Raw genomic sequence first — 141867 nt, forward strand, 5'->3', positions numbered from 1 at the left:
CCTTCATGAATGTCGCGCACAAATATATCTGACACCTGGGTTCAGATGTATTCTTCCATGCTTTTTGTTAAGTCATCTTTCTAATTTTTGTGCCAAATGGGCTGCCTAAATTGAATTGCATTTAAATGAGGTGTGTGTGCGATGGATCATCTGACTGCTGCTCTTTCCAAGTTTTGTGACAAATTGCTCTAATGCAAACACCTTGTCTCATACCTTGAACTTACTGCTGCAATTAAATTCTGATCCTTTAAGCCTTATCTGGAAATAAACAATAGCACTCGTGTGTTTGCCCAGAGAAGCAGAGAGGTGTGCATACAGCAGATGCTAACAGACCTCTATTAATTTATTTTGCAGGGGTCACAGGAACATTGAAGACATGAGCAATGACATTAGCGTGTCTGGGACCTTCGATGCAAGCTCTCCAGGAATTAGAGCAGACACCGTGATGCTTTCACTGCTGTGTCAGCTGAGGTATGTCACCACTAGAGTTTTTATTAGCTTAGTGTATAGGGAAGGACAACTAAATACAATGCAAATACAATGAGCCAAGGAAGGGTGCCGACCAGTCACTGAAATCCCTGTAAAACTTAGTTTTGTCTGAGTGATTAGCAAGACATAATGACTGACATTGCAATGAGTCTGCAGGGTGAATGGCTCGGCGATTAGTCGGTTCTCATTACTTCTTCCTCCAATTAACAGCAAGCAAATCGGAGTCAACAAGACCTCAGGAGAAACTGGACTTCACTAAAACGCTGCCAGATGTCAGCAGAAGCTCCAATCCCCCCCCCCCCCCCCCCCCCCCCGCCTTGACCTTTTGGTACTTTTAACACACATAATTAGCTGTTAACGCAATCATGTTTCTGTCACCCTAGCCCTTCGCCTGTGGTCTGCCAGTAACTGCAGTTAGCTTAGCCATGACGAAGGAGTCCGTGCCCAGCTCTGCCCTCATGTGCTCCTGCTCTTCATCTCATTTCCACGCTCGTCCCAGCCAAGCAGGAACCCAGCCCGAGATCCCTTTTGGTACAGCCTTATCCCTCCATTTGGTACAGCCTTATCCCTCCATTTGGATCTTCCTCGCTCCTCCTTGCTGTCTTTGCAGTGTCTGTTGTTCGTATGTTTTCCCTTGAACAGGTTATGGCATTAAGACTATGGACATCATGTACATATTATACATACGGCTTTCTTATACATTAGCTTTTATGGTCAGTGTATAGAAATGGAATATGAGTTAATTCTCCCCATACAATCCAAGAGAGTATTATGGAATATTTTTATCTATTCTTGGTGTCTTCAGGCTGTGGAAGAAGCTATCTTATTGCAGTGCCACTTTTTTCCTCTTTTTTTCAGTTCGCTTGCCTGCAACTTGTCAGAATTAATTAAATGCTATGATTGCTTTGGCCTCCATTCAGTGGGCATTTACCCAACTCGTAAATACAGGAGTAGCTCCCCTGAGCTCTGTTTCCATTCAGGTAGAGTTGCTAAGGTATGCCCAGCAATGCTCTGAGGAAAATGAGAAACCCATATGGGCATGTGTTTGGGAAGGTCCTAATTTGGCTGTTTTATAAAACCCAAATCATGTTGCTCAAATCAATTAGGTTTTGCCTATTAATATTAAAACCACTTGCATTTATCCCCAGGTATTTTTATAGTCCCCTTTACTCCCATTTTGCCATAGGCAATGCTGCTATCCAAAATAAATGAAGTGTGTGAAGACAGACAGTTAAAAGGCGTTGAGGAATGTAGCTGTTTCAGACCTCTCACCTCTCACTCTACTCTCACCTAATTTGTTAATGGGCCCATTTTTCCCTGTAGGACAATAATGCTTTTCTCTGTGACATTTTATAAGAGACCTACTCAAGCTCCTTTTGTCCCTTAGGGTAAAATCAGTTGAACTGGCTTCTTTTCTGGTGCCTTTCTGTTTTCCCTAGAGAATCTGGGTTGGTTCTGTCCTTTGTCCTCCAGGTTTTACAAACAGTATGATAAGAAACACTTAGACATCTTATGAATTTAGATACAACATGGGCAGATGGTAGGTTCACTAGGGAGAGGCCTGTCATGATCTAAAAAGGTTGCATGTATAGGCAAAGAGAAGCATATTTGTTCGTTTTAAGTATGAAGAGCTAAACCAGCAACTAGCAGAGAGATGTATCGTTTGCGACACCATGGGGAACTTTCTGGATCTCCGGGGACACTGGTCCTCCTTCTGCTGTTTGCAGAATGTCTCCCTGGACACAAAGATTTGCAAACATTTCCATACCTCCATCCACCCTTGGGATGCAGGTGTGTGTTACCACCAGTGGTAGCAAACTGGGGACCAGAGAACAAAGATCCCCCTGGCTTGACACTCATTACACCAGGCAGGCGGCTGCATCCCTTGTGTGGCTGCAGACAAAATACCTTAGTATTAAACTTACTCTGCAGTGGCATAAACAGCTGGGATGGTTCCTGGGCTCTTTAATTTACTCCGACAGGCTACGAGCGCCTTTACTGCACATTTCCTTAGAAGTTTGTCACAGCCTGACATACGCAGCTCCCATGATGCCTCACAGAGCTCAATCAATGTCCTTCCCTGGCTGCAAGAGGAAAAACATGCTGAGCCAGCCTTGCAGGCTGCTTCAGCAGTGGGATATCTTATCCTCCTACTGAAAGAGCCCTTGGAGCAGAAGGTCTGTCTGACTTTCCATTTCTTTCCACCGCCACCCCCCCATCCCTCACTGCATATTGTTTCTCTTTGCTGCAGGTCTGTGCCTAGAAGGGGCACTGTGTTGGTGTTGTAAACATTTTTTTTTGTAAGGGACAATATCTTTGTTCCATAGGTATTGATGAAGAAGAGTATTAACTTAAAACCTGCTATAGATGAAGGCAGAACAGCATAAATAACAACTTGGTAGTCTGAATGGTGAATAGGAGAAAGGATTTGAACTATTACTGTGATACCAAACGAGGAGTGTTTTATGGGAGACAAGGTATTTTCTGTGTCATTTCTTCATTTGCTTTGCTCAACAGTACCCATCCAATCTTAAAAAATCACCTTCTACTATGATGATAGCAAGAAAATGGAAGAATATTTGAAACTGACTTTGAAACAGTACTCAATGTGAATTCAAAGCCTGGTTATTATTGTGCAGCTAGGAAAGCTGCTTTTCTGTTCAGCTTTCCTGTGATCCCTTTAGCTTTATCTGATACTGAAGCCTTGAAATCTCTAGATTAGAAATTAAATTCCACCTCTGTGGCCCAGACCTAATGACCCACTGGAGTCACAGCAAATAACTTTACCATGAGTTCTTCCAGCTCAAACTTCTGCTTTTCAGTCAAAATGGTAGTCTTTTGGAAGAAACAATAATGAAAACCCTGTGATACAAGCACAAGCGTAATGAGTGGCTTGAAAATGAGCAGGGATTATTCAAACTGATGGCAGGCCCTGATTTTGCAGGGATTTAAGGGCTTGTTTTATTCTGCTTGCACGTGTTAGCACATAGAACAGTCAGAAGGGCTCTATCTTGGGCTGATGGGGTATTTAGGGTGGCCATGGCAAGGCAATGAGCTGAACAGTTAGGATGCCTGAGTGAGATGCTGCGCTTATGGTATCAGACAGCAATTGCTGCTGCTACATTGGGTATAAACTGCAGCGTTTTGGGAGAGGACATGTGCAGGGCTTGGGTGTCTGGTACAGGAACAGCAGCTTGCTGGGGGGAAAAAAAGGGGTTTCCCATTGGGATTTCCCATGGGATTTCCATTTTATTTTACATGTGTGAAAGCTTGAGAGCAGCTAGTCCCAGGCCTGTGGTGGGAGGTGAGGACTGAAGAACATGAAAGGAAACTGAGAGAAGTTGTGATTTAAGTCTGAACACTCTGAAAGTGTTGGGCGCTGACATGTCTGGGTGGTTTAATGGTGCTGCTCGAAAGTGGTCCTTTTTTGAATGTGACAGAATTGAACAGAACAGTTTTAAACCCTGTTTTGGGCTCTTCAGTGCTTTGTTATAATGGTAAAATCCAGAATTGGAAGGTGAAGGGAGTTTATAAATAGTTTTTCAGTGAGCACTCAGACAGCTTCTAGCAATTCCCTTTATTAGCTGGATTTTCAGCAGTACAAAATGTGACCATGATCATCCCAGCTTAATAAAAAATGTAGATACATTGTGATAGCATGTGGATTACGTGGAGACTTGTATCAGCCTGACGGATTTTCATACTGATCACACACAATGTCATGGTTTTGACCATTGTTTCTTATTACGAGCTTTTAGTCTTCTCACAAGAGTTTCCAGCATCATTTCTGCTGACAGATGCTGCTTAGGACAGATGTATTTTTATTCCCTTACAGTTGCCTTGGATCAAACACCTTTTTCCATGTAGCTCAAGTTCTGCAGTGGAGTACTCCTGGTTTACTACTCTGAGAAAACTGTAGTTATTTTTGTGACCTTCTTTAGAAGCAGTAGAAATCTTTTTTGGCACACGTGTGATCTAGTAATTTCCACTTCCTACCAGTTGTAGGAACTCATGCTTGTGAATAGCATAGAAAAATCATGCAAATAAAGGGAGACAGAGAAAATCCAGCATTTGGTCATACTTTTTTTCTTTTCTAGCTGGAACCAGTGAGGTGATGGAACTTGCAGGGTGTTTGTTTCTGGCAGAGAGGGGGATCTAATGTTTTTTATATAAAATATTAAATTGACAATAATCAGCTTCCATGGCTTACAGCTAAGCACATAGCTTGCCCTTCTCTCAGGCCTCCTCTGAATCCACAGATCTGAAGGCTTGTTTCCTTGTGATCTGAGAAAGCAAAATTCCTGACAAAACTAATGACTTGGGGCTCCTGCGGCATTATAAAACCTTTTCTTTTTCCTCATGAGTGGCTGCCTAATGTGAGTGGGATTTCAGTGATGGTTTGCATTATTTCCTCCCTGCAGTTGGGGATATTCAGCATCATTAGCCTGGCTGGCTGATCTGCACAGTGGTACCTCTCCAGTGAGTTTTTCTACGAGGTTTCTCAGTCCACATAATATAGTTTATTGCCTTACATATTGAGCAATGGTCATACAACTGGGGGTCCATGGCAGAGCCCCAGTCCCCAGCCGTGCGGCAGCAAATTTGTTCCCGCTCCTGGGAAGCAGTGATTTGGTTCTGATGCCAGCTGGAAAACTCTGCTGTGGACAAAAGCAAGTAAACATCAGCAAAATCTGTTGCTGCTGAACCCTGCCGTAGCCACTGCAGCTACCTAAATGATTAATACTACTCTGCTCTTGTGAGCCTCCACCTGCAGTACTGCATCCAGCTCTGGGACCCCCGACATAAGAAGGACATGGACCTGCTGGAGTGAGTCCAGAAGAAACCACTAAGATGCTCAGAGGGCTGGAGTACCTCTGCTATGCAGACAGGCTGAGAGAGCTGGGGTTGTTCAGCCTGGAGAAGAGAAGGGTCTGGGGAGACCATAGAGCAGCTCCAGTGCGTAAAGAGGCTGCAAGAAATCTGGAGAGGGGCTTTTGACAGAGGCCTGCAGGGATGGGACAAGGGGGAATGGCTTTAAACTGACAGAGGGGAGACTGAGATTAGATATGAGGAAGAAGTTCTTCCCTGTGAGGGTGCTGAGGCGCTGGCACAGGGTGCCCAGAGAAGCTGTGGCTGCCCCATCCCTGGCAGTGCTCGAGGCCAGGTTGGAGGGGGCTCGTAGCAACCTCCTGTAGTGGAAGGTGTCCCTACCTGTGGCAGGGGGGTTGGAACTGGGTGAGCTTTAAGGTCCCTTCCAGCCCAAACCACTTGATGATATGATTCTATGATTCTAAGCAAGATTTGGGCATCAATTTGCACCTTGCAAGCATAGGGTGCAGATGCTGCCTTTGCCTGACTCATGTGCTGCTCTCAGCAGCACTCCTGCAAGAGCGGAGTGACTGGCTGGGATATGCTGAGCCAGGGAAGCTCTGGGATGAAGCAGCAAAATGCTGCCTTCTCATTGAAGTTGCCACGTCCTGCACATCCCTGTGGCCATTGCTGCTGGCATGTACTTGCCTCTGGCCTGCTTTGCCTTGCATGCAAAGGCACAGCTTCTGCCAGCATGCACCTTGCCTTTGCTCTGCATAGTTTGGAAATGCTGGGGTAGCCTGCAGCTGAGTGACACGCATCGCTGGTGAAGATGGTAATGGTGAGCTCTTACTGCAGCTCAGTGCAAATCCTTCTTTGATACCAAATGCTGTGGAGCAGTTGATTTCTCAAGGGTGCTTTGGGACAAGCAAAAAAAGTTGTTTGCTGTGAGCAACAGGGCCTGGTAATTAAACCAAACTCTTCATTGCCAGAGGTATGAAGAAATGATGGGAGGGTGTGTGCAAAGCCTTGGGGGGATGGCAGCCTCTCCAGTTTGCTGGGATAACCCCCTTTTGCTGACTGTCTCCTGGCTGCAGAGTGGTGAGCCCCTGTGGATACCACAGCTGGGCTCAGGATGCTGGTCCTGACAAGCATCAGCACTGATGTGCAGCCACTGGTGGCTCAGCTCTCCTTATCACTGCTCCTGCTGCCAAAAAAAGGTGAATTTTCTTGTCCACAGGAGTTTGCTTTTTCCCATCAATGTTTGGAACTCCTGGAAGCTGCAGGTTAATGTCAGTCCCCCAGTGATGGAGCCAGATGTGTGGCCTTGGTGGCTGCTTCTGCTGTTTCATTATCCCCCAATAACTATATGACAAAGCATTAACTGTCATCCCCGTGGGTACCCACAGATGTGTGGTCAGCCACCGATCTCATGTGCAAGCTGTTGGTGATGTTTAAGGTGAAAGAAATTTGCCCTGTGAGCACTTTGGGAAGGATCCACGTCAGAGGAACTAAAAAAGGCAGAGGTGTAAGACGTCTGAGCTGAAACAATGCACTTAAGCTCCCCTGGACTACAGACTGGCACAGCCGTGATTGAATGAGCCCCTTCAGTACCTCGTGTGCTGTGAGCAGGGCTAAACCATGCTGGACATCCAGGCAGATTTAAGGCAATTAAGAGAAATGCAGGGGCACCCCCCTTGCTGGTCATGGGGAGGTGTCCTGCGGGAGGCCTTGGGGTGCACTGTGCCTGTCTGCCCCGGGCCCATGGGGTGCCTACGCTTGCCCACCCTCCAGAAAGGAGGTGGAGAGGGGTGCGGTAGGAGCCTATGTGCGCTGCGCGGGGGTCAGTAGGGAGAACGGGGCACCCAGGTGGGTGATGCCCTGCATGGATAGGGGACCCTGGGGCTGATTCCCCTGCTCGGGTGGATGTATCCACACGTGTAGGAAACCTGAGCGGGAGGGTCCCAGTGTGGGAGGCCCGGGTGGGTGATCCCTGCGGATCCTCGCATGGAGGAGGTCTGGGGGGTGGGATCGCCGCACGCGGAAGGCTCCGGGTGGATGTACCCGCACACGTGGGGATGGCGGCGGGGAGGCTCCCTGCGGAGGGGGAAATCCCCGTTTCCGGGGTACCCGTGCGGGGCACCCGGGCGCTCCCCGCAGCGGTGTGGGCTCTGGCGGGGGTGACTCCGCGCGTGGGACAGGCTGGGCTGGGGACCCGGCCGGGCGGGGCGGACGGGAGCGGCGGGGCCGTCGCCGCCGCGCCTTTAACAGGCGGGGGGGCCGGCAGACGCGGCGGACGTGCGGTGCCGCCTCCTCCCTCCCTCCTTCCCTTCCTGCCCGCCAGCGCCGCGCAAGCACCGGCTTGCCGCTGCTCCGTCGCCGCCGATCCGCTCTGCACGGCCCGGCCCAGCTCGGCCTGGCCCGCCGCGTCTCACGGTGAGTGCCGCCCGGGGAGCGCCCGGCCCGGCGGCGTGGAGGGCCGGCTTGGGCTTGGGGCCGGGGCCTGCCCGCGGCCTGCCCGGCGAGGGGCGGTGGGCCTAGGCCTCGGCGTGGCCGGGCCGCGGGGCGCGGCGCCGGCAGGTGGGCGGCGGGGCGGGCCCCGGGCTGCGGGTTCGGCCGGGCGGCCCCCGCCGCCCTCCCCGGGGGCGCTGAGGGCGGGGGTTTCGCCGGGGGCCCCGCTCGGGGGTGGGGGGGAGAAGCCGCTCCCACTCGCGGCCGTGGGGCTGCTGCTGCCGGGGGCCTCCCGCAGCCGCGCCTCTGGGGCAGTGCAGCCCCGCCGGGCGGGGGAGGTCGGTGCCGCCGGAGCACGTCCCCCGGGAGCCTTCCCGAGCCAAGGGAGCTGCTAAAATGGGGGAGAATGATGTATGGGTCGTAGGTGTGCGTGTGTACCCGCCCGCTGCCGGAGGGCGAATTGATCCCCAGAATGTGATGTATGTGAGTTCCCCCGGGGTTTCGGCCCCCGGGGTGAGGTTAGGCGTGAGCCGAATGCTGCAGCGCCCGGCTGGCCTCGCAAACTTCTGTGAAGCATTGCGCTTTGCCGGTTGGAACAGCCCGGCCCATTTTGTGTTCCTGTGGCAGTGCTAACCTCGCACGGGAAAGCCAGCTGCCTTTCCCCGTGTTCGCAGGTGATGTTTGTCAGGGGTATCTTAATTTAAAGCTGCCTCTGCCTTTCTGGTACAGCGCCGGTGCCGGGTGCACGCAGCGGCGTTAACCTCAGAGGTGGTGGTACCCTCCTGTCTCTTCTGTCTATTCGCAACTTACTGCTCCATTCCTGGAGGCCTCCCTCTGCCGTGCAGGTTATTAAGGGGGGAAGTGTGATGGTGGGGAAGACAGGACTGCAGAGCTATGTGTTTTGTACCCAGCTATTTTCAATTGATGAAGTATCTTAATTAAGTAGGTGGCTATTAAGAATAACGTAGCATAGTGTCTTTTCTGCATTAGGCAGTGCCAGATGCTGCTTTCCAGTGATGTGCGTGCACCTGTGTGCTTTAGGTTTGCCAGTTTATAGCCTGCCTTTTCCAGAGGCTCTGCTGTGTATTTTGAGGTCGCTGCTAGCAGAACTCAAAGATTATTTCTTGCTTTGTTGTAGTGAGCTAAGGAAGAGATGCTGAGCTGATACTCAGCTATAGTTCAAAAGAACAGAAAACTGTTTAAAAAGGGTTTTTTTTCCTTGTGTTTCCGTTGCTGCTTCTCTCCAACAATGCGCATGACGTTTAGTAGATGTAACTGGCAAATTCTGTTTAGCATCTCTTTCTGTATGACGAGGCAAAAATCCTCTCTGGAAAGTCTGAAGTAATTGCTGCAGAAGTTAAAAGTGAATTCAGTTCCCATGTTCCACTTTCTTTCAAATATTTTCGTTGCATGTTTTCTCAGTGAATCGCTAATGTCCTCCTCTTTGGTTTGGGCTGGAAGCGTTTCTCTGCCTTGTGGACCTCTTCCCTATAACCGCACTGTAATTTCTGTCCGCAAACAGGCTACGCAACTTGCTTTACCACATATTTTTTCTCTTGCCTCATATGCTGATGCTGCTTTCTGCATACTGTGATTAAAATAACTTTTGTGTGTAACTGCAGCAGGGAAAGGTTGGGGTTTGGCTAGAAACACTAATTCCCTGTTAGAGTTATTAACTTTTTTTGTTAATTGATTTATTCTTTTTCCCCTATCTAGTCACAAAAAGATGCTTTCTTCTCTCACAAGTAGCAGCAGTAGAATATGAAGAACACTATTAGCTTTTGATTCTTTACCCTCCACTGTCAGAAAACCCCCATTACAGATAACTAATCCTGCTAACTAGTTTGGTTTTGAGACCCCTTGAAGAAAAGGGAAAGACTTTTTCAAGCCTTTGTAAAACTGTGGTGTTATTTGATTAGCTATGTAGCAGCTTTTGTTTGCATCATCTGCTCTTGCTGGTGTTGCTTAAAAGTGTCTAATCATTGCTTGACTGTCAGTGGTGTAAGCCCAAGGTTAACAAGATGCCTCAGAAACTGGAATTCCCCATGAATTTTGAAGGTGATGCTTATAGATTAAATATGGCTTTGTCCGAGACCCTTGAGCATAAGGACATGGGGAGTGAGGACATGTGTTTTATTTTAAGCATCAAGCTTGGTTGCTCCTAATCCCTTCCCCTGCTGCTGCCAAGACACCCACCTCTTGCCATTGACTTTGTGAGAGCTTCAGCTCCCAAGTTTAGTTCCCTAATCATACCCCAGTTACGTGCCTGAGTAAATAGCATGAATATCCCCTGCCTCATCCTGGAGGGGTGGAGAAGAAAACAGAGTGGCAGGAGGAGGGTAATTCTTCATTCCTGCTATCCACTCTAAGAGCTGCAGCAGCAAGCGAGCTTGTAAGAACCGAAGAGTGGAAGAGAGCCCCTGATCAAGTTTAGTTTCCCTGTTTATAGCACCCATCTGTGCTGTTGATGCATTTTGTAACATAACTGCTTTTAAGGTGAAACTTGTCAGTTTATTCTTTGTCCCATCTCTGGAAGAGAGCTGTTGAGAGGTTTCTCTTGGTCTTGGAGCAATCACTAAATTTCCATCCTCGTGGTGTTTATGGCCTGTTTGTGTAATCTGGTTTTGTTCTGGCATTGCCATTTGGTTTAAAACATTGTTTTCCCTCCCTGATGTAATCAGAGCAGTCTGATCCCCTCTTGACCACTTGTTTTAGTAGGTTAAACAAGTCAAAGGTTTTTAAGTCTCTTCCTGTTGTTCTTTTACCTATATTTGCAGGATTTCCTTCTTAGTGAAAACCTTTTGCTTTTACCTGTCAAAACCTTTTTAATATACAGGTAATTTTATGCACCTGTGTTTAGCAGTTAAGCTTCCTGCTCTGTGTTGGCGAAGCAGCAGCATCGTATTATTTCTTAAAAAAGAGTAATTTTGAGGGGGGTCTGTTGCTGCACTGAGCTCCCAGACTTCTTTGACATTCCTTGGGTGGTTGTTTTAGGCTAATGAGATGGGGAGTTGCTGGGCTAAATCTTTCCCAGACAAATCACTGTGCATAAACTACAGAGATGATAGATTGGAGAATTACCAGCTCATGACTCTTAGGAATCTGTTTCTCTTTTCATCGTTATACAAGATGTCCAAGCAAATAAAACACACGATCCCTTTAAAAAAAGAAATATTTATTTATGGCTTTGGAAATGTAAAAGCTTCTTCCTGTTCGCATGCCTGCATGCTACAGCTGCTTGCAGGAGAGCGGGGACTTCTGAGCTCTGAAAACTTCCTATTTCTTGCCAGAGTGGAGCTTTTAAAGTAATTCTTTTACCGTGTGGACTTCTCCAGTCTGATTTCTGTGGTCTCTTGTTTGGGAGCACATCTGTGCTGCTGGTGTGGGCACTGCCTGAGAGACTTGGATTCCTGATTTTTATCCCCCTCCCCTCCCCTGCCCTGCACCCCGTGGTGCTTCGTGGTGTCTGTTATTTCCAATGAGTTTGGAGCGGGAGCAGCAGTGCTCATGTTGATAAGCACTGTATGTTGATTTTGACTCTCCTGCTTCTTAGATTGAAGAACTGCTCTTCAGCTGGCAGGGGGGAGAAGCAGAGTGAATCCAGGTGCTGCTCCAAGCAGGGAGGTGGTATGCAGGCATTGTAGTTCCTGTCATTCCTCTGGAAGGGTTTTTCTTCTCCTGATGTGAGAACTAAAGCAGCATCTGGGCCAGGTTCCCTGCATGTGAATTTATCCTCTTTTGGTTGCTTCCATGCTTGTGTGCAGGACTGCTGCAGTTTAATTAGATTATATTAGAATGAATAAGTGAATAAATGAGCTTATGGGGGCACTGTCAGGTCATCTCAGCCCCTAAATATAGGTCCTGGGCAGGGTGCAAGCTTGGTGCAGTGTCTATCCATACAGCAAAATTAAATGGAGATCTCCCGGGAATGCATAAGTTCTGCTCTCTTGTTGGCCTGGATACTCCAGTGTCTTGGTATGAGAAATGCCAAAATCCTCTCAAATACGAGCATTCTTCAGTTGAAGCTTGGTGGGGAAGAGGAAGTCGTAGATGTGGAAACTGTAATAATTTGAGGTGCTGAAGAATGCAAATCTCATGATCCTTTTTAATGCTTCCCATTTAACTAAAGGTGATTTTTCTTTTAAGTCTCTTATGTACTGTGGAAGACAGAAAAAGGAATGATTTATGTAGCGTGTATGTACATGAAACTCTCGAAGGCTTCTTCTCTGACTTTCTAACATGAAGTATATTGTCTCCTTGCAATGATATGATGGAAAGAAATAATTTAGGAGCTTCAGGCCTTGAATTTTGCTGTGCTATGTGTGTGGGATAGGAGGGAGAGGAGAAGGATGGCAACTTTAATGTTTGTGGGTTAATCAGAAGTAAAATAGTTACTTGTATGCTGCCCTTCTTGTTTCCTGCAGTGTTCTTTGGTTTTGTTAGTGCTTTGTGGCTACCCTGCTTATCAAAAATCACAGCTCTAAATTCCCTTTAATTTCGAAGAAGACTTATTTAGAAGAGTAGCATTTTTTCTTTTTCAAATGAAACCACATCTTTGCTTGTAGATCACTGAGGCTGCGTTATAACTCAGGGAAAGTGCTGTAAATTACTGATGTGGGCAAGCTAATCATTTTCTTGCACTAGTAATCCCTATTATAAATAGCCTTGTCCTCTGCTGTTAGTAACAGCTCCCTGCTGCTGTTTCTGTCAGGCGTGCAGGATTTTCAATGGTAGTAAAGTATGGAAAGAAGCGCTTCTTGCAGGTTTTTTGCTCTTCCTGTTGGACCCCTCCCTCCTGGCTGCTGCTGCTGCTGCCTGCACTGCACTGTCTGGTTCAGCTCGCAGCCAGGCAATCCTGCAAATCACTGCTCTGCTTGAGAACAGCCACTACATTGCTAACAGCTCCCCTGCTGCAGGAAACATCTTTAAGCCCTTTTATGCTGTAAAGTTGAGGAAATACAGCAAAACTCCCGATTTCCTTAAAATTGTAGTTGAATGACTAATTGAGCATAACGGAGGGCTTTTTCCGTCTCAGGTGTGCTGATGTCCAGCAAAGCACAAGTTGTTTTTTGGATGGTGCATATTATTTGAATATCTCACCTTCTCAGCCTGCCTATCTGGTGTCCAGCTTGTTGAGCATGTGTTGAATGACCCAGAGAAAATAAAGCTTGAGTTCAGAATTACATGGGTGTTGAAGGCTTTTAAAGCCTGGTATATTTATGCCTGTGATTCATGGCACTTCCAAAAACAATCCAGCTCCATCCTGTGGAGGGGAAGTACCTCAGTCCAGTGTTATTTCATTTAGCTGTGTCACCCGCCAGAGCAATATAAACTGAACCAGAGTTATTTTGGGCTACTTATTCCTTTGCTTCCAAATCCGACCCTGCAAGGCTTTCTTGTAGAAGAAATGCTGGCTTAATACTGCTTTGCACTTTCCCATATGGACTGAAAATGGCAAGCAGGGTATTTTATTTCAGGGATGTGACAAATTTTAGTACATCTCATTCCGGTCTGTGTAAAGGTGTCTTTTGTCTGCCTGCAACTGCACAGAAAGGAAGTTGTTGAGTCCAGGAGATAAAAGCACTGTCTTCTCCCCTGCGAGGGAGCAAGCTGCTTGCCCCTTGGCTCGGCAGTGCTCTGCTGCTGTCCTGCTTGTAGTAGGGTGGAGGAGAAAATGTTCCTGGGAAAATGTGAGTAGACTCGTAATCTATTTGCAAGTGCATAGCTGTCAAGGAAGATGATGACTAAGCTATTGCACAAGGTGCAGCTCTTCAGGGAACGCACCAGGATTGGACCGGATCGTGACTGACTGATAAGAGAGCCTATAGTATCAGTTAACTGGTAATTTTTTTTATTGCTGGCTTAATCTATGACTTTTATTTTTCCCCTCAGCCTATTTGCTGTGGGGCTTTAAGTTTAAAAGGCCATACTCTGTAATTACAAAGGAAGAAAGTCCAGTTTATTGGAGGAAGTGAAGGGTTCCTGAGCCTGTGGTTGAGAGTGCTAGTAACAGGCGTGTTTAAAGCCAGTAACTTGCATTTGGCTCACGTGGGCGTCTCTGCTGGGTACCTGCCCTGTGCTGCTGCCAGGCTCTCGCATGGTAACGTCTGTCTGCCCTTGTGTGGCAGGCAGGATGGAGGCACTTAGCTTCCATTTAACAGAAGGGAAAGCAGAAGCCAGGTGCCTGCAGTTGAAGATGCTGAGAGGTCACCAGCTGACCAGCTGCTAATGCTGTTCTGGCCAGGACCATGCTGCCTGGGCTTTGTGCTGGCAGTTAGCTGGTGGGTGAGTGGGGAAAAAGCTCTTCTATGGTAGCAGGGCTGCTTCCTGCATGTGTCTTCCTTTCAGGATCTCTGCTGCAGCAGGGGTGGGAGCCCAAGCCTGGTCCCAGAAGGCAGTATCCAGATGGGTTTGAAAGGCTTCTGTGATGATTACCACTGAGTTGTCCACCAAGTCATTGCTTATGTTACATGGGGTCATCCCAGCTTGGCTTTCATGTAGGCATTTCCTTTCCCTTAATGCTATGCTACGCATGGACCTAAAATGTGTGAAACCAACTGCAGCATCTCTTCTGCCCTTCCACATTTCAGCTCCAGCTGTACCTGAGAGCAGCACCATGGCTACAGCAGATCATACCCAGTTATCTTTCACAGGGCATTTTGCAATCCGGAAAGTGAACAGAGTGTATCAGTGCTGTGCCAGGAAGGGCCTTTTTCCCCTGGGATTAGGCAGGAACTCTTCTGCCTCCTTTAACTTGCTGTCTTCTGGGGACCCTTGGCACAACCTTCTCCAGGACCAGGCAGTGTCTTTGTGAGGTGTGGTACTGGGATGCTGGCAGAAGGTGGTGTCTGTGGGTGAATGCTGTATTGCATGGTACACCTACTGACCTTTGCTTGTGCAAATACCTGTTGCCAGCATGTGTGGCTTCAGCTGTGATGAACTGATAAAGAACTGCTGCTTTTTCTGTTTATGCTGCCTTGTCTTGTATTTATTACTGTAAATGGTGGAGGTGCCTCAAAGATTCACTTCTTCAAGTTCAAGCTCTGACCAATGTGGAGCTGTTTGCTTGAATGTTTGTTGAGAAGGTGCCCTTGCCAAGCCTGTCCTAGTGTGGACAATGAGGAGCATTGCCCAGAAGAGAGGCAGAGGTCTTCCAAAGCCTTGGGAACCACCAAGATGCAGGGAGGATTTATGGAGGTTGTTTTAGAATTTTACTGGGTTCCCTGGACTTTCTCATGGCAGCTCAGTGGGGGGGTACTGACAGTTCTCCCTTGTTACCTTCACCCCAGGTCACTTCCTATCTACAGCCTGTGCTGCGCTACTGTTGGGATTGGATTGTGTGCTAGATTTAGTAAACCTCTTTACAGCTTATGTGTACATATGTAAAAACAGTTGGGTTTTTTTAAAGTAGCTTTTAATGGGTTAGAGCCTAGTTCAACATGCACAACGAAGCTGGGCTTTTCTGCACACGTGGCAGTACACTTGGCCAGTTATGGGAGGGACAGGTATGTGTCTTCTACACCTTGGTATACTTCCACACGTGGATTTGGGGAGGTGCAGAGCACTGTGGGTGGGAGGGGAGGGTTCTGGAGGCTTAATTACAGCTTGCATAACCTGGTCTGCAGTCTGAGGCATGTGAAAAGTGCTAGTGAAGGGGTTAGGTTTCAGAAGTTTTAAAGGCTTGTGAAAATTCTTGGGCAGATATTTCCATTACAAGCCTGCCTTTTCAGTCTCCAGCCCTTGATCTCCCAGTTTGTACCTTTTTTCCATGCTGTTTGTGTGGGCAGAGGAAGAATTCTTTGGCTTCTGGTCCAGTGTATGTATTTCTAAGTACATTTCTTAATCCTCACTCCCCATTACAGGCTACTGGAGTGATAAAGTGTAACTGAAGTTGGAGGCTAGTAAGTTTAGATCTGTAAGTTTAGATGTGGTGAAGTGTTTGTTCAGTCCTTGAATGCCAAAGGAGGAGCAGAGTGTGGAGAGGAATGACCTCAATTACTTTGTGTTTCTGCTGCTGAGCAGTTTTAGGTCTTTTTAACAACCTGGCATGTTCGAGTTCAGATGAGTACTGTGCTCATCAGTAAAGCTGAGTGCACTGGGACATGTGTTCATGCATGTGTTATGAGACTGTTTTTGGGGAAGGGCTCTGGGTTGTTAGGTTATTGACTTAACTCAAAATTATGAAAACAGTGAAATGCATATTTGAAGTCCTTTTAGGAAGCTCTTACAAGTTTTGTTCTTATGGTCACAAGTAGAGGAAACCCATAGAGATGCACACATTGAGCACATCTTTCGGGGTTTTTTTGTGTGGTGTTGTCCAACTCCCAGCATTGTGCTGTATCTGGGGTTATTCATTGAGCTGGATTGTGGAACTAGGACAAGTATGGCTAAGGAGCATTGTGGGGTTTTCTGGGTGGCTGCTACTGCTCAGAGGAACATTAGCAAGCCTCAGCATCACTTATCTGGGGTCTCAAAAACCACGTGAGGAAGGTGGTAAAAGAACCATGGACGATGTGGTGAAGGAGTAATTCAGGTGTGTATAAGCAAGTCTGTGGAGGAGCTGAAGCCTTTTCCCTGATGTGGGAGGGGAGTTCAGCCTTCTACTCAGGGTGTTTTTAAGTGCTGCTGTGGAGGCTGCCAAAATACTGCACTGGTTCCTGAGTACCTGTGACCTTAAGCTGCTCGCCCAGATCCTAAAGGTGGATCTGAGATTCCATGCTGAGTTGGCACTGTGTATTGTTGTATGTGTTACATGTGTGGTCCTTCAGCAGACTGAAGCACAGAATGGTTAAAAAGGTGAAAAGAAACCTTATGGAGAGGAATGTGTAGTGCTACTGTTTAGGAGCACATCTCCTTGGTGTGGAAGTGGTGATATCTTGTGGAGCTATGGCCAGTGAGGTCCCTGTTGTAGCAAGAGGTTTAGTTAGATAATGAGGTGAGCTGTTAGTGCCATCCTTGGTAAGTGGGCTACATGCAGTGTCTCAAATGAGAGTGGAGAGGAACCTTAATGCTTCACCTATCTCAGTAGGGAAATACCATGGTTAAGCAGCAATTTCTTAAAGTTTATGCTGTGCTTTTAAATTGAGTTGGAAGTTCCAGCTCATAATGCAATTTATACTTCAGAATACACTGGGAAGGACAGCTTTACTATAGATCAGTCAAATTCACTCATGTCTGCTGTGGAAGTCTTGAGGATAGGAGTCTGTTTAGACTTCATCAGGTACAAGTTTGTGCTGGAGCAGAAAGTCAAAATACTTGTGTTGTAGGAAGCTTATCATTGGCAGAAGCTTCTGTGGTTCAAGTTCAGTCCTGAATGTACCTCTACATATTCCCTGTGTTTGAAGGTTTCATAAAAATGGCACGAACAACATTTTAATCTGGCAGGTGATTTTAAATTTAGTTCACAGTTGTAATAAAATCCAACCCTCTTTTGCAGTTGTCATTTCTAATGTGATAATGGATAAAAATGCATTGGTTGCTGCTAGCGAAAGAGTGAATGGTAGAAGCCTCTTGTATCAGTTAAACACGTTCCCTGGAGTCCTAGGGGTCTGGTTCATCTCTAACTGGCAAGAGTGGTGAGTAGGAGTCTGCTGCTGCTCTATTGCCAGGTGAAATAAAGCACAGCACCTGTGCTGTGTGCAGAGGCTGCAGATTCACCATTACAGCACTGAGCACCTTGTTGGATTGATGGTTGAGAGTTTTCTGACTTGCAGGCAAAATGCATTCATAGCCAGTTCCTACCCGGTTGCTTCTATGCCAGCATTGTCCCCTGGCTTGAACCCCACCCTGCAAGGTAAGAGCTGGAGGAAGCTGATCTGTGGGTATCGCCCCTCTTTGCTTGGGTGTAGTTCAGGTCAGCATAACTGTACCTGCTCAGAAGGAAGCAAGCATGGCAAGTAATGCTAGCTCAGGCCTGGCTCTTTGGGTTTTCTGATGGCTTTGTGTGTTTCTGAGCCACAGCTGTGTTTTACTGTATTAAAAGCAAAAATAGGCATGCTGATGCAGCGCTTGCCCAGCTGTGTAGGCTGAAGAGGAGGCATTTCCAGGCTGGGGAGGCTCATAGTACTCATGTTTCCCAAGTCCTAGTTTGGTAGTTGTGCTGCACATGCTGATGATAACTCTTATTTGTGATGCCTCTGTCAACTTATGTGAACTTTGCTTTCTGTACATTGAGTCTACATTCCTTCTATAGTCTAGCCTAAACTGAAGTGGCCCTTTTAAAATCTTGAGAACTAACTGCATACTCCTGCGTTTTAAACTCTTGGCATATTTGAAAATATATTACTACCCTGATCTTTGGTTCTTTAACTGATGCATACTCATTTCCACTTTTTTTCCTCCCACGGTACTGTATGTGGTGAGGAGAGAGAAAAAAATTGCCTGTTGATTTCATCTCCTTTTCTAGCTAAAGGTTTATCAAAATTTAGCCTGATAATGGGGCACAGCAGTCTTGTTTCAGATGCTGCTTTCTGATGCTTTCATTTAGCAAGGTCTGTGCCATATTTACAGTAATTTTGATGCAGCAATTGTGCTTTCTTCTCTTTAGAGAAAACTGAAATCACTCAACTACTTAGACATAATGTAATGCAGTAAATAGTATCTTGAACTTCAGGTAGTTAGAAGAAACCACATGAAAGCATCTAGATCTGATAGGATTCACAATCACTTAAGAGTTTTGATTGCCCTCTGTGAGTTAACAACTCTCCTTTAACTTGCAGCCTGCTTCCAAGGCAGGTCAATCTCATCTTCCTCTAAGAGTTCAAATAGATGAGAGCATCCATCTGCTGTTGGCTTCTCCTTTTGTCCACTGTGGTTTAACAATGGGATTGTTGAGTCACTGCGAGGTTAACGAAGCACTTTTTTGTCAGTGGTCCAGTCTCTTTGTATAGTTGTGTTTAACAGCACACTGAACAGAAATAATGGGAAAATCTTGTTGGTGGAATGACCAGGGTTGTCATTTTGCAATATCAGGGTAAAGACCTGCTTAAGCTTTGGGCTTCTAGCTGTGTGCTGGGTGGCTGCTTGAAAATTGCTCTGCAAGAACATTAAAGATTAGTTTCTCTATATCTTTTGCATTCAACAGTGTTGGAACTACAAGATCTGGATGATTATGGTTGGTTCAGCAGCAGCTTTCCGTATAGCATTTAAAATGATTTTGTTACAACAAGTCTTTTGGGGTTTGGCATTAGAAAAAGAGTGAATTGTAGCCCTTAATTATGAAATGTAGGAACAATTGCAGCCGGACAGACAGGCAGCAGTCCAACTTCTGTCTTACTGAGTGAGCAATGCTTTTGTGCTGTGCCATCCCACTGCACAAATGCCCATAGTGGGCACTTTCTAGGTTCATTGGGTTTGATCTCTCTTAGGAAGGGGTTTGAAAGCTCCAATTTTGGGATAATCGCAGTAGTCCTTCAGGCCTCTGCCCAGTTGGTCTGAGTGAACCTGTTACTGTGGCTGCCCCAAAGAGCTTCCAGTGGAGGCAGCTGGCAGCAAGAGTGTGGGATTAAAACTCGGCTATTATATCTAGTTTTACTGGGATCTCGGTGGCTTGGCTGTGTAGGTGCAGTGGCAAAGTAATTGCAAGGAAACACTTGAAGGTGTAGTGTTTTGCTGGCAGTGTGGCCCTTGTGTGTGTACAGGCAATGCAGAGCTTTGAGAAGCTTGGGAAGGTGTGGGAAGGGGTTGTGCTCTGTTGTATGTGGGTGAGCTGTGACTTGCAGGATGCCATGTGCCACAGGGAGAGGTTTCTTTTCCCCTGTCTCCTAGGAGCCTTCCAATATCCACAAGGGCCCTACAAGGATACTGGAGAGGGACTCATTGGGGACTGTAGCAACAGGACAAGGGGTGATGAGTTCAGACTGCAACAGGGGAAGTTCAGGTTACGTGTAAGGAAGAAGTTCTTTACTGTGAGGGTGGTGAAGCACTTCAATGGATTGCCCAGAGAACTGGTAAATGCTCCATCCCTGACAGTGTTCAAGGCTGGGCTGGACAGAGCCTTGAGCGATATGGTTTAGTGTGAGGTGTCCCTGCCCATGGCAGCGGGGTTGGAACTGGATGATCTTAAGGTCCTTTCCAACTCTTAATATCCTGTGATTCTGTCTTTTGCTTGACAGAGCTGGGTGGCAGTGGGACTTGTAGGAGTGCCGCCGGTGGGGCAGTGCGCTGAGAAGCTCTCACCTGGAGCACCTCTCCAGGCTGTTTCTCCCACAGTTGAAGTCAAAGTGCACCTGTTATCACAGAGGCATTGCCGTTTGCCCCAGCTGTGCCTCTGTTCTAGGTGTGTCATTAAGAAAGGCATTGTTAGCCGACTTGCGAACCACGCATGCAGTGGAAAATACAGAACTCCTGTCCTAGACACAGCTTCCCTCACTGCTTCCAGGAGCTGCTGAGCCTCCGTGGCAGCTGGTGTACACATGCCAGTACCTTCCCCTGTTGGGAATGTTAAAAATACCCGCTACAATTTTCCCTTTCCACATACCAAGGTATATTAATGTGCTGCTGCTTTGATTAGTCATTTCCTTTTCCTTTGTTCCTTTCGCAACAGGGTGAAGCACTGCGGGTGCGTACTTCAGTGAAATCTTGTATGGTTAAGGAGTCTGAAGCTAGATTCTCCTGGGTTAATACCTGTCTTTGGCAGAAGGATTCTGTTCTCATCTGTTAAAATGCACATTTAAAAATAAGTCTGGATAAAGTAACTTTTATGGTGTTCATACTAAGAATAACCAGATTTATTTTTGTAGGGAAAGAAATTGTAATGTGAAAGAGGCTAATACTCCTACTTCCAGAAATGTAGTATATTCTTGCAGGAACGCTTTGGTTGGTACACTGCTATAGGAAAATTTCCCAATGCTCTCGCTTATTTTGAGGTTTCTTATCTTCCTCCTGTGCCCTGAGCTCTGTGCACTCATACTCTTTCCTCCCTAAGTTCCTGCAAGACCGTGTTGACCATGGGTGGAAGCTTGCTGAATGCATCATGACACTGTTAGGCTGTACATGGCTGTACGTGGCTCAGTTGTAGCATAATTTTGTCAGTCTCTGCACTATCGTGGTATGTTACAAAGGTTAATAAATTCAGCTGTATGGACCTGCTTAAACATTGCTCTGAGTGACTTGTGAACCTTCCAAGGCTGGTTAGTTTTTGCTTCTCCATTGCTGCTGCTGTTTTGGCAGGACATTTGGAGAAAAGCTTTAGCACCAGGCATTGTGGAGACCTACAGAACAAGTGAGAGATTTAAAACTTGGTTGTGTGCCTAGAGAAATTCAAGTGAGTAGGCTAAAATGTCATCTGAACAATATTGTTACAGGCAAAGTTGAGTAGAAATTTGGAGAATTGAGCAATAAGGATGGACCTCTGTGTAGCTACTTGCAGAATTCAGAAATGTATCCCCTAAACAAGATGCCATCCTTGTTAGCAGTATGTTGTGGTTTTCCTGTTGTTCTGGTGCTGAGGACATCTACTTTGCCCTGGATTCAAAGCAAGGATAGCTTGTGCCTGCCTAGGGAGCTGAGGCCTGGGCAGCAGTGCAGCTTCTGCCAGGCTACCTGAGGAAAGGTGAATGATATTGGAGCTGTGTGAGTGAGGCTTGCAGGGAGGTAATTACCTGCATAGCCAGATAATACACTTGGGTCTTTTCCTTGACTGTTTGCCGTTCTTGTATATAAAAACCTGTGGGTTTTCTTTAATGAGCATTAGGCTCCCAGGACTGAGATGCCATTCATACTTTCACAGAAATCCGCTAAGGCAAAAATAAAAAAAGCAGGACCAGAGGCCTCTTCTCTTGCTTGTCTCATTTTACATACATATTAAAACATAAACAAGGATGCATAATATGGGAACATATATTTGATAGTTAAATTTGGTGTATGCACTGGGAAAGGGAAGCGGTTTCATTCTAGCTGCTTTTTCTTTGCAGATTGCTGTGGAAGTATGGAATCACAGAATGGAATCATAGAATAGTTAGGGTTGGAAAGGACCTCAAGATCATCTAGTTACAACCCCCCTGCCATGGGCAGGGACACCTCACACTAGACCATGTCACCCAAGGCTCTGTCCAACCTGGCCTTGACACCCCCAGGAATGGAGTATTCACAACTTCCCTGGGCAACCCATTCCAGTGCCTCACCACCTTTACAGTAAAGAGCTTCTTCCTTATATCCAATCTAAACTTCCCCTGTTTAAGTTTTAACCCATTACCCCTTGTCCTGTCACTACAGTCCCTAATGAAGAGTCCATCCCCAGCATCCCTGTAGCCCCCCTTCAGATACTGGAAGGCTGCTATGTGGTCTCCACGCAGCCTTCTCTTCTCCAGGCTGAAGAGCCCCAACTTTCTCAGCCTGTCTTCATACGGGAGGTGCTCCAGTCCCCTGATCATCCTCGTGGCCCTCCTCTGGACTTGTTCCAACAGTTCCATGTCCTTTTTATGTTGAGGACACCAGAACTGCACACAATACTCCAGGTGAGTATTGAGAGGAATTTGAGTACTGAGAAGCTACTGCTCATACCTGCTTTCCTCTCTCCTTCCATTTGCAGAGACTGAATTGGATTTAAAGAGATGAAAGGGCTGTAGAAGCCCCATATTTTTCAGGAGATGACCTTTAAATTTTTTTTCTTGGAATTCAGGGCTCTGCCTTGTTTGTGACCAGAGGGGAGTCACCTGTGTAATTGCTGTGTGTGCTGTAGAGCTTGTTTTAATCAAATGGAAGTAATAGAGCATGGCAGGGGTAGGTGCAGAAGTCTCAGAATAAATGCACTTATGCTTGTGCCACTAATTGCTGTGTCAGAAAAGAATTAAGCTGTGTTGAAGTAAGATAGCCTGATAGCTGAAACCCTTCACCTGGCCTTGTTTTGGCAGAGCCGGCTTTGGAAATAAGACTGCATGTGGTTGTGTCAGCAGATGGAGCAGGGAATAAGATGGGGAATGGGCAGCTTTTTGACCCCAGCTGAAGGATGGGCAAGCAGCTGTGCTGGTGTATGCAAAAGCCCTGTGCCGTAGGAAAAAGTGTGCCATGCTAGCTGTGAAAGAGCCATGGCAAAGTGGCCCTTGGTGTTAGAGCTACCATATAGTATTTGCCTCTGGCTGCAGGAGATGGTAGAGACTTTCTATGGATCAGAGGCAAAGATTATACTGTGAATATGTATTTGTACAGTAGACTACAGTGGATGTCAAAAGGCCTTTGTTGAGGTGCACAGTGGCTTTAAACTTGTCTAAATGGCTTTTGTGTGTGGTAAACCCAAGCTACTATAGACTGTCACATCAACTTGGCTTGTACAAACCTTTATTAACTTTCCAGACAGCTAATTGGCATAACAAACAGGCATGGCTTGATTCTTACCTCTCAATCTGATGCTGGGCACAAACAGATTTCAGGTGTAGTTGTGCATGGTTAATGCTTGTCTGGCTGACCTGAGAGTTGGGGCTTAAATCTGTACCTCGCTTCTGCTGCTGGATGGGTTCATGTTGCAGGAGACTCCTTGATGCTCAAAAACCACACAGTGTGGAACTGCTGCTCAGATTGGTATTCTGAACTCAGCTTTGGCCATTAATCTGCTAGCTTTGTCTCTTATTTTTAGTATGTAACCCTGCATTAATATGGCTATAGCAAACCCCCAGGTTCTAGCATTGCTTGCAAAGCTAGAACTAATGAGTTAATGTTGGGTTTATTGCAATGTGGTGTTCCTTGAGCAAACCTGCAAAAGCTGTGCATTGCAATGCAGCTGGGCAACCCTGGGGTGAGGAGTTGAAGGGTGGTTTTCTTAATCCAGTTAGGTTCAGACTATTAGAAATGTGAACTTAATTCTTTTCTAGAACATGACTAAAAGGTACAGCTGCCTGGCTGGGAGGGTTTGCTGGTTCTGTCTAGATGGCTGCTTTGGAGAAGAGAGATGTTACTGCCGCCTGGCTACAGAGGCAGTGATTCTCTGGGTGGCTGTACCCTCATCTTGCCTTGCCGTACTATTGATGGTTTGTGCTGGTGTTTTATGGATACTCATGCTGCCTTTTTTGCTGTTGAGCTATGCCTTCTGATGTAATGCACACCGTGAAAAGTTAACAGCCGGAAGATCCCCCGTTCCATCTATTAGGAGCTGCTGTGTTGAGTGACCTTGGCTGCTATTGCTGCCTTGCTGCCTTGCTGCCTGCTTGGGATGTGAGCAAAACTGCAAGCTGAGAAAATCAGTGTCTGTGTTCAACTTTTAGTTTAGATTTTTCTGCTTGTTAGTCTTTTATGAGAAAACGTAGTGAGCATTTTTCCCCTTGTATTTTGAGAAGCACCGTTTCCCAGTTCCCCACGCACAGAAGTGCATAGCCATTGAAAGGCAAACATCAGCTCTCTTTCTGAGAACAGAGAAAGGGGAAATGCTTGCCCAAAAGACCATGAGCTTGCTGTCTGGCTGTTTAAATACCTCTCAAATAGTTCATGGTGGTGTGGGCAGAGCATGTGTGTACAGAAGCATGTGAAGGAAGGAGCTGGGGAAGCCTCAGGGGTGCCCTGGAAATAGTGACAGGAAGGTACAGACTTGGTGAATAATGCTGAGAGCTGTCTTGGGCACAGTCCTCCTCCAGCCCTCTCCTGCTGAAAGAAGGAAGTCTTTGATCGTTGGCAGTCACTTTGGAGGAAGGTAGTGTAAAGATAATTTGTTATCTTCTGCCTTTGGAGAGCACAGATGTGTGTGTGTCTGTTAGAAACTTGTGATGAGGTGTTTTGGTTTTTGTTTTTTTTTTTTTTTTTAGGGAAAACTTACAGCTTGTGGAGGCTGATGGGGCCAAGGATGCTTTCCTCTGACACTGAGGCATTCCAAGTTATGTCCCAAATTACATCCCCTCACAGTTACTGCAAGAAACCAACTGCAAACAACCTTAAGAAGTTTAACGATGCCAAGTGCAAGGTCCTACAGCTGGGTCAGAGCAATCGCAGGCACAGCTACAGGTTGAGCAGAGAAGAAATTTAGAGCAGCCCTGCGGAGAAAGACTTGGGGGGTGCTGGTCAATGAGAAACTGAACATGAGCTGCCTTCAGTGTGCACTTGCAGCCCTGAAAGCCAACTGTATCCTGGGCCGCATGAAAAGGAGTGTGACCAGCAGGTCGAAGGAGGTGATTCTGCCTGTCTGCTCTTGTGAGACCTCACTTGTACTGTTGCATACAGTTCTGGTGTCCTCAACATAAAAAGGACATGGAACTGTTGGAACAAGTCCAGAGGAGGGCCACGAGGACGATCAGGGGACTGGAGCACCTCCCGTATGAAGACAGGCTGAGAAAGTTGGGGCTGTTCAGCCTGGAGAAGAGAAGGCTGCGTGGAGACCACATAGCAGCCTTCCAGTACCTGAAGGGGGGCTGTAGGGATGCTGGGGATGGACTCTTCATTAGGGACTGTAGTGACAGGACAAGGGGTAATGGGTTAAAACTTAAACAGGGGAAGTTTAGATTGGATATAAGGAAGAAGCTCTTCACTGTAAAGGTGGTGAGGCACTGGAATGGGTTGCCCAGGGAAGTTGTGAATACTCCATTCCTAGGGGTGTCAAGGCCAGGTTGGACAGAGCCTTGGGTGATGTGGTTTAGTGTGAGGTGTCCCTGCCCATGGCAGGGGGATTGGAACTAAATGTTCTTAAGGTCCTTTCCAACCCTACCTATTCTATGATTCTATGAAATGTTTTGGCTTCCCAGGACTTTTTAGTCCTGAACAATATAAGTTCATAGAATTCTTTAGGTCAGAAAGGACCTTTTTAGATTGAGTCCAACCATTAACCTAACATTGCCAAGTCCACCACTAAACCATGTCTATAAGTGCCACATCTTTTGAATACCTCCAGGGATGGTGACTCTACCACTTCCCTGGACCAACTTCCCTGTTCCAGTGCTTGACAACCCTTTCTGTGAAGACGTTTTTCGTTATATCCCAACCTAAACCTCCCCTGGTGCAACTTGAGGCCATTTCCTCTTGTCCTGTTGCTTCTTGCTTGGAAGGTGAGACTGACCCCCCACTCACTACAACCTCCTTTCAGGTAGCTGTAGAGAGTGATAAGGTCTTCCTGAGCCTCCTTTTCTCCAGACTAAACAACTAGTTCCCTCAGCTGCTCCTCATCTCACTTGTGCTCCAGAGCCTTCACCAGCTCTGCTGCCCTTCTTTAGACATGCTCCAGCACCTCAGTATCTTGTAGTGGGTGTCTCTGATGGAATACCCTGTTTGAGGTGCAGTCTCACCAGTGCAAAGTGCAGGGGATGATCACTGCGCTAGTCCTGGCCACATTCTTTCTGGTATCCGTGTCTTAGCACTCATGCTTTGGTGAACCATGTGGGTTGCTGGTGTGACGGCATCAGCGCAGTTTTGGGTAAACTGCTGAGCAGGAGTGCCAAGCATGGCTTTCCAGCCCATTCCTCACTCTGTGCCAGCAATGGGTGTGCATGCTTTTATCCCTGGATAAATGCGAGGTTGCTCATTCTACTTTCACTGATGCTAATTCCAGCTCTGGGCTTTATCCCGCAGCCCAGGTAGTTTCAGGGTGTCAGCTGCCATATGGTGCATCCCTGCCCTGCATTATCTTGTATGAACTTGCCTGGATGGCCAGGCTGCAGTGAAACCTGCGCGCTCCTGGCAAACCCTTGCTTGGAGGTACCCAGGTGCTCACTGCTTGGACAGGGCAAGGTTGTCTGCAGATAGTGGTGACAGTGTTGTGTAGCCATATTGTGCTCCCAGCTTGTTCTTGGTGCTGCTGCTGCTGCCTTTTGTCGGGGGTTGGTTAAAGGATGAATTAAAAAAGCCCTAAAAGTAAAAGCTTCTGTTGAAGCAAAGTTACTCTTTTTTTGGAGAATTTAATAAATAGTGTGTCTGTGTTAACTAACATGAAGCAATGGAGAGCTAATAGAGCACAACAGATGGTACAAACAGTGGCATGTTTGGAATGGAAAATATTTACCTTGAGGGCATTTGAAGCACTGAGATTGTGCTCTGCAAGTGGCTTAATTGTACAGTGTAATAAAGGGAAGAAGAGCGAGATTTATTGACAAGCTTTGTTCTTGTGGTGTTAGCAGTTTGTAGCAGGTGTCAAGCACTGTTGAGCTTCACTTGAACAGGTCTCCTTTCCAGAGAATAATACATGAATGGCTCAGTCTGTAGTTTCAAGTGTCTACAGTTTTCTTGTGTTGCTGCACAAATCATGCTGTCAGGGCAAATACTCAAATGAAATAAACTTGGAGCTTGAACTGCTGTATATTATGCTTCCCCCTCAGCCTTAGATTTGAAAGGATTTCTGTAAGCAGAGCATGGAAACATAGATATAAAGGTAGAGTTTAGAAATAATGCGAAGAAATAGTTTAAATTCTGCCACTGGGGTCAAAACTGGCAGTGCTGTTTAGACCTTGAGCGTTTCTTGATGGTGCATACCTAGAAGTGCATCACCTCCAAGCTGTGAGAAGACTGATTTTACTGGTGGCTGTGCCTTTTTCCTTACGTAAGTGGCAGATGAGTTTTATACGTAGTATCTTATTTTCCTGTCTTAAAAATGGTGTTCGTATGTAGTCAGCTCCTTGCTGGTGTTCTCCAGGCAGTGGGTTTTGGGGAATGGGTAACCCTTGCATGGCAAAGTTAAGGAGGATGTTGAGCCTTTGCAGAGGCTCCCTTGGTTCCCAGCATTGCTCACCTGCTGAAGGTAGTGAAGTGTTAACACAGGGCAAGCTTGATGGACTGAAATCCCTGCTTGCTCAGACAGCTCAGCTTTCACTCTTCGCCTCTTAATGTTACAGAAGCAGAAGCTCTGCTGTCTTTTGTGTCTCATCTTGGGGTGTGAAGAACACATCTTTTTATTTCCTCCTTTTTTTTCTCAGTGACGCATAGGGCTGCTCAAAAAAAAAAAAAAAACCAAACCCAAAACAGAGCCAGGCTAAGGTTTGAGTCTGGTTCTTTTCCTTATACTGTAGCAATGTAGCAATGATGTTAATTGACCTGTTAATTCTGGTAGCCTTCCTTCCCAGAGCTTGAGGCTGCAGTGCTTTGGTTAGTTAATACTCATGAGTAAAGAACAGAGGTGGTGGTTGCTCCCAGTGTATGGATGTGGAATAGACATAGAGTGGCTAAACATCTTGTTTAATTTTGTTCTACCTGTGGCAGATCTGGTTGTTGCGGGGCATTCTTTCCCAAAGAGCTCTGAGGGAAGATGGGCTTGGATTGAGGCTGTTTTCAAGAGGATCCTGATCCTCTTTGCTGCTGGCTGAGATGGAGCATGTTGCTAACTGTGTGCAGATTAAGGAATAAAAAAATAGTGCAATCTATTTGAAGAATTGGTTGAATACAGATACTCCTCTGCAGAGACTTCTTGCGGTGTTCATGCGGACTGCTGAATGTGAAGACCTTTAGTCTGCTTGCCAGCTTGAGAAAATCCCAGGGAAAGCACCACAATTAAAGGAGGCCGTTGTTTTAGCTAAATCATACGTGGTATCTCATAAACTGCTTAATATTAAAAACAAAAATCACCTTTGTACCTATATTCCCCTCCACTCTTAATTTTTTAAGAGGCACAAATCCCTGGCAATTATGTGCATCTTGGGACCCAAGCATGTATAGACGCTGTGCTTCTGATGTGCTGGGGCTAAGCTGTGAGTGACTCATTAGCCAGATGGAGCTGTAATTTATTTCTGTCTTCTCAAGTAAGCTAATCCTCTGGATGTAAACTGAATGGCTATCCTGTGAAATGTGGTATCTGCGCAGGATGAAACTTGAGATTTAAATACAGAAAGGAAAGAGTGTTGCAAAATCCATTGCAGTGTTAAACAGCAGAGGAAGTCAGGTGCAGGCGCTGATACTGCACAGGAGTTCAGAAATTATTATTTTCTATGGCATGCACCCTGTTTAAGGGAACAAAAGTGCAATTCTTTTGTTCAGCGAGGGATGGGAACAGTAACCGAGTCTGTGTAGACAGGGACAGATGCAGTTTGTTCCCCTTTTTCAGAATGACTAAAGGGATGTTGTGAGTTTTTGAGTTTACAAACAAGACTGGAGGGTGTCTGTAAGTGAGGAGCCTGGCACAGGTTCTGGGCAGCCGGGATGTAAGAAATGTGCCTGATAAATATCAGGTTAAATATCAAATACAGATAGATGAAAGGTGGGTGTTTAACCAAATACCTTGAAATTTAAGCATAGCCAAAGTGGCCATGCCTCTTGTCAGCAGCTGCAGGGGGGTGTGTATGTGCTATTTCTACTGGGTGTGCCTTGCCTGGGGATTGCAGCTTTGAGTGGGTAGAGAGCTGATGCAGCCGCCCTGGAAAGTTGTCCAAGGGAGGGCTGCGAGTGATAAAAGTCCCCTTGCAGCACTTCTAGCGGGGAGGAATAATACTTCTGTGAGGGTATTTCCTGTTTCCAGAGCTAACAGGAATGGGAGGTATGGTAAAACTAAGTCCTGAGAAGCAGTTAAGCTGGTGTATGAAGGTATATTAATGCAGTGTTCACCATTTACTTGTTTTATTGTTTTATTATTATTCGGTTTCTTCTTGCATGGCGTGGGATTTTTCCCCGCCATAGATTGCTTCTGTCTTTTGTCTAGATGGCTTGTCTGTGTAATAGGGAAGTATAAATGATGAAACTTCTAGTAATCATAGATTGAGGACAACTGGAAACTGTGTGAGCCACAAAGGAGTTTTGTGTGGCAAGAATGCTGCTTCATAAAGATGTCTTCACAAGGGATGGATGGTGGAGGATGTCATCTTGTCATTCTATGTACAAGCCAGCAGCTATGGTATCCTTCTAGAAGTGATTTTTCGATGTCCTTGCACCTGCTGGGCTGAGGAGGAAATTAGTGGGTTGCCAGGAGAGCTCTTGTTTGTTCTTTGTGCTAATCAATTTTAGTTAAATCCTGAGGCTTTTACTTGGTTTTATTTCATATTTTTTAACACTACTTCTGTGGTGGTGTGGTTTAAGCCCAGCTGGTAACTTGGAGCCATGCAGCCTCTTGTTCATCCTCCCACCCTGCAAAATCTGATGGCATCGGGCTCATTCAGGGTTGTCGTGCTGTAGGCTGGTCTTAAACCACAACACATGTGAAAGGCTGGATTTGTGTATGTGAAATGCCCTGTTGGACTTAGGAGATCGAATCTGCATGCATCTGACCACAATGTTTGGGATGGAAGTGTTCCTTTGGCTCATGGTGTGCTTTGCCCTGGTGAGGACAGGGCCAGTAATTGAGTCTGCGGAGCTTCTGAAACTCATCACTGCAGTGCTGTGCTTTGTATCTGGCATAGGGTGGAAATAGGAGAAGTGGAGGGAGGGGAGGGCTGGGCGGTGGACAGAGGCTTGGCAGAACTTGTGTTGCTCAGCCAGCTCTGAGATCAGACTTCATCTAGTCCAGTAAGTACTCCCTGCTCAGACTGGCTGTTGCAATTATGTATTGATGGATCCTCTTGAAGCTGCTGAAGCTTTTAAATCTGTCTAGCCTCTCTTGTCTTAAAGCAGCAGTAATTTTCTGCTTATCCTTAGTCCTGCCTTGATGACCATCCAGCCTCCTGACACTTGATGTCTCGAACCTTTACAAATGTGTTTTGCTGAGCATGTGATTTGACCTGAGCATCTGGTGTCAGGTGCTGGGAAACGTGTAGGGATGGATGGCTACAGGGTGTGATCATCCTGGCTTGGCTGAATGAATGTGTGGACAGCTGTGTGTTTGTGTACCAGCAAGGAAGAAGTGGGCTGTTCAGGGCTCTTTGTGGTTAGGTATTGTAATTGTTGCAGTAATGTATTGTAATGATCAACTTAATTACACTTGTGAAAAATCTGCTTAATTACATATTTACTTTGGGGATTTGCTTCTCCTGCAAGCAATCAATATTGACTTTGGCTGAGACAAATTTTCAAGATCTGCTTTCTTCAAGAGATGACTAATATTAGATCATTTAGTGCCGGAAGCTGGCTTTATCAAGTAGCTGTAACTAATAATTTTGAAAGCTCCAGCTTAGTTTTGAGCATCTGTGCTTTTTCTCCCCAGAAGACAAGCTTTTCCTCCCGTTCCTCTTAGCCTTTCTGAAACTTTGTGCTGGGTGTAATTCTAGACCCAAGCCTTTTCAGTGAGCTGTGTGCACACAGAAAATAAATACAAGCTAGGAGGAGACCTAATGTTAAGACAGCTGATGAATAATTAGTGTATTGAAATGTTAGTCTTTTATTTGGATAACTGAACAGCCAAATTAGAGTTTCCAATCCTTGCTTTCTCTGCTGCTCAATGCACTGTACAAATAAATTATCACAAGAACTCCTTTCTGTCCAGAAGCTGTTAAATAGCTACAGCCAGGCTCCAAACAAACTCTTGCCAGTGTGGCAGGATGGCAAGCTAATTTATGGTAGCAGCTTTCAGCATGGCCAGGAGTTGAGGTGAAACAACCTTACATGTAGCTCTGTCAGCTTTTTAAACATTAATGCTCTGTCTGCACAGAAGCAAGGAGAGCCTGTCTTCTCTCTGCACCATGAACTTCTACATGAGCTTTATTCTCTGTGCCCTCAATAGGTACATCTTCTTTTTATAAGCAGTAGTGGAAATACCCAAGCAATATTGCTTTAAGGTGTGAGGCAGTTCTTGCTAGCTTTTTATGTGTCATCTCACGTGTGTAAGCTGGTGTGAAGCTCTTGTCCTTGAGTTGTTTGGGGAGAAGAAGGGCAGACTGTGTAACTACGCCTGGTGTCACTACCAGCAGAAGGTTCTCTGTGTCTTCTTGAGGACCTTTGCTGTCTTGGAGGATGCTGTGGTTGGGCAGTAGTTCCGCAGCAAATGACAAAGATGATGGTGTGTGTGTGTGTGTGGAGAGGGCCATTGCTGTTTGTTCGCAAGAGAACTGTTCTCCCAAGGGACAGTTGAGTCTTCTACCTGTGTAGAGAAAGATGTAGTTGAAGCACATGCTTTCCATGGTGGTTTTAAACTCAATTAGAAAATCAGGAATTGCAGTTGCTTAATTAGTATCATAGAATAGTTTGGGTTGGAAGGGCCCTTAAAAAGCACCTAGTTCCAACCCTTCTGCCATGGGCAGGGGCACCTTCTACTAGAGCAGGTTGCTCAAAGCCCTATCCAGCGTGGCCTTGAACACTGCCAGGGATGGGGCAGCCACAGCTTCTCTGGGCACCCTGTGCCAGTGCCTCAGCACCCTCACAGTGAAGAACTTCCTAATGTTTAGTCTCAATCTCCTCTCTGTCAATTTAAAGCTGTTCCCCCTTGTCTATCCCTACAGGCCCTTGTCAAAAGCCCCTCTCCAGATTTCTTGTCAGCCCCTTTAGGCACTAGAAGCTGCTCTAAGGTCTCCCTGGAGCCTTCTCTTCTCCAGGCTGAACAAGCCCGGTTCTCTCAGCCTATTTCCATAGGAAAGGTGCTCCAGCCCTCTGAGTATCTTTGATCTCTTCTGGACTTGTCCCAGTAGGTCCATGCCGTTATTATGCTGGGGATCCCAGTAATGCAGATGTGGTCTCATGAGAGCAGAGAGGGAGAACACCTTCCTTCAGTCCGCCAGCCATGCTGCTGGTGATGCAACCCAGGACGCGGTTGGTTTCTGGGTTTCAAGCACGCTGCTGGGTCATGATGAGCTTCTCATCAGCCAGCACCCCCAAGTCCTTCTTAGGGCTGTTCTCAATTAGAGTTTTGATTGTGGCTTTTTTTTTTGTTTTAATGGCTGATGCTCTCCTGCTGCCCCTCTTTGGAACAAACAGTTTAGAGAGAATTTTCTTTTTTTTCCCGTGTAAGTCCAAGTCTGTTTGTAGTGATCAGTTGTGAAATGGGAAAATCTGGCTTGTCTTGGCCGCAAAGTTAGGGGCTTGTCTTCGTTCAGACTTTTTTTAAACTCTGTGGTACCTGCTTTAAAAAAGTTTAGCCTGTAGGAAGTGTTTTCAGCAAATTACCCTACAGTCATCTGGTCTGTTGGTACCCAGAAGTCATACGCTGTTATGCGTACAAAATAAGTAACAGAGCTTCCTGTTTCCCTATAAATGGGTGGATATTTCATGAGTTTAAAGCTGTTTTTTAGACTTCAGAAAGCAGGTTTGAAAATACCTGATTTTTCTAGGGTTGACTTTAGGGCTCTTATGGTTGAATTTAGGGCTCTTTCCCTTTTACCTCTTATTCTGCTTCTGAAGCTGTCATAAATCTGGGAACAAAAGGAAGCTGAAATTTAACTCCCACTTGCCAAGATAAGTCTTAATTCATTATTTTTGATTTATGGCAAGAAAAAAAATAGTTTCTTTTGTATGTACTGGCCCTTATTTCAGAGCCTCAGAAAGTGCTGTCTCATTCCTGAAATGAAAAGCTTTAACTTCCTGAAGTTCACTTAGGAAGGAAGAATGAGGAAGGCAAATAAAAGTAAGGTAAGACGAGAACCGTTCTCTTCCAAGACGTGCAGCCTTGCAAACTGCAGTTCCTTCCTATCCAGGCTAGCAATTTTGAGGGAAATGGTAAATGATTACAGAAGTTGTTCCATGATATAGTTTGGTAATTTTATTAAAGGCTCTTTTAAGGCCTCTGTAAAACAATGAGGGAGCTTTTTTTTAATTACTGTAATTGGTGGAGGAAATAATATTGATGGGAAAACCTGTTCGAAACCTAATATTTTTTTTCTTTTCCTATAGGATTTTTAATATAGCAGAGCAAAAGCAAAATGGAGTTCTACGAGTCTACCTACTTTATCATCCTCATTCCTTCTGTGGTTATTACAGTCATCTTCCTCTTCTTCTGGCTTTTCATGAAAGAAACTTTATATGATGAAGTCCTTGCAAAACAGAAAAGGGACTTAAAGTTTCCACCTACCAAGACTGATAAAAAGAAAATGGAGAAGAAGAAGAACAAGAAGAAAGAAGCTCAGAATGGGAACATCCATGAATCTGACTCTGAAAGTACACCTCGGGACTTTAAGCTCTCTGATGCACTGAGTACGGATGAAGAGCACATCACTCCTGCTCCCTTGAGCATGACTGAGGCATCTACTGGCATTAGAGAACGGAAGAAGAAGGAGAAGAAGCATAAGGCTGTTCAAGATGATCACATAACTAAGGAGTCGGAAGGATCCAAGTCTTCAGGCAAGAAAGTAGATCCAGTCCCTGTTACAAAACAGCCCACTCCACCATCTGAATCTGCAGCATCTAAGAAGAAGCCTGGGCAGAAGAAGCAGAAAAATGGAATGGGTATCTGATGTTGCATATGCTTCTTGCACAGAACGCCAAAACTGTGTTCTGCTTTTTGCAAGGCCACAGAGTGTCTCTCACAACTGTTCTGCCTGATCTCTACAAGGCAAAGGCTCACTTCTAACCTTTTCCTTTTTATGAGCTACGCTTTTTCCCCTGTTTTTCATCTGGCAGCAATGCTCTGGTTTTCCTCCTCCTGTCCTTACTTTCTTCTATTAAAGATTGTTGAGTGGAACAGAGTAGGTCATATCTCTGCTGTCAAAATTTTGATTACGTGAAATTAGATGTTTGCTGCATGCATGGTAATGTCAAGCTATGGGAAAGTGGAGTCCTAAGAGTGGCTGCTCTGATAAGGAAGCATATCTAGAGAAACTCCATTGCAGACTATGCAAAATAAATCACTGTGTAAGTGCAGACTTAATATACAAAGAGGTGTTTGGCTGATTCATGGAAAGAAACACAGCTGCTTCCCACCTGCTACACCTCTGTAACTGAATAGAACTAATGCTGAAAGAAAACTGGTCCAGCCATTGTAACTGAAACGTTCAACCTAGAATAGACCAAAGCCTGCAGTCAGAATTGCCTGTGACAGTCTTGACCATATCCTCAGCAGAAGCTGACATGTCTCAGTGTAGAGTTAGGAGTTAAAAACGAATAAAAATACCCAGTTTCAGAAATAAATGAAAGCTGAGGTGTTTGCACATCACCCTTTTGAGGTGCAGGCGTAACAGGTTTGTTACAGGGAGTGAGGTTAAAAGAAAGACATTGCTGCTTGATGTGGTGGATTTTTTTCTTTTTCTGAAAAAAAAAAAGACACCTAAAAACAAAAAGGAGAAAAAAGACCCACCCACTACCACCAAAAAAAGTATCAAATCTCGTTTGTGGGTGTTCTCTGAAAAATCTCTGTGGCATGGTTAAAATGTGGTCTGCAAGTGCTGTTCTGAGGGCAGCCACAACTGACTCTTATCCTTGATTACAGGAGCTAACACTAACTCTGAACTGTGTGTGTCTGCTCTGACAAGATTATTATATAGCACAGGCTGTCCAAAAAGATAAGAATTGTTTCTAGTGAGAAATTTTTCTAAAAAGAACAGTTCCCTTATGTGAAACACTTATTTTCTGCTTCTCACAGTCCCAGTAGCTGTTGGGGGTGTGTGTTTAAAGTGCCCAAGTGGATTCACTGGGGGGAGGAAAGTACTTCTTACAAATAAGAAACTAATATGGGTAACGTGCTGTCTGCTCTGTCACAGTAAAACCTGGATTGGATTTGTAAAACTTCCTTGTGTTGCTGTATGTTCTCTTTGCAGATAAGATTCCTTTCTGTCAAAACACTAGGTGCTGTGGCTCTTGAATCTGCTGAAGTTTTCTATTGCTTTGGGGTTTCATCTGATATGTGAAGTGTATGTGTGTACATATGTATGGATAACTTCATCTTCTGATTTAAAAAGGCGTGTTTTTTCTGGGAGTGGACTTTGTGGCTATTCCAGACTTACTGATTTAAAAGTAATAATGAGAATATACAGAAGAATGTATTGTCTTAATTATCTGTTACAGATGATCAAGATACTAAGACTGATTCTGTTGTGTCTCCTGCCAAAAAACAAGACCCAGTGCTGCTCCATCAGGAGATAAAGCAAGAAAATGTATCTGGAAGGAAGAAAGTCTCTGCAAAGAAGCAGAAAGTTGATAATGGTGAGAATACAGGCTTGGTGCAGATAAACCTAGCAAGCCTTTTTGCCATCCATACTTCAGTTTCTCTTGCTTTGGGAAAGAAACTCACAGAATAACACTCCTAATTTGAAAAAGCAGGAATTCCAGGTAGGAGAGATTGCTCAGCCCTGAGGTACTGTTCAATTTTATGAACATCTGGTACCGCTGAACATGGGATGATGCCATGAACCTTTCTGAACTCTTTTGGATTCAAACATTTGTGCTTGAATTGAGGAGTAATGTGTTGACTTACAGCATAAGCTGAGCAGGCTCTAAGTTGCTCTAATTAAGGCATGTCTGGAACTGATGCAGTTTCTGCCTCAAACAATATTGCAGTTTGTTTGGGGTTGGGTTTTTTTTTTTTCTTAGCCAATTGCTTTGACCACGTTCTTCTCTCATTGTCCTTTTGTTAGCTGATTCTCCAGCATAAACTGTTCATCTTTGCTGTCAAGGCCTTTACTGTTCATCATTCCTCGTTTTCTGCCAAGATGCTGTTTCTTGTCTCCTCTTGGCTCAGTGTGCCTTTGTGGGTTTGTGTTTTTTTTGTTTGTTTCTTTGGTGTGGTTTTTTTTTTTTTTTTGTTTTTTTTTTTTTTTTTTTTTACAATTAGTGCTGTTGTCCCTGTAGCTTTTGGGAAGAACGTGACCATTGAGTTCTGTGAGGCCACCTTGTTAGCTTCTCAAAACTCTTCTCTGCTGGTACAGCTATGAAGAACTTGGCAGCTGATGGACTGCTCGTTTAATACCCACTGTTGACCAGTTTCCTTTATGCTTGGCAGGTTATCAGTCCATATCAGTAGTGGGCCCTAGTCAGACTAGGGTAAGGTTCCCAGTAGTGCAGGGTTCCTCTATGTTGTAGCAGCTGGAAAGCTTTCAAATTATTCCTTATGGAAAAAACTTACTGATGGGGAACCTATGATGTGATTGTCCTTTATGGATGTTCTTATACTTATGCATCCATTGCTCTTTGTGGGGCATTTCATGCACCACAAACTTGTCTGTATGTGGCAAGTAAGTGTCAGTACCAGTTCACCCAGCATTAAAGCTAAGCTGTCAGTGCTACATGGGAGTAGCTCATGCATTATTTGAATGCTAGCTGTTTTCTTTTAAAGCTGCCTCTCCAAAATGACAGAGCAAAAATTAGGTGGTGTAAGAATTCAGGTTAGCCAAGACAGTACTATGGGAATCTCAGATGTAACTGACACTGCAAAATGTCTCATTGATATTATAAATAGATTTTGAAAAGGGGAAGTTAATAAGGAGAGGAAGGGAAAAGGTGAGGATGGTAAACGGGTTAGGTAGTGGGTATTTCTGCTAGAGATGTCACTTCTGAGCTTGCATTGTACCTGCAGGTGTTTGCTGGCTGCTTAAGTGGGAAAGCTCTAACAGGTGACACACTAAGTCCATCTGGCCTATTCTGCTCCTTAGCAGCAGCTAGAACACAAAAGTGTTTTATAACTGGTACTCTGGCAGCCAGGAATGCGTATTTGTCTTGCAGTGATGCCTGAAACCTTGCATCCCACCCAGTTCATTCTCTTTCTGATCTGCTGTGTGGCATGTGTTGTTCATCAGCCTTTCAGTCTGGGCAGGCTGGGTCCGAGTTTTCCTGCTGTGATACGGCTCTATGTATAACATCTTGCATACTTCAGGCAGTGTGACCAGCAGCTCAGGAGCTGGGCAAACAGCAAATCCAACTCTCCTGGCCATATCCGTTGTCCGTGGTTTTTCCCCTCCCCTCCTCTGCTTTTGATTCAGCAGCGCAGGCTGTAAAGTTCTTTGGAAAGAGGCTGATCCTCACTGCATTTATACAGTGCTGTATGAATGGAGACCAGAGGTCGGTCAGTACCTCTGCGTACCTCTCTGAATATTAATGACGTCTAAAGCCTGCTCTGACAGATGATACCTTCATTAAGTATAGTTGAGTTTGCATGTGAAAAGCTTGATTACTGCCACTGCTGCATATTTTGCTGGAACGGTTTAGTTCACAGGTGATGTAATCTGAGTGAAAGTGCTGGCAGTAAGGTACTGGCCTTTAACAGAATAGGGACAAAGTACTTGACTTTACTGACACTTTGGGGATGTGGAATGATTTCATACACAGCCACAAGTAAAACAGTCTTGATGCTCTGTGCAACTTTCTCATTAAAGTGAAATGGAAGTCAAACTGTAAAGGGTCTTGTCTGCTACTTGTTAAAATGCTAAAAGGCAGCTTTGGAAATAGGAATTTAATTGAAGCTATTAAATTGCTTTGCATTAGAGACCTTTATTTAATGAACTTACCTGAAGAGCTAAATGAGTTAAGCTGTGAAGGATAATAGAAATAAAAAGCATAACTATTGAGTTAATAATCCAGTGCTTTAATCCAACTCTCTCTAATGTGTTGTGCATATTTTCTAAAAATGCTGATGTTAATTATTACAAACCTGTGACCCATCCTGTGGACTTTTGATTATAGTTCTGGTGGATGAACCTCTTATTCAAGCATCTACTTACATTCCATTGACGGATAATTCTGATGCTGGCCCTTTGGAAAAGCGAGAAGGGGTTGAAGTAGCAAAACAGAATGTGAATGAGGGGATCCAGAAGAGCAGTGGCAAGAAACTGAAGAATGAAACAGATAAAGGTAAGAAACTGATAATGAAGTTTTTCTGTCATAGCCTGCTTGTGAACCTGAGGGAAAACAGGCTGCGTATGTGCGAAAGGGGAACCTCTTATGTACTGGGAAGAAGTGATTTGAAGAAAACATTTGTGGCTGCAGGACACTTTGTTCTTGTCTGTGCTCCTTTCTCCCCTGTCTTTGGCGCTCTTGAAAGGGCTTTGTGCCATCTGAATCCTTTTAATGATGATTGTAGGCTTTTGTGTCCTCACAGTAAGCAAATGGGTGATCGTAGACCACACAGATGCATGTGAGCTAGTTTTGCAGTGGATGGTTCGGGCATTGCTAAGGGATGAACTCTAAACCAAGAGCTTTCAGTACAGGCTGTTGAAGTCTGCCTGAGACTTGGAGCACAGGCTATATGCTCTGGGGCTGTTCATGCAGCTAGTTGGGGCTGACCAGGTAGTGTGTATTTCTGGGTGCAACGCAAGTTACCTGGAGCAAATTGCCAGTGGGAATAGTCTGACAGTTTTGAGTAAGACTTTGACTTTTTCTTTGAATGCAGTTTGAAATTGGTTGGGACAGGGGAGCTTCCTTCACACTCTCCCACAGAGGCCTGGAGTGACTCATGAGCATTGTGTCCCACCCTGAAACTTTAAATAGGCTGCTGACCTGCTCAAAGAGTACCAGACTCACTGAGCTGTGAGGTGAGACCCTCAAATTTCTGAGCAGCTGGAGAAAAGCCAAGTGACTGAGCAGTGATTACTAGGGGCTCAGGTTTGTGCAGAAGGCTTGCTCTCCAACACTGTCTGCCTTGTCACTCACTGCAGTCTTGGCTATGTCTCTTTTTAGACTTGTCTTCTAAAATGCTCACTTGAAAGCTTCCCAGCAACTCACTTTGGTATCTAGATTAGATTCCCACTTGCCTGAGGCTTCTCTTGTGCTTCTAGCTCAATGGCTGCATGTTACTGCCCTGAAGCATCAAAGCCTCTCATGTGCACCCATCCCTTCTCATTTTCTTTGCAAGCTGTAACCTTCTCTATGCTCCTAGTTCTTCTATGTCAGCTGGGATTTGCCCTCCCAATATAGAAATCTCTCACTATTCTAATTGTAAGCTTCTTGGATGCAAGAGCAAGGCCTTTCTGCTTGAGCCTGGGGCTCCCAGAAGGCTGGTCCAGGCTAAGCTTCTATAGACTCGTGGCTAACCGGACTGGTCTCAGGATTTTGGTGTGACACCAGTATATGGTAACAGGAAAAAATTATGTCAGTGCAGCAATGGTGTGATTTGTGGCCAAGACTTAAGTTGGATATAGGACTAGGAGAGTGTGGGCTAGAATTTTTCAGTGTTTACCCCTCTTCTTGCCCCCCCCTTCCTCCTTCTGTTATTCAGTGATTTGTTTTTATGCTTGATAACTTCTTTTAAGGGCTTAGAATCACGACCACGTTTTAGTTCTTCACTTATTTTTTCAAACTCTGGAGAGGTTTGAGTTTGATGTTTAGCCTCATTTCAACGGCATGTCTCCCATCCTTTTATGTGTTGCTGAGCACTGGTGATACTTGAAAGAGATACTGGGTGTGCTTCTGTTTACTGAAGTTAGGGGGCCACCTAATGACCTATGTGCATGCAGGCTGTTTTTTATATGAACAGTGTTGGTTTTGTTACTGTTAGAGCATAGTTAGTTGAATTGTGTTTTCTTTCTATGTGTGTTGTGGTTTAAGCCCAGCTGATAACTCAGAACCATGCAGCTGTTCTGACACTCTTCCTTTCCCTGCTTCCTAGTGGGAATGGGAGGAGAATCAAAAGAATGTAAACCCTATGGGTTAAGAACAGTTTAATAACTGAAGTACAGTATAAACTTAGTAATAATAATAATAAGGGAAATAACAAGAGGAGAGAATATGAAACTGAAAAGGAAAAAAGCAATAAATGCAAATGATGCACAATACAATTGCTCACCACCTGCTGACTGATACCCAGCCCAACCCAAGCAGCAATCTGCCCTTCCTGTTGATTCTTCCCAGTTTTTATACTGGGCATGATGTGCTGTGGTATGGAATATCCCTTTGGCTAGTTTCGGTCAGGTGTCCTGTGTCTGCTCCTGCTGGGCTTCTTGTGCCCCTCCTCACTGGCAGAGCATGAGAGACTGAAAAGTCCTTGATCAAAGTAACCATTCCTTAACACACCAGTGTGTTGTGGTTATCAGCATTGTTCTTGGACTAAAGCTGAAACACAGCACTGCACCAGCTACTAGGAAGCAGAAAAATACTGTTACAGCTGAACCCCGGACAATATGTCTTTTCAAACATTTAGCCATTAAGAGGGGTATTACTGATATATCTTCCTTCTGCTGGACTCCTTCTGCAGTAGTTAGTTTCTAAACTTACACTGAGGGACTATTTTTCTGCTTTCCATTTATTGCAATCAGAAATATGCCAGTTTTTAAATTCATTAACTTGTCATGTTCATATTGATTGTGGAGCCAGGCTGTCCTTTAAATTGAGAGCTCGGTTTGAATAACTGTCATAATACACTAGAAAGGACTCTTCAAGCTTTCACATTTATGCTATTTTTTTCTTCAAAATCTGTATTATGCTTTGTCTTCTTGCTAGCAACGCTATAAATGTTACCAACTGTACAAACAAAGTGGTGGGATTTTTTTTTTCCCAAAACTATCAGCTGGCAGATTGTTCTTGGATTTAAATTGGAGAGATGTTGGTTTTGCTGAATGTTCATGACCTCTTGCTTCTTGGCATTTCAGACTGAAAATAAATCTAATGCATAATGGTACCCCATTACATGCTGTTTTGAGGCAAAATAAACGATTCTGTATGGAGTCCAAAGTAAATATATCCTCCCTTGTATTGCAGAGAATGCTGAAGTAAAATTTAAAGACTTTGTAATGTCCATGAAGAATATGATCTTCAATGAAGATGAGGCCCGTTGCATAGTGGAGATGTTAAAGGAAAAATCCAGTGCAATTCATGATGTCTTGCAAAAGGTGAATGATGGGGGCACCGGGGGAGAGGGATGGGGACAGGGATGGGAAGAAAACTATTAAATAACCAGAAGTTGAAGAGATGCTGTCAAATTAGTTATATCAATGTTCTGTTGTGATTTCTGCATTCTGTCTTATAAAGACTTTTTCCAGCTGGTCTGTGCGTGTTTTGCATGCAGAAGGCAGTTGTCAGATGTCTCTGTGCTGCCATCTGCCATCCCATGGGCTGACTAGACAGGCTGCTGGCTTTTGACCACTCATAAAGAGCAGACATAACCATGGAGAATTAAGGTGTATATATAGGTATAGAACTGCTTATGTGTGTGTCTTGGCATGGGGAAAGGCCGCTTGGTGACTTTCAGGAGTGATCTTTTACAAACATGTAAATAGAACAAACTATAGTAGAGATAAAGAAGAACCTGCTGTGTCTCTGCAATTGATCGGCTAATTCTGTGTTTTGTGAGTCTCTTCATCTTAAAAGTCTATACGTCCTAGTCTGCTGACTGCTTTGGATATTTGTTTCTCATAGGATTGTAAGACAGTACACATTTGGAAGGGACCTCAGGGGATTTGTAGCAAATGCTGCCCAGGGCGTTATCCAGCCTGGCTCGAAACCTTCAGGGACTGAGACTGCAAAACCCTCTGGGCAACCTGTGTTCAGTGCTAGCTAGGCAGTTCTTTCTTAATTTTTCTATTAAGATAGAAGAGAATGATGACCTTGAATATCTTGCAAATACCTGCTCCTCCCATGACTTGTTATGGTTGTCACTTTGAGCTTGTACCATCCCATTTTTCACTTGAAGGCTTGCAATTCTGTGTTTTTCTGAAGATAGAATACCAGAACAGAAATGGTATGTGTCAGAATACCAGAACTGGGTATGTGTCAATTCAATTGATGCAGTATACTAGCATATATACACAGTTTGGGTTGGATGGGACTTGAGGACATCATGCAGTCTTCTGCCTACTCAGAGCAGTTTGAGTGTTAAATTCATAGCAAGTTACTCAGGGATTTGTTCAGTTGGGTGTTGAAAATCTCCAAGGACAGAGACTTCTTATTCTTATTAGGCCTTTGTTTCAGTGCTTGACTGGAAACCCAATAGTGGTACACTTGCAATGGATATTGCCTGTTTTATTTGTAACAGCAGCCAGCTTGTTTTCTGTATTTTTTTCCTTTAAAGGAAGGTTTGGTGTTAAAGCTAAACTTTTGGGATCAAAATGGGTTCCTGGGTTTGTATATGACCAAGAAATATAGGTTTCTGTAGATAGAAATATGAATATTTTCCTATCTCTAACTCGTGTATAACATGGACAGTGTGTTTTGTACTGCATGCATACACAAGACTATTAAATGAGAACTTCCAAGCAGTGCATTATAGGACTGATAAGTTTTTTGTTTCTTCAGTTATCAGACTACGTTGAGTGAAGTCTGGGCACAAACATTTAGGAGTCTCACCCCTTACTGGAGTTTCTTAATTTTTAGAACCTGTATACAAGTAATAGGTCTGTGGGTATCATTCCTCTAGTTCTGTTCCCTGTAGTATCTCAAACTTTGTGTGTCAGTGTGCCAGCAGAAACATAACTATGTCAGATGGAGGGTCTCCTGTGAAGTGGAATGAGAGGCCAGATCAGTGTTCCCTTTTTCTCTTTTGTAGTGAGATATTTCAGGAGGTTAGGTTTGTTGGATTGTACCTGCATTAAGCACAGTTCAGACCAGGTGATCTTGGAGGTCCCTTCCAATCTCAATGATTGAATGATTCAGCATCTCTGTGTCTTTTTCCTGTATTTCTCTTGATGGCTGTTCTTCGTTTTCCCCATCGCTGCCACAGCAGCTCTCTTCCAACATGGAAGCACCGTAAGAGCCCATTTATTCTCTTAATTGGTTTCAGTGTGTTTGAAAATGCATTTCCTTGTCTAACGAGATTGATGCTGCAGGATGCATTAGCAGCAGAATTGGGTACTGTTGGTGCTATGTACACCACACGGATGATTTGGGGCAGGAGGGAGTGTGTCTTCCTCTCAGGTTTGCTCTGCTGCCTGCTAGTGCGTTGTGCAAGTACTTCTGGCGTGTGTTATCATTTTTATGTACTCTTGCTGCAGGCTAGCAAGGCTGAGTCGGCTGCAGCTGTACATCAGCTACAAGACAAAGAGAAAATGCTCACTGCGATGAAGGAGGAGGCAACAGTTGCAAAGGAGCAGTGCAAGCAGCTCACCCAGGTAAATACAGAGATGCATGTGTGTAGAGGGCTGTGGGAGAGGAGGAGGGGTTTGTAGGACTAGCAGACAGCAAATGCTGGTTTACTGACCTTGGTATAAACTGAAAGGTGGATTTTTTTTTTTTATATTGGAGAAGTTTACCAGGACACTGTTTGATTTTTATGATGCTGTTAACACATTTTTGCAGAGTTATTTTCCGGAGAGTTAATTTACTGAGACTTTTAAGCTAAGACTCTTTTTATTTTCGAAAGGTTACTTTTAAAACACTTCCTTTGAGTGTAAGGCAGTTTTGTGGATGCAAATATTAAACACCTGTTTTGCATTGCAGTCTTAATCCAGTACATACTCTGTGATTCACATTCTTATGTGCTTCAAGGCACAACGATCATCAAGTTTTCTTCAAGAGGGAAGCTACAGAAGGTGTAGACTGCCTGAGTAGCTCCTTGAGTTGCAGCTTGGATTGCTTTTGATGTATAGGGATGCTGATGTCACTGTCAAGACCAGTTTATGAAACTCAATGAGGGTTTCAGAGGAAAGCAGTTATGGTAGAACAAATAATTAGGTGCAAATATGGAGTGAATTGGAGACTTTTGGTGGGAGGATTCTTAAGTTTTGGCTCGTTTGGAAGTGCACAGGCGTTATGTTCAGGAAGGTCTTATTGCGGGACAAGAAGTTGGGCACAGAAAGCTGGGTGCCTAGCCAGAGGACATGGCAGTTGGGAGCCTTGGCAGATGAGAATGAACGAAGGGTGTAGGTATTTTGTGAGCTCCTGGCAGGGCACAGGTAGGTGTACATTTGCAGGGTGGGATCAAGAGGTTTGGGATAGTTAATATGTAACTATAGGGTGGAAGGACTTCTGATGTGTTTGAGAAGGGGGAGACAGAAACTCTGGCTCAGGATTGTAGAATGAAAGAGGGGAGATCTGTACTGAAGAAGCAGAGGGAATGTATGAAGGAGCCTGAGTGTGTGGCAACCTGATGTGCTTAGGGGGAAAAAAAAAATCTGCAAAGTGGTGCTTGTGAAGGCAAGGTGGGAGCTGCAGAGAAGGTCATTGGGGGCGTTCTGCCAGCTGGACTTGGAGAGGGAAGGGAGAAGCTGGGAAAAACTGGGTAAAAGCGAAGTTGCTGTGGTGCTAAAAGATCGGGATAAACAAGAGAAAAAGTTTGGCTTGACTGACTAAAAGCTCTTACCTTCTAATTGATGTTTCTCTGAAAATCTTTTTAGAAGCTTTAAGGGTGATAAAGATGTTAACTGGAGAGGATAAATGACAGCAAGTGGTGCCTGACCTCAGAGGTACTGGCAAAACACAGACTAGGTGAAGGCTAATCTTGCCAGGATCTCTGGCACTGTCTTGACAGGGTAGCCGGGTTAGTGAGAACTGCAGGTAGATGGTGGAATTGGTGAAGTAGAAGGAATGTCCTGGTGTCCTTCATTTTGTTGTGTTTGTGAACATGCAAAAATAACAGAAAACTTTGTGTCAAGCTCTTTACACTATATTTGCAGAAGTGACTTAAAGGTTTTGATGCAACTCAAGTTCCTAAATGCCTTTGTGAACATGGGTTTGGGAACTTGTGTCACTGAATTTGGGGAATGGACGTGGCGGGTGGTGAGGGTGTGTGGGGTGATACATGGATGGGTGGATGGATGGATGGCAGACAGCCTCCTCAAGTAAGTTGGATCTAAAAGAGAGAGAGTAGCTTTTATTTAAATGAAAATGTGGAAAAAGCTGTAATTACTCTGAAAAGATGGAGGGTATTCAGGCCAATGATTTAGAGAACTTGTATTACCTGTCAAGGTTCCTTGGCACTGTAAGGAGCTACAGGCTGTGCTGCATAGCTGGAGGACACCTGAAGCTTAGGTGGTACAAGTATCTCATTCTGCAGTTGAAGCTGACTGAAAGCTGCACTTAATGCTTTTGCTTTTTACAGCAAGTGCATTTATACTGCAGAGGAGCAGCTCTGTGAATTCCTAGATGTCTGGTTTGAATTACTGGCTAATAAATGATTAATTTAAATAGCAATGTGTGTTTTAATTTGAAAGCTACAATATGGCATCATGCTGGTGGGATTTAGGGCTTCTGTAGCTGTTGCTGGGTACTGATAGCCCATCTCCTCTGGCAGAACTGTTGGCTTTGCAACCAGCTGCAAAGCAATTATTTGCTCTGAAGTGCTCTGTTGTTTTGCCACAGTTGTTTACCCATGTTCTTGCATTTTGCTAAACTTGGGATGAAAATCTAATCTGCCCTCTATGATACCAGTGGTTTTAGTTGTTAGGACTCTCTAATCTGCCCAAACTCAACAGAAATAAGACTTCAGCTCTTCTGAGACAATGGAAGATCAGTGTTTAAATTGGCAAACCTCTCTAATAAATGTGAAATTATGCAGATCCAAATCCTCATAAAGGTGCTGTAAGCTTTGTCGGATCCAATGCTGTAACTTCTCCAAGTGAAGATTGCTGACTTTCATTTGGTACTCACTTGCTATGTTTTTACTTACCTTCAAACTCTTAGACTCTAGAAAGGAGCAGTAGATGACTTCTTTGCCTTTTTTCTTCCTACCCAAGGAGCTGGTTGCAGAAAAGGAGAGGAATGGCTTGCTTACAGCCAAAATGAGAGAGCGGATCAATGCGCTAGAAAAGGAGCATGGCACTTTTCAGAGTAAAATACATGTTAGCTACCAAGAATCTCAGCAGATGAAGATAAAGGTAAATGCTTTACCAAACCATTAAACTTGATGTTCATGCAGAAGCAGATCAGTGCTGAGGAATCATTGCTTTAGCCGGGGCTCAGCCTTTGTTGCTCGCTCACACAGATTGCTACTTACCCGGAACCTTGAATGCAGTGTGCTAGTGGTATGACACATCTACCTGAGGGTGGGGAAACTTCTTGAAGAAAGTCAAGGTGTTCTCATGGGTAACTTCCGTAGTCTGTAAAAGACCTGTGCTAGCCAGGCAGCTGGTCTCTGATCTAGTTATGTTTCCTTTGTGGTATTCTGCTGAAATGTTACTCAATTAAAGTGTAAAATTTAATTGAAATACTCAAGAGAGCCACTAATGCTGATGATCATTTACTGGCTGATAACTTTAACTTTAAAAATTATTGTAAAGAGTGACAATGTAACATAATATGCTGGAAATATTATTGCCTGGGGGAGTGCTTTGCTGAAAATAATTGAAGGGCAGACACCTCTATTTAAGACCCCTGTTACTCTCTCCTGAAGTTGCATTGTAATGGAATGACCTCAGAAGAGTTTGTTTCATCAGGTGAAAAACTTCTAGCTAAAAAGTTTGTGAAAAAAATATGGCCCCTCTTATATCAACTTGACTGGTGCTTAGATTCACATTCTGGTGTGTTCTGTTCTTATGTGAATGTCACAAACATCAAGCCCAGCATGTGAACTTTCCAGTTTTAATACTGTATCTTCTGCCTCGGCACTTTAAGAGAGTAGCACCTCTGCAGTTTTGGAGCAGAACTGTATTCTAGAATAATAGAATCAACTAGGCTAGAAAAGACCTTTAAGATCATGTCCAGCGATTACCCCAGGAGAGACAACCATTACCTGGAGCACAGACGTCTATGAAAGTTCAAAATAAGCTAACTGTATTACTGTAGGGCCTTAGTGCTGGCTGGGCAGGATGAAGGAGGTGTGGGCATGGCTGCATGGCTTTTGCAGATGCTGTTGTCACAGACAAAGCTGGAGGAAGTATGCGCAGAAGAACCAGTGATATGCAGAGGAACCAGTGCCATGGTTCTGCTCCCCCTACTGGTGTGCTGTAGCATTTCAAAGAAGCTGGAACTTAAATTGTCAAAGCTTCCAGTCAGATGGAGTTTGTGCCCCTGCTTCTGTTGGGATCATGTATATCTGTTGGCATTAAGAAAAATGTGTGTGAACCCCACAACAAACATCTAAGGACTGGCTTGTTATTGTGTGCTGGTGCTGAGCTGGAGGTGGCTGCCCTAGGAGGGACTGCTGTCTCCTGCTGCAGTTGGTACACAAGCTTTTATTTTTATATACAAAATCCTTATTGGTGAGTCAGTCATTTAATGAAACTGGGTCTTGCAGATGTGGCAGACACCATTTCCAAACTGGCACTGGTAGAGGAAGAAAGTATTATAGCTGTTCTTGAGGATTTTCAGAGGAGGCTGTTGGTTTGTAACCCAGCTGTGCTGGTGTCTGCACATGCAGAGTCCCTTGTTGTTCTTTTTTTTTTTCTTTGAATTCTGTCTTTGTTGTTTGCCCTACTGCATATAAGGAAAGGCTGAGAGAACCGGCCTTCAGCCTAGAGAAAAGAAGGCTCAGGGAGACCTGATGTTCCAGTATTTAAAGGAAGATGGACTTTTTGACAAGTAGTCCCATGGAAAAGATGAGGGTGATGGATACAGGTTATTCCTGGGAAGATTCTGACTAGACACAAGAGGAAACTTTTTCACAATGAGAACAATCAGCCATGGGAATAATTTCCCCAGGGAAGTGGTGGACTTCCAAACACTGGACGTGTTTAAGATTCAGCCGGACAGGGACGTGTGGTCTAGGTCATACTTTGCCAAGAAAGGCTGGACCAGATAATCCTCTAGGTCCCTTCCAACGTGGTGTTCTATCTTTCTGAAACAGCCTTGGGTTATCAGGGCTTCTTTCTGTCTCAGTTTGGAACCATGTTGAAAATGCAGTCAATGCATATTATTGCCTAAAAAAGGATCTGTTTTGTAATCTTGACTTCAGGGTATTAGATGAGGACTAGCCTTTTCAGTTTGCATTCTATAATCTGTGTGCATGCTATAATAAAAGCTGTTTTATACTTTTTCTGCGTTGAGGTCTCTGTAAACTTCTAATGCTAATGTACAGTACATCTGTGGGGTTTTTTTCCCTTTGGAAAAGTAATACATTGATGGCCAGTTATGGAGCAATTAGTATCTGAATTAACACTTCTGTAGCCTTTTAAACAAAAAAAGGTTCCCTTGTTAAATAGCTTGATATACTGATATAAAAGGAAATGGGTGCTTTTATTTGAGGAAGAGGGTCTGAGTTGCACAGTGGTATTTTTTTTTTCCAGTTGCACACAGGAAGGTTGTAAAACTTCCCCTGTCTCAAAAGAAGTCCACTTAGTTTTATTTGCTTAAACTATTGTGATATCTCATCTGCTGTTATAAGCTGAGGTTTTTGTTGCTCCTTACTTTAATCTTTTCTGTAATTGATCTTTCCCTATCAGTTCCAGCAACTCCGTGAGCAGATGGAGGCAGAAATAAGCCACCTGAAGCAGGAAAATGGTATCCTGAGAGATGCTGTCAGTACTTCTACCAATCAAATGGAGAGCAAGTATGCTAGCAGCTACTCAGAGCTCTGTGTGGTTTTTTTTTTTTAAACCTCCCCTGAAGAGTTGTTCTGGCTCCTGCTCCTTTTGTTTCCCTCTCCTTGACTATCTCTGAATTTGTGGTTTAACTAAGAACACATATTCTGGGCTAGGGAGGTAGCTAATTGTATTTGCATTGAACCAAGGCTTTCTGAGCAGATAACTGTCTCTTATCAGTTTGAAGCCTGAGCTTTTAGAAAGTGGGTGTTGAGGCTTCAACAGAAAGTGCAAAGTACTCAGCCACAGTTGATGTTTCTGGCAGGGTATGTATCCTTTTCCCTGGGGCTTTAGGAAAGATGATCCTGAGCATCCAGAGATGCTGGTCACTTGAGAGAACAGTAGCTCTAAACTTGTAAATCAGTCTTGCTATAAGAAAAAAACATTATCTTTCAGTTAATGATACTGCTGGGGAGGCACTTGGCTTTATCTGTTGGTGTTGCAAATTTTCGGAGAAACAAAAAGGCTTCTCAAGGTTTTGCCTTTGTGAGTTATGACTTGGGCTGACCGTGAGCTGGCAGAAAAGATTGTATGTATTGTGATAAAAGCTGAGCACCCTGGTAAGGTGTTGTAGTCAGATGTGTGGATTGCTGCCAGTGGGCTTCTGCCTATAGAAAGCAAAACCTCCTCTTGATATGCTCATAGATACTTGATTTTTTATTTTTTTTTTTTTTTTACTGTTGGAGAGTGGAGTGTCAGAATCACTGTCAGGACTGGGAAAGGTCTCTGGATCTTCCTTTTCTGGTTATTCTGTTCTTGCAAAGATGCTGCTTCTGTGTGGACCTCTCTGTTAACAGCTTCTGTCCTGCAAAGTACTGCTCAGCAGATGTGCATTCTGCTCCCTGTGCATGTCCTGCTAGAGCAGGTCGATAAAAGGAGAGCTTGGAGAATGTCATGGGTACCCAGACTTTAGATGTCCTGTTCACAGAAATGAAACATCATTCTCTCTTAAGGCAGTTTTCTTGAAAAATCCTTAGTTTAGGCAAACTTAAGATAAAAATAAAATGTGTTGTATTTGCTTAGACACAAAGGTGAGCCTTTTAAAATTCTTCCATTGAGTACTATAAATGCATTTTCTCCCCTTAACTGAGAGGGTGCATCAGATACCTTTATAACTTAATAGATAAGTCAAGGCCAGGAGTCAACATAGTGTTTGAAGAGATGCGTGCAGTTAGTCCAGGGGGAATAGTCTTGAATAAGTTTGAAATCAATAGTCTTTTACGGGAAGAGGAAAGGAATGTGGATTTCAGTGCAAGACCTTTCCTTATGCTGAGTTTATATAAGCCTGTCCAAATTATGCCTGTCAGCTTACAAATGTTTTAAAGGAGCTGATGCTTGAGTCTTACTGCTGACCTTTTATTTCTGACTCAGTGGGTTGTAGCTGCTGTGTTGATGGCCAAGGGTACTTGACCTTCATCCCTTTTCTAGGGTGAAGCAGTGATGGGGGTGGGGAAGCAACCAACACACAATATAGCCCTCTGGCTGCAAATATAGGGCTTGGTGTTGATATTTGAGTAGCTGTTGTTATGGCCTGTGCTTCTTGTAAAAAAAGCTGTTAAAAATGTTTATTTTTAGGCAGTCGGCTGAACTGAACAAACTGCGCCAGGATTATGCTAGGCTGGTGAATGAACTGGGAGAGAAGAGCAGTAAGTTGCAGCAAGAAGAGCTTCAGAAGAAGAATGCAGAGCAGGCAGTTGCTCAGCTGAAGGTGACTTGGGTTTTTTCTGCCTATTGAATTGCTCTTAAGGCTTTATCTGAGCCAGGTTCTGAATTGGATGGGATGTGGAATGTGTGAGAATTGCTTTAGCCATTTCCCTGGACACTAAATCTGTGTTCTCTTATATGTGGAAGTACTTATTTTCAGATAGGCTGAACCAGCCTATGGGTTTATTTCATGTTTAATAATGTTTTATTTAATATTTCTTTTATTCAGAAATCTGGGTTTTGAGTGATTACAAAGCTCCCTGTAAAGTCAAACTTAGCCTTCCAGATCAATATCAAGTATCTTTATAAAGCTTTGCTGTTGATTTTGAACTTTTTCTATGAGTGCAAAAATCCAGCAAGATTTGAGTTGGAGTTGTTAATCCACAAGGCATTGTCCTTGTATGATTTTTGTGAGAGACTACAAGCTTTTGCTTAAATATATATATATATATACATTTTTGAAGACTTTAAGCTCTAAAATGTAAATGGTCTGGCTTCTGGATGTACCTTTTTATTCTTCCTTAGAAGAAAAGGTATTTTGTCTTTGCTTGTTTTCTCAAGAAGAGAAACCTATTGTTCTTGGATGTGAATGCCAAACCAGAGTTCAGGACTTATTTTGTATTTGCCATTAAGTCTTAGTTACCAGAAGTTCTTCCTGCCTTTAGCCCTTGCAGGTAGAGAGTTGGTATCCAGAATTGAGACATTTTAATTACTAGATGCAGATTTATGTGATGCTTGGCTAGTCTGCCTTCTAGTGTTAATTCTGAACGTGCAGGGCAAAGATGCTACACTTTCATATTACAGAAACCATCCTGTTAAGAGCCTATAATGAAATCCTGTTCACAATTTGCCTTTCAACTTGATAGGCTAAACTACTCTAGGAGGAGGATTACAGGGTTCTCTGTCTTTCTGATGTGCCCTAATGGAAACAAGAAAACTTTACTTCATTGTCATCTGTTTTGGGAATAGCACCAAAGAGATGCATTCTGAATGTTTCAAAAATAAATTAAAGGTTAGACTTCTTTTCATCAACTCTCCCTTCAATGTGAAGGTCCAGCAGCAGGAAGCAGAGAGAAGATGGGAAGAAATCCAGGCTTATCTCAGGAAAAGAACAGCAGAGCATGAAGCAGCACAACAAGGCATGTATCACAAAATTCCCCAATAATGCTTGCTGCAGTGATTTGGCTGTTGCCATTTGTGAAGAAGAGTATTACTGAATAAATGGCTTAAATGAAAGCTCAGGTAAAGTCAGTACTGCTCCAGCACCCTGGGGAAATACTGTGTTGTGATACCAGTTAGTTTGAATGCTGATGAGAGAGCTGAACCTTGGCTTGCTGGAACAAGGCTTCTAATCAGCCTCCCTGTGTACAGTGAAAATTATTTCCCCTACAGCTAAATATTTACTTCTGAATTAAAATCCTGACCTTTCTGCTACAGATGTGCAGAATAAACTTGTGGCCAAAGACAATGAAATCCAGAGCTTGCACAGTAAACTTACTGATACAATGGTGTCAAAGCAGCAGCTGGAGCAGAGGATGTTGCAGTTAATGGAGGCTGAGCAAAAGAGAGCTTCTGCGGAGGACTCCATGCAAATGCAGGTGCAGGTAGTATTACTTAAGTATCCTAAGGGTTTGTTTTTTTCCTCCCACTTTATGCCTATGGAAACATAGTATTATCCTTGCAATACTGCTTTAGTAAAGCTTCCCACTGAATAAAGAATGAGACAACTGTCTGCCAGTCTGTGATCTGGTAACTTATGAGTTAAGACCTTGTGTGTGATGCGGTGGCCATCTGGGGCCATCTCAGACCTGAGAAGCCCTCTGGGCCAGTCAGGAAAGTGTGCTGACCCAGGCAATTTCCAAAGATGAGATGTTATGGTCTGGGGAACAACCTGGAAGAGCATCCATATACCTTTAATGTTTGTATGAGCTTTTCTGGAATGATTTCTCTTCTGGCATTAAGTGGTGAGATGCAGTGTAGACATAGCTCTTGAGGGCTTCAGGGAAACCAAATGGCATCCAGTGGGGCAGGGAATATTTTTTTCTGTTGATGCAGAACAGGTTGTTGTGGTTCCATTCAAATAGGATGTTCTTAGTGGGGAGGAAAAACAGCATCTTTGAAAAATGTCTGAGGTAAATGCTAAACTGTTCTTACTAACATTATCATGGCTAAGAGCTAATCCTAGCAAAAGTTGACTAGCTCCAGATCTCAGCCTGCTTTTCTTTCTGTGCTCTCTTACAAGGAACTGATAGAGCAGAATGATGCTTTGAATGCTCAGCTTCAGAAGTTTCATTCACAAATGGCAGCCCAGGTACAGCATGTTCTTTTGTAGTCATGAGTCGTGAACTTTCATTAAAAGTCAGATTTTGTTTTGTAGCTGGATATGAGTTATGTAATGCTGAAAGCAAAGACTTGTTAGTATTCTCTTTTCTAATGTTTCTCAAACTTGTTTAAAACTTCTGCTGTCCTTTTGGGTGGAAAAAAATCCACCTATTTCCTTCTGTAGTGGCTTTCATTTATAACCAAAGGGTAGATTGCCTTTTTGAATGTTTGTTTTCTGTAGCTTTGCATGTGTACTATTCTGTCTTGTGGTTCTTCTGGTCTTTTCGCAGTCCTCCTGTGAAACACCTGATTGTGCTTTTCTCTTGTGCATTAGGTTGAGAAAGTGTCTTATGATAGCTCCCATAGAAAGCTATTTGTTCATTACAGCAGTGATTTTTGTGCAGAAAAAACCCAGACACCCATAAAACCAAACCAAAGCCACCAAAGCCACACCAAATCTGCACAATGCTTTTCTCAGTTCTTTTAGTAACTAAAATTTTAGTTTGAGTAGTTGGTTTGAGGAATTACTTCTGCTGTAAAGGCTATGAAAAACCTCAAAGTCACTGGAATTGCTTTCATGTATAGCTGGGTCACAGATCTCAGACGACACAAGTGGAGACCTGTTACATGCAGTTGGCTGCTCTGTTCTTTTAGTAATGGACATGGTTTATGTAGTTTAAATTCAATGTCAGACTGAAAATGTGTCATCTGTCTTTAGCTGATGTGCCTTAACCCATTGGGTGGGGAGAGCAGTGAAGGAAGAGGCACTCTGGATTTACAGCATCTTCATGACCTGTTCCTCTCTTCCCAGTACAAGGGTTTTGAAAAGAAATCACTAGGAAGATTTTGATTTTTAGCTCTGGCTTACAGAATGAGGCTGTTGGAAGGAGGGGGTGTATACTTTCCCTGTGTAGCACCACAGGCTATAAAAATACAAGGGTATTCTTCCACCATGGACAGTAGGTCTGAAAATAGCACTTTGGGGAAGTGAGATTGCACTGGATATGGCTTTGGACCTCAAGGCTGATGAAACTAAGGAGACCAGTCTAGGACTGGAACTATTTATTCCCTTTGATATTTTTGATTTTGCTTTTCTCCATGGTATGATCTGTATAAGGCAGTGCAGGGGTTGCTGTTGGGGTCCCATGGGTGCAAGCTCTGTGACATCCAGGATTTTGGGAGGGTAAAGCTGAGTAAGGACAACTATGTATCTGTAGCACAAATGAATATAAAGTTCCGCTAGTACCAAACTGTGTGTGAAACAGTCTGCAGAGGTCCCTTGGTGGCTCAATAGCCATTGTGATGGGTCTCTCCTTGTGCCCTGTTGTGGGTGACGATAGTGACCACATACGAATAGGCTTTTTGCAGGAGGAAAAAAAATGCTATTTCCTGATTTTGTGCTGCTGTTTGTTCTTAACACAAGTCTTGATGCACTGCGCAGGGTTTTCTTTTTTAAATTCTTGTGGTTTGTCAGCAGAATGTCATGTAAAGCACTTAATCTATGGGAGGAAAGTGCTGGTTTTATTTTGGTTTCCCCTTTGCGTTGCCTTAGGCTAAAGGGGAAGGAACATTAGTATGTGCCGGTATTTCTACAGTGTTTCTTAGCCAGGAAATTGTTGGAAGCATCCTGTGCCAATTTAAAATAACTACACGAATCTTAGAATTGCTATTCCTGGTTCACTGTCGATGATAGTTCTTTGACTTGCTTTACTTTCAGCTTGTTTTTTTTTTTCCTTCCTTCTGCAGACCTCAGCTTCAGTCCTGGCAGAAGAACTACACAAAGTGTGAGCATTCATTTCCTTTGGTATCTGGGAGGAGTGACTGGCTTTAAATGCATGCCATCTTTCCTCCATGCATGTGCCGTGCATATGGGAGGGACTGGTGAAGGAAATATTGCTGTCTATGCTTTTTAACTTTTCACCATGAGATTGACTTGGGAGCTAGGAAACCGCTTCCTATGAATTTCTCTTCAGTGTCTGGCCTCAGGTTTGGAATCTGTTGTGCGTGGCTCTATATGCTACAGAGAAAGCAGTGCCTACTCTCTTATTTACCCTTGCCTATATACAGGGAATCAGTCCAGCATGCAGGAATGTGCATGACCATGAGAGCTGTTAATATTTGGGCTATCTGGTGGTGCCAGGAGACTTCTCCCCTTGGGATGGGTAGTTGTTGTGTTTCAGAGCTAGAGAATGTCTCATAAATTTTGGCAAGCAAGCAGCTTTTAAAATGGATAGAAAAGCTTTTGGACCTGAAGTATACTGTTGGCAGGATTTAGCGTAGAAGCTGGACTTAAAGGCCAGCATGTATTTCGTGTTAGCCTGCTAGTTCATGCACCACTCTCATCTAAGACCTTTGAGTACTGATACATCATCACTTCTCGTTTGTGCAGGATTGCGGAAAAGGACAAACAGATAAAGCAGATGGAGGACTCATTAGGCAATGAACATGCCAACTTAACCAGCAAGGAAGAAGAGCTCAAGGTATAATGAAAGCCTGCGTAAATACCAGCTAAAACAGGGAGTGGCGTATTGGTTGCATGTACAAAATTAAGCCCCCAAGGCTTTTGGGTCTAGAAACAGCTCTTTCAGCTAAAAGTCTGCTGATTCTGCTCTTCTAAGCAATGCTTGATGATGGGATGCTGTTGATAAGAAGGCTCAAGGTTTTTCCTTGCTGTTACCAATGGAGTCCTTCAGAAAGTAATCTGAAATACTTTGCAGTGGAGAATGAACTTACCTTAAATACTGTCTCTATGCAAAATGCAAGTATATTTCTTTTTTTCCTTCCTTCAGGTCTTACAGAACATGAATCTCTCTCTGAAATCAGAAGTACAGAAGTTACAGGCTCTGACAAATGAACAGGTAAAACAATTGTTTTATTAAATATTTAATTTTACTTCCCACTACCTATTCTGTCATGAAATGCACATCCATTGGCTTTAAGCAATCTGTGCTTAAGCACATGAAAGGTGTAAGGCTACTGAATTGGTCTAATAGGTGATTCCCTGGAGTTCTTACAGGTGGTGAGAGGCCTGCTTGTTACTCTTATCTCACCAGTGAAATCTTTCTTACTTGGATATCCAATTTACTGAAGCGATTTTTACTTGTTTGGTTTAGATTTGCAGGCATGTGGAGTGCAGGACACTTCACAGGAGTGAACACAGCTGTGCTTGAATATGCAGTCTTGGCATTTGTGTGCAAGGGTCATAAGCATCCCTCTAAAAAAAACTCCAAAGCATGCAACACCACATCTCCCCCCACCTCACCACAGAGATCTTTTTAGAACCAAATGTAATGCTGTCCCTGTTACTGCTATGTAACTTATGGCTCATTACAGAGGTGGAAATGAAATGTTTAATTGGAGATAATCCTGGTTGTCAAATGAATGTTTTTGGGATCTTTTTCCCTTTGCACAGTGGCCTCTGGTATGTACTGGTGTTTTAAAAGTGCATGAAGACAAGTTTGCTCCTCATTCTTGCTGGTGAGTCATGTGCTTAGAGGCCAAATGACTTATTCCAGCTTTTTAATATTGTGGAATGAAAGGTTGATTGAATCATGTGATGTATCTTAAATCTGTGTTAATCCTCTTTATATCTAGGCTGCTGCTGCACATGAGCTGGAAAGGATGCAGAAAAGGTAAATAGCTCTGGGATTTGATAAACAATGTTTGCTGGTCTTTAATGTTCTCTTGAATCAATGCTTTTTGTAAGACTTGGATGACAAAATGTATTTAACTGTTTTTCTGTGTCTCAGCATTCACATCAAAGATGACAAAATAAGAACTCTTGAAGATCAACTTCGAGAAGAGCTTGCTCAGATTTCAAACACAAAAGAAGAATTCAAGGTATGATATAGAATAGCTATTCTTGTGCTTACAGTAAGTTTTCCAGACTTTGGAGGTTGTTGAGCATTTCATACAATTGAATATTGATTTGTAAAATAGACCTTGCAGGTGTTAAAGTAAATTACAGTATACTGCTTGCAAGGCAAAAGCAATGTGGGATCTCATGGTCATAACAGTGCAACAGAGTAAGAGAGAGGGTAACACAAGTTAAGAGTGGTGTCTGCAGTTGTGAAGAGTGAGGTCTTTGAAATCTGGAAGGGGAGGTTGTTGAGTAAAAGGTATTGCTGTTTGCTGTTTTCCTGCATTCTACCTTCTAATATTATTTTCAAGGCCTTGGTGTAAGCCTTTGTTTTTGTTGCTTGATTATCATGTTAGGTTTTTTTTTTTTCTTTTTAAGTGGTTTCTTAGGAGGCTGCAGCTAAATTGCAGAAACTTTTAAATCTGACATCTGAGGTCTGCTCAGCAAAGCTGGTACTTGCTTCTAGGTAGTGTGTACAGAGGGCAGCTTAACTCCTCCTTGCCCTCTGCCAGCTTAGGTTTTTTCTTCTGAACTTTAGCTGTTAGAAATGAATCTGCTTCCTGAAGAAAGTGATGACTCCATCTTTTTAACTCCTTTAATGCCTGTGTTGGGTACTGCTGCTCTTCTGATTTTTCTGGTGAAAGGTCACTCACTCTAAATCTCATGATGGTAGGTTTGCTAGCGGGGAACAGAAAGGGTGGGTAGTGGCAGAGGCAGCATGCTTTTGTAGGAGAAGCCATGCCTCATGAATGGCCTGGAGCTCTTTGAAGGTGTTAGCGAGCAGCTAGTAAACTTGATTTATGTATTAAAGAGGTTTTGATGAGACCTTTGCAAGGCTCTGTAGTTTCTCTAAGCTGTCAGAGAATAAGAGGGAAGACTTTGCTCAATTAATAGAATAGGGATCAGCTACAACTTCATTTATTTTTGTAGCTTTATTACAAAAGTTCTACTGTCAGCTGAATCTTCAGCGAAGCTGGGTAATGGGTACATAAGTGGTTTCGAAAGGAGAGTTGGAAGAGGTGGCAGCCTTGGATAAGTTGGCAGGTCTGAACCTCCTTTAGTGTGATGGTTGCAGTAGTAATTTTTACCCAGGAAAAAGGCCTTAGAGGTGTTGTGGATGGTTATGTGCTGAAATCAGCTCGGTGCTGAGTAACAGCAGAAATCGTCTGGAGGCCATTCTAGCAGTTCTTCAGAACAGAGAACTGAACGTGGATCACAGTCATCATGACACTGTGGAAATCCATAGTGTTCTCTCAGCATGAATATTTTGTGCTCTTTTAGTCTCTTTCTCCTGTCTTTGATCCCAAACATAAGCTACACCAGCTCTATACTAAATGCTTCTACCTAAGGAAGTGCTGCTTTTTCTTATGCACATGAAAGAGGGAAAAGCCATGTTCAAAGAGGGCAGTTCTTTTGATCTGTACTGCCGCTGTCCCTTCCTGCTTGTGTTGTCCTTGTAAGGCTTTGGGTCTCAGATCATATGTCCTGCTTTTTACTCTTGTGAAGCACCAAGCAGGTCTTTAAAAAGACTGTAAAACAAAAAGCAATAACAGGGCTGCTGTGTCTTATACAGAGCGGGAATGCTGGAGGGGGAGGCATGTGTGTCTTCCTGATTCACCTCTTTCCAGTCAGACCAAAGTGCGGGAGCTGTGCAAACCCCTTTGCTGCTGGACTGCTGACTTCTTGCTGCGCATCCTCAGTGTTAAGGCAGCTGAAGAGAAATAGGCGATCCTTGACCATTTGCTTCCCCAGTTGTCAAATCTTGGCATGATGCTGATATGACTTTAGGAGGAAAATGTGGTTTCTCTTGCCTCTCACACTTGGTACCATGTGGTTTTTCTGCCAGGGAATATAGATGGTAACAGCTGAATTTCTCATGGGAACATAAGGACAGAAGTATTAATACAGATGAGCAAGAAAGAAGAGGAAGGGGGTCTTGTAGCTTCCAAAGAATTCACTGTAATGACTTCTGTGCTACTTAATTATCTCATTACCAATATGAAAATGCTGTAATTAGGGGTTTCAGTTCTGAACTGATAAAATGTTTATATTTATTTCCAGGTTCTCAAGGATCAAAACACAACTCTGCAAACTGAAGTTCAGAAGCTGCAGACTCTCCTGTCTGAGCAGGTATAGCCAGTATTCAGTGAGCTTGTATCAAATACCTTCTGTTCTTTTCAACTTCTTCGATGTTTTTTGGTTTTTTTCCCTTAAGCTGGCCCTAGGGGTGAGCTGGTTGTTGTCAAAGCCTGTTACTTTTTAGGTATTTTAGCTTGCGTGGAAAGTAAGGCAGTTGTGACTGTCTTTAAGTGCTAGACAAGAGTGTCCAAACCAAATGTGGATCTTTGATTTTTTTTTTTTTTCTCCTCCCCTGAAGAATGCTGGCTGAACAGAAGTGGGATCTTATTTTTTCAGCTTCTTCCAGTTTTATTGGCAATTTTCATGGGATTTTAATTTTTATACCACAACAACCAGCTTTTGAGGAGAGGGCTCTTACTTTGAGGTGGAGAGACCAAAATAAGATCTTTACCCCGTCTGTTTTCTTCTATCCTGGAATAAATTCTGAAACCAGTAGTAACCAAAGAACAGACCCATGGAATGAGAACTATTTACACTGATGTCTTTTGGGTGTCCTCTTCCATATTTTTGCCCGTAGCACACCTGCAGCCAGTCTGACTGGTACTCACACAGGTTCAAAGCAGTTGTGTTACTTAGCCCAATCTCCTTTGTGAGTGTTGCCTGGGAGAGCTCTTGTGAACACCTCTGACTTTGTACTGTTTAAAGAATGTGAATTTCTTGAATCACTGGAAAAAAGACTTGTGGGGCAGGAAACTTCTTTTCTGCACTGGTGTCTGCTAGCCAGCAGATCCCTGTCTGGTTCAGCTCCCTTTCTTCTGGTGGAGAACCAGATTTGCAGCCTCATTCCCTTGGGTCTGGCTGATTTTGTATCCTATCTGAAATAGTGGGGCTGATTTTTCTTGGGAGCCTGGTTTGTTTCTTGTGTGGTCTTTCACAGTGTGTTGTTTTTGAGAAGTCACACATGTTTTGCTGTGTGAACTTCAGATGGAGCTTGTGGTCTCAATAAATACTCAAAAGAGGCAGATTTTTCAGGTACTTGGCTGCTATGGATTAGATGCTGCACAATGCTTGGCATGCTTGACACTCACTGTGATCAATGGGATCCTGTGTCCCACAGCATCTTGTCACCAGAACTCTTGTAGTCCATCTGTAAAATCAACAAGACTTTTGGGCTGGATCTGTACCTCCCCTGAAAGACTGACATCTTTCCAGCATCAGTATTAGAAGCGCATCACATGAGGACATTCTCCCCCTACTTTATCTTCCCTTTTGGATTAGTGTGGTAGCTAAGCTGATTAAATTGATGCCGTCTGATTATTTGTGTTCTTAAAATCCCAAAACATTATTGATCTAATTAGTCATCATTCTATTGTGTTTTTATAGGCAAAAAAAGACTTGTTAGAGCAGATGGAAAGAAGGTGAGAAACGTTTTTCTTTTGAATCATAGACTAAAATAAAGAGTCAATTTTGTTGACAGTGAGGTTACTGTTGATAGCTAAACTGCCCTCAAAGGTCAACTCCTTTTGCTAATGCACACTTTGGTTTCTCAGCATGAGAGAGAAGGATGATAAAATCAAGACAGTTGAAGAGCTGCTTGAGGCAGGACTCATACAAGTGGCTAATAAAGAGGAGGAGCTGAAGGTAAATCTCTTATGTTGTGTTTGAATGGGAAAGTAGAGATTAAGTGCTCCTGTGGAAAGTGTGTGTTTGAGTGCTCATAGTGCAGTCTGAGATCATTCCCTTTGAATAGGAAAGACATCTTGTGGAGACAAGGTTAAAATCTTTTTGGTAAGATAGACTAAGCATTGAGCATTGATGGTGTACAATAAGTGCTTCTGTCTGCTGAGTCTAGGGCAGATTTTGCTAGGATGCGTACCTGATGTCATTTGGAATAAAGTGAATACATCTTGAGAGCAGTGTGTTTGGCATAATCTGCAATATGGGGTTCTTGCCTCTTTGCTTAGTTGGTAATCTGAATGGTTAAATGGATTATCAACTAGTGACACTTCTGGAATGCTACTAAAAGCATTTCCTTTTTCTGTTTAAGAAGAAGCTTTTTTCTGTTTAAGCAGCAGCTAGTGATTCCTGTTTTAGAAGAAGCTAGTTGGTTTTTGTGTTTTGTTTTTTTTTTTTTTTTTTTGTACTGGAAAGCCAGTACAAAAAAAATCTGTCTGCTTTCAGCTGGGTTTTGCTCCCATCTCTACCTGGGCATAGCCAAGGTAATGCTTGCTTTCTTAATGTCCCTAAATTCCAGGTATATTGCTGACACCCCTTGTACTGGGGAGGAGCAGCTCACTAGCAAACTGTCAGGTTACTATTACTATACAGCCCAAGATGTGAGTACATCACCTTGATGTTTCCCTGGACTCCAGCTTCCTATAGATTGAAGTCCATTTGGAGTTGTCTTGTAATGAATAGTTGGTTCACTGAATACTTTGGCTTCCACAGCTGCAGAGGGGGTCTATTTCAGACTTTCAAAGTCTTTCAGTTGTTCTAAAAGAAATTGCTTTCCTTCAAGCTTAACACTTTTTCCCCAGCAAATGAGTCTTTCATTATCTGTGTGTCTGCTTTCAAAGGCACTGCGAACGGAAAACTCATCCTTGAGAAAAGAACTTCAAAGTCTGCAAATTCAGCAATCGGAGCAGGTAGTACTTTTCATCTAAAACTCTTATTACACCTCAACTAAATCTGAAAGCATCTTGCTGTGGTTGCAAAAGTCAGGGGAAAAAGGTGAAGATGCCTTTGAAGCCTGTTGGCAAAGACTCCCGTTTTCTTCCAGCATTGGTCTGGAAGCTGGTATTTCTGTCAAATACTTACTTTGCTTAAGTGTCAGAAATGTGGCAGATGTAAAGATTCCAATCGGCAGCAGTTCTGTGTTGGTGTGAGTGGAAATGGCTGTGGGCTGCTCTTTCTTTTTTCCAGAAGCCTATGCAGCAAGCATGGCTGGAAGGCAGCTCATACTGCATCAATTTCATAATACATATTTGAGCTTTCTAATGTTAATCTACACTCGTGCACTTGTGACTTAGCCCCTTTATGTCTCTGTTCAGTGATGCTGTCAGAATATTATTGTTTTTGATGTGCATTAGGTGCTGATCAGGAAGTGGCTTTCCTTGACATCCAGCTCTGCTTGGTCAGCTCAGAAGGGCACTTAGTTTCTAGAAAATGACTTATGGAAAAGGGGAAGCATCATAATTGTGGAGAGGTATATGGTAGTGCCAGTATGAAAAGGTTAGCTGATCAAATGCTGTTCCTGAACCTCAGCCTTTCCTGGTGAAGATGGTGTGGGTTTCCTTTTGTTTTCCTGGAACTTGCAGCGACTTGGTGTTATTAGTTTGACAGGGACTGGAGACCTACAGCTAATTTCCAGGAGCAGCCAGATACATAAAATCATTAGGCTGCTACAGTTTACCCAGTGCCAGAGTGCTCAAGTTCTCTATTCCTTACCCTTCAACACCTGCAGATTGTTTTGCTCTTTTCTGTTTTTCTAAGCTGAAGCTCTCTTTTGAACAGGTTTCCTTCCAATCACTGGTGGAAGAACTCCAGAAAGTGTAAGTTACTGCACAGATTTAATTTCCAATTGTTACTTGTCTGTCTGTATTCCATGACTACAGGTCTTTTGCTTCCCTGAAATGATTTGCTTTTAACTGGGTGAACTGTGTGTTTATCAGATCAATAGCTTTTGAAAATCTAGTTGCTTCTCTGCTAAGCAATTAACTTTATAAGCTTAACTTTGAGTAGACAAGGAATTGCAGCGGATTGTCAGATAATTGTTTTTCTTCAGCAGGCACACTGAAAGGAGTGAGCTTGTTTTACTCTGTGTGTGTGTGTCTGTATTTGAAGTTGATAAATTCTTTGCTGACATGTCCAGTGAAGGCTGAAGTACAATGTGTGTTGTTCCAGGGCCTCCTGATGCTTTCATTTGCATTTTTAGAAAATAATAGTATCTATTTAGCATGTGAACTACTGGTTATATAAAGCCAGTTTGTTCTGTACTATCCCAGTCTTATTCCTCCTGTTTGTTTTACCTGCTTGGTCCCACTGTGGATTTCAGAGGCTGGTGATGTGATGTGATAGCAGAACCAAAGCTTGTATATTTGCTGAAGTAACATGTTTGTTCAGCTAACTGATGTTTTTCCTCTTCTCCTTTTTTAAAGGATCCATGAGAAGGATGGAAAAATAAAATCAGTGGAAGAGCTCCTACAAGCTGAAATCCTCAAAGTAGCAAGCAAGGAGAAGACTGTTCAGGTGTCTCTCTTACAATACCTACTTTCCTTTCTGTGTCTATACCACTGACTACCATTTATTTGTTACTGCATGGCATTCGATAATGATGAATTTGTAGCATCCATTTTTGTGGCGTTTGTGTTTCCATTGTCCAATCCTGTCTGTTTTGTCATTGAAAAGGCTTTGACACAGGAAATAGAGGCTCTGAAAGAAGAAGTAGGAAATTCCCAGCTTGAGATGGAAAAACAGGTAAAATACCTTAGTGCCAGAAGTGTGAAACAGCCTTGTCTTGGATGCTCTGCTCACTCATTTCTGTTCTAGTGGTTTTTTTCACTGGTGAATGTCATTGGGTAAGGGAACTTTTTAATGGTAGAACTAGACTATTCTTGGATATAAAGCTGTAAATATGTAATATAACTACAGCTGTCCTTCAGATACCACAGTCCTTTGGATGCCTGAACTTTTTGGACTTTTAGTATGAAATTTGGCAAGAATTGTTATAACTTAAAGCATGGTAGCATTAGCTCTGGCAGGGCTTATATGGTCCCTGAGGTAAACACAAAGCCCTTGGGCATCCTTGGAAGCTGATAACTTGGAAATCTGAAGTGTTGAAGGTGCTCCTCCTTTTGTTGGCCTTTCTATTTTGCTAGAAAAATACTATGGGCCCACATAGTATCTGGTTTCCAGGTAAACCTTAGACTGTTTCCTTTCCCATGTCCAAAGAAAGTCTGTCTTGGCAGAGTAAGTTTTACTCTAGCTGTCAGGAATGCAGAAATGGAGGAGTATTGGCTTTTTTGGCATGCTTGCTGTCTAGCATCCAAAATAATGGGAACCCATGTTTCCTTAGGGAGCCCATTCTGCAGGCAGCTTAATCCATCGTGCTGTCAGGAAGTTTGCTTGCTTATTTGTGTGGGGTGTGCGTGTTGGATTTTTTTGGTCTGCACTTTCTTCAGTCTTTTTAGCTGCATTCCAACATGTCACCCTCTTTTGTTTCCTTAGTGTTAAAGTTTTGTCCTTTTTAGGCAAAGCTTCATTGAATGTGCTTCCACCTTGGACTTTTCCTCCAAAGCAGATTCCCAGGAACTAGATGTATTGTGTGTTTCCTTCCCTGGAACTGACAGAGCCCAGAACAAAAAGCAATTTTAAGTTGCCGTCTCTAGAAAGCTACATATAAGGGGTGCTTGCTCTAAAGAACATCTTTTGGTCTCCTACAAGCAGAAGAGAGGGTTTGAAACTCCTGCCTGAGCTAAGCTAGCTGTTTGGAAAGACATTATCTATACAGATAGCCATTGCCAGGCTTTTGTGCAAAATTCAGAGGCAGTGTTCCCACTAAGTCTTGGTTTTTTTCAATCCATGTTCAGGGTTAGAATGAGAATTTAAGGGAGTGCTGACACTGCAGAGAGCATTTAAAAAGCACTTGCTTGTGCAAAGGTCTAAATGACCAGGGATAGTCTCTCTGTAAGCTGCAGTTGGTAGTGAGATGGTTGTCATCATCAGTGTCTGCTTCCTCCTTTTGTCTCCTGTGGTGGAAATGTACTCTGGTGAGCCTGCTTGTGTTCCCGTTTGCACTGTTTTCTTTTCTGCTCTGGAAGTCACATTTTAAATATGGAGAAAGTAAATAGTGGAGACGCTTCTCATAATTTATTTTCCCACAAAGAAATGTTTATCCTTACGTAATTGTAACAAATAGTGCCTGTTTTAATGTCTAATGGCTTTCTCCCTAGAGTGGTTTATAGCGTTTGTGTCTTTTCATGTTCACTGAAGTACTGATTATTTTTTTTAGGTGTCGATTACATCACAAATCAAAGAACTTCAGACTCTGTAAGTACAGTCGTTAACATGTCTGATCTGCCTTGTGCACCCATTGCTTCCCTGCTTCAGTCTGTTTTAAGTTCCAGTGTTCTTGCCTGATGTCTGCACAGGTGATCCAGGCTGTTAACACTGGTCTTAGATGTGTGTCCTTGTTAGAAATACCTGGTACTGTCTGAGACACAAACAAGGCGAAGTGCTGTATGGCTTCATAAGCCCCAGTTAAACTGCAGTGGATTAAAGTCAAGTCAGGATGGAAGGACATAGGCAAGGCACTATGGCAAATTTCTTTTGGTAATAGCTGTGCTGTATCTGGGTACATAAGTGAGAACTGAGCCACTACTGTCATCAGTCCCTTGTGTCCCAGCTGGGGAGGGGGAAGGAAGTATTTTTAGTGAGGAAAACACATGTATGAAATCCCTGCAGTATACATGGGCACAGAATTTGTCTGCTTTCTCTTAATGAGTGGTGCCATTGAGCAGGGCATCTCCTGCTAACCTAGACTGAAGTGGAAGTGTTCACTGGTTGATTTTTAGTGGGTGAATTGTGTTAGATCACATATGCTGGTTTTGTGGTGTGCTGCAAAGCATAGAATGTCTTTTTTTCAGATGGAAAAAAAGAGCAAGAATTCTTATGTTGTGTGTCTGTGTTTGGTGGTACAGGTTGAAGGGAAAAGAAAAGCAGGTGAAAACCATGGAGGCATTATTGGAAGAGAAGGAGAAGGAGATCATTAAGAAAGGAGAATGGCTGCAGGTAAGCTTCCTTGGTACTCTAAAGGAAAATAAGTTTTGCTGCAGTATTTCTGGCTGCAGGAAAGTCATGTTCACACTTCTAAGCTTGCCTTTTTCTTTTGTGTCCAAAGGGTCAGAAGGATACAATTGCACAATTAACCAGTAAAGTTCAGGAGTTAGAAGAACAGAACCTGCAACAGCTCCAACAGGTATGGCCTGCAGAGTGGATGTGGTTTGGGACTGCTGTTCAGGTGAACTGGAAGGGGTTGGTTTTGTACTCTGCCTCACAAAGGGTTTACATTGACTTCAACTCAGAGCTATTTTAAACCCTGCTTGACTTAAACTGGTAGTCTGCAGTGCAGAGAGCCCACTAGTTTAACTGGGTTCATCTGAAACGGGCTGAACGTGGATCACAAGTTCTGAGAGCTTTTCTTTAGCCTGGATGTTGCTTTGTATAGTGAGTAGCTTTGGTCTGAAAACTCTGAGGCTCATAGACAGAATCATAGCTTCCTTGTAGGTACCTCATTGCCAGACTAAATTAGCATCTCTGTAGGGCCATGGAGGTCATGGAGGAGCTCTTGCTGTAACTAAATGTAGCAGCTTCTCCTGAAGTAGTCGGGCTTTGCTGTGACTCCTTCCTGCATGTACCTGTTGCAGAAGTTGCAACTGGTTGGAGTGTTCTGGGTTTTGATTGCCTGCATTGGACTTGAGAACAGGCGACTGGACATCCTTGAAACCAGGCATTATTAACTTAGTGGAAGAATTTTTCAATGAGGTGGTATTCTTAGGTCAGTTTTGATTTTTGTGAATGATTAATGGGAGAAACTGAATTGCAGGCTTATTTTGGGTGGGTGTCTAGACAACAGACAGCATTTATGGCACAGGAAAGGTGGAATGGAGGGAGATTGGCTGGTGTGAAGTTTGGGATGCGTGGTGTAAACTGCTTCTAAAATCTATTGTGTTTAGCTATTCTCAAAGCAAAACCTCATGCAAAATTCCTGGTATTTCTTTGGCAAGTGTCCTGCTAGATGTGTGGTGCCCCTGCTCATGCAAAGAGTTGCTGTTAATTTGAAAGCTTTACAGTGCCATCAAAATGAGGTTGGGAATTACTTTGTTTTTAAGGTACTTGCTGCATCCCAAGTCCAGGACCTGGAGAGCCTGTGAGTATGCTTAGTAGCAGTTTCTTAAGCACCTGCTGATAATACACCTTCAGTGCTGGTGTTTATCTTAAATTGGATCGTATTAATTGATTTCAAGAATTTTATGGGCTTTGCTACAATAAGCTGTTGCTGATGGATGTACACCAGCCAGTGTGTCTGCTGCTGTGTATAATAGCAAGTGCCTGGCATCCCTGCCCGGCGTGCTTAAGTCATAGTGCTCATACACTGTGTGAAACTGAATGATCTCCCAGGGCTCTACTAAGTAGTGAAATTGCTGCTGCTTCTTGTGCCTAGTGAGAATTTCCCGTTCTGTTTAGCATGTTTAAAAGAGTGTGGATTTAAGTGCCTATGGCTGAGTCGCTAAAAGCAATAAACAGATATGGTTTGCTGTTTTCAGTCTGAGACGCAATAGCCAATTCGTCAACTCCTGTTTTATGGAGAAATGCTGCCAGACTTTCCTCTGTTTTGACTCTGCTTTGTCTGGCTGCTCAAAGTCAGAGGAAGGTTGCATGCCAAAAAGGGGTTGGTCTTCAGTACAGCTCTTGTAACATGCTGCCCCCCGAGGAGACTCCTGTATAGCCAGTACCTAAGGCAGTCTCACCTTTAGGAGAGTGTCCCTAGTACCTTTGGAGCCAGCTGGTTTGCAGGATTTGCTCAGGTGACCAATGTATCCCACTTCTGCTCTGAATGTTGAGATCAGCTATGACTTAAGTGTGTTTACTGATCAACATGTGTGAAATCACTATCTTGCTTCAGGCTAATTCTTAGCAGGTAGGTGTTTGCAGTACATGTTGTTGAAGCTGGCATGTATTTCCCTTAGGTTTTTTGTTTTGGAGCCATAGTGTAATGGTTTCTTCTCCATGTGTGTGCTCCCCTTTTGGCTGATTATTATATATAGCATACAGAATTTATCTTCTGCTGCTAAAAACTGTCTCAGCTAGAGCACCTGTCCCTTTTTAGCATAAATTCTTACTTATAACTTTTTTCTTACTTTCTGAATCATCCGCAGCTTGAAAGGGGAAGAAGAACAAATAAAGAAGTTGAAAGCTGTAGCAGAAGAAAAAGAAAGAGAAATTGCAAGCTGTGTAAAACAGTTGCAGGTAAAGCTTTAATAGAAGAGCCTTGTGCTGTAAGGAGCATATGTATTATGAGTGTGTGTCTATGTATATACATGTTTATGTATTGCCTCTTCTCTTGTAACAGGATGTGCAAAAGGAAAATGAATCTTTTAAAGTTCAAATTGAAGAATTAAAGCAGGAAAATTGCAAACAGGTACAGCTTCCAATTGCATTGTTACTGAGTGAAGTAAAAGGGGGTGGTGGTAGCTTGTATGGATGGCATGGAAAGCCAGTAGTTGCATTGACCATATAACTGAAGGGACAGCTTCAGGGTTGGATTGCACTAAGCCAGCTTTTCTGGCTGTTGTATATCTGTTCCTGCTTCCATTTATTGTGTGGGTTTCCTTGGGTTTTTTTTTTTTTTTTTTACCTTTGCTGATTTCTTGTCTAGCTGTCCACCCCTGTCTTTAAATGTTGTATTGCACCCAGGCTTCTGGCCAAAGGAGGCTGGACAGAATTCCCTTGAAGGCCAAGGGTGTAACTGACTATTTTTGCAGCACTGCCTGGTTAACAAGGCAGATTGTGACCTCTGCACCAGTCTTTGCTGCTGATCTGATTCCAGTGAGTTTCTGATCTGTTTGTAGGCCTCCCTAGCTGTCCAAAGTGAGGAGCTTCTACAAGTGTGAGTACTGCCAGAAGTTGAACACAGTAGATAAGTAGCAAAGTGTTTTGTGTCGCTTATTGCTGAAGAAATTTAAAAGATTAAATAAATGCCAAATGTACCATATCAGGGAGAGAAGTGCCAGTAAAAAAATAAAATCTGTACAGCCTAGTAAAACTTGAACATAGATTGTGCTCAGGCTAATAATCCTAAGCCTCAGTGGTCTGTGTGCTTGCACAGTGCTTGCAGTATGTGCCCACAATGTAAGGAAGCCACAATAGATTTAATTTTAAATGCATGCCAGCTCAGCTATATGTCTGAAGATTTAAATGTTGATGTTTCAAGCAAAGGTGACAAGTTTTTTTTCTTGGAACTTCAGCTTAGTAAAGTGTTGCTCATATTATAAAATCATCTGGTGAAAATCTCTTCCCAGGGAAAATCTTATGTGTAACAGTAGGTTATAATGTAGAGCTGAAGCACAGCCAACTGTATGGAAGGTAATGCCATACTGGCTTTTGTTGTGCTACACAAATTGCCACTCTTAAGCATTTTTCATTGTCTGAATTATTTTTCTTCTAAGTTAAATGACTTACAAATTGTGGACTAGGTGCTTGAAAAAGAATGCTTTAATCCAGCAGGCTGTGCCTGTTTTGTGGTGGTATACTAATGTGGGCTGGCTGACTTATCCTTGTCTAATGTGTTGCCTTTCTGTGGCCTTGATAAATGTGTGCAGATGCCTGTGTAGGCAAACAACAGCTTTGGAATGGGCTTTGCTCTGGCAGCCTGCAGTTCACAGAGCAGTAGGAAGCAAGCAGTACTGCCAAGTCAGTGAGCAGCTTTTCAAAGAGAGCCTGTAGCTGGGAGGAAGGTCAGTGTATGTGAAAGGGTGTCAGTGATTCACTTGAAATTTCTTAAATGTCTCCTGACTTGTCTACAATTTTCTTTGCTAATTCAGGGTTGCAGGGAAAGAGAAGGAAATTGCCAGTCTCCAAAATGAGCTTGCCTCTCAGAGAAATGCTTTTGAGCAACAGAGGAAAAAGAACAACGTAAGAAAATGCCTCTCCCACCTTCCCCTACCCTTCCTCCACCCTTCCCCCTTCCTCCTCCCCACCACCCAAAAAACCCAAGTCCCAAAGAACAACCAGCCTGTGTGCACAGCACTCCATGGCGCCTAGGGTGTTCTCGAGAGAACATGCTTCTGATGGTTGTCTGCTGTATTGTGTCCCCTGGACACTCTCCTCTTTCCTTGGGAGTGACTATAAGCATTTCTCACTACACTGCTCAGTTTCATCAGCACTTTGTCAAGTTGTTCATCTGGTGAGGGGGAGGAGACTTGCTAGGGGACACATCCCGCAGCAAGTTCTCAGACTTGGGTTCAAGCCTTGTTAGCCTTGTTCAGAAGCATGTCCTTTGCCAAGGCAAGAAGAGGGAGTCTGGGGAGGGAGGCTGTGAAGACGTAAGGTGCTGTGCTCTTGAACGAGTTATGGTCCTTGTGTGTAGCCATGGGAAGAGGCATTACATTTAGGGCTCTTGGATCTGGCTCTTTGCCTTCTGAAGAGTGAGTAATACTGATCTTCTGAAAGAGGTAGAGGACACTGAGCCTTCCTTTTTACAGTAGCCACTGATGGTGCAATATGGGTTGTTTGTGGGTGGAAGCAAAGACTGTTTCTTCCATTACAGAGCTGCAAGGTTACCTTCTTGTAATGCATTACCAGCAGGGCAAGAGCGTGGCATCTTTTGTATAAAGAAAATTGTTAAATACAGTGTTTTTAGCTCACCTGTCTCTCTGTGAAAGCCTATAAAGTCCAGTGGATACTGTGCAATGAACTTTATTGCTTAAAAGTGGGACAATATAAGGAAGATGAACAAGGAAAATACTGAAAATGTGATTTATTTGGTACAAGCAGTGTTGCTTAAGAGCTGAAATAAAGTAGGGCTAAAATGGCTGAGTAGTCTCGGAAAACGGATGAGCTGGAAAGGCAGAACATATACATGCCTGTTTCCTGGGGAATTACAAGGTCTAATTACCCTTTGTGGTGCAGGCAGAAATCTGGCTACTATTAAAGGCAGACCTTGCCTGTAGGTCCCAGCTGCCCACATTGCAATTTTATCCAACTTTGTTTTAATGTCTTGTGAAACAGCTCTTAGGATAGCAGGCAATAGTAGGAGGTAAAGTAAAATTAGTGTAGGTACACACTAGGATTTGGATTCCACTTTGTGTGGTGAATTAAAAGAATACAGCCTTTCAAAATAGCCTTTTGCTAAAGCAGATTGTTTGGAGGGTTGAAAAAAAAGTTAATTTAAATCCTGAGCCCTCTAATCTCCTCTCCACAAAGCCCACCATCCTTCCTAGATAAGAGCTGCAAAGCTCTTTTTATAAGGGCTCTCAACCTCTTAACTGAGCTTGCATTTTGATGTCTTGTGGAGTACACGTTTGATGACCTTGCCAAGAAAGATGCAGGAGTGCAGCACAGCATGGTGGTGTTTCCATGCGGGTCTGGGGTATGCTTGCCACTGGCGAAATCCCAAAACCTCCCAGGAGGGCTGGTGAAGCAGTAGCCACTTTTCTTTGGGGACAGTGGAGAGAGCTGCATGGGGAAATGCTGCAAACCAAGGCTCTGAGCTTTGTGCTTCTGTGATGAGCCCTGGCATAGTAGGTTTGGGTTGAGGCCCAAGGATCTACATGGGTAGATCTGGTTGCAAGATCAGGGGCATAAATGTGTACACCTCTGTGTAGTCTCGGATCCATGCTGGGTTCTGCAATGCAACATGCCTAACACTCTGTGTTATCTGTGGTTTGGTGTCTGTGTTCCTCACTACTTTTGAGAACTTCCCTCTTTTTCTTCTTACAAGTGCAGTCAAAGTATGGGGATGCTGTAGCGCTACGCTCTACAGTAACAACTGGATAAGTTTTGGATATGGGGGCAGGTTGGGCAGAAATTGGCATTTTTTCCCCCCGTTTTCACTCAAACTCTTTGAGCATCACGCTTGTTTTTGCTAGTGTATGTCATCTTACCCAGCAAAATCATCTTGCAGTAACCAGCATTTAAATGCAAATGGTGGAATGTAATGCAAAATATATCTCTGAAGTAAAAGTGGAAACAGTTTGCATATTGGCTGAACTGAAATCATTCTTTCTAAAAATGATTAGGACCTTCGGAAGAAAAACTGGAAAGCAATGGAAGCATTGGCATCAACTGAAAAATTGCTGCAGGACAAAGTGAACAAGACTGCCAAGGTTGTAATGTTAACTGCTAGAAACAATGCATTAAGCTAGAAGCAGATCTGCAGCTGTTTTTTTTAAATGAACTGGAGGCATTTAACTTTTACTGCAATTTAGCCTATTCTGAGTGATCATTCATATGCTCTCACCTCTGCTTCTTACTGTTGTCTTTAGGTTTCTTTTATTTATTTTAATACTTAGCTTGTGGGCATGCTGGTTTTTTTTTTTTATTTCTGTTTGTGTAATTGTTAGAGCTGTCTTTTACTTGTGGGGAGCTCTAGAATAAAAACTGCTGGTGAGCAACCTGCTTTCTCCTACTGGGCTTTTGCTGTGCTGGAATAAATTTATTGGAAGAACTAGGACTAAATTACTGTAAAAAAACAAAACAAAACAAAAAAAAAACCCTGGGGATTTCTCAGGGAAGTGGTGTCACCACATGTGTGAATTTCCTTCTTGAAGGCACATGAAGCTCATCAAATACCATCAGAGCCAATGTTCGGTATGATATGTGGTGTGAATTGCCCTGAATGAGCTTGCATTTACTGTGAGCCTGATTTGGTGCTAATTGCCACTGTGCAGAATTAAAAAGGATCAAAGTAACTTTAAAACCCCCCTCTCAAGCCAGGTAGCTAGAAGCAGAGGAGCTCTGATTTGGGATTGTGCATCTGTGTTTTGGAGATGTCTCTGCCCTTCACTCAGCCCTGCATTCAGGGAAGTTGTGTACCTGCTTTTGCTGTGTGCTAATGCTTGCCTGCTTTCTCTTGCAGTTGGAGGACTTCATCAAACAGCCATTTGCCACTTCTTGGTGGTTCCTAGATTGCTGAAAGCTAACACACTTAGCACAGCTTCACAACCTAATGTCTCCTATTCCTTTCTGTCTCAGAATCTCAGCCTACTAATGCCACGATCTCTTGCAGCAGAGGAACTCAGAGCAGCAAGGTGCAACAACACTCATGTGAAAGAAAAAAACAAATCCAAATATTAGTGAAGAATTTTGGCTGAAAGCTACCTTCTATGCAGGGTTTCAGGCTTTCTGCATTGAAACCCACTTGGGAGTCTGAGTGTCATATAGCTAAATTAAACCAACCTGCCACAAGCACAGCAAGCAAATGTCCTGTGGCTGGTCTGCTTTTAATGTTAAATAAATGGAGCAATAGATCTGTGGTGCCCTTGGCTCTGCGTGCTTATGTTTGCAGAACAATGACAAAACCTTGAGACTGTCACACAGCTCTAATAATTATTTCCATTGCATCCAAGCTTGGGGAAGAAGAATGTAATAGTCTCCCTGTTGAATACTGAAAAATAATATTTAGAAGATAGTCTTGCTTTCTTGGCCTGGTTCAAATGTGCATTAACACAAACTTTCCTTTTGACTTTAATTCTCTGTTTGTTTATTTGGTGATGTCAGTTTATGGTGACTTTTTCCCACCTAAAATGGTTTTAGTGTGGGTTTTTCAAAAACTGAGCAAGTTTGTTGCTTTTGATATTGCTTGAGTGGCAGGGTTGGTGTGATGCAGTTACTCAGCACAGTGTAGTTTGTGTTGTGAACAACTGAAGGTGTAATTTCTGTACAAACAGGCTAGATTGGAGGAGAACTTAAGAAAATAAAAGCTTGAGCATGAACAAATGTGAAGGCCAAATTCTGAAGCGGTTCAGTGTCAATTTTTGAGGCAATTTACTGACAATTTCAGAGACTGTAGTGCCTTTCTCACTTAAAAAATGACTTTCTGGCTTAAGTGAAGTGCTCTAGGCATAAAGAGGCTTATTGTCAGGTCAGTGGGGTATGTTGCCCAATTTCACATTGAACCCTTTTCTTGGTTTAGGAGAAGCAGCAGCATTTGGAAGCTGCCAAGGTAGAGATGCGTGAACTACTCCAGAAGCTGTTCCCGAAAGTGTCTCTTCCTTCTAATGTGGTAAGAGAAATGGCTCTTCTACCCTACTGCTGGCATTGGGGAGTTTTGGTCCTGCTACACTGGGCAGGCTGGAGCATTTCCCTATAGTCCGTTCTGCTCCTGGGTTTTTGCAGTGGGACATGAGTATCTTCTGCAGGTAATACCTGTGCTTGCCAGTAGCAAAGCTGCAGGTGGTTACTTTGAGAAAAGTCTTTTTAAGAACAAAAGAAAAGCTGTTATAATTTTGTGGGTTTTACCACCCCAGTATCTGATTCATCCACCCGTGTTATCTTGTGTCTGAGACAGTAAATTTTCAGGGGCAGATAAGGTCTGCTACCTGTTGCTCACTGTCTGGCATGATCCATAACTTTGTCAGCAACTGTGCAGATAACTGCTGGTCCCCTTTCCAGAGGAGCTGCACTGCCTCAGTGCCAATTAATAGAGTACAGGAGGGTTTGTTTTGTTTGCAAAGTTCCTTTGAAAACCACTGATTCTAACTTTATATTTGTTGTGGTTTTCAGTTGTTGGCAAAGGAGGAGTGCACTGGGTTCATGTGGTTTAGATTGTGCGAATGATGTGAGGTGGGACAAATGGGGTCTGCATTTTATTTGTAATGTCTAGAGGTTTTGAATATTCCTATTTAAAATTATTCTCAAATGTCCTGAAGTTAGTCTTTTGATGAACTAGAGAGAGTCTTTAAAAAGACTGGGTTTGTGTAAGGTTACAAAACAGTCTTCCTAGTGAGGTCCCTAGAATTATGTAGCACGTGTCTACTTAACTACTCAGGGATTTTGGAATAGATTCAGATTCTTCAAATAGATTTAAAGACTTCCCTTAAGTCTTCTAATTTTTCTTGTCAATTCCCAACCCTTGTAGGAAGACCTCTGTCACCCAGTTGTTTCGGTACTTTCAAGCTCCCGTACAGTGTACATGTCTCAGCCTCATGCTGGATTGCTGCCCGCTGACTGTCAGCTTGGCTGTGTGCAATACTAGCTGAAAAGCTACTGTCAGGATGCGTGTTAGCTCCAGGGAACTGAGGGACTGAAACATTGCTTGTAAGCCTGCAGTTGGGAGGCAGATGTCCTGAAGGTAGTTTTATTGAGGTTACTCTCAATTTTAACTGAATGCATTTCCCAACAGAGCCACAGTGAATGGATATGTGGGTTTGAAAAGATGGCTAAAGAATACTTGAGAGAGGCTTCAGGATCTGAAGATATCAAGGTAGGCACAAACAGTGGAAAGCTTCCATGTGTGTATTTTTTTTTTTCCAGTATAAATCTTGCAAATTGTGCTCTGTCCAAATTGTCAAACAGGTGACAAGAAAATTGTTGTATAGATATTTGCAAAGAATAAATCAGAAATGTATTTACATCTTCAAAAAGCACCATGTAGAGTTGTGAACATGCTTATAAAATTCAAAATCCCTGTTCCCTTTTTCAAGTAATTGTTGGATTTTTTCAGGCAACTCAGAATTATTGCAGTAGCTCACAAAATTTGTAATAGGAATTGTATGTGAACATTGCACTTGGCTGTTGTCATTGCATGGGTTGAAAATACAGACCTGCCAATGAATGATACCAGCTTGCTTGTTGAAATAGAACTCAATAATAGAACTCAGATCTGTCAGCTGAGGCATGACTCTTCCCATCCCTCTTCTCCTTTGCTAGGCTATGGAGCAGAAGTTGAAAGAGGCCGAGGAAATGCACATACTGCTGCAACTGGAGTGTGAGAAATATAAGTCAGTTCTGGCAGAAACGGTAAGCAGGATGCCTGGCTGCCTGTGCCTTGTGATGTTGCAAGCTGCCTTTCTTCTGTTATAAGCTTTCAAACTCTGCTCTCTTCTTAGGAGGGGATTTTACAAAGGCTACAGAGGAGTGTGGAAGAAGAAGAAAGCAAATGGAAGATAAAAGTTGAAGAATCACAGAAGGAACTAAAACAGGTATTTCTGAAGATCTGCTTTTTGCAGTAGCCAGGTAGTTTCTGCTTGAAGTAACAGAGAGTGTTTGAGCACTGTGGAGGCAGGTGTAGAACAGCCCTAGCTGCCTGGTTTGATGTGTGTGTGACCTGGGGATGAAAAAGGTGAAGTCTGCAACCAATATAATAAGAACAATCCTTCCTCACAACAGTAGTGTTTTTGGTGCTCGTATACTTAGTTTCATGCTAAGAGTGATTTTTATTTTTTCAAGGAATGCATTTCCATTTAAAAAAACCCCTAAAAAGTGGAGTAATTGTTGACGTCTTTAGACTTTGGCTATTCCTGTTGCTGTCTTTAGAGAAGCAAGAACAAATGAACAGCACAGGTATAAAAGGTCTTTGACTGTTATGACACGTCTCTGTCAGGCCTTTGCAGGTGATACAGGAAGCAACCAGTAATATTGCACATGGTCATATTAATGCTGATGGGATAAGAATCCAAAGATTCAGGAACATACATGTGCCCCATTAACGTGTCGAGGAATATATATGTTTTTCTGATCCTGGCAACTCAGACTGTATTCTGAATTTTTTGGAAGCTGTTAAAATGCTACTTAATCCATTATGGTCAGCTAATTACAGTTGAAATTGCTGCAAAGCCCTCTTTTTTAGGAGGGCTCTGTTGCTATGAAAAGTGGTAAGAAAGAAGTCTTACGTTTCTGTTTGATCTAGAGTTAAAGTAGGTCAAACTGCTTTTTCTCAACAAATTGTTTCTAGAGTACTTCAGCTTAGTAAATTTGAGTACCAAAGTATGAGCTTGGAGCGAACAGATGGGTGACTTACAAACATCATCTTTGAGGGACTTTTAAAAGGCTGTCAGATCTTTAACTATAGATGTGCTATCATCTGCTGCATGTATGCAGCCTCTAATAAAGCTAAATATGGTTTCTTTGTCTACATGTAGTATGAGGATGGGGACAGTTTTCCCTGTCTAGGAAAGATACTTCCCTTACTATGGCTAAGGGACAACTGGCTTAGTCCTTATATTGCAAATCTTTTAAGTATCTGGGCTTTAAATATGTCAAAGAACTTTTTATACTGGGAGAAGGTAGGAAAGGTGTTCTAACAGAGACTTGGTATACTGTGTTATTTGAGTATCTGATTTCATCCTTAATATGTTTAAATCGTAGAAGCAAGCTCATGTGTATATGGAGAGTTTGTCTTACACCAGCCCAACTAAATTTATCTTTCTTGAAAACTGCAGATGCGTTCTTCAGTCATTTCTTTGGAGCATGAGGTAGAGAGGTTAAAGGAAGAAATCAAAGAAGTTGAAACTGTACGTGCAGGTTTTTCTTTTTCTTTGAAGCTTTCTCTTACACATGATACAGGCTTATGCTGTAATTCTGAACTTCCTAGGACTTCTCTCTTGCAAGTAGTGCAGCCTGTGCTGCAGTTTAAACTGAATCTTTTGACAAATGTTTTTAAGAAGCAGAGAAGATGTGTATTAGAAATTGTCCTGTTCTTCACTTCTGTACTGACCTGCTGGGGCTCTTTCCTTGTGGGACTGAGCAGTTTACTTCTTGTTGATGATCAGGATTGGTTTTTTTTTTCTTGTAAACTGTTACACTTCAAAACCATAAAATATGTGCTCTTCAATCACTGGATTTGAAATGCTTTCTAAATGTCATGGAATATTTGATATAAGTTTAGAGCTAATTGTAAATCAAGAAAATGATACTGCAAAGAAGCATTGAAAACCTCTGTTTTAACTCTGTTTTTTTCTGTTTCTAGCTTAAAAAAGAGAGAGAACATTTGGAAAGTGAACTAGAAAAGGCAGAAATAGAACGATCTACTTATGTTTCAGAAGTCAGAGAGGTAAACATAATTGACCAAACTGTTCTTTTTCTTTTTGGTTACCTAGCTGCCTGGCAAACTAATCTAATGCTTGGCCCCTGTGGCTGAGGAGTTTGTATGCTTGTGACCTTAGGGTAGAGCGACACACTAATAACTGAGCAGAAGAAAAGTGGGCGTCCTAAGGAGACAAATCCTAAAACTCTAAACTTCATTTCAGCTCAAAGATCTGTTGACTGAATTGCAGAAAAAACTTGATGATTCATATTCTGAAGCAGTAAGACAGAATGAAGAGTTAAATTTGGTAAGAAGCTTGTTCTCCGTTGGGCACAAACTAGGTTCCCAGCATACTTACGAAACGGAGACTTATTTCAAATCCTGTCTGTTCTGCTAACCTCTTCAGCTTGATATTTTTGTCCATTGCAATCATTTATGTAGTCTGACTTTTACAATTTGTCTCTTTCTCTGCTCCTAACAATAGCATGTCTGGTTCTTAAGACTTATTCCAAAGTCTGCAAGACTTTCGTTCCTAAAACTTCTTGAGAATCAATGTTTTGCAGTGTAGACATATGCAACAGCAGATGTAATATCCTTGGACCAACAAAAGTTGTGCTTTCATCAGTTCAACTTGAGGATTATGCTATGCTGCTTTTTTTCCTCCAAAGCTTTGGAGGATGCAGCTGTGGTATCCCTGTCCTGCCTGTGCAGAGCCTTTTTCATCCTTCTCTGTATTAGCCAAAGCCAATGTTAGATTGAGAATATCCAGCCATTCAGCACCTGGCATCCTGATGTGGCTGAATAGCTGTGCTGGCTTGGTGCATGCACTGTGTTATAGCATGTTTGGCTAGAAATGCTCTTCAGCCAATAATACTTCTGTACTATGATTTCTCAAGAAGGAGTTGGGTTAACTGAGGCCAGACCTGTAGGCACAAAGATGCATGGTTTTCCAGTTTGAGCCCTGTCACTTTTTTCAATGCTGTAGGGCTGCAGGAGTGGTCAAATCCTTCCTCTGCTTGCATTTGAATGATGCTTTCTTGCTTGTGAGCTGGTATTGGGGAGGGTTGTCCCTGTCAAATCTTTGTTAGGTTTTAAAGTAATTGATGCAACAACCTGTCACTGCAGGCTGAGCTGATTTCAACAAGGTACTGCCACTAATGTAAATGGATTAAAATAGTCAATTTAAAAAGAAAAAAAAAAACCCACCACCCACCACAATAACTAACAATCTGCTCAAGTTAACAGTATACTTAGCAGGTCTAGTACAGCATTGATTAGCATCCTGCATCAGCCACCAGAGCCTCTTGTTTTGAAAGCAGGGGAAATAGGAATTGAATGCATATCTTAGAGTTAATCAGTGAACACCAACCTCTTGAATAAAAGAGGCAACAATCTATTATGTCTGTAACAACAACAGCTTAAAAAGCTGAGCTCCCTGCTAGGGCAGCTTCACGCTGCAGTCTGGTGACGCTGTATGGTAGGAGCGTAAGGAGGTGGTAAAGAACTACCTTCATGTAAATGTCTTGGGAATGCTGTCCAGTCTGTATTAGTTGCCTTTTTGCAGTAGACATGAGGTTGGGGAATAGAAACGATGGAATTTCAAAATGTGTTTCCCCCTAATTTATAAAGAGAACAAGGAGAGAAGCTGAAAATGCAGCATCCACCAGTCCAGGTGCTCTGAAGAGGAAAATGTTCCAAGGGTGAGACAAAAAGAACATGTAGGTTTGAAATCAGGGAGAACTCAGGGCTCTGAGTAGTGTATTGTTCACTTCTTTAATCCCCTGCTGGCTTCCAAGAAGATTGGCAGCAGGAATACTGAACATTAGCACAGTGCACTTCAGAAGCACAAATCCAACAAAACTGGCACTTGAGCTTCTTGTCAGCACTCCTGTTTGAGGCTCAAGGCTTAAGTGCTGTGGCTGGTTCTTTATGCTGTGTTGAAGAGCAATTGAAATATTCCTTAAAAAAATGTTTATATCCTTTGTACTAGCTGCCCTTAATTTACAGCCTTCTAAAGTATTCATGCCTCTTGACTGAAATAGTTTCACTTTTTTGGTTGAATCTAAACACGATCAACAGCTTAATATACCCCTGTCAGTGATTTGTGCCTTCATGTGACATCAACAGACTGGATAAGTCAACATAGTTATAATAAGTGGTGCTTTATTAAGATGACAAGTAGAGCTTTTTAGTTTATTTGGCAGCGTAGTTACTGTTTAGCCTGAATTAGAAAGATGGCAATCTACGTTTTTGCATATTTGCTGTGAATTAAGTTGGAGTCTAGGCTGACTTTTGTGGTAAGAGTGCTGGAGAAGCTTATGTGCTGTCAATATTGCCAATATTCCTACTGGCAATACAGTTTAAAAGTTAAAACCACATAATGAAGCTGATGCCAACCATGTTGTCTTCTGTAGTTTCCATTCTTTACATTTATCTTTACAGATGGAGTCTCTTTGACTGTCCTTGTAAACCTCATCATACATATTGACTAATCCAGTGTGTGCAATAATTGTTAGTTACCTTACTCCCTTTGCAGTCAGTGTGTACTGGGATAGTCTGTGGAACAGACAGATGAAGTCTCAGTGTGTGTGTCTGAGGGGAAACTGATTTTCTTTGTTACTATTTTGCAGCTGAAAACACAGCTAAATGAAACACTATCAAAACTCAAAGTTGATCAAAATGAGAGACAAAAGGTAGCTGGTGACTTGCCCAAGGTAAGCAGAGACCCATAACAGTTGCCGCTGTAACTGTAATCAAAACCCCAAAGTTCTGTAGTCTTGCAGTGCTGAAAAAAGTGGTTATTTGAGCAGTTTGAGGAGACTGCCTGCCTGGAAGGGGTGTCTTATTCTGCTTGCTGGTTCCCCAAGTGACTGAAAATGTGTGTGTCATGCAACATACCTGCATGTTTGTTGGAATGATAAAAATGCAACTAACAGTTCAGTTTAATTATCCTTTGTGGAAGAGTCTCTTGTGCAGGATAATTCTGTGCTAGTGGGAACAAGTGGTGATTTGGGACTGACACATAATTCATTGCTTAAAGACATCCAGCCTAACAAAAAGCCCACCCTGCCCCATGGCCTGAAACTTTAAAATCCAGTCTCAAATGGCAGTGGGTTACAAGTTGTTTTTTTTTACAACTGTCTGCCCATTTACATGTGGTTGTAAATCAGCTATAGCCCAGGAGACTGCAAATCTTTAAAGTTAGTGCTATGCAAGTTTGATGAGACAAGCAGGTGGGTTACCTCTGCTCTTCCTCAATGGCCACTCTTGCAAGATAGGTTGGAATTGGAAATCTTTAAGCACAAAAGGTTTCAGTGCTGTCTCTCAATCCAGAAACAAACCTCTCATGGGAGAATTGATAAATGGAGACAAGAATAGCCTGCAGAGGGGCTGAGCTCTGACTCCAGACTGTATAACACCTTGTTCCTTCTGCAAAGTAAGGAAACTGGGCTGTAATCTTGCAGCACTAGAGTGGTGAGAGCTGTTGGAGGAGCAAGTCTTGTCCTGGGACAGGGACAGACAATTGCAAAAGCAGTGCCAGGAGTTGAGAAGGTAAAGGATACTTGCTGTAATAATGTGTTTAGAACATTTTGCTCAGGACAATTATGTTGGAAGTTGACATATGAAGTGAGCATGGTTCATGGTATATTCTGTATAAATGCAGATCTAATATTAGGCTTTTGAGGCCTGCTACTCTTTCACAGAAAACTTGCCTGCACAATTTTTACCTATTAATTTGACATGAGACTATTAAAGTTTCCCCATAGAATTGCTCTCAAATGCAGGCAGGCTGACATGCAACATGCTGATTGTAAGGAGACATGTCAATCTTAGCAAATATGTTGGTCCCCAGAGCAACATGTTTCATGGGTATGAAACAGATTTCTTCCTAAACAGGGATTTTCTGTGTTTCCAGGGCTCTTGGAGAGACGGGGATTTGCTTCTCAGCCTTCACTACTTGTTGCACCTCTGCTGTTTTTTGTGGGTTTTTTTTTTTTTCATTTCTTTCCTTTCTTCTTTCCTCTATAGGCCCAGGAGTCTTTGGCATCTCTTGAGAGAGAAATCGGAAAAGTTATTGGGGATGCCAATGTTATTGAAAACAGCGATGTTTGCACAGAGTCAGTGAGTATTTCTTTTGAGCCCATTCTCGGGGGCAACGCAAATCTCATGCGAAATTATGAACTTTGGGAAAAGAGGCTCGCCAGAGGAACAGAATTGATGGTAAATTAAGGCTTGATGAAACTTCATGCCCTATAGCTTGTCAGGATGGTGTCTTGGAGCTGTATCCCAAGGATGCTTTGGGAGTTCTGTTGTCATCTGGATTGTGACCTCTTTCTCAATGCTCAAATTTGTAAGGAAGAAGGGGAGAGATTGCATACATGAGATCTGGGCTTCCAGTGGGTTTTGTGGTTTAAGCAAAATGGGGAATACTCCAGACTTGTCCCTTTCAAGAAGGGAAGCTAAAAATAAATCTGCTGGTAACTAAATGAACTTCAAATACTAACTGTTGGGTTTGCTGACATTTTTAATGCCAAAGAAAGAAGCAGTCTTGCATGCTCTGTTACACCAGGGCAGAGAGTGGTTCTTGCCAAAGCTTTGACTCTTCTGGTTATCTCTAGCTGTGGGCAAGAGGCTGTCCTTAGCCACTAGTAGGTGCCAGACTTCAACTTCAGCTGGTCCTGGCTCCTGGGGATTTGGGCTGACCTTGATGTGGTCCAGCAGCAAAATCTTGCTAGCTTCAGTAAACAACAGACTTAAGCACTGCAACTACTGGTGTTTATCCAGGGGAAGGCTAAAGCAGATGGAGCTATGTGGTGTCAATAGAACTCATCACCCACTTTCCTCTGATGTCCAGAGTGGAATTAAACACTGCTGTTTGAGTGGGAGAGGAGCACTTGCTAATAGGACAATTTATATCGATTTCTTTTAGCTGCTGGAAGTAAAAAGCTTCGTCAGCTGCAAGATGAAGCTAGGAGTCCTTTGAGGTGTACTGTAGAAAAGCCTTTGCCTTTGTAGTCATTAGCAGAAATGAAATGGCTTTCTCAGAGTAATCAGTCATGGGTGCTGATCAGCCCTTCTGCTGTGGGTTCACCGTATCCACACTGAGCCACTGGCATCACTGAGTCAGAGATGCAGCTGGGCTGATGAGACTATGAATGTCCCAACCTTGTGAGCTGGTTTCCTGGGAGGGAAAGGAAAGGTATTGGGCCCTCTCCTGTGCTGCCAGCAGGAGGCCAGCCTGTGATGGTGGCAATCGGGTGCTCTGTATCCCTGTGTGCAACAAGCTGGAAAAGAAAAACCTCCTCAAACCAATGACAAAGTGCTTGCTCTCTGCTATGCCTTTATGGCTTACCTCATGATGTGTCAAAACAGTAGTACCATCAGCTGTTTGGCTTTGTGACTGGTGATACTCCTGAGCCAGATGTCATTAGTTATGTCCTGCAGTGGTCTGAGCATGCTAGTTTAATTGCTTTAGCCTTAACTTTGTAACCCCTCTGGCTCATGAATTGCTCTGCTGTAGCTGTGTGGGCACATTGTGGAACCCTAACCAGGTTTCCTCCAGAATATCCATTGCTTTATTCTGAAGAGGAGTGTGGAAAAACAGTCCTAATAAACCTGCAATTAAGACTTCATTAGTAAAAATACTTTAATTGTCTATGCAGTGCTCCTGACAGGTAGCCATTGCAGAAGCTGGAATTAGAACATCTTTATCATCTTCCTCAAGCCCTTTTTGTTGCCTTTTTTTTTTTTTTTGGGAGGGGCAAAACCTAGAAGCCTAAAAACCCAGCTTAAAATAGCTCTCAGATTAAAAAAGAAAGTCTTCCAGCCACTTCCACCTAGCAACAGTGTCTGTCTTGTCTTTTTTTTAAAAGACCTGAAAACACACGCTCGAAAATGAGTGTATTTATTCCTTCTGAGTACTGGAACCAACCCACAAAATTGAGAAATGATGCATGCGTAAACTCTCAAACACATTCTGTGTGTTTTCTTTAGACTCCTTTTCTTTCCATTTAAAAATAGACCATTTGGTTTTTCTAATCAGCTTCCTTGTCACTTGTGGGGCTAGATGATGACTAAAGGGTGCCTTTTAGTAGGCTTTAAGGAAGTCATTTATATTCGGCAGCTGGCTTAGGCTGTAAACTTATTTTGAGGCTTATATGAAATCTAATGTGTTTTCCTCCCTCCTCTCCCCCCCCCTCCCCACCAGTCTTAGTGTGAAACACTCCATCATTGAAAGCTGAAAATGCTGTACATGTAAAGCACAGTGGAGGGGAATCTGTCAGTTCAGTACGTGTCTCAGCTACTGGGCCTGTGATCATAGGGGCTTCCTTACTACCATCCCCTTCCTCTCTTCGTCCCTGTACCCCAAAGACATGCCCTGCCCTGAGCCTTGGGGAGCATGGGGCTTGGGAACAGCGAGGACTGTGTAATGTAGCCTTGCACTCCTGGGTTAGCAGAAGCTGTGGTCTGACTGTGTTGAGCCCAGATCCATCTGGATCCAATCAGGATTGGCCCCAGGAGGATTGGGGATGCATCTATAATTCATGAGTAAACACTGCCTGATAGGAGTGAAGTCACAAAAGAGAAGGGGGGTAAGTAAGAGAGAAGAGCTGTACCCAGAGATGGGGGCTGACAGGGAATTGAAAGGCTCCTTCATCGCTGCTTCTGTGCTAATATACATGCACTTTCATCCCTAGTGCTATCGGTCCACCCTGTGATTCATTCATGTGCTGGGATGCTAATTGCATTTGCCTTTCCACTTTTATTAATCTGTGTAAGATTGCTAAATGAAGTCTCAGCCTTGACAGGCCAGATTTTCTACTCTAATAAGGGTAAAATAGATTAAGGCTACCCTAATACAGATTCCCAATTATTTTTTTGTTTTGGTGGTTTTGTTTTTGGTTTTTTGTGTGGGTTTTTTTTTCCACAGATGAAAAATTTTTACCAGCTGCACTCAAGTAAAAGCTTTGCAATATACTGCTTTGTTCTCTTGCCTGAGCCCAGAGTAGTTTCTGTAGTAGTACAGGTGGTTGAGTTTGATTTACTGCTTGCTTCACATTACAGCAAGTCTAGAGGTGTTTCCAGCCAAGTGGGAGCTGGGAAAGTGGCCCTCTCTGAACTTGCTCTAATTTCCCTGAAACTCTAGGGAGAGATTTGCAACAGCATTATGCAATCAGTCTCATTTTTTTAGTAAAACAGCTTGCTGTTGGAGCGGGGTTGTCTGATGCTGTGCACTTGTGAACACCCCCGGGCATGTGTTGAGAACTGGGAACTTCTGTATCGCTGACCCTGAGGCAGAGGTACTTATTTTGAGCTGTTAGATTGCAAGGGAAAACTCTCCTATAGGTTATCTGCACATTTGTATTGTGAGCCAAATAAGGAGTAGCAATGTGTTTTAGATGGGGAGTTAGCTCTGAAGGAGCTAATCAATAAAGGTAATAAACAAGGGATTATATCACTGTTAGCTCGGCAAGACTTGTGTTGGGGTGGAGGGCAGGCAAGAGGGAAAGAGTCCTTTTTGAGTTGGGACACTTCTCTATTAATAAACTGTTGAACTCATTAAAAACACTTTGTTTTACAGAAGAAAAAAAAAAAAACAAAACCACAAGCTCAGCATTTTAATTTCAGGGCAGAAAACCAGTTTTCTAGCTCTTGGTAGCATTTTTTCTTCCTTTTCTCCATATTGATTGGTGCTTAGACTGCTTTGTGAAGTCCTCATCCGAGTCCAGGTTTCATTGGCAAGCAGGAATTTCCCAGGGGCTCAGAGCAGAGGATGAACCTGTGGGATAGGTGGTAAGCAGCAGCCCCTGTCCTGAGTCTGAACAGGAGCACTGTGGTGGAGAAAGGTGTGTGTCTCCAGCAAGCTGTTTCAAGTAGTTTCACAGCTGGAGTTGCCTTGTGCTTGTATATGGTGTACTGCTGAGGACACCATCCTGCAGATCCTCATACAGACCAGGTCCTTGGTGGTCTGGCAGCCCTGTTGTTACAGCTGTGGGGTCAGAAGTCATCCCTCCCGCTAGGTGCATCATCACTGCTACAAACCATGTGCTCTTGTCTGGATGGGGTTTTCATCCAGGCTTGTGAGGATGTGGGACAGCTAACTGCTGAGGCTGGATCAGCTGTGGTTACCAGCACAGCAGCTGGAAGGAGTAAGTGTAGTTCTGAGCAGGGAGGGTGGAAGGCAGAGGTCATGGTGTTTTCGCTGGTGCTTAGTGTGCACAGGTAATTCCCTGGAACAGGAAATAGCTTCTTGAATTTGAACCATGTTCTCTTTAAATGTGGCTGTAACCCTCTGACTTACAAGAATTTGTTCCCATCTGTGCAAGGAATTGTAATTTTATACTGAGGATCTAATTCTAGGCTTTCTTGGTAATTAGATTGTAAATGAGTTTTTAATGATTTTATTTTTTTCTTTCTTTCTTCCAGGAATTGACTGATAAAAGGCTAAATGTGGCAGTGAATCTTAACCAGGATGTAGGTCATCTCAAGAAGCTGCTTGTTTCAGTAAGCCAAATGCTGTCAAAGGGACGAGAACACTACCAGCTAGTAGGTAGGTGTGCCTGGTGGCCATCTAGTTGAACTGGTGGATGGCTGCCAGGAAGGACACTGGTCCTTGATGGTGGGACCCTGTTCAGATTTAAGAAGTCAGGTGTCTCAGTCTCAGAAATCTGAGACTTCGTATGTGTACATCATCAAAAGCTTCTAGTAGGCACTGGACTTGTTCCTCTCTGGATTCCTGCTTCAGTTAGCTGGGACTAATCTCACATCCCCATGTCCCTTTCCAGACATGTAAGTCTCTATCCCTCTCTTCCAGTACCTGCTACTTCATGCAGCAGATTTCCCAAAGTTTTGTTAACCCAGTGCCTGTGCCTTGTTTCCTTCATCCCAGCTAGACAAGCAAAATGTCTACACTTCCATGCTCTGATTGCTTTGGGATGGGGGATATAAAGTAACCCGCAGGGCTTTTGCTGAGCTAACAGCAATGGCTTGCTGTGGTCATGGGGATATGAGTATCTGAAGCATCAGTCTGGCATGAACTCTTTATCCAATTATAGACAAACAAACAAGGCTTTTATTTTAATATAGAGCCAGCTTGGAAACCTGAGCCTTTGTGGTTGACTGCATCATGCTGGTAAACTTCTTAAGTGACCCAGAGCTAGCTAATGGTCAGATAAATGTGAGACATGAAAATTTCTCAGGAAGCTGATGCAGCCTCTTCCAGATGAGCTGAGAGCCATGTCTGAAGGCAGGTTATGAACTGTTCAGTTTGGGAGACAGCAAAGCCTTGGCACAGAACATGCTGCTCTTGGAAGTGTCAGAATTGCCTCTCATCTGCTGAGGATGGGGACTTAGCTTTTTCATAATCCAGGTATTTTTCTGCTGCTGGCTCTGTAATACAGCATGGGCAGCAGAGCTGGTAACAGGGTGTCCATGGTGGGGTGAGCCCAGCCTCATAGGATGGGCTTGGTGCACGGGGGAGGAAGGTGCTAACTGTGCCTTGGCCTCTGCTCTGGGATGCTTCCACCACCCTGGCTTGTCCCTCTGGGTTTTTTTGTGGGCTGAAGCTAATGAAGCGGCTGGAGTGAGCTGCTGAAGTACTGGTGGATTTGCTAAAGCACTGCCCTTAGGAAACTGCTCAGCTGACGTGGAGTTTTGTGTTTCTTTTGCAGAATGAAGTCACTGGGGAATCGTTAATTTGAGGATGGCAGAAGGCATTGTATTATATTTTGCCAAATTAAAGCCTTATTTATGTTTTCACCCTTTCTACTTCGTCAGAAACACTGAACAGAGTTTTGTCTTTTCTAATCCTTGTTAGACTACTGATTTAAAGAGAAGAACCCAGCTCTGTAGACACCTCCAGAGTTTAGTTTTGTAATAAAAACAAACCTGTTTGGATAATTAGACCTTTACATTCCTGGAGAGACAGTAAACACATAATCTTGTATCTTATTTTGCTCAATAAAACTTGTTCAGAAAACTCCAACGTGGTAAAGTCACCAACGTGATATAACATTTTAATACCGATGTTGTACACTGTTCTACTTAATTACGTTTTTGGGATTAGCTGCCTCTGACTTCAACCTCAAGTAAGCACTCCTTTTTTTTTTTCTTTTTTTTTTCTTTTTTTTTTTGTTGCTAATGTAATCAGTTTTTGTAATGGTGTCAGCAAATAAAGGGATGCTATTATTCAAGGTGTTCCTTCACTCTTCATTTAACTGGATGTGGATGACTCTGGTGAGATTTCCACCTCTCCCCTCTCTGAAACAAGCATCAGGCTGCACTCTGTGTTCTTATTTCTGGGCAGAGGAGGAGGCACAACCTTGAGAAGAGGCAAACTGGTGCCCTTGCAAACTTCAGAGTGAGTCTTCCTTTTAAAGAAAAGATACTAAGGTTTTAAAAGTAGAAGAAATTGCCAGCAAACTATCACATGAACTGTAGTTCAATGTCATGCGTTGTCTTTGGGAAAAATCTGAGACTACAAGGGGAAGGAACAGTTAGAAACATTGGATTATATGGCAAAGCCAGCTTTTGTGGGAGGATTGTATGAGCCTGTCCAGCTGCCTGTGGTATGCAGAGTATCTCTGTTTGCCCCAGACCTGCCTCCTGGATGGAAGTCTGTGGTGGCAGGACTTGAGGTGTGTGTGCGTGTTACATGGGCTGTTACTGGGTCCTTTGTTGGGAGCAAATATGGGGAGGACATAGGACAGGGATTCTTCTGAGGGTGTGGGGAGAGCAGGTGCCCCTCCTCTGCTTTGGGTTTGTGTGTTTTGGAGGAGCTCTTCAGTTCTGCAGGAGATTCTTCAGTATGCAAGGTTGTTGCTTAGCTCTTCATAACGCTTGAGGAGATGATTATCTGAGAGAAGGCAACAAAACAGGAGACAATGTGAATTAATTGTAGAGGTGAAATGGTTCAAACCGCTCACTGCTCACCCTGAGCTTTTCACACTCTCACCTTCATGGGATTACTTGGTAATATTTTGATCCTTTGTTACCTACTACCTACCCTTCACTGTACAGGGGGTGAAGTGAAGAAGTTTCTTCCTTGCACAGACCCAGTGGTTTCCTAGATAATGCAGGTCCTGTTGAGAGCTTTGAAACAGCTCAGAAGAGGGAGAGAACTGAAAAACATGTTTTTCTTCACAAAAGCTACCCTTGGGTTTCAACTGTGGCCTTTAAAGTGTTCATGTTCCTTGGAGATGTTATTTCATTGAGTAAAATCTCAGATGCCATTAGTCTGTTTCATAGGTGGTATGAAGTAGAAAGCATTTCTAGTGCCAGTGACACACCCTGCAACTACATCTAAGGAAAACCTGAACCCTGGAGGGTCTGTGCACTTGACCAGGTTATGGGCAGAGGCTGATCCTTTGGCAGGTGTCTAAACACCTATTTTGGGGGGTTAATAGCTTAATGATTCCATGCAGGTTTGACTTGTTTAAAGCTATGAGCATAATCCACAAGCTCCAGTAATGGTACTTCAGGCTGGGTTTTCATGTTGCTCTGATTGCTCCCTGCCTATCTGGACAGCCCCCATGGCCACTCCAATTCAGAAGCTCCTCCTTTTTGAAGCTTTTGCCACTTAGTAAATATGTGGTCATGGAGGTAATGTGGTAATGTGGTCATGTGGGAGAGCAGACCTGAGTTTCTGCTATCGTATCTGCTTTTTAGTGTGCAGTTGGGTGGAAGATCAACCTTCCTGTGGCTCACATACTCTCCTTTGGGTCCTCTGTGCTGTCTTGCTGCTTTTGGCTTCTTTCCCCTTATGGTAAAGGGCAGTGGACAACAGAGAATCTCCACAAGGAACTGTTTCCCATCCCGCTTGGGCTCACCGGGTAACAATTCTCCTAGTGTATGTGCATAACTAATCCAGGGATGCTCAGTCTTCCTGCATGTCTTGCCACGTGTGTTGCTGGTTAGAGAGCATGCAGAGCTAGGCGCTAATGAATTCCCTGCATCAGTAGCCTCCCTCCTTGCATTCATGTAGCTTTGGAAGGTCCTGGGAAAGCTGGTGGTAAACAAGACACAAGTTGCATGTGTGTGCAGGGTTTGATTCATTTGTGCCTATCCCTAATGTGCTGTGAAGGCAGAGCAGGAGCTGTTATGTTCATCCGCCTGCATCTCTGACTCAGTGAGAACCAGGGTCTCCAGGTAAAGTGATGGCCCCTTTTCCTTCACAAAAGATGGGTTTGGCAAATGCTGATGATGCCTTGTTCAAGGAAGAAATGCTTCTGGAGGGGACAGCAGTGCCTGGAGTGCCTCTGGATGCACCCTTTGGAGGAGCAGAGGTAGCCTTAGTGGGGAAAGGGAAACCTGGCCTTGTCTCCAGGCTCATGGCTTTTTTTGTCGTGTTAAGCTGCAGAGCAGGGTGTGAAGGTGCTGCTGCAGTGCTTAGTTTAAAGGGGAGAAATTTGCAGTGTCATTCCCATTCTCTCTTGGCAGAAATCCTACCAGGAGCGGACACAAAGCCTTTCGTTTTGAAGTTTAAGTGCAGGTTTTTATTCTGCTTTAGGAGGTGCCCTGAGGTATTCAAGGCAGCTGTAAAAAGATCCCTGGAAAAGCCCAGCTAAGCAAACCGTAATCCTTTCTCTGAAGGGTGAAGAGAGGTTAGGATGGTTCTTCAGGAGAAGCAGGCAGAGGGTTGGATGCTGTTTCATCTCTGTCCTTTCCAGCCCTGGGTAAAATGTAGGTGGTGGCAGCCATCTCTCAGGTCTGGAAGGCTTTGGCTTGCTGGTTTTGTCGCTCAGAAACCCCTCTTCTTTCAGCATCTGGTGAGATCACATGTGAAGACCAAAACCCGGAGTGTGCATCAGTGTGAAGCTGACGCATCAGTACAAAGGTAACCGGTACTTGGTGTGTTTTCCCAGCCCACGGCAAGTTTCTGTCTCTCTGCAGAGCTCCAGCCCTTGATTCCCAGCCAGACGGGGAGCTGCGGCAGGAGTCAGGTTGGTCTCTGCCCGCGCTAGAGGGAGACAATAGCTAATGGATACAGAGACACTTCCCTTGGAAAAAGCCCAAATGGGAATGTTCTGATGCTGGCAATGGATTTTTTTTTTCTTTTAGCTGCAAGGCTGGGTGATCTGTGCTAGGGGAAGCTGTGCGCTGTAAGCAGCGTATGATGCGGTGCTGAGTGCTTCACAGTGTGGTGCTGGCTACTGAGTGTTGCTGAGCCCAATTCATGTACAAAACTGGCTTCTCCTTTCTGTGCTTTATCAGCCCCTTCAAAATGGAAATGAGAAATGCAGGGGAAGGCCCTGAGCTGTCTGTTTACTCTCACTGAAGTTGCGCTGCCTCCTCTTCGTCCCTAAGCACAAACCTCCCACCCTTTCCGTGCTGTACCCAGCAGGCGTGAGCGGTGAGTTGTTTACCTAGTAGCTGCTGCTGGGTTTTCTCAGGCAATGACTCACTCAGCCATTTATTGTTGTGGTAAAAAGAAATCTCATGCAGCTTGAATTCAACCCCAGATAACTCAAATGATTTTGCCATAAACCCCCTTAGGATGATACAGCTGTCTCTCCCCAGGGCTGCTGGTACCACGGGGTGTGCTGGTGGTCCCCGTGTCACCCTTTCTCAGTGTGTGACCTTGGCTGCCTTCTGCAGTCTTTGCAGTGGTGTTTGCAGCCAGCTGTGAATCTCCTTGAATCATTTATCTGTTGGCGAGAGTCCAGAGGAGGCCACAAAGATGATCCGAGTGCTGGAGCACCTCAGCTTGGAGACAGGCTGAGAGAGCTGCAGTTGAGAAGCTCAGCCTGGAGAAGAGAAGGCTCTGGGGAGACCTTAGAACAGCTTCCAGTGCCTGAAGGGGCTGACAAGAAACCTGGAGAGGGGCTTTTGCCAAGGGCCTGTAGGGATGGGACAAGGGGGAATGGCTTTAAACTGACAGAGGGGAGATTGAAATTAGATATGAGGGAGAAGCTCTTCTCTGTGAGGGTGCTGAGGCGCTGGCACAGGGTGCCCAGAGAAGCTGTGGCTGCCCCATCCCTGGCAGTGTTCGAGGCCAGGTTGGACGGGGCTTTGAGCAACCTGCTCTAGTGGAAGGTGTCCCTGCCCATGGCAGGGGAGTTGGAACTGGCTGAGCTTTATGGTCCCTTCCAACCCAAACCATTCTGTGATTTGCTGCTCACCAAGTCTCTTGCCAGGCTGGTTTTGGCAGGGCTCTGCCTTTCGCACTGGACAGTGGAGTTATAGTGGGGCTCTTGTGCAGATCTTGGTGGAAGCTGTGAGGGGGCAGAGCTGCTGCTGGCCAGGTGGGAGTTTCTAAGGAGCATACAGAAGGGGAGAAACGCCATTTCTTGTTTGCTTTGTTGGCTTCAATATCTTGGCCAATCTAATCCAAGATGCAAAGTTGAGAGGCAATCCAACTCCAAGGTAACCATGGCCAGCACTGTAACAGAAACTCACCTCCATTGCTTGGACCCTTTGACACACTCGGATCTGTTTGCTTAAACATCTTCCAGCGAACATTATGTCTGTGGGTCCAGAGCGTGCCTATGCCCTGTCTGGATAGGAAAGGTCTTGGGGAGAAAGAGTCTCTGGTAATACTGTGGGATGCTAAGGTTCCAATGTCTTTAAGATGCTATAAAGCTGGCTTGAATGCTGGAAAACTAGAAGCTTGCTTTCATCTGTTTGTGGAGATTTAGCTTGGTCTGGTAACTCCCTGTGGCTCCCATGTCAGGCATGGCTGGGCTCCCCTGCCACAGTGGCCAGCGATTGGGAATGGTGGGCGAGGGGCACTTCTTGGAGGGAGGGTTAGCCAAGTGTCTTCATGGTGTGTTCTCTCCCAGACTTGCTTAAAATAAGCCTGGACTGACTTCCTTAAGGAACAGATCATGCTGCTTTCGCTGAGAGCTCTGCCTGCCCGGGGGCAGGACTAGAGACCAAGAGGTGGCCTCAGCCAGTCAGCTTCATCTGGGTCATGAAAGCCTTGGGGGAGTTCCCTGTGTGTATGTGGAAGGCCAGCAGTACAGGGACAACCCATGGCAACCCCAGGGCTTGCTCCGGTGATCGTTGAGGGAGGTCGCTTGTGGTGCTTCCCCTTCCAAAACCCACTTCTCATTCCCAGCCGTTCCCTTAAACCCAGTGCATGTGGCCAAACCAGTGACAAAACCCTTGCGAGGGGCTGGTGCCGCAGGCATTCCTGTTCTTACCGCTGGGAAAGAAATCGTGCCAACCTCATGGATGTTTGGGGCTTTCCCCTATCCTGGAAACTCCCTCTTGCTGACAGCCATGAACGTTTTCCTCTTTAAGCCCACCTCCATCACTCACGGGGACAAGGGAAGTCCTGCTGCCCCAGCCTTTGCCAGGCAGCCCCTGCCTATTGTGTGTCAGCTGGCTGCTGCCGCACATGTCTGGGAGAAGCTGTGGTCCTGTTGGGATGGATCGGGTGTGCAGTGGCACGGATCCATACAAAGGACTGGGTTTATTTTTGTTTTGATGGCTTCATTTCCATGGTTTCATTCCTGCAGGTGTGCGCTTGGGAAGGTGCTGAGGACCCTGCTCGAAGGGAGCCTGTTCTGATCTCCCCTCTGCTTGGCTTGAGCGCAGGTTGTGCTCTCGGCTCGTGCATTCACAGCGCAACCTGCACATGGCTCCTCAATGCTGTTTTGGCTTCCTGTGGGGATGCTTCTATTTTTGGAGTGGTTGCACCTAAAAATACATCTTCAGGCTCCTGGGAAGGTGGCTCTTTGTTGTTGAGGAGCTAATTAAACTGGGGGGAAAGGCAGGCCCTCAAGCAGGGCCTGTGCCATGCTACTGAAGGTTTATATATATATATATACATTATTTTCTTCTTCCTTTTTGCACTGATCCATGTTCCTGCACTGCAAGAGCAAGGGCCAGATCTTTACCCTTCCTCTGGTGGAATAGCAGGGCTCACAACCTGCGTGCTTGGGCAGTAACAGCTGCTTTTGTGCAGCTCTGCACACCCTCTGTTCTAGCACGACCTATTTGGACAAAACACACATCGCCACCTCAACCAAGCTTAAAGCAGAGGAAGGAAACAGCCCAAGACCATTTCAAAGCTTGTATTCAGAGCCAGCTGTGTTTCTGTGGTAAGTTAATGCTGCCTGGGACCATCCTTGAAGCCTTGATCCCTTGCTTAAGCAAATAGGCTTGTCCTAATCCAACCCTATTGAAAACAACTGCTATATCGGGCCGTGGGTTATAATTCTTTCAAAACAATAAATATTTCAGGAGCAGAGGGAGTGGGTTCAGATGAGCAATGCCGGTCCTGGCTGGTCATTATTAATTCAATGGATGCAGTTGTAAACAGGCTGAGAAAGCACAACAGCCAAAACAAGTGCTGCTTCCCCACTGGATCTTCAGCGAGTCTGAATGGGACCACCAGCCTTCTGCCAGTTGCTAGACATTGAAATGAAATAGTTTTGCAAATGCCTGGGTCTATATCCTTGATCCCAGGTTTTATAAAGCAATGTACAGCAGGACTTTGGCTCCAGTTTGTCCTAAATCCTTAGCCCTTGGGCTCCTGTTGTGGAGTGATAGTCTTGGATTAAGGAAACTGTGCGACCTGCAGGCTGCACCGACAGCAGCGGCTCAGTCCTCATTCCCAACCCAGCAAGGCATTTAGTGACTCTAAGCTTCAGTTTCCCCAGCTGGAGTAAGGAGAAACTGATACCTCTCTTCTTTCAAAGTGTGTTTAAACCCAACAGGGAACAACAGCAAGAGCAACCTGCTGTTGGTGTGTGTGGATAACCCAGTTCCTCTCATATGTGTTTGTAGGGAAAAGGCCTGAAAATGGGACTCTCAAGGAACAGAAACTTCTATATATGTGTGTATATATATGTGTATATATATGTATATTTGATTTATTACTTGTATATTATGTACATATATATATCTACATATAGAATCATAGAATAGTCAGGGTTGGAAAGGACCTCAAGATCATCTAGTTCCAACCCCCCTGCCACGGGCAGGGGCACCTCACACTAAACCGTGTCACCCAGGGCTCTGTCCAACCTGGTGGCTGGGCTCTGTGCTGATGCTGGGGGGTGTGTGGCTTTGAGCCGTGTCCCTGTGCCACGTGCAGCACAGTGCTCCGGGTCTGGCTCTCTGCCTGCTTGACGAGAGGTGTCTTTTGAAGAGCTCTGCAGTGCACAGGTGTATTTTCAACACACACACTGGTGTTGCTGCCAGGCGCTTGGGGCTGTACAGGCAGAAAGACAAACTGTTCCCAAAGTTTTCTTTGCTCTGGGATTCCTGCTGTTGCCAGTCGGGGCAAGTTTGCCGTAAATCTTGCTGCATTTGACGTTTTTTGGCAAGCCTCTGTTTGCAGGGTTGTGTAACCAGTGTCTTGTCTCCTTTTGGAAGCCAAAGCAATTTTATCCCTTATGGCTGGGTAAAGGGATGAATCCTATGAGACTAAGACCAGGAGAGGCTTCCCCTGTGACTGTGTGTTTAGCACCTCTTGTGCCAGCTGGGGCTCTGATTGGATATATACGCACATATATACCTTATGTACACCTATGTATCATGTATACGTGTATCTAACCCTTAAGACTAGGAGTGCTAGTTCCTAATTTGCAGTCAACATTGTACAAGGATGGCTAAATCCAAGCACACATTTTTTCCTTACCTTTTTGCTGAAGGTCTGTGTTAGGGGCTCATCTTTTAGTACCTAAACCCACATTTCACTATCATCCTTTGCCGCTGTCTTGGCTCTCCTGGCCCTGTGGCTGGCAATGGGCTGCTGTGACAGCAACCAGCACTAACGTGAGGGCTACTCTTAATTATGGAAGCTGCTGTTTATCTCCACAGCTCTGTTTGCTGCTGACAAAAGCCAGCTCAGGAGGGTGTCTCTTGTTAATAAGCTGCATGTGTGCCCCAGCAGTGATATATTGATGTATTTTTAATAAATATTCCCTTTTAAAGGGCCACATATGTATTCCGTGCTAATCCGCTCATTACAAGAGCGCAGGGCGGCTCAAGAAGTCTGTGAGCATGTGCCTTGCGAAGTCGGTTTTCATATTCATTGCTGGTATGTTAGATCTTGTACTTCCTGAAGGGGAGAGATGATGACAGTAATAATGACTAGCTGTGCTAATTATTGTCATCCTTGAAGTTTAGAGGATGGAGGTGCACCGCCTCAATTAAGGAAAACGGGGAGCAATAACCTGATAATAGAAAAACCTTTCATTAATCAGTCCCTCTGGAAAGGGGAGGCTCCTCCTCCGCTTCCCCTTATTCACCATTGCCAAGCACCTTCATTAGGATGGAATAGTAGTGAGAGAAAGGACGATTAAGTTTTGGGGACAAGCTGCAGTGGTGGGAGAGGGTTGGCTTTGAGAGTGGGGTGATAGTAGGGAGCTGCAGGAGAAGGTTTCTCCTTGGCAGGAACCCTTCTAATGATGGACACTACTCTGCTGGGATGGATGCAGTGGTAGGGATGTGGGGCCACATTGGTGCTGTCTAAGCTGGAGCAGAGAGAGTGCTGCTTATTCTCATAGCAAACCTTAAGTTAGTGGGATGGAAAGGCACGTTAAACCTTCCTGGTGTTTACCTTACTCCCCCACTCAGGGTGCATGGACCTGAATCTTGCTAAAATCTGATTAAAATACTCCTTTACCATTTGCTCGCTGGCTGCATAATAAATGTACTGTGTACATTGTGAGCAGAGTGATGGGCATCTTATGAAATGGAGATGAGGGCTCGGATTAAAGCAGCTAAGCTTACATAGACCAACAACCACACAGGCTTTGAACTGTTGCATCCTGATTTTATTCAATGTTTTCCATTTGTTTGTTTGTTTTTCCTCTACTTCCATCATTTTTTTTCCCAACAAAACCCCCTTTTAGTGAAACTCCCAAGTCTTTTCTTGTTGCCGCTGACTGGGGAGATCGAGGTATCCTGTAAGTAGGAAGACTTTCAAAACAGGTTGATACTTGACAGAAGAAAATATTCCCCACTCTGTATGTACGGGTTTTCTTTTCCATAGTGGCTGTCAATGGATCATGCATGGTGGTCAATAAAAACACGGCACCACAGTTGCACAACATCCTACCCCTGTCTCCCAGACCTAATGAAGAGCATCCTAATTAATTGTCTGAAATAATTACGTGTCACACAGAGCGAGGGTAGGGTTGATGGTGTGTGTCCTGCCAGTTTTAAGTAGGTTGGGATGATTCATGTCTTTTCCTACCTGGCTTTAAGCTGCTTGGTTCCAAGATGCTGGTGAAAGTGGTGAGGGGAGCCTTGGCTTTCCAGGAGCTTTCCGCCTGTGTGGTCAGGTCTGTGCTCAGTGGGTTGGAGCTACAAGATGAGACAGGCATCAACCAGGCTAAGCTGCGGCATATATGGAAGGGAATCTGGGACGGGTGTGAGCTGTCCCTCACTCCTCTGCCACAGTGGGAGTGAGTGGTTGAGCCCCTGAGAGATGTGTGCTGTTCCCTCTTGCCTCTTCCAGAAGTTTTGTTAATGAGGACACTGATTTTCCTCATGAGGAGCAGACCCACAGCAGCTGGAGATGCATCATGGCATGGAGCAGACATTGGGGGCTGCTATAGTCCTTGCTTCCACAGAGCTTGTTTTGGGGGGCTGGAGCATGAGCAGGGTTGTCCCCCTGTCCTCTTGGTTTTAGATGCTGCTGTGGAGAAACCCTGGGCTGGGAAATTGCATTCCTAGGTGGCTGCTGATGTGGTTTGAATCTGAACCCAAGGGCGATGCTGATGGGTGCAGGTGATGCTCAGAGCGCTTTTGTTCTGTCAGCGCTGAATCTGGGGAGCATCACGCATTCTTTGTGGCTGCAGGGATGGCGTTCTGGCTGCATCCTTGGATTTTTTATCTATGGGGCTTTATTTTGTTTGTTTGGGGTTTTTTTGCCCTCTTTCTCTGCAGGCAAAGAGGGAGCCTGATGGAGAAGGATTGTTTCCTGTTCTTTTTTTGAGGACACTTGGCACTGGAGGAGGAGGTGGCGATGGAAATGAGTCATCCGTCTAGCAGGTCGCTTCTCCCCCTTCAGCGCTGCTCCCACGCGAGAAGGTGGTGGTTCTCCTCCTTCCTCATCAGCAGAAACAATAAAGCTGTCGTTGCCCATTGTTTCCCACAGTGTGAAGCCCCAGTTGCTTTCAGTGATGCCTTCAAAGAGAGCAGGTCTCGACCCTTGCAGAGGGCACCGTGGCTCTCCAGTGCCACTGCACACTTCCCAGCCTCAGGGGGTTTGTGGTTTTGTGCTTCACCTAAGTGGAAACCCACCCCCAAAGCAGTGCTTTTCAAGCAGGGTGAGAACCAAAGCTGTTCAACAGCTGCCAGCCCAGCGCAGAGCCCAGGGGCCGGGCAGGGTTGTGGTGATGCTCTCCCAGCTGCTGGTGATTGGCAGCACAGGATACGCTGAGCCACATGTGGTTTCCATGTATTTTGGTAACCATCCACGAGCTTATTCAGTCCCTCCTTAAGCCCACCTAACCCTGGTGTCTTCAGGCAAGGAGATCTGCTGATTAAATGGATGGACTTGTACAAATCCATCGTTAAATCCTGTATGAGCCTTGGTCCTGTGTTTGCAACTCCAATTGCAAACAAAGCTCTAAAAGCCTACAAAGATTTGTTCCAGAAATTCCTAGCGTGTTTTAGCAGCTCCTGGGAACTGATTTCATATTTAGCACAAATGCTTCCCCGGCCCCTGTGAGCAGAAGGTGAGCTAACAGCAATACAACAGCTGCTAACAGCACAGCTGAGTTTAGCCCGATTTGGCAGCTCTGAGCAAATGAGCACAGCCTGCCCAAAGGCTTCAGCTTTGCAATCTTGATCCCCCTGCCCTGTGGCAGGTTTGATTTGGGCAACTGGATGCTGCTGTTTTCCTTGGTAAGAGCTGGGTTCAGAGACACAGGTCTGGGCCCCAGGGCTCTGAAGGAGGTGGTCATTAGCCGACACCAAGAAATCCCGTTGAGCGTCTTCTCAGGGCTCTGCACTCTGCTTCCATCCTTTGTCCCAGTGACTATAGGTGTTGGGTGAAGCAACAAAGCTTGGTGGCTTTTTGTCAGCTATTGGAGAGCCCTCCAAAGGTACGTGTGTGGGAAGAGGTGCAACGCGATAGGAGATGCCACAGCTCGTCCAAAGATGCTTGGCTCTGGGAGAAGCTGAGCCTGTCCCTTCTTGTTCTTTCGTGTCTTCAGGACAAGCAGTTGTCATGTAAGGGTTTTGAGGAAAGGAGTGTCTCAGGTTGGGGAAGCATAGAAGAAGGAGGCTGGTTGCAATTTCAGGTGATGCGATAGTCAGTTTAGGACTCGGGGAAGGGAAATAAGGGGTGCCTTTCTGCTTAGGTGGCTGCAGGAGATGCCCTTGGTTGCTGTTTGATTTTCTCAGTGACTTCTTTGGTGTGACCCCAGTTCTATGTGAAAACAGTATTGCCCCCTGCAGTGGTGGCATCTCACAGCTCTTGGTTTGGACAGCAGTATGTGCTGCTGTGGATGCTGCTGGGACCTCCTGAAGCTCTGCCACTGGTGGCTGGTAGCAGGATTCAATAAGACTCCTGCTGTTTTGTGGGGCCAGGGGATGGGGTGATATGGGATTAAGGGGAATTAGCAGAGGGTGGGAATAGGGGGCTTTGGTCCTGCTGCCATGGGGTGTACACAGAGAGGCTGTAGTGAAGTCTGGGGTGGGTGTCTGCTTTGGTGCACCAAAGGTTGGTGATTCTGGAAACATCAGACATCCGACCTTCATCCTCCTCTTTCACTTCCTTCTTCTCATGCTTCTTTGCCTCCTCCTCCTTCTTTTCTTGCGCCATGGAGCTGCTTTCGTCTGTCTTCAGGCCTCTGCTCCCATCCATAACACTGATGAGAGCAGAGGTTTCACCAGCAGGACCTGTGCCACTTCAATCACAGAATCACAGAATCCCAAGGGTTGGAAGGGACCTAAAAAGATCATCTAGTCCAACCCCCCTGCAAGAGCAGGGTAACCTACAGTACATCACACAGGAACTTGTCCAGGCGGGCCTTGAATATCTCCAGTGTAGGAGACTCCACAACCCCCCTGGGCAAATGTGTGGAGCAGACCGTGCTGGTACAAACACCTTCATGGGAGGTTGCTCTGAATTCATGGTCCTTGGTGACAATTGGGTTTCCTGGCCATTGCCAGGTCTGGGTCCCTGCCCTACTCCGGGCTGATTTCCGGCTCAAGGAGGAGGTGACTTTGCCAGTGATATTTGAGGATTAAGAAGAAACTCTCTACCCTTGCAAGCATGGTTGAGCCCCATCAACACTACAAGAGCATGGGCCACAGCAACCTGCTTTCTGTCCGTCCATCCATGTGCTCACAGCTTGTTCTCTGGCCCCGGTACCTGCTGTCCTTTTGGCTGTGCTGTGCCAGGAGAGGTGAGTGCTGATATTAATCTCTGGATATTTTCTTTGGCTATTTATAAAGTGTAGCTTGAACTAAAAAGTCTATTGTAGCAAATAGTAGGCTTCTTGTGTGGCATCCTTGAATAGGAGGGGTGTTATCCTGTCCCCATGACAACGAGCATTTGAATTAAGAGCCGTCTACTCCGAACAATTTACTGTCACATGGTTTGGAGGAAACACTTTGAAACCCTTGTAGTCTTTTCAATAGGCTTGATTGTTAGCATCTCCCAAACTTAATCATTAACAGGGCTCTGCAACACATAATTACTGTGCTTTGCATTTTTCTGCCCCATGCGTGACTGGTGCAGTCCCGGGGACCCAGGTCACCTTTAGCTCTTTCCCTCTATGAGAAGGTGCATGGGAGAAGTGGGTGATGGACTTTAGCCAGCCTGGAATACTTGGGCAGCAGCTTCTAAAGGATGGACGGTTTTCAGGAGGGGAGGCTGAGCCCTGCCCCAAGGCGATGTCATGTGTGGGACTTCCCTTCCCTGGAAACAGCCAACCCCCTGCCGAGTTTCCTTGCCCATGCAGCAGTCATAAGCAAGGGGTTTAAAACGTACCCTTATGCTTTGCCTGGTTGTAGGGTTTGGTGTGGAGGACAGTTGGGTGCTGACTGAGCTACCTGAAAGAGCCAGCCCTGTGATGGCCACACTGGCTGCTCAGTTCTTATTGAGAGAGGGACAGTCATTTTGCATCTCATGGAAGCACCATCTGCGAGATGACCCCAGCAGGACCCAGCATGCCTCAGCACAGCACTTGTCCCCCAGCCACCACGGGCTGCTGTGAGCATTGGTGCTGCCCTGGTTCAGCCGATGGGCTCCCAGCAGCGTGGCCAGCAGGCAGACAGCAGCCGGCTGCAGTGGCCGTGCCCCCTTGTCCTGCATTAATAAGATTCGCATTGTGTGGGAGCAGGTGGTGACAACATCATTTGCAATTTCAGTGCCTGCCACATGTCCTTTCAGGAACAGTGTTGTTCTAACAGGGTGTTAAATAGATGGGGCCTGGCTGGCCGGCCTGCTCCTATGAAAAGAAAGAGGCTTGAAAGAGCCTCATGCACCTTCAAAATGTGCTTGTGTGGGTAAGATGCTCTCGTTGGCCAAGGCAAGCGCTGCTTGGGAGCAGCCTGAACTCAGTGGGTCAGTAATGCAATTGTCACACTTGTACGCTGCAATCTATCAGGTGATGTGGTTATATCTACGCTGGTTGCAGGGTATAATGCATATTATGTCACAGTAATATATGTGTTTCAAGGATTCATTTCTTCTGCCTTTAGAAAGAAATATCTTGCTCTATCCTGCATGTATGGGGAGTCAGGGATAGCGTTATCCTATCCCACTCGTCTTTTTGGCCAATGCTATTGCTTGATTAAGAAATGTTTGTGTTTTGCTTTGGCTTTAGAAGGAAAACCCTGGTGACTTTTCAGGTGGATGGGTGATGTGTGGAGGCAGCTCTGGGATGGATGTCACTGCAGGTTGGTCCTGTTCTGTCCTGCTGTAGGTCCCTGCCTGCAACTGCTGCAAAAGAAGAGTGGAGTAGAGGGGGAGAATCGCCTCCCTCAACCTGCTGGTTGTGCTAATATTGATGCAGCCCAGGATGCGATTCAACCTGGGAAGTGATGGAAATCAGAGGAATGATTTCCCCAGGATCTGCCTTTTGGCCTTTAATCTATTAAAGCCCTGTGATGGGCTGAGCAGCTTTACTTCATGCCAAGCCCTTGCACAGGCTCAGCCCACCAGCCAGGGAGGATCCAAGGGCTGGACAGCAGGTTTGCCAGAGCCCATGTGCCCACCTCTGGAAGTTGCAAAATGTCTTGGTACATGAAGTGGGAGGGAGCACACACAGGGAAAGGAAGGCTGTGAAGTGCTTTAAAAGCAATAAAACATTAGTGGCAAAGTGCTGGCATGGAAGCAAAGATATTATTCCCTCAAGCAGGACCCAACTGCAGTTGTTTTGTATGTTTGAATGAGGAATAATGGGGTTTTACAAGAACACTTCAAAAGGGAAGCAGGGGTGCTGCCGAATGCCAGACAACACAGACAGTGGCTTTTCAGAGGCAGTCACCTAATTTTACAGCTCTTTTGTTCCTTGCTCCTAAATAGGTCTGCTGTTGCTTTAATTGTTGAATGGAAAGCATTGAAGGAAATAAGGGAAAAATAACCCAAATAAAAAAAAAAAAGCCAAAACAAGCTCCTTGCAACAGGAATTTTAGATGGGAACAGACCTTCTGAGTCCTCCAGCCTGAGCAGTCGGTTGGTGGGACCGTGACGGGTTCACCATCCCTGAGGATGCTGCCTGCTGGACCTAAGCTGGTTTGTTTATGTAGAGCAGCAGATTTCTGCTGGATTGGGGTGGTGCTGCTGGGCTGCTACCCAGGGCAAAGGAGCTGATGTGAGCTGAGTCTCACAGTAGCAACCAGCCACATACTTGGTGTTTGCAGGGCTCACGTTTGCTTTTCTCACCGTGCTGGACTCTGCATTGACTTGTGGTTTTTGGTTTTCATGTGCAGAGGGGCACTGAGTTAGCTTTAAGCTGTGATGGAGCCTCAGCGAAGCCTCAGGACCAGCCACTGACACCGGAAGGGAATGATGCTGGATAAAGTGCTCGCACTCTGGGTTTGGCGTGTTCTTGCCTGTCACGTAAGCGCTGAGTTTTTAATATTTTTTCCTAAAATAAAGGAATTCTGTCCCTTCAGGATGCAAAATCCTCATGAGGTTTGCAGGGGATGGAGGTTTGAATATATGGTGGGCTGGGACTGGAGGTGGGTGTCTGGGGAGGGGGACAGGAAGAGGGACCGAGGAAGATGAAGGATGACAGTGCTGTCTGCCTTAGGGATGCTCAAAACTAACCTCTGCAAAGGGACCTGAGTAGCATTGGTCCTCAGACTGAGTGGATGAGGCAGGGTGGTGTCCCAGCCTCTGTCTGTCCAGCTGAATTTCCCATTTGATTTGCCATAGTATCTCACAATAAAAATCCCCCAAAGCTGGAAAAGGCAGATTGCTGTGCAGTCATGGTCAACCCATAGGCAAAACCATATTCCTTTCTGGTTTGATGTCTCCCATAAATATTGTTATTTCTGCTTACTTGCAGAAACCAGAGCAGAAAGTTCTTTGTTCCCACCCCCTCCCTGTTTTGCCTGTGGGCTGATTGATGGTGGCACTGGAAAGGCTTCGATACTACAGATTGATGCCAAACTTACGCTGCCCCTTTTTGGCCCATGTGTGATGCCTGCAGCATGCTGTAGGGAAGTGATGATAGCCCCAGGGGTGCAGCACTGTCCCCTCTGGCTGCAGCACTGGTTGTTAAGGGCAGGAGAGTGCAGTGGGCATTAGATCTGTTTTGGGGATGCAGGCTGTTACTATTGTCCTGGATGAGCTGGGTGGTGAGTGATGTCTCGGGTGAGAGGCATTGGAGCTGGCTCCCAACGTGATGCTGTTGTGCCAATTGGAAATCTTCCCGGAGCTCGAAGGAGGCACTGTGTGAATTTCATCCTGTACCACAGGGCTGTGGGAAGGAGCCTGAAACCATGTGGCAAAAGGAGTTGTAGGACAGGGGGCTGGTGGCTCTGTTTCACTGAGCAGGTTGGGATCTCTGTGCACATCACCTGCCTGGGAAGGGGAGACCTGGGATGACCCTACTGGTATCCAGAGGGGAATCCTGGGTGTAGCTGCTGCTCCCAGTCTCCTGGAGATGCATCCCCATGTCTCCATCGCTCCTATCCCTCCTTATGGGGAGGAGAGCACCTAGATGAGTGTTCAATTTCTCCTCTTCCTTTGTGTGGGCTCTTCAAAACTAGATTTGCTTCATCTTTCATGTTTCAGGAGGAATGGGGTCTCAGGGACAGCAGTGTAAATGCAGCACTGAACTTGGCAGCCAAGGGGGAGGACTTTTGACACAGGGTCAGCTGGTACCAGAAGCCTGTAGCCAGTGACCAGTGGTCTTAAGAGCCTTGGGTTTTCACCTGACCCAGCAGCATTTTGCTTCTCTCTCCACTCCATCACTGGAGCATCTCCCTTTCCCCGTTCCCAGCTAATGGGCTCCAGCATCTCATTTCTTAATAACCCTCATTGCACCACCCCAAAGATCATGTTTGCCAGGTGCAACTCTGGGAACTGCTTGTCTCTTCTCTCCCTGGGTAGGGACCAGCCTTTTGGTAACGCAGGGATTTAAAGAGCTGCGAATAATCTCAGCCACAGGCCACTGTGAGGTTTGAGCTGAACAAGTCCAGGCACCAGGAGGTAATTAGGAAGGGATGGTGGGAATGAAGCAGGGAGGTCACGGCAGCCAGATGTGGCTAGGAGTTAACGTGCCTTAATTTTCTATCTGGCACTTGAAAATGAAAGGGCAAGGGGATGCGGACTGTGTGCTTCCTTGTAGCATAGGAGTGTGAGGATTCAGCGCATCTTGCTTGTGCAAACCTACAGATGGGGTGTCCCGGGTGGGGAGCGAAGTGAGAGCAGCTCCTGGCTCTAGGGTGAGGGCAGATGGGGAGTTTAGGCACAGCGAATTGTAGGGCAATGATTTATGGTGCTGGCAGGAATACTGCTGTCATGCTCTTCCTTTGAGGATGAGTTTTTGTACACCAGCAGGGATTGGGTCTTCTACCCCAGGTGGACTTAAGCCTTTCTATGGATTGAGTCCTAAATACTTGAGGAGGGAAGAGCAATGGGTTTGATACCAACCATGTAGTAATGCTCCCCAGAGCAGTATTCTGGGGTGAGAAGCAGCAAAGGATGTCTCTTTCCCCTCCTTGAAGCAATGTCTGGGGCTCAGGGGAGGTTGCTCAAGACCAGTGGGACAAGACAGGGTTGCAAATCCTTCCAGGGTTTCACCTGAACCAGGGCCTGGAGATGAGGGTTTGGCAGGGGAGAGGCTCTGGGTCCAGCTTCGTGCAGCAACTGCCTCTGCTGCTTTGTACTCTCAGGTACCGAGGACAGGGTTGCTTGTGTGAGCACAGAAACCCCCTGCAGCTATGCTCAGCTCCCCCAGGCTCAGGCCAGGCCCCTGCTGTGCAATTAGAAGCTTTTGCCAGGGAGAGGCCTCATTAACTCTGGCTTTCTGGGGTTATACCCACACGTGTATGTTTTGTAGACAGGTCTTTCTGTTGGATTAGATGGAGTTTGGCCCTGGCTGCAAGAAATTCCTTGTGGGACTTGCTTGGCTTATGGCAGCCTTTTGCTTGGCTGGTGGTTCTGGGCTTGTGGAAGAGGTACAAACTGTGTGACTGAAGCATTTCCATGGAGGGAAGGTGGATGCAATGGGAACAGAGTATTTTAGGGTCTTAAACCCCATAAACCACTAGTGAAGGAAGGCTTTGGTTTGAGCCCTAGCAATCCTATCCATCTTCTGCCCAGCCTTCTCTGAATATCTCCTTCATCCTTAGTCCTTCATGTATGGCCAACATGCCAGCCCTGGAGTTTGCAGGGTGTTTGAAGACATCTAGTGGAAGGGAGTGGGTTTTGGGTGGGCTGTGGCAGTACTAAATGCAGGGAAACAGGAGGAAACTGGCAGCAAGACTCAGAGGGATTAATAAAGTTTCTCTAGCTTTCTCTCACAAGGCAAGACTTCCTTGCCCATCCTACTCTCTGTGCTGATTCAATCTGAGACAGTCTTAAGTTATTAGGGCCACATAGCTACTCATGGAAATATACAGCTCTTACTCACTTTCATGACACCCAATGGTTTTAACAGCCTTGGCTAAAAAACAATCCCCTTTTCCCCTTTGGCTCTTGTTTGTGGAAGCTGGGAGGGAAGCGGGAGTGTTGGGTTTGAAACAGATATCCTTGGGAAGAGCTGTAACCCACTGACCTCCAGGGGATGTGGCTAACGTGCATGAAGCACCCTGCTGCTGGTGGCTGCAGGAAGGAGTTAGCTGGGGTCAGCAGCCTGTTGTTTTCTTTTCCCCTTGCTGATAAGGAAAAGGAAGTCGATAGTTGTGTCCCTGCAACAGCCTCGTTAAACAGGAGAATAACAAACAAAAAATGACACTTTCCAAAGGTACCCCTCTTTCCTGAAGCTACAAAATAATTGCTTGGGCTGCCTCTTCTCCCGCCACACAGGAGTAAGCACGGCTTATCTGCTCTGCAGGAATGTTTTCCCTGGTGAGCAGGCTCACCACATGCCCTGGGAGCACCCCGGCACCACTGGCAGGCTGGCTCTGTCTGCTCTAAGAAATTGGTGGTGGGATGAGTCTAATTGGGGAGCAGATGGTCTGTGCTGACTGTTGCCCTTAGTGCTGTGCCCCATGATTTCCTTTGCCCTGTCTCTTCCTGTTCTTCAAACCTCAGCCTTGATCTAAATGAACTAAAACCACTCAGATCTCCTTTTTTTTGGTTGGCTTTTTTTCTTTTTTTGTTTGTTTCTTTCTTTGTTTTTTGTATTAGATGTGAAGTTTAACGAGATTCATGGGGTTTCCACCCCAATATTAGTCAGTCTTCCTTCCATCCGCTGAGTCCTGGGCAGCTTCTCCAACTGCTTCTTCCTACAGGGCTTCATCAGGGAGGCCAAACTTTGCCATCACTTACAAGACTGCAGACGCACGTGAGTGACAGTGTGTGCTTGAATCACTCTGGATTTATCCTACAGTAACTGAAAACTGACTTGTGTGTCCCTTGCAGCTGGAGTAAATCCCTTTGCTGTTGAAGGAGTCTCTGGACTTCCAGCCACCAACCAGAGGAGGAGTTCCCCTGGGTACCTGCGTGCGAATCTCCACATTTGGCTCATCACATTAAAGAAAGATGAACCCTGAAGGGGCTCACTGACCCGTTTGCACCTCTACTTTAGGACAAGGTGAGCTGTGTCCTGCCAGCACCTGTTTTCTGCAGGGTAGGCATGGCCTTGTGGCCAGCACTGGGGCAGAAGTCAGCCTTAGATGAGGTTTGTCCTGCCTGGATGACTGCAGGGAGGGCTCTGGACTCATGGTATGAGATTGCTGAAATGCGTGCAGTTTTCTCCTGAAGGCAGAGCTGCCTTTCTGCTCAGGAGGGTGCTTGGGGGAGGGTCGTTGATGCCAGGTACCCACATTTCTGTAAAGCAAACCCTGGGACCCTGCCTTGGTTTGTGCAAAACCCTGTTCTGCCCCTGTGTGTGCTGGCAAGTGGTGGCTTGTGAATGTCTTCTCCAGACAGCACAAACCACCAAGGTTTTGTACCTGAAATTTGCAACCATGTGGGAATGAGAGATGAGAATTCCCACTGATGCTGGTTCTGCTGGGGCTGTTCGCATCCTCCAGCACGGATTTCAGCTGGCCACGTCGACGATCTCATTATTATCTGCACATGACAGATAAATGAGCATTTCCACTTAGTCAAAGCAAGTATTGATTAAGTCCCAGGAACCAGCTGATCAATGTGATGCTGGTTTTCCCTGGTTGGACACATAGGGCTGCTCAGCTGGAGGCTGTCCAAACGCCCAGGGGCTTTGCCCATCATTAACAGTCATATGCACTCAGACTATGAGGGCCTATTATACTGTCTTAATACGGGGCCAATCTGGGAATTAATGGGGATATTTGGAAGCACCTTAGCTGCTTGTGCTGATACACAAGGTCCTACATTTCCTCTCCTAATCTCTCCCGGGCAACCGGGATCTCCCACCGGTCTCAGTGCTGGATAATGTGCTAAGCTGGTTACAGTGAATTTGCATGAATAAGTGGGCAATTCTGCTTAGGATGAATGCAACTTCATTAAGGCCCCCGAGGTTATTTGAGCTTGCTTATTGCTGTCCTTTGAACCCTACAAAGGAAGATTTCAAGCAACAATTAACTTTGTGTTTGGGGTCATAAGGACCACTCCGGCTCCCAGGCAGAATTCACCTCTTTAGAAATGTCTTTTCCTCTTTGCTTCCCTCCACATTCACTCTGTTAAGGGGAATAATTATTGTGGAAAGTTTATTTGTGGGGAAAAAAAGTTGACCTTGCTGACAGGTGAGATAAAAATCTGCTGGCTGGCTGCAGCATGGCATGCAATGAATTAATGGTAGTACCCTGCCCGAGAGCTCAGTGAAAAGGGTCTGCCCAGCAAAGTCCATGTCTGGAAAGCAAACTGAGCTGGAATGGATCCCTGCCTGTGTGGGGGCTGCTGCAGGGAAGCCGGTGAGATTGGGGTGATGGTGGGGACAGAGCTGCAAGGATGTGGGAGGTGGAAACGGGCCAGAGAGTATTAGGAAGCAGAGGATGAGCATCTGAGCTTCGGTGGGAGCTGAAGGCGAGCAGGTAGAACAGGGAGGTGCCTGAAAAAGCTTTCTATAGAATCATGATAATTACCTATGGGACCACTGCAAATGAGAGTTTTCTGGAAGTGAGAGGGAGAGGCAGGGAGGGAATCCCCAAGGGGATGGAGGGGGCAGGGGGCACGGTGAGCTCAGGGACTCTCGGGACAATTCAGCTCCCTACAGAGCTACAAACCAGTGTGGACAGCTCTTGGTTACAGCATCAGAGAAGTGCCGCTTTGCTCTCCTGGCTCTTCCCATGCAGGCAGGCGTTTCATTTCCCCATACAGCAGGGCTGCATGTTCCCTGGATTAATTAGATGTCATGGACATGTGGGCTTTGCTGGACCGCTCTGCTTTGCAGCCACGCTGGAGCTGTGGACTCAGGATGGTTGCCCGCTCAGAGCCAAGTGTTGCATTTGCTCAAACACGAGCATCCACACTGAGCAGGCAAAGTGCAGATGAGGGTAGGGGCAAACTTTGCGGTTGGGAGACATCGGGGATTTAGAATCATAGAATAGTTAGGGTTGGAAAGGACCTCAAGATCATCTAGTTCCAACCCCCCTGCCATGGCCAGGGACACCTCACACTAAACCATCCCACACAAGGCTTCATCCAACCTGGCCTTGAACACCACCAGGGATGGAGCACTCACAACCTCCCTGGGCATCCCTTTACCTGGATACAAGCAGCACTGTGTAAACAAAGCAATAAATAGTGCCGCTTCAGAGATGTTAGCAAGGGTTTGTTCCTTCAGAAGAAAATCCATTGCACTGTGCACAAATTGGGCTGGTGAGTAACATGATGATGGCTTTCAGCCTTGCACGCTGCCCTCCGAACCTCCAGTCGAGGAGGTGTCTCCATGCCACGTCTGGGCAGCGTCCTGGCACAAGCAGGGCAGAAACGCCTATTTAGTTTACAGAAGCTCAGTCGCTTAAGGAAAAGGCTTTTGTAATTTTCCTCCCAGGCTCTTGGGTATGTGTTTTTGAATATACCATACATATCAGTGGCACTTCTGGGCAAATTATTGTGTTTTGCATTAAAAGCAGCCATCAAGCCTTGTTTTCAGGAATTTTGGGATGATCTTAGACCTAATCACATCCTGTTTTGATCTGGCACTGGCAAGATGTCCACGAGGCCATTCCCAGGAAAGGATTGCCTGTGCTTTCCCTGCTTCTGAGCCAGCTCTGGCCAAATGGGTGTCAAGAGCCATGGGTCTTACAAACAAATCCTGAGCTTGGAGACAAGACTCAGATTTTTGGCTAAAATGACCCTGTGCAGAGATGCTGTACAGTAGGAGAAGGGGGAGAATAAGTGTCCTTCTTCCCCTTAGCCCAGCTGAGCAGTGTCCAAGCCTTTGTACATCAATCCTACATGGATGATTACACTGAAATCTGTGGCTTGTGCCTGGTTTAGTGCCAGCATTGAAAGCAGCAGGCTTCCCCTCTTGTCTGACTTTGGCATAAGCAGGATCAGGATTTTGGCCCAAATCGGGTAAAAACTAGAGGGATTTTTATGGGGAAAGCCAGGATCTCCTGCAGGTCTGTCCTTGCAGTGGGAGCTTCTTAACCAGCTGTTTTGCACATCTGCAGGGTTTGCTGAGCTGAGAATAAAGGCTGGAGTTTGCCTCCAATTACCGTGACATGATGCTGGGCTGACACCAGTGGTTTCAGTAATATTTCAATCGTTCTGGCAGTGGGGCAGCGGTGGAGATGGGGTGTCCCATGCTGATAGGAGCCTCAGGGTGGGGAGAATCAGGTTTGGGTTGGGGTCTTTGCTCTGGGTGTGGCCAGCAAAGATGGAGAGCAGGGAGGAGGCAGAGGGCAATGGCACTGTAGCGGGGAGAGCCCAGCTCCCATCTGGCTGCCTTATCAAGCCCCGCACAGCCTTCCGTGTCACATTGGGATGTAAATTGCATTAATTGAATTCACTTTGGCTGCGCTTTTGGGAGCAGACAATGACTGAGTCAAACTCTCATTTACATACTGGTAAGACACAGTTGAAAAATGATGCCGTCTAATGAATAAAATGTGTGTAACTGGTCCAGCTTGATATTAGCATTAAAGTGTTAATCACTTTGGCATACAAGTTTATAGTGCTGAGTAAATTTGTCTTCGAAGCATCCTGAAACAGAAATCTATGTTTCTGGACTGCCATAGCAACACATGGATGTCTTCATTGTATTTCTTGGTCAGAAAGCAGGTGCCAGCTTCTAATTAAAGCCTAATTTGCAATTTGTGTCCTATTCACTGTTTTCATAGGAACTTTGATGGCTGATATAGTGGTAAGCAATAACCAGCAGCAAGACTTGAAAGCAGTAATGGAGATTCATCTGCCCCTGGGGCTGCTGGGCTGAACAAGCTCAAGAGAGGGGAAGGGCCAGCAGCATGTTGTGACATGTGTCCCTCATCCAGGAGGGACTATGGAAGCTTGCAGTGGGGGAAGATGGAAATCAGTGCCCAAGAGCTGATGCCAGCCTTGCAGGGGCCGGTAGTCCTCCTGCTCTGTTCTGAGGACTGCTCTGGCCCTCCTTCTTTGATGACAGATGGAAATGGCTTCTTCCAAACTCACAATTAAAGGATCCAGACTAATGATGCCCATGGAGGTCTCTTGTTGCACATGTTCTTCAGCCTGCTCGCTGACCTGCAGTGTCTTGTGCTTTCCAGTCTTCCCCCTGCCACCTATCCATCTCCTTTTTTTTGCTTCTAATTACAGGCTTAGAAGCTCTTGACAGCACTAATCAAGGTAATTAGCAGCAGCAGGTCCGTTGGCACACAGACTCACGGTGGTGGAAAGGTGTCCTGCTGGAGCAGGCTGCCCTGGGAGCAGAGTATCTCAAGGCACATGGAGTGGGAGGGCCAGCATCAATCTATACAAGGTGTTGCTGATGACAGAGTGATGCTGTATTCCTTGGGCTGTGTTAGTTTCTGCTCGCTGTGGTTTTGGAAAGGACCTGAGAGGGACAGGGCTCAGATTCCAGTGGAATTCAATGGTGCTTTAAATGCCTTTCAATATTGCAGCCCTGGGCACTGGCTGGGAAGCTGAGCCTTCCCAAAAGCTCAGGCCAGATGGTGGGAGAGGGTCCATGGAACCCTAAACATTTCTTAACCTATTCCCCATCTGCAGACACCAATTGCCTGCAGATCCTGGCTGTGCTGGGCTTTTCGTTGCCCAGCCCATGGGACCCCAGCCCACTCCTTGCACCATAAACACAGGGTGTGTGCTTATTGAAGTCCTATAACCCATTGTGGAATGTTGCTGCTTTAGTAGCAAAAAAGAAGTCAGTGGCTCAACCTGTGTGCTGTTCCAGGAGATGTTTCAAGTGCGTCACACATGTGGCTAAATGGGATAGAAAATGTTGCATTCTTCTGCCCTCAGCCCTGTAATTCTTCTCTCCATCCCCTCCTGGCTCAGTTACCATGCAAAAAGGTAAATTGCTGCTGGACTGTTTATCAGCTGCTAATTTCCTTTCTGAGGGACTTGGATCCCCCTGGGCAGGCCCACAAGCACTGACATCCCAGGAGTGCTATTATCTCATAATAAGCACTTTCTCCTGATTGCCTTATGGCTTAATTGTACCGTGCATGGTCTCCTGAGTAGCATGATACAGTTAAGACACTGCAGCACCTTGCAGGAGCGATCATAGACCTGACCTCTCCCCTTGTCTTATTGCCTGCAACCCCATGAGGATCAGTAGCAGCACCCTGAGCCTCGATTGCCCTAGAGAGCTGGTGGTGGTGGGGGGGTGGCCTAGAGCCTCTAGTGATGAGGGTGATGCTCTGTGCTTGTATCAAGCTTTCTGCTTTAGGCTCAGGGCCTTGGCAGCAGCTAGAAATTACAAATTCTAAATACAGTTGAAGAATGCAAGTGAACAGATTTGCACACAGCTGCCTGATGCTGCCTATGCCCTGTGAGTGAATCCCTAACTAATGGTATATAAAGAAAGGGGGATGTAGGCATAGTTGTTTACGTGACCTGGGATTTCAGCTGATAGTTTTCTACTTGCTGTTATTTCTTTCACCATATGGGGTGATGCTGATGTCTTTGCTGTGAGCTCTTTCTAACCAGTGACCACTTTTCAAGCACTGTATAAATAATCCTGGCCTCGTGCACATGCATAAGTAGACTTACCCATATCACTCATCCCCAAGCTAGGGTGAAAACTCCAATAAATAGGTGTGGAGCACTCAGATGTGTGGTTAAATCAACAAAATAAGTATGGAATGTCTGAGAGAAATGGAAAAGAAGAAAACTAAAACAACCCACCTAAAACTTTGCTCACGTAACAGGAAAAGAATAGCCTGGGGCTCTGTCCATCTATTTCTCTCAGTGAATGGAAAACACTTTGCTCCAGGAATCTGCCTCTTTCCTGCTCGCTGGGGGATGTAGATGCAAGTGCTTTCCGCAAGGTATATCCTGTTTACCTAATCCCCTGCTTCCCACCATCAAGCCACACGCTCCAACAGGCATTGCTACCATTTGAGTGACATCTCCGAAGGAGCTGAAATAGTTGTCTTAATAAAGAATCGATAATGTAAGGCTTTTTGGCACATTACTGGCAGGATAAGAGCTCTAGCAAATTGCTGCAGCCCCTAGAACAGGAGCACCTGCTCTCAGTGAGTGGGATGGTGGCACCCAGTGACACCAATGGCTTCTGTGAACCCAGCACCTCCTCTCCATCCCATTTACTGCCCACTCTGGGTGATGCCTCAGGAGCTGTTGCAGCTTTTCCTGCTACATAATTCCTTGGGGCTTGGTTCAAACCCTCATGAGAATGTTTACTTTGGCACACATGGGAATTGCTTTAAAACATCTGGCTTTAAGCCCCCTTGGCTTTATGTGGCGTTATGTACCTAAATCATTCAGACCATTATTAAAACATTTTCTGAAGGGCTCAGTGCTCTTTTGCTATCACTGGGGGTGGCCTGGGAAGTGTGTTAGTGAGGGATGTCATCTCGCAATCAAGTTCTTTGGCTCCTGATGTTTCTGCCAGCTGGAGTTAAGGCTTGTTCTAGCCCAAACATCCCTAACCACACGATAAATGCTATCAGTGTTACTAAAATATTTCACAGGAGCCAGAAATGTTTGAAAAACATGTTACAACACTAAAATAAGTGTTTTAATGCGGTGTTAGGAACAGGCTTTCTCTGTTCTTAGCACAAACTGTGTGATTTTCTTTTTTATCCCTTAAAGCAATTTGCCACGGACAGGGGATGTGCCGGCACATGGTAGGCATGCACCAGCTCTCACAGAGGGTCCATGATGGCAGCAGTGGGGTCCTGTGTGGGTCCTTCCCCACATGTGTTCATGCTTTGGATTTGGGCACTTTGCAAGTCTAAACATAGCTGGGGAGTTGCTGGTTTTTTGGGCATGGAGGGGTACAGCCACTTGTGCCAAGACACAGTCTTTCTCACAGAGCAAAGAGCCAATCCAGCCATGAATCATGGCTTCAGCTTATCCTCCAGAAGCTCAGAGTCAAGAATATGATGCTAAACCACCCATTATGCACAGACTGGAAGCCCGTGATTTCATGGAGCAGTTACTTCTCTAAGCGTTTTGATGCCTAAACCAGTGTCTTGACATCTTGGGATCTGCGTCTAGAATAAATTACAGGCTCATGACATCAATCAGCAACTGGATCCAACTTGAGTGGACTCAGCCTCTCCTCTTTTTCTGCTGCCAAAACAGAGGCTGACGGCAGCGATGGCTGCAGAGACAACGGTGTTTAACCCACCTAATTAAAAGCTTGAGCTGGAAGACCTCCAGGGAGAGAGTGGCAGCTCTCTTGGGAGTTTTGCTCATCGGTGCTTTGTGCCAGGATGCAGTGCATGATTTGCAAGCAGGGAGCAGACAGCACAGCATGACCTGGACTGCTCTCTATAGGTGTCTTTGCTTGTTGAGGTCTTTTACATCCCTCAGTTTAGCAGCTATCTCTTTGCATGCTAGAAGATACCTTCCACAAAGGAGCTGGCCTGCAGGCACAACAAAAGTAGTGGTATTGCTCAAGAGCAAATATTTGCAAAATAGAGCAAAACTGACAGCACAATGGAGCCGTGACTCACTCGGCTCCTCTTTAGGCTCACAAAGAATCATTTCCATGTGATGCTGAGTGTGCGGTTCAAAGGCAGATGTCTTATTGTTTTGCTGAAGGGAAAGTATTTGGGGGTGCATGTATTGTATATCCTATTAGTACATATGGGAAATTTTTACTGCCTGTTTTCCCTATGTGACTATAGAAATAGAATATTTCTTTTCTATCTGCAAAAGCAATGGGGGGGTATTTCATACTGCCTGGGAAAAGTTGTCTTAGTCCACCTTGTGGAGCAAAGACCCTCAGACACCAGTTCTCACAGTCAGTGTCTTTTAAATACAGACATTTCTGATAGCTTTATCTGTGTCAAATCAAGGATGATGTTTCACCCAGCATCTGGAAAACCCACTCCAGGACCAGATCCAGGCACTGTGGCCATGACCCAGCTGTACAGTTTCATTCCCTGGGGCCAGAGATCTCTCCTGGTTGCTGCATTCACTGTGTCATGCAAGGGTGCCCACTGCATGGCCAAATGAGACCCTCCTCAAGGGGTCAATGCTAGCTGGGTCAAGCCCTGCCACTCCTGGTGATGCTCCCAGCAGACACAGCAAGATCCTGAATAAAAACATGTAGTTCTTTTAAAAGATGTCAGTGACTGAAACTCCTCTAGGTGCCTCTTCAGTAAGCAAGTTCAGCCCACAAATCCATGCTTAACTCCTGTCCATCCTCTGCTCCACAGTTTGCCTTGCAGAAGATGGAGGAAGCTCATCCAGGACAACATCTGCAGCCTCACCTATGTAGGTGCAGCTTAGGACAAGTGGCTGCAGTCCCAGCGAGGAAAGTCATGTGGAGCTAAGTAAAAGTTATGCCTGTTACAAGCTCTGCTGCTTTTTAATGAAAAGGGAGCCCATGTTCTCAGCTACTTTCTGGGGAGTTTTGGGTGGCAGTTGATTAGAAACTCAGATTTCCTACTTTTGTGCTTGCAAGACAGAGTGGAGATGTGAAACTTTAGATGTGATGGAGCAAATACATCTTCCTGTGGGTTTCATCTTCTGCTTGCAGGAGATGCTTAAAGGAGTAGGAAGGAGGAGATTGAATACTTCCTGGGTGGAAGAGGTCCGTGGGTGAACGGGGAGGGCTAAGGCTGTCGCTTGCTCGTCCCATTAGCCATACTGCCATAGATAGCACATAGCTTGTCCTATACGTGCTGATCCCTGCACCCACCTTTGTCTGGTGGGTTGCAGAATTTGAGGCAATGATGTCCTTTGCAAGCTGGTCTCTATTTGTCTCAGGAGTAAGGCAAAGGAAAGAGGGAGACAGGTTCCACGTGAAGTCCTCATGATAAAGGCAGACCTCTGAACATGTCTGAGTGGCAGAATCTCCTGGCTTATGTGCTGACAGGGGGAATGTATGCTGGAAAAGCAAAACAGACCTAGCATACAAATATTTACTCTGCCCTGAGTAAACAATAGTAATATAACCTGAGCAGGTTAACAGATACTGTCAGCCCTTGTCTTATTTTATTTAATCCTTCAGCCTGGCTCAGTTCATGTTTGCTAATTTGAGTTGTCTTTTTAAATGTATAAATGTTCCCTTTCTGTCTGTCCAGAAGAAAACAGCTCTAGAAGCCAGAGAATGGGGTTGTTCCCGTCTTGTGCCATGGTCTCCTGCTTGAAGTTCTCACATCTTTTGTTGGCTACCTCAGGGTGCAGTCCTGCATTGTGGCAGAAAGGTCTCCTGAAATGTCTGTGAGATGCTGGTGAGCTGTCCTGGGTGGAGGAGGACTGGGCTAGGTGCTAGAGCGGGAGCCAGCGGGCTGTACCCATGGACCAATTTGCTTTTCTGGAGGCTCTGGCTTACTGTGTCCTCCAGTCCTCTGCACATTCCTGATCCAGCTCCATTCAAGGTGATATGTGCTTTTTTCCTCAATCCCTTCATTAGTGTCCCACCCATTTTAAGAGAGGTAGGGTCAGATATCTCACGTGCAATGATGTGATTCTTCCACCAGTGCTAAACAGTGGTCAGAGCTGATTCCCTGCCTTGGTGGACAACAAAAAATGATGGGGGACACCTCTGTTGTATCCAAACTTTGTTGTCCCAAATTGTGTCCCAAATCACAGTCCTCTTCTAATGAGAACACCCAGATTTGGAATCCCAGATATAAACTTGCTTAGGTTAAGGTTGGGCAGTAGAGCCTACTAACCTCACCTGGAGAGCAGAAAGCATGCTCTAGGTAGAAGAAGGATGCATGGATTTCAGCAGAAATATGTAAAAGTGGAAGGCTGAATCTGAATATCTGGACTTTATCAAACACTACCCACCAAGGATGTGCTGATTTCTCGCCTACATCTATGGAGAAGTGAATTTCAGCTTGGTTTTGGTTTCAGTTTGAGGTATTTGGTCCATTTAGGGAGGGATGGCTAAGGGAGCAATGTGGTTAAAAGGAAGTCATTGTCCCTTTCTGAAAGTCACATAGGGATGGTTTGACTTTCGGTCTTGTTTTTGTCTAGCAAGGAAGAGATGTAGTGGGGTTAGCTTATGTGCCATGGTGTTCCTAAAATCCAGGCAGGGTTTGATCCGGAGTTTATACTCAGATCAGTCCTTGCTGTTTGAGCTCCAGGTTTTGGGAACTGGGTTCAGAATCAGCTTATTCTGAAATCTGGGCAAATATTTTTGGTTTTGATTGATTTCCTGTTTAATGTTGGTTTTAGTTGGGGAAGAACTAAGGGTCTGACCAGTTGTACACTAAGTCTGACGAATTTGCTTCATACCAAGCTGGCCTGTGGATGGACAGTCTTCCAGCAGATCCAAGCCCTCTTTCACTCCTCTGTAAAGCCAAAATTGAGCCAAGAGAAGAACATATCTGCAGGCATCGAGCCTTTTCCAGAGATAGGATTTGGCAAGCTGTAAATAGCACATACAAACACCTCCTGGGGAAGTGACTGATGTTGCAGCCGCACTCAGCGGACTTCAACTACAACTGCAATTACTTTACACACCTTTTTAGACACTGGTATTATCATCCTGGTGTCTTATTCTTCACTGACAAACAAAATTCCTTCTTTCCAGTTCATGAGAGGGGCTTAAGGTGAAGGGCTAGTTGACTCCACTGGAGAAAGACACTTTAATGGCACATTTTTGTTGAGATAAAATCAGTCTAAAATAATGAGAGTCATGAAAGGATATGACCTAAACTATAAAACGCACTTATTAAAGTTGTATGATAAATCAGAGAAGGACACATTTGCCGCTTCCTAAGGAACTGCATGCAGCTGGACAAGAAATCGAGGCAAGGCAGATTGATTTCTGGTGTGTGGCTCTCTTCCAGCTTGGGGTGAAGAATTAGCACAGGTCAAATTGCTCACAAACCTCTGTCAAGGAATATATATGTCTAGCCTATATGTCAGGCTAGAGGAAGGAAAACCTGAGCTCTGTGGTCCTGCTACATCCCGGCATGGGTGGTTTTGTTAGCTATATCCTTCTTTGAGCTTGTGTCTGGATGCTCAATTTTTATTCCTTCTTTTTCTCCTGTAACAAATCCAGCAATGGGTCTCCAGCAAGATGTCCTGCTGTCATGTTAAGTGCCCCACCTGAAGTATCAAGGTCTGCTGCTTAATTTCCACTCGAGTTTCCAGCATTGGTGTCAGTGCATCCAGTTCTGCCTCAAGGGCAGAAATACATGGACCAGATTTGGAGAGATTTAGGTAAGTAAAGTAGGATAATCTGCTCAAGGTGAGGGCTTAATTTGATTTTCACTGGTCTCATGCTAACATTACACTCAGCAGTCCGGGAACAGCCACTTGTTTGGTGGGCTGGAGGGGACCGGGTGTTGGTGGTGTTAACAGCCCTCTCACTGAGTGATTAACCGCACCAATAGAAGGGAGGGGGGATGGGGGGGGGGGGGGGGGGAGAAGAGAGCTTGTTGTGTTGTTATTGCTAAGAATATGTTCTCATTCTTTAAATGCTTGGGAATCTTTCTTAACCCACTCAAATGATTTGTTTTTCTGGGAAAGGTTTGACTGGAGGGGAGGTTCCCAGATTAACTTTCGCCAACAGTAAACTGTAAGGGGGAGCAAAGCAAGAAATGTTAAGGAGCCGTGCGATGCTACAGCACCTATGATGTGAAAGCTAAGCAGCGTGAAGTTAAAGCGGTTTGTTCACAAGGCTGTTGGGTATGGATGGATTGGGCAATTTTTTCCTCAAATCCCAGCTCCCAGAATACCAAAACAGCACTGAAATGACCTCATGTTGCTGCAAGGGCTGAGGCTGAGCCCTCCTGTCCATGCGGAGCTTATGTCAGGGCCAGTTACGGTGCAGGAGCAGCATCTTTTCCCTTCAATTCCTCATGGCACTAAGACGTCTTGGTTCTTAGCTGCCAAGTAATTTTCTTGGGTAATGCAATAGTGCATGGAAGAGCCTATTATTTGCCAGTAGCAAGAGACTCAGCAAGCACTAATTGGACAAATGAGGCCCCAGGGATTTACAAACTAAGCAGATGAATATGCAGTTGGGGAAAAAAGGCAAACGAGGCTCTGAGCCACCCTGAAGGGCACCTGGTATGGGGCTTTGCTCCTGAAAGCGGAGAGGCACGTGCCATCTTCCCTTAGCTGCAATGGTGTTAACAACTGTTCTGTCCAGAGAGGTCCTTCCTCCCCTGCAAACTGTCTCCCACCACTGCTTTCTTGGGAGCCTCTCTGATGAGCAGATCTGGGGATGCACAAACCGCACTGTGTGGCAGGTATTTGGAAATATTTCCCAGGCTTTTGGCGTGCTTCCCAGCTCACATTGCTCACAGGGACAGGCTGCTATCAGTTCTCAGTGTGGGGTACTGTGATGAGGAGACTTTCTAACTCTTCACCTCTCCCCAGCCTAAAAGTTTTCCTCTAAGGAGGAAAAGAGCAGGAAAGCAAAGGTCATTATGGGGAAAATTAAGTTTGGCTTTTTTTTTTTTTTTTTTTCTTTTTGCCCTCAAGTATTCCCTTGGAAAGAATATCCTGAGCTGTGCCAGGCTCCAGCAGGTCTTTTGGAAGCTATTCCTTCCAGCTATGGGACATTAGCCCACTGGTGCTTGTCTTGGCCTCTAGTGAACCCAGCTCCAGCTTGCCAGCAAGCCAGCTCCTGACCTGTGAAGGCAGGGACAGATTCCCCCATGCCTGCTGCTACTGCAGCCCAGGATTGCAGGCAGTTTGGCAGGGAGCAGGCAGGGAGTGTTTAGGTCTCAGGGGAGGTTGATGGCATCATCTATTCCTCTGTGTGATAGCTGTTGCCTGCCCTGACTATGCATGGATTCACTTCTTATTGGGCTCACCAGCAAGTCAAGGGGCTGCAATAACCCAGGAGTCCCAGTTCTTTGCTAAGCCATGAGGCCGGCACAGGGTTTGGGGCATAGAGAGGAAGGGAAGGAGAGCAGGAGGATGAAGGGGAAATGGCAGTGATGGATGATCCCTCCCTTCTTCTTGTGTTCCCATGGGTAGCTCATTCTTTGAGGGCGTAGCTTCATCTCTTTGGGCCCAGGGATCATTTGATGCTGCCTCCCCACTTGGTCTGGGCAGGAAAACAGATTAGACTGTGATTTCCAATACACATGACACAAGGCAGTGTAATGGCTTAAATCCACTGTTTTTTGACTGCTTCCAGACATAATTCATTACCTGTTCACTTTTCCTTCCTTTACTCCTGCCCTTTCCAGCAACCCCTCTGCAGAGAGGAATGTTTATTGCACCACCATCAAAACACAGCATATCCTCAAACCGCAAAGTCTCTGGGCATGTGGTCTGCTATTCCCCACAGCTGGGTCTTGCTCCATGACCTGTGTACCAAACTACTACTGTAAAAGGAATAACAAAGTGTTGTGTTCAATCAGCATCTGTGACCGAATTCTCCTGGTGCTGCGGCACTTGGACGTAACACTAGAAATAGCCCCAGGGGACAGCCAAGAAATGACTGATGGTGTTGAGTAAGTTATTGCAAGCCCTTTTCATAGAGAAAAATTGGTCCTGGCCTGAGTTTGGGTGATAGATCACTGCTTTTTTCTGTAGTGCATTAGCACTTGATCTCAGAGGTCGGGCCAGAAAATAACCTTCTCCCTCTAACTGACATGCATAGCTACCACTGTGTGTTAATTTGGATTGGGGCTGAACTTTGAGCACCAGTGCTGAGATCAGAAGAAAGGAGAGTGGTAAATCTACAGTAAGTTGCTTAGATATTTATAGGCTCTCATATGTGAAACATTTATTTAAAAACCCCAAACATCACATTCTGTTGGACAGCCTGGCTTTCTGCCGATGGCCAGGGTCAAGAAGTGCACAGCCTAGCCTGGTAGAAGCAGGAAATATCACATGGTTCTAACCACCCAGAAAGCTTACCAGGATGGGAGAGGTGGCTGTTGTCTGTTTTCATGGCTTTCATAATTTGAATCGGTTGGTTTCACAGCGAGAACCCTCGCTGAAGCTGGAGTTACGCTGTGTGGTCAATGAGGGACTCCGACACTCTCCACCTTCTTCTCATTAAATAGCAGAAATTAGCCAGGTGAGACACTGCTTTTAAAATCTGAGAAAAATAGCAGTGAAGGGGCAGTTTTTCCACTGTTTGAGCCTTTGTTTGCGTCTGATTCATGTTTTCATGCTTCCCTCTGCAGTCCTGATGGCCAGAAATGTGTTAGAAAATAAGACGCCTTCTTCACATAGCCCCAAAAGGCATGGCGCCCACAAAGAAACTATGAACGCTGGTGTGGCACTGGGGGGGTACAGATGAATGTCCCTTCAGTTCTGGGAAGCACCTCCTTGGTTTTGTGATACAACAGGGCTCTAGGTGCCTGGCGACTGAACAAAAGCACCCAGACCTGGGAGACCTGCTGTCACTGATATCTGCATGGAGGTTTTCACTTGAGATAGGACCTGTCAGTTAAACCAAAATACAAAACTTTTTGCTAAACGTGAGATGTCTACACGCATTGGAAAGAAATGATGTCATCAGCCCTTTCCTTTAATCTGCCTTCAAAATTACCCAGACTTGCAAAGAAAAGCCTTCCAGATCCTCTCTACAAGCCATAAACCTCAGGAACTGTCTAGCTTCATTTTTGCATGACTGAAGAAGCTCTTTATTATACCTTCAGAAATAATGAGAGAAGTCAAAATGAGAAAAACATAATGAAAATGGCTGATGTAAACATAGCTGTATCTTCTTACAGGTCTCTGTAGTTAGCTGCTCTCATTAATCATCACTGTATCCAAGGGCTTATGAATTCCAACAATTATTTTCTTTGTATGTTTTTCTTGGGAGGAGGACAATGACTAATTGGTCCTGGGCTTCGTTACTGCTCTTGGTTACCACAGGAGTTAATAGCACACCTCCGGCCAAACTGTGGGCAGGCACAGGCTTGCAGAGGGTGAGTCCATACAAGTGCCTGTTGCAATAAGAAGGGAGAGGACCTTCACCTCTGGGGTTGGGGCTGGGCTTGGGCTTGAACCAGGAATTTGGGGGATTTTCACCTTTTTGGGGGTGGGAATACGCTGGAGTTTGTTTTGGGGGAGAGATGCCATGGATCCCCCTTTAGCCTTCAGAAATGCCCTTTCCACCTAAGATATCTGTGGGTGTACAAGACCCGAAGTGCGGCTGTTCTCTTGATCTGTTTTTCTATTTATGACCTATTTTGCTATTTTTCTCACCTAAGTCACATGCCATTCTGATCACATTGGGTGTGAGACACATCCTGAGCTCCTGCACAGAGCTGGAGCTGTACCACACTGCAAACACCACCACCGCCCCCAGTACTTCCCTCTCCCTTTCCCCTGTCAGAATTAAAGCATGAAACCTGACTGCAGTGTGCACACCGTGGTAACACACAACACTCCTGCATCCTGCTCATGTTGGTAAACAAGACTGCTACAAATAGTTTCTCCCAGCTGGCATTTGCTGACGAAAAGCACTCTGGTTGCTTCTCCCTGCCCAGCCGCAATCTGTGCAGCATGTGGAGTGCATTTCAGGTATCTTCAGCTATGCTATAGCATGCACATCACCAGGTTGCTGCTGCTGCTGCTTATTATTATTATTAGCAATTGTAACAGTAAAACCAACAACAGCACAAACTATACATATTAATAATCATGACAATACATATAATAATAATAATTATTATTATTGTTGTTGTTGTTGCTGTTATTATTATGCCACCATTTCTGACCTCAGGATGAGCTGCATCTGGTTTAAGCCTGAGCATAGAGCAGACATGGGCTGTCACAGCAGTGAGCAAATGCTGGGGCTGGGGGAGGGCGCCTTCATCTCTGAATTACCATCGTCAGGCTGCAGCTTCATCTCTGAAACCCAGGATGATGCCTTGTCCTGGCGTGTGTGATTAATAAGCCCTGACTCAACAGTGGCTGAGCAGCACAGGGCAGGAGCTCCCCAGCCTTGGCTCTGGCCCTGCAGGGTGCTTGGGCTTCAGTGAAACCCCATGGTTTGACTTTTCAGGGTGACTGTGCCTCCCAGCTGATGGCTTGGCAAACACAGCAAGTAACGCTACCCTCCGAAGACCCCCATTCATCACAGGCGAGGTGCAGGGGATGCAGCTTGGCTGAATGTTATATTATAGGACCTGACGTACATTGATTATTGCCCATGGTGGGCAATTCGGATGATGAACTGGCTCATGTTGAAAGAGTCCGTTCTCAACCCCACTAAGCCAAGACTTTGCCCAGTAACCATTTGACAGCTTGTTTTGACTGACTGAACCTGTGTTTAGACAGCATTCCTGTAGACGTTCTCCAGTCTCTGCCAATGTCTGCTGCTTCCACCCCCAGCCAGGGTATTTCTTGATTTGAACTTCCAGGTTGCAGTGAATTTGTACAGTAGGTTTCTGTTTTCTGACTTATACAAAGAACAAAGATTCTACCTTCACTTCCTGAATCCTGCTGGGACTTGACAGAGTGTTTTAGAAGATGCTATTTAATTAAAACACTAACAACTGGAATTTCTGGAAAAACATCAGAGGTTCTCATAAATTATCCCAGTCTGCCATGTTTCGCACTCCCAATCTTCTACCTTTTGTTTAGTCCATATTATTTTGGACTATGTTTCAGGGGAATACTTATGGGCAGGACATGTTCCTAGCAGTGAGTGGCTTCCTTACAAATTGCCCTTTAATTAACAGATTTTATAATAATTAATAATTCATAGACTGCTCTTAGGATAAAATTGCATAATAATGTCTTTGATGCAGCCCAAAGTGTCCATTGTAGATGGCATAAAATGTTAATTAGAAGGAAAATGCAGTCAGGAGAAAACTCTTTTAATTATGTAATAGGCCTCATTACAATGGGTAATCAACAATGCTTCCAAATTAGCCCACTGACAGCATTTATCTATACATAGCAAATAAAGTTTTGTTTGCAGAAAACACATTTGAATACTCAGCTCCTTAACTGCTTTCAGGCAGTTTTTAAGTCACTGCAATCCCTAGCAATATTTTAAAAAGGACCACGCTTCTCAGCCCCACGGGCCATATGTAAAGCTTGGAGAATAATGGGGGAAATTGTTCACAAATATTTGTTCAGATATGCAAGCAAATTTCAGTTTGACCTTTTATAGCACCCTCATCTCAATACTGGAGCGTTTTGCTGACGGCAGTGCCAGGAGAAAAAATGTGAAGCATTGGTGCATGAATATCCCTTGAATTTCACATTGTGCATTAGGTCGTCCAGCTCACACTGGCTGCTTTGTGATGAATTGCATAAATCACCCAGTTGGGCAACTGAAAACCAGGTCGTGTAGCCAATATGGCCAATATGACCCAAGAGTGCAAAAAGACCTGGTTGGAAGCCATTTATAAATCCAGCTTTCTTTGTGGAGGAAAACGGGAAGAAGCTCAACAAGCAGATGCCTCATTTCTAATCTCTGTCCCCAGCTGACTTGTCTAAGCCAGAGACTAGTGAAACGAAGGGTTTTGTGCCAGGGTGGCGGAAATGAGTCAATTTCACCCAAAGTCAGCACCACATCTAGATGTGCACCTCAAAGCATTTTGACAGTTATCCAGGCTTCTTCAGGAAAATCCTTATTTCTCTTCACAATCAGCCAAATCTAGGATTTTGCTAGCTTCCATCTTACAGATAGACAGCTTAGACTTTTTGGGCAGGGATGATGCATTTATCATGTTGCATTGTCTGTCTAGCCCAGAAAACCTTAATTTCTCACTACAAATAATTAGCAGTGGTAATGATACCCTGCAGTCAGTTGCTAAGCAGTACTAATGGCTGCTGATCTTCCTCAAAGGGAGGGCATGAATCCTTGGGATACAACAACCTTTACTTGTTCTCCATGGTCCTAGTTGTTATTCTCCTTTTAATATTGTACAATACTGATAGCCCAGGTTTATCCATATTGTTGCACAGACGGATACTCTATTATTAGATTTGCTCTTGCAGACACCTAGCTATATTGGCCAAATGTAATTTATAGTCTCTAAAATCTGTGGACACAGATTTCTTACTCCTTCAGTGTCTGGCCATTTCTATTCATTTCATCTCTGGAATCTAATGTAATAAAGTTATAAAAGGCTCTAATTCCTCAGCAGTTAATCAGCTTAGTATGAGAGAATTACACCAGCAGCCCTTAGGTGGACTTCATCCTGAAAAGGAAATCGAATGTTAGGGGGCAATCTGATTATTTTGACTACTGAGGGTTGCATGAATTTCTTAAGAAACACCAAGAATACAGAAGACTTTGGGTAAACTGCATCTTTATGGCAGATAAAGAGCAGGAGGGTTTTGCTTTGCCAGCAAGGTCAGCTGAAAGTGGAGCCTAGACCCCATCCTGTATCCTTTACTGAGATCTTCAAATGATCCAGAGTCCTAGACAAGATGGTTTAAGGGTAGGTAGAAACAAGGTAGGACCACCCCCATCCCTGTTCAAGGCACCTTCCATGCTTCAAAGAACAGCTCTAGGTCACACCTGTGCTCATCAGAGGATTTAGCAGGGACCTTAGTACCTACAGAGTTCCTTTATTCCTTGCTAAAGAGATGTTGGTGCCTCCTCGCTCCTCTGTTTCTTGATCTCGGTTTCTAGAAAACCTCCTCCTGGGTTATATCCTGCCCACAGGCCTGGGTTTCTCACCCTGAAAGGATCATGACATTCTTCTGGAAATCTCCCTATAAGCTGCACAGGTCTGTGTTTCTCTCTTTCCCTCAGCCAGCTCCGGCCATATACTTGGTAATTGAGTGTATTGGCTTGTAGGACATTGGTGGGACAGCGCTTTTCTTCCATTGCACCTGGAGGAATCACAACTTTTACTTTATTTGCTTTCTTTTCATACTCATTTTATTTATTTCAACCTGCAGAATTTCAGCAGCTGAGGCAATTCTGAACAATGAGATGGTGCTGCCATGTCCATGTGAGGGAAGAGAAGCTCCAGAGGCAATGTGTCATGCTTACCAGCCAAGGGTTGCACAGGAAATCTATGGCAAAGCAGTGCACTAAAACCAGGTCTTCTCTGGGTTATGTTAGTCCAAGGCCACCATGCCCACATCTGCTCCACAGCCCTGCCCTGAAGTTCACTGAAAATAGGATTTCCGAGACTATTTTTGGTACATCCCAACATAGGCTTGGCTGAGAGATGGAGGGAAAGGAGGAGGCAGGAGGCAAAAATGGAGAGAAAGAAACTGCTTAACATAACACCAGGATTGTGAGAGTTTCACTCTCTGGGCATGTTGAGGCCAGGGTTGTTCAGACCTGTCCTTCTTCCCCACCTTGCAGATTCGTGCCACGCTGATCTCTCTCTGGGCACCAGTGTTATTTTCGAATAAACCAGCTTGCTTGTTTTCCAGCCCAAGCTGGCTCAGCCAAGCTCAGCCCCTCTAACCACAGTCTGGGCATTTATTTTTGTCCACCAGATTTTGCAAGGCATTTCTCGGGATTGTTTGTCTGATTCTTGCTGGGAATGATGAAACATGATAAAAATAGACAGGGGTCCCAGGCTTGGGTTCATCCTTCTGAAAAATTCACAGTGAAAGCTAACACAAGACTCAGGACACCCAGGCAGGGTCTCCTGCCAGAGCAGAATACCTAACATGCCTTGGAGTCATCCATGGGGCCCAACATGGGGCACAAAGGGTTGAGATAATGACAGATCTGACCAGAGCGTGTCTAATCGTCTTTGTGATAAGCAATCGTTGTTTCGGATTAACAGTCACTCATCACAACACTGATTTATTGGCTCTCAAAGTTGTTGCTCTTGATCTCAGAGTTTCCACATGTTGTACATTACTTTTAGCCGGTATTTGCTGTTTTAGTGTTGATTGGCTGGGGGTTTTGGGCTAAGGCTCTTGTTTCACTGTACTTTTTGGTAATGACATGTAGTACAATAGACTCATTGATCATGAAACTGATCTGGCTTGCGTTCCCAGTGTGGTCATCACCTCTATACTTTGGGAGGTATATAATGGAAATGATTAGCAATTACACATCTTTTTTTTCCTTCTCGGGTGGTCAACCTATGAAGGAGACATTCCCTTATGTTCCCAGCTCCCCCAGCAGACTATTTACAGCATCATTTGAGAGTTCTGAAGGTTTTGAATGGCTTTTGGATACCCCCGAGACCTGCCTGCTGATTGTGATGGGGATCAGCACGTTGGCACGCATACAGAGTGTGTTTTACTGACGACCATTTTGTCTGATCCCGAAAGTTAAGCAGAGTCAGGTTTGGGCCTTGTGTGGGGTTGGACAATGATATAGGAGGAATAAGAGTTTTTCTCTGAGGCTGGACAGTCATGAGTGGCAGGGTGTGTGGAACAGAATGGGCAAGTATCTAGGTCAGTGGGCCCCTCCAGTGCTTTGGAAATTCACCACTGAGCAAGTGCAAAATCCAGAAAAATCAGTAAAACATTTAAATGAGATGTGTTGTCATCCCTGTCATGCCAGAGAGGGACAAATCATGGCAACATGCTGGGGCTTGGCCTATGCTCACAGAGCCCTGTTCAACATTGTCCAGCACCTTCAAAGGGAAAAAAATGTCTCTGGATCTGACGGCAAAGCAACCGACAGTGCAGCTACTCTAACTCCAAATACAGCAGCTACACCAACCCCAGTGACAGGTACAGTAGCTACTCAAACTCTGACTACAACAGACAGTGCAGCTACTTCAACTCCAGGCACAGCAGCTACACCAAGTCCAATGACAAGTACAGCAGCTACCCAAACCCCAGCAGCAACAGACAGTACAGCTGCTGGTGCTACTCAACCCCCAAGCACAGCGGCTGCACCAACCCTGACAACAGATACTGCAGCCACTCTGACCACAGTGATGATCACTGCTCGGATCGGGCTGGGTATCGGTCGGCGGGTGGTGAGCGGTTGTATTCTCTTCCCTTGTTATTTCCCTTATCATTATTATCATTGGTGGTAGCAGCAGTGGTTTGTGTTATACCTTAGTTACTGGACTGCTCTTTTCTCAACTGTGGGAGTTACATGCTTTTGATTCTCCTCCCCATCCCTCCAGGAGCAGTGGGAGGAGGAAGGTCGGAGTAGGGTGTGAGCGAGAGGCTGCGTGGTTCTGAGTTACCGTCTGAGTTTAAACCACGACAGTTCTTTGCATGATGATTGAATACAGCTCATTATGGTGGCTTCCAGTGTGCGCATGAGCTTGACTTTAAAATATGAATTTGTTAAGATATAGAAGGAACTGTCTCCAGCTTCCATGCAGCATCAGGGGATAAACTTGGTTGAAATATAGAGTGGAGCTATCTCCATCATCACACTGACTCCGGAACCTAGGGTTTTAACTAAAATATTGACTGTGATGAGAGTTGCACATCCATTTGAGGATAGGGAACACTAAGTCCTGTTCCCCCACACCTTTGGTAATGTCAGTGTTAAGGGAAATCATTGGACTGTCAGAGCCTTGTTTCGCAGGCTGGTGCACCCCATTGTAGCATCTCCACATTGTGTCTGGAGCCAGGTGGCCAGCATCTGCTGGGTGTTTGTTGTCTCCTCTGGGAGCAAAATGAGCAGCTGCTCATGTTGTTTTGTGTCTGTTAATTTGAGAATGTGTTGTTTGCCTTGCCGAGATAAGCAAAATGCCCTTTGCACGCAATGGGGAGGCCTGTGATGGTTTCTGGATCCCCGTTGCCAAGGACTCCCCTGAGAAAGCCCTGCTAATAATGCACAGCTGACCACTGCCCTTCTTGCAGTGGCAACCAATTTAGCTTGTTACTGGTTTGTGCAGCTGGTCTGGAGCCTGACCACAGAGTGCTTCAAAGATTAAGATGGTTATGTTGAATCCCCAGGGGAAGAAAACACTGAGAGGGGAGGGAAGGACAGGACTGGGGGCATGAGCTGTAACATCCCCAGTATCTGGGGTTTCCAGATTGTCGATGGTTCAGAATTGGGTCTGTGCCGCAGCTGCAATTCAGTCCTGAGCTGGCAAGATATGTGCCTGAGGGCAGGTCATTGTCTGCCTGCCTGGGCAGGGTGGTTGCTCATCAGGATGATGGGAACCATCACAGTGTGCTGCCATGGTGGCTGAGTTCATCGTCAATGGCAAATCAGGAGCTGGTGATATCCTGACTGTGCAAATGGCTGCAGGCTCTTCCCCACCAGGAACTGCTCCATCTAGGGCTACATAGTGCAAATGTCTTCCATTTCCACCAGGAAATATCTGCTGGGCAGATTTTGAGCGTTTCTAAGTAGCCAGCTATCATTTTTTAGTATTTGTGGAGTTTTGCACTAGTAGTGAGAATGCACAGTAGCACCGCAGTTGTGCTGAGGGTGGCTGTATGTCTGTAAATCCTGGGCATGTCTGGGTATGCCTGGGCTATGTAGCACCTAGAGAAGACTGATGCTGTGGCCAATCCAGACTTTTGAGGAGCCCTGGGTAGGACAGGTATGGATACAGTGCACATGCGCCATCCACACGACATATGACATATGTCATATCCCTTTCAGGCTGGCTGCATTGCACACATATTTAGTGGATATCCAGGAGCCAAAATGATCTCTGCTCCTCAGTTTCACCTTCAGATAGATGTTCTTCATGCAGGAGCTGGTCTTGTCCAACACTGGCTATCTTGGTGGTAGGGATGTGGGCTCTGGTAGTGAGCAGGTCAAACACTGGGTTAGGTTGAGCAAGTGCATCTGGAAGCATGGAAATATCTTCAGTGCAGTGCTTGGAAAAAAATGCACAGGGACACATAAGGCCACTTTGACATGATGTGCAGAGGAAGATTTCCCTCTGCTTGACAGAGATGGCTACGGTGCAACAGGTTTTGCTACTTGGTAGCTTGGAAAGAAGCTCTCTTGAGCTTCAGGGCTCATTATAATGCACCTCCTCTTGCTCCTGTATAGCTTGTCTTTACAGAACCATAATTCAAACCAGCATTATTATGATCTGCTGCTGACTGTTGCCTCCAGCACGTTTCCTCCTGGAAGTTACAGCACAGGCCCGGTGCCATTATTTTTGAATGTCCTTTAAGTAGAGCTGTTCACACCTCTTGGTTCAATTGACTGAGAGTCTCTTAGCATTCCCATCGCTTATCTAAGCATATCGTATTTCAAGGTTTTTTTTTTGTGGTCAAAAAAATTTGCTGTTGGCATTCAAAATAAAAATCTTTGCTGGATCTCAGCCTAGTAACAAATGTGTTGGATCAGGTTAGGCTGGAAGAAATAGGGCTTTAGGAGTTTGTGAGAAATGGGCCTCCAAACTGGAATACTTTAAACTGATCCCCTGGGCTTACCAGTTCAGATGAAACAAACTGAGCCTGCAGTTCTCTTCCTGACAAAGATGTCCCATGGAACTGTGCAGCACCAGCCTGGGGCCTTCAGATAGCCTCTGATGAACACACCTGAGGCACTCATTGAACTTTAACCTCTGTGCAAATCTACAAAAACTGGGACACCAAATGCAAGAAATCACTGCATGTGCTGGACCTAAGCCCATGCTGTCTGCAGCTCCTTCTGTGCAACGGAATCCTGGACTTTAGTTTAAAACCCTATTTCACTACTCCCAGCAGCTGGTGGACGGAGAACAGAGATGTCCCTGCAGAGGGACTGAGTGGTCCTGGGGCCAGGGAGGCTGTAGGCTGTCCTGGACTAAGTTGTCCTGGACTAAGCTGTCTCCGTTGTGCTTCCTTGTTGGCCTCAGAAAGTCAACCCAAGCTGGGCTAGAAAGCTCCTAGCCTTTGCATAGAAAGGGGTTTGATGGCAGGAAAAGGGGAGAAGTTGAGGTGATGTTCAGACTGGGACCTGGCCAGGCTGGATGGGCTGTTTAATGGGCATTGCCATCCCCAGGTGGATGTACTGTCAGCAGGAAAACATTCCCCTGTGCACTGTGCAGATTATGCAGAATGTAGGCTAATGCACTTCACTTATCTTGGAGAATTATTCTCCTTCTGCTTATAACTCCAACAGCTCCTTAATTTTTGGGCTCAAATTTGATGTTTTTCTCAATCTGGACTTGAGTTGCTGTGAGAAGCTGGTGCAGTACTTATTTGCCTGTTTTGTGGCAACAAAACAAGAAAGTCAAGGAAAAGTTTGCAAAGTGGGTTGAACACACTATAGTGCCTCCAGGATGGGTGGATAAAGCTCCAGGTGTGGCAAGGTAGTTGTCCTTATCCTGCAAATGTTTATTTGAATGGGCTGAAAAAGGTGAACTTCCTGTTACATGAGAGAAAGTGGGCATGATGAATCTGCAGAGGTCTTCTAACACTCTGCACAGATTTACATCTCTGGAAAAACTGGAAGAATGGAAAACAGCAGGAAGACAAAGGGATGGGACAAAATTGGAAGAAAGCCTCCATAAAGGGTGTTCTCAGAACAAGAGACATTGGATGTGCAAAGGGATCTCCTCCCTCTTTCATCAGAGCACACACAAAGCTGGATATGTGCTCTGCAGCTTGGCGGGCAGGATATTGCAAATACCTGGATCATGGAGAATGCAGGCTATGCTTTTGGCAGGCAAATGCTGTCTTGGTGCAGGTAGGCAGCAAATGCACCCTTTGCCAAGCTGTAGATCAAGTTTTCTACTCTTTTTCAAGGCTGGGCCAAACTTAGCCATTGCTCAAATAATTATTGAATGGTAGCAATGAAAGAAACCTGCCATGCTGGGTCAGGGCCCTGACTTAACTACTACGGCTCTTACTTCTTCTTACAAATTAATCCCTGCTTGAAAAGACTTTTCTATCAGCTTGAAGTTTGCCCCACAGCTCTAAGGACTTTCCAGTCCCGTAAGGATTCCTGTAACATAACTGGTGTGGGGTCTAGTTTGAGTCAATGAAAAGTGCCTCTGGACTCCAGCAGATTTGGATCAAGCCCTCCCCAGTGATCAGGCTCACACAATAACTACTCTTTTATCCCTCACACATTCCCAAAGGAATCAGTGGTGAAGTTTAGGTAGATGGTAATTCTCTATGAGCAGGATCTAAGCAGCATCTTACTGCCTCTCACCAGGGACGCTTTTCGGCAGGGAAACATCTCACCAGGGATGTCTCTTTTCCATAGGTGAAATTGGTGACTTTGAGCCTGCTGCCATCCTACTCAAGATTTAATGCATGCTTGATTTTTAAATCTCACTTTCCTTGCCACTTAGCTCAGCTCTTTGATTCAGCTGAATGTGGGTGTCACTTGTGATCGTGTATCTGTACTTTGTGTTAGGTTCCAGCTAAGCGCAACCTTAAAAACAAGGTCTAGCATGTCTAAATATCTTAGTTGGTTGCAGAAAGGATGGTATTAGTGCTGTTGGTAATCTAAGTTGTTAGCTCCTGTTTACCACATCAGCTCTAGGACTGTTTTGGGAGCATCCTGGCTGCTTGGCAAGGATCATTGCTTCCTGACAGCACAGCAAACGAGGAGGAATAGGGATGGGGCAGAGTGGTGGGAAGGGATCTGCCATCCACAGCCTGTTACTCTGGTAGAATTGTATTAATATTTGCAAGTTTCTGCCCATCTGTGTAAGGCTGTCCCATTTTCTGCCTCTAATGCCTGCATGTAAGGTTGCAAGGTTTGCTCTAGTCTTGGAACAACAGACCTAGGGAAAGGGCAGGAGGAGAGACATGTACCATCTTTGAGGTCTGTACATCTTGCAAAGACAATAAGTCACAGTTGCCCTTGCTGCCTGGCAATCTGTAAGACATGCAGGTGATTAATTTTAGATTTGCTCACGTAAGCCTTTTTCTCATCTGGGCTGTGAAAAACGAAGCAAAGAAGTGAGAACACCTTTCAGAAAAGCATGAAGAATCAGGGACGTATCACTCTGCTTTTACAGCCTGGCTTTTAAACTATGGAACAACAAAGAGTTTTAGTCTGCTGCTGCGAAAGAAAATGTTCAATAAAAGATTGTTTTAAGACAACATAGAATCATAGAATAGTTAGGGTTGGAAAAGACCTTAACATCATCAAGTTCCAACTCCCCTGCTGTGGGCAGGGACACCTCACACTAAACCATCCCACACAAGGCTTCATCCAACCTGGCCTTGAACACCACCAGGGATGGGGCACTCACAACCTCTCTGGGCAACCCATTCCAGTGCCTCACCACCCTCACAGTAATGAACTTCTTCCTTATATCCAATCTAAACTTCTCCTGTTTAAGTTTGAACCCGTTACCCCTTGTTCTGTCACTACAGTCCCTAATGGAGAGTCTCTCCCCAGCATCCCTATAGGCCTCCTTCAGATACTGGAAGGCTGCTATGAGGTCTCCACGCAGCCTTCTCTTCTCCAGGCTGAACAGCCCAAACTTCCTCAGCCTGTCTTCATACGGGAGGTGCTCCAGTCCCCTGATCATCCTCGTGGCCCTCCTCTGGACTTGTTCCAACAGTTCCATGTCCTTTTTATGTTGAGGACACCAGAACTGCACACAATACTCCAGGTGAGGTCTCACAAGAGCAGAGTAGAGGGGCAGGATCACCTCTTTCCACCTGCTGGTCACGCTCCTTTTGATGCAGCCCAGGATATGGTTGGCTTTCTGGGCTGTGAGCGCACACTGAAGCCGGCTCATGTTCATTTTCTCACCGACCAGCACCCCCAAGTCCTTCTCCGCAGGGCTGCTCTGAATCTCTTCTTTGCCCAACCTGTAGCTGTGCCCGGGATTGCTCCGACCCAGGTGTAGGACCTTGCACTTGTCGTGGTTGAACTTCATAAGGTTGGCATCAGCCCACCTCACAAGCATGTCGAGGTCCCTCTGGATGGCATCCCTTCCCTCCAGCGTATCAACCGGACCACACAGCTTGGTGTCATCGGCAAACTTGCTGAGGGTGCACTCAATCCCACTGTCCATGTCAGCGATGAAGATGTTGAACAAGACCGGTCCCAACACCGATCCCTGAGGGACACCACTCGTTACTGGTCTCCAGCTGGACATTGAGCCATTGACCACAACTCTTTGTGTGCGGCCATCCAGCCAGTTCTTTATCCACCGAGTGGTCCATCCATCAAATTGATATCTCTCCAATTTAGAGAGAAGGATGTCATGTGGGACTTTGTCGAACGCTTTGCACAAACGCAGGTAGATGACATCAACTGCTTTACCCTTATCCATCAGTTCTGTAGCCCCATCATAGAAGGCCACCAAATTGGTCAGACAGGATTTCCCCTTAGTGAAGCCATGCTGGCTGTCACCAAGCACCTTGTTGTTTTTCATGTGCCTTAGCATGCCTTCCAGGAGAATGTGCTCCAAGATTTTGCCAGGCACAGAGGTGAGACTGACTGGTCTGTAATTCCCCGGGTCTTCCATTTTCCCCTTCTTGAAAATGGGGGTTATATTTCCCTTTTTCCAGTCGTCGGGAACTTCACCTGACTGCCATGATTTTTCAAATACGATGGACAGTGTCTTAGCAGCTTCATTCGCCAGCTCCTTCAGGACCTGCGGGTGGATTTCATCAGGTCCCATGGACTTGTGTACGTTCAGGTTCTTAAGATGGTCTTGAACCAGATCCTCTCCTACAGTGGGCACAAGGTCTTCATTCTCACAGTCCCTGTGTCTGCCTTCCAAGACCTGGGTGGTGCGGTCAGAGCTTTTGCCGGTGAAGATCCAGGCAATGAAGTCATTAAGAACCTCAGCAATCTCCAAATCCAGGGTACCCAGTTCTCCTGATAGCTTCTGGAGGGGGCCTATGTTGTCCCTAGTCTGTCTTTTATTCGCTATGTACCTATAGAATCCCTTCCTGTTATCCTTAACATCCCTAGCCAAGTTTAATTCTAACTGGGCCTTAGCTTTCCTAACCTGGTCCCTAGCTTCCTGGACAACATCCCTGTATTCTTCCCAGGCTGTCTGTCCTTGCTTCCACCTTTTATAAGCCTCTTTTTTCCTTTGAATTTTCCTCAGCAGCTCCTTATCCATCCAAGGAGGTCTCCTGGCCCGCCTCCTGCACTTCCCTCTAGTTGGGATGAAACACTCCTGAACTTATAGCAGGTGATCCTTGAATATCAACCAACAGTCTTGGGCCCCCCTGCCCTCTAGGGCTATATTCCATGGAACCTTGAACATCATGAACCTTTACTGAATGCAGCAAGAGCTCATTGAGCCATGCGGAAGAGGGCTCGGCTATAAAGTGACTGATGTCAGATATTTTAGTGGCCACTCTGGTTTCCCTCTGGGGACTGGAAGTTAGAGTCCTTCTTTCCTCTTTTCATGCAACAAAGTCTTCAGTGCAGGGATCTGTCCTGTTCAGCATGGCTGGACACCAATTTGTGGGCCTCTAGATACCTCTATGGTACAAAAACCTGAAATGAACAGCTTAGCTATCTGGTTTAGCACGTAGTGCCAATGTTGCAGATGTTGTGCTGCAGATGTTTTTGCAATAGATGTGATGAAGACTTTGGACTTCACACAGCTTCACCAACAGAAATACGTATGGGAAGGAGGGGAGGAAATGGAGTGGACAACCCTGGGGCTGCTGCCTTGAAAAATAGGGACTGAAGGCTCCTACTCTTTGGTAACGCATGGGATAGTTTCTTTTCCAGCCAGCTGGCTGTGAGGATAGTTTAGAGATCACTGTGGGGCTGTCCTTGAGTAAGTCTTTGTCCTTAAATACCTTTGCCCTGGAGCTGAAGGAAATGATGATGCTTGTTCTTTCCAGGCTTTCACCTGCTGATCTGTCAGTCCGATTCAGGCATCCTTCACATTCAGTCTTGAACACGCTACTTAAATCACAGTGGTAAATCAATGGTAAATCAGAAGCAGTGTGGTAGGCTGCTGCTTAACCCATGCTCCGTTCAATACACACCATTTTTTTTCATCATTGAGTTAAATTCCTGTCTTCATCAGCTGGATAGAGCATGGCTTTATGGCTGCCTCACTGGGGCAGGGCAGCAGTTTTGTGAGGAGTTCCTGCAGCCTTGCAGCCCCTCTCTGGTCTAGCAGTGCTTTGCCTTCCTCAGCTGTTCATGTTTCCCTAGCCATCAGCTCTCCCCTTCGGTCATCATCTCTCTTGCTTCTTGTTTTGGCTACTGACTTAGGTTGGTTTTGTCTCATCTCCCTCCCTCACTGAGCACCTTCCTTTGTTTGGTCGGTCATTTCCATCAGCAGTATAAACATGCTTTAGTTGTCAACTGAGATGTTTTGGGCTGGCAGTCGCTGACTCTGGTGACATCTGGTTTCTGAGAGAGACTGAGCAGGGAGTTTCTAAGGGCTGAACATGCTTTTCTCTGCAATGTCTCCAGGAAATTGGCTTGGGGTCAGCAAGAAGCCGGGAGTGGTCAGTTGGCAGCCTGAGGGCTCCTCCAGCTGGCACATACTTCCAAGCAGGGTGCAAGTTGGGCTCATGAGGGCAGAAGAAGATGGGCTCTTTCTCCATAGGCAAGGCTATTCTTGCAAGGCCAGCTTTGAAGGGGAGTAGTCCAAAAGATATAAGAAGACAACCAAAATTAAGTCACTTAGAAAGAGCAGGGATGTTGCAGGGCTGGGTTGATGGCTGAATGATGCCAGGTGTTGATGTACAGGGAGGGTTTCCTTCTGCTCTGCCCCTAGATCAGTTGTGGTGATTGAATTGATACCTACACAGGTATCTTTGGTGGCAGAAGCAAAACTGTAGAAGAAAGAGAGTAGTGGGCTGCTGTTGCTGCTGAGCAAGGTAACTTTGAGCTCTTATGTAGTAGAAGATACGCATTCTTGGTGATGTGGGCTAATAGTTTTAGCCCCTACATCCATACCTTCACAGGTGAGGAGAAGAGTCCATTCTACTTGTCATGTTTTGGAGGTGGGAGGAGGAAGGAACATCAAACCTGGGCACAGGATTTCACAAGAACCAGCTGCCCCATTTTCTGCCATGGCTGTGACCCAGAGAGTCTTCTCTGCCATCCCCAGCTGAGAACAAGCATCATGGACAAATGTCTCCTTGCTGCTCAGGTGCCGGGAGATGCCCACTGGTGAGGAAGGACTTGGGCCAAAATTTCAGCAGACTCTTTGTGTGCCACACTCTCCTGACTGAGTGAAATGTGCTTTTGCTGGCATCCCCTGAAACCAGTGGGAGCTCAGTGCTGGTGATGCACAGGAGGATCCAGATTGCAGGTCTTGCCTGGGCCTCAGGAGTTTCCAGCGGAGGGTGATGCTGGTGCCTTATCTTGGTCTTCTCTGAGACACTGAGACAAGTCAAATGGGAGGGCTGCTTCTCCTGGCCCACCTTTGAAATCTGATGGAGGTTCATCTCCAATGAGCTCATCCTCTGGACGTATCTGAAAGGTTCTCTGAGAGATATCAAGCCTGCTCTCACTGTCTTTGGTTCTTAAATTGATGCAGAACATGAAAGGCTAATCAGCCAGCCCTGTCTTCAACTGACAGAGGATGTAATTTCAGCACTATCTGCCCTTGATAACATTTTAAACATTTCATTTAATCCAGGGAGAGGTGGTCTGAGGTAGAAAACCCCATCCAAACACAAGAATACTAATTCCTCCACTGCCAAAAGGCCAAACCAGACCATTACTTTCCTCTAAGGCAAACCCAAGTTTCCTGGACCTCCCCTTTGCTTGTAGGCAGGAGGAGCAGCCTAGCAAATGACATGTTCACAAACAAATGCTGTCTTGTGGTGGGAAAAAAATAGATAGCTCCAGGCAGAGCTGTCCCTGAGGAGGAGCTCTGGGCAGGCTTGGGCTGTGCTAGTTACAGCCATGTGTTCGCAATGAGAAGCAGTGTGGGAGAGCAAGAGCAAGGTGGACAGGGGCTGGGGTAGCTTCAAGGCTTGAGAAGGCTCAAAGCTCTGCTTTGAGCTCTTATGTGGGTCTAGCAGGGCAGACAGAGGAAGCGAACGGGGCCCATTACCTCTGCTTTTCTTGTTAGCCTCTAAAGCTGTCACATCTCAGTAAGCTCCCCGCAGCTCATCCCATTTAAGGCTTGGGAAGCAACATGTTTATCCAGACGCTGGGAGCAAAACATGCTCACTTTTTTGTTTTTTTTATTTTTTCAGTCTGGGACATCTTATTTTAGGTTAAGGAAAACAGCAGGGAAAGGAAGAACAAATATAACTCCCCAGGAGACAGCAAGCCCACTGTGTGTGCCTCAAGCAAGGACCTGTGCCATGAAGGTCTGTAAAACTCAAACCACCAATGTCCTGTGGAGGGGAGAAGTCCATGGCCATGCAGCCTACAAGGAAGGAAAGTTCAAAAGAAGTGTTAACCATGAACAGGTCTCTTTCTGGACTAGGAACCAGATCTGACACTGCTTTTCTAGCCCCGGTCAACCAGAGCTGTGGGGTGACTGGGGGCAAGCCCAGTTGGTTCCCTTCCAGCATGCCTGCTCCCCATCCGGCTCTTCAGCTGATTGGACCAAAAGCTCTCCTGGGCTAGCAGTGCCTCTGTGAATGTACCCTTACACATTTATAAACCAAAAAATAGATCCAGGCATTTCTGACTATTGTAATGTGACCCAATGTTAGGAAAGCTCCTGCTCAGCTCCAGACTTTCAGGGGCTCTTCCTGCCATTGCAACTGCTTGGCTTCTGTGGAAAAGCAGGGAAAATCTGGCTTTCCTTTGGAACGAGGGTATTACTTTCTTCATCCCTAATAAGGCTGATGGAGAGCACTGGGTACGGATAAGGGTGCATGGAGGTCTTTTCCCCTACCTGAAATGAATAACATGGATCTTGCTTTGAAGATATGGGAAAATAGGAGCTCACACAGTGGTAAGAGAGAGACAAAGAGAGTCCCATGATGGGTTCAGAAGAAGAGGTGTGAACAGTGTGGCTCCTTTCTGCCCCATCTGCCTCTGCTGCCTCTTTCTCGTTGTGTATGTGGCCTAGGGCAGGCTTGCTGTAGTTGCCTGTGTTCATATAATGTCTAAAGTAATCAACAAGATTTTCAGGGCACTGCAGGGCTGGATTATCAAGTGCTTGGTGCTCACTGACATTTCAGGGGAGTCCAGCTCTCATGTAAGCATCTAATAAGGCTCAGAAGGGAGAGGGCAATAACACTAATAGCAGCAGCAGCAGTGATCACTAATATGATGAGGCCTCCTCCGTAATTGCCTTTCCCCTGTTTTGTTTCTCTGCCACACTGACAAAGCAATTGGTTTAAAAGTGTCAGTAGAAAAAGCCATTTAAGTGGCTGGGTTTGCTTTGCTTTGTGCATCAGGTCATATTGGCCGTGCCTGATAGCCCAGGGACGTGGGGAGTCTCTCCCCCTAGCAGGGCATCCATGTTGTCTTTCTCTCTGGCTCCAGGCTGGGCTCGCAGAGGGGACATAGACCTCATGATGGTGGTGGACAAAAGCCTGACACCTGATTGCTCACTGGAAGCCCACCACTGTGGGACTTCACCATGCTTGCAGGCTGTGCCCTGCAGCTGCCCCCAGCACTGCAGGTGCCCTGTGCTGTGCCCATGAAAACCAGAATAATAGGCTAGTGGGTGCTGGAAAAAGGGTGTCTTTTGCTGATTCAGGGTGCAGGTTAGAAAGGACTGCTTTCTTAAAAGACAGGCCCAGCTTTGCCACATCTGGCTACAAGCCACTGTGGCACCAGAGTGTTAACTTAGGAGAACAGGCAGGACCAGTGACTGATGATCTGAGTTATTTTTATATGAGTTTCAGCGTCTGTGACTTGCTGTCTCAATGCTCCATCCCCAGGCATTACTGCACTCCTGACTCTGCAGGGGCTTCAGCCCCATTGCCTTGCACACAGCGGTGTATATCTGCTCTGGGGCTGCATGCATTGGGAGGGGGTTCAGGGGGCATGGCCGTGCCCCCCCGGGGCCAGGGTTGCCCGTACAATGAGGAGCCTGGGGCATCTTGCATAGAGGTGCCACTGTGGTCTGCAACAGAGGCTGCATTCATGCTGCAAAGGGGCTCTCCCGGGGTGGCACTTGGGTCCCTGCTGACCCCAGGGTGGGTTTTGCTTGGCTAAATATAAGGCTGGGGAAAGAAAACCACTATGAAAAGGCGCGATCGATCCAATATTCACTGCAACAACCAATTTGTGGATTTATGGCAGCAATCTGAAAAACGCAGTGACTTGCAAGCAAGCTGCTGGAGCTGGGAGGAGCATGCTAAAGGCAAAACACAACGGGAAAGTAAATAGAGAGGAACCCAGCCTAAGGGCCAAAACTCAGCTCCAGGTCTCAGGAAATAAATAGAGAAAAAAAGCATGGGGAGAGGGGAGGCTGTGTTTTGGATTAAGAAAACGGTTTGGAGGTGGGCTGGGGGGATGAGATGTCAGGGTGTCAGCATGTGCCTATTGGTCCCTTACGCACCGCTCTCTATCGGTGTACAACACTGTGCCATAGCAGATGAATTTTGACTTAAAATGTTGATCTGGAGAGAAAAGAGGAACAAAAGACATCTCAGTCCCAGGCCCGAGGTGGCCCAGTAGCAGTCCTCCAGCTTAACTGCCTTGAGTCTAGCCGGGAAGAGGAAAACTCAGGTGTATTTTGTGGATTTGTGTGTGCATTTTGTTTGTATTTGTTTGCTTTTTGGTTGTTTTCTTTTTTTTTCCCCTAGAAATGCACTGGGTGTTGTTGGGCTTTTTTATTTCTGTGGGGTTTTTTCATTTGTTTTTCAGTGCAGACACAAACCAAAGCAAACATTTCTAAGAAAAAAAACCCCGGAGTTTTGTTTTGTTTTTTCTCTCTACCTTGTTCAGTCAGGGTTTGCTTATGTCCGTGTGCAGGCAGGGTTTGTTCACCATCATACACTCTTAAAACTTCAGGCATTTCTGGCCCGGTGTATTTGCTGTTACCCTAAAAACCAGAGAGTATATGGACAGCAAAGAGGCACATTAGATACCACTGTCCCCTTTCCCTGAAACAGCCCATTTTCCAGCTGTGTTCCTCGAGCACAAAGAAGTTTACATGGAGCCATCACAGACCCCCACCTGCAGAGATGCTTGGTGGGGGAAGCAGCTCCCACTCCCACCATCTCTGGCTGTGCAACACCTATGCTTGATTGCGTTCTGTTTGCTCCTGGTGACAACATGGGGCTGTACAAGGCGCAAGGGTGTCACTGCTGGTGGCTTGGCCCTAGCATGGCGAGGGCTGTGGTGTTAGGTCGGCTGGAGGCTGACCTGCTGCTCTAAGGCTTCCCTCTGCTCCACTGAAGATATTATTTCAACACTGCAGCTTCCCTCGTGACTTTTACAGCTGCTTGTTTGAAATGGCTTTTTGGCTTCTTGTCCTGGAAGGGATTTGATGTCAGAGATGAAGCATGTCTAAACATTTAACTCCTGACCTCCCCCATCTTCGCCTCCCTTCATTCAGCACCCAGGGGCCTCTTGGCCACTCTTGTGTTGAGATGAGTGGCCCCAGTGAGTAGTCCAAGGCAAGAGGACCAGACCCAGGTTAAAACCTCACCCAGAAGGTGCAGATCTTGAACGCTGAGCAAGGAAGAGCCCTTTGGGCTCCACTGCCCTGTTGAGAAGAAGCAAGCCCAGAGGTGCCAGACCAGGGTGCACAAAGACCCATAAAGATGTCTGCTGCCTCCCTCAGAACAGCTGTTTTCTTTTCCCTGGATTAGGTAGAACACCTTGGGAGCTGAGGAGCCCCAGGAGACTTTGCAGTGGGTAGATGACACAAAAGTCTAAGCTCACTGGTGTGAAACCCCAAGGGTGCATCTGTGTTGGTTGGTCTACACTGGTACGGCTACATACTGCTGAGATCCCTAAAATGCTGAACTTGCCTTGTGTCTGTACATGAAATTATCTCCTAAATGTGTAACTTGAGTTCACCTTTGATCTCCAGCCCTCTGAGGCTCTGCAGTCCCCCACCTCCAGTCCCCTGGTTTGTCTTGTTGGAATGTGATGGGACCAGTCCCCTTTCCTGGGCAGAAGTACCCTGTGGTTCCACACAGGAAGGCAATGGAGAAGGCAAAAATAGGGGAAACCAACTTTCTCCTCAGCACCCCCCCTCTTGCAAGTCCTCCCTGCTCCCAGCTCCACTTCCAGATTTCCAGGCTTGCAAGAGTCTCTGAAGTGCTTTAAACTCCTTTTTTTCTACCTTGGTGGCACCATATCCTTTATTTTCTTCCCTCTGAACTCATGGCAACTATGCAGGGGATGCTTTTGAAGCAGCAATTTCTCCCTGGGAAGCAGAGACCTGCTATGTGGCCATAGCAGACACAGAATATGTATACAAACACACGGGAAGATGCAATTTTGAGCCATGAATTCAACCTGAGTGTGAGCAACTAACATTTTTATGAAGGAGCTGTTGTGCAATTGAAACTCCCAGCTGTAAACAACAGCAGTAGGCAGTGCTCAGGAAAGGTTACAAGACTCAAGATGTGGTTATTGAAGTCTTTGAATGACCCATCAAAGACTGTAATATAAAAGTGTTCTTACACTCAAAACTGCAGTAGCTGGAAAAGGCTGCACGGCATAGAAAATTGGTCTCAGAGGGCTTGGAATAGTTTTGTGAATTGGATAGGAAGGCAGATAAATGTGGAGTCTATTTAATGATGGTGATGCCGCTGCTTTTGCTGACCATAATACGTAGGTTGAAAACTGGTGACATGTAGGAAAATCACCTCCTGTGTGGACAGGCAAGATGCTTGATAAAGTGAATGCAGATTTAGCTTGCTTAAGGATGGAAAGAGCTGGAAAGGCCACAGGCATGTCTGGGCATCTCAGTCTGCTATGGCTCACTTCAGGGTATGTCCTGTTCCT

General features: G+C 45.1%; 1 protein-coding gene and 2 long non-coding RNA genes across 11 annotated transcripts; all 3 read left to right on the top strand.

Moving 5' to 3' along the window:
- Positions 1-7581: 7581 nt before the first annotated feature.
- Positions 7582-87420, top strand: KTN1 (kinectin 1). Of its 8 annotated transcripts, none has more exons than XM_065683046.1 (44): positions 7582-7734; positions 33328-33879; positions 35434-35571; positions 38044-38211; positions 41053-41183; positions 43281-43397; positions 45960-46100; positions 48603-48709; positions 50316-50448; positions 51496-51583; positions 51882-52042; positions 52687-52755; positions 54513-54550; positions 55156-55246; positions 55556-55624; positions 56361-56398; positions 56516-56606; positions 58687-58755; positions 60088-60122; positions 60255-60345; positions 61281-61349; positions 62218-62255; positions 62862-62952; positions 63112-63180; positions 64715-64752; positions 65403-65493; positions 65603-65680; positions 66594-66631; positions 67641-67731; positions 67835-67903; positions 68334-68371; positions 69306-69396; positions 71502-71588; positions 73397-73486; positions 74606-74686; positions 75133-75222; positions 75312-75404; positions 76644-76715; positions 77171-77254; positions 77451-77534; positions 79858-79941; positions 81257-81349; positions 85655-85778; positions 86899-87420. In XM_065683046.1, the coding sequence occupies exons 2-44, from the start codon at positions 33357-33359 to the stop codon at positions 86901-86903; spliced, it is 4086 nt and encodes a 1361-aa protein (XP_065539118.1). In that variant the 5' UTR covers positions 7582-7734; positions 33328-33356; the 3' UTR covers positions 86904-87420. The 8 variants fall into 8 exon arrangements, with proteins under 8 accessions (XP_065539118.1, XP_065539120.1, XP_065539123.1 ...); XM_065683045.1 differs by having other exon boundaries at positions 7583-7734; positions 51882-52048; XM_065683050.1 differs by having other exon boundaries at positions 7583-7734; positions 33328-33774; positions 51882-52048.
- Positions 87421-102092: 14672 nt separating this feature from the next.
- LOC136017355 (uncharacterized) lies at positions 102093-114640 on the top strand. 2 transcript variants are annotated; one of them, XR_010613914.1, is made up of 4 exons: positions 102093-102209; positions 106058-106110; positions 106188-106359; positions 114548-114640. It is a non-coding gene; the product is annotated as an uncharacterized LOC136017355 (long non-coding RNA). The 2 variants fall into 2 exon arrangements; XR_010613913.1 differs by lacking the exon at positions 114548-114640 and adding an exon at positions 110039-110350.
- Positions 114641-120272: 5632 nt separating this feature from the next.
- Positions 120273-121063, top strand: LOC136017547 (uncharacterized). Its single transcript, XR_010613975.1, has 2 exons — positions 120273-120336; positions 120446-121063. It is a non-coding gene; the product is annotated as an uncharacterized LOC136017547 (long non-coding RNA).
- Positions 121064-141867: the final 20804 nt, after the last annotated feature.

This window comes from Lathamus discolor, chromosome 6 (genome assembly GCF_037157495.1).
Source record: "Lathamus discolor isolate bLatDis1 chromosome 6, bLatDis1.hap1, whole genome shotgun sequence".
Taxonomy (NCBI): Eukaryota; Metazoa; Chordata; class Aves; order Psittaciformes; family Psittacidae; genus Lathamus; species Lathamus discolor.

What these genes read in the sequence shown, in the direction of transcription:
- KTN1 (XM_065683045.1), top strand. Translation starts at nt 33,357, where the DNA reads ATGGAGTTCTACGAGTCTACCTACTTTATCATCCTCATTCCTTCTGTG. An exon ending in ACCAATCAAATGGAGAGCAA is followed by an intron (nt 48,710 to 50,315) that starts GTATGCTAGCAG and finishes GTTTATTTTTAG; the next exon opens with GCAGTCGGCTGAACTGAACA. An exon ending in AGCAGGAAAATTGCAAACAG is followed by an intron (nt 67,904 to 68,333) that starts GTACAGCTTCCA and finishes ATCTGTTTGTAG; the next exon opens with GCCTCCCTAGCTGTCCAAAG.